Source organism: Oncorhynchus clarkii, chromosome 7, assembly GCF_045791955.1.
Source record: "Oncorhynchus clarkii lewisi isolate Uvic-CL-2024 chromosome 7, UVic_Ocla_1.0, whole genome shotgun sequence".
In the NCBI taxonomy this organism is placed as follows: domain Eukaryota; kingdom Metazoa; phylum Chordata; class Actinopteri; order Salmoniformes; family Salmonidae; genus Oncorhynchus; species Oncorhynchus clarkii.
This window is the reverse complement of record NC_092153.1, coordinates 13724964-13864680: the sequence shown is the minus strand read 5'-3', so window position 1 is coordinate 13864680 and position 139717 is coordinate 13724964. Positions and strand designations below refer to the sequence as shown.

The window sequence follows — 139717 nt, the reverse complement described above, 5'->3', positions numbered from 1 at the left end:
ATTGCTTCCCCCTACAGGGCACCAATAATCCTATATTCCTGAGCAGCATAGCCTTCTTCCAGGACTCTCTGATCAACCAGCAGACGCAGGTCAAGCTGTCTGTGTACGACGTCAAGGACCGCTCTCAGGGCACGGTGAGTAGAATATTAGATAAGATGACATTAAAACACCAAGTAATATGTCCTGCTCCCATCAGATAATAAACTACTAGGTCAGTCCCATTCCTTTCATCACCTCCCTTCCCTCACCAGCCACCTTGGGAGTGTTGTTTTCTTAGATGTCTGTCTCTGAATCCTTTCTCTCTCGCTCACTCCCTCCCTCGTTCTCTCTCCCTCACTTTCTCTCTTTTTATTCTCTCGCTTTCTCTTTCTCCTGACCTAGATGTATTTATTAGGCTCAGCTCTGTTTCCTGTGAAGGAGTTGCTGCAGGAGAAGAACCACAGGTTACACCTGACCCTGAGGTAGGAGAGACACAGGTTACACCCGACCCTGAGGTAGAGGGGGACACAGGTTACACCTGACCCCGGGGTAGGGGGGGACACAGGTTACACCTGACCCCGGGGTAGGGGGGGACACAGGTTACACCTGACCCCGGGGTAGGGGGGGACACAGGTTACACCTGACCCCGGGGTAGGGGGGGACACAGGTTACACCTGACCCTGGGGTAGGGGGGGGGGACAGGTTACACCTGACCCCGGGGTATGAGAGACCGACAGGTGGAATTGATTCAGACAGGATTCGTATGTCATTATGATTATAATTATATTCATATTGCTCCTGAGTGGCGCAGTGATCTAAGGCACTGCATCTCAGTGCTAGGAGTTTAACTACAGACACCCTGGTTCGAATCCAGGTTCTATCACAATAGGCCGTGATTGGGAGTCCCATAGGGTGGCGCACAATTGGCCCAGCGTTGCCGGGGTAGGCCGTCATTGTAAAATAAGAATTTGTTCTTAACTGACTTGCCTGGTTAAATAAAATAAAATAGGCCATGCCTTTGGTAAGGTGGCAGGTAGCCTAGCGGTTGGAGCGCTGTGCCAGTAACCTGAGCCTGCAAGGTAAAACAAAATCTGTGTGCCCTTGAGCAAGGCACTTAACCCTAATTGTTCGAGGGTTGCTGTTATCAGGTGTGTCCTGCTTGCTGCCAACGCTCCCTAATCCTGTTTCATTCTTTAGTTATCAATGGCTGACCCTGGCCGTGACCCCACTCTGTGAGGGGGTCTCAGGAGGAGTTGGGATATTCACACATGTATAATATATTCTTGTACATTTGTGAAATAGGACAAATGTAAGCACCCAAATGATTATTGTCTTATAACAGACGAGGATGCTTAAATGTATGGCTCCATAGTAATGTAAATATGAAGCCTATACATTCTTCAGCTAGATTGTTTTGGGTCTGTCATAGTTTTCTGCTGTTTGATCGTTGCTGACTGTAGACTGTGTGTTCCTGTGGGATGCCGTTGACAGCCCTATTGGTGTGTGTTATTGATGAACAGATCTGCAGAGAACAAGCACGTGGGGAACATCACCATCATTGCCTGGCAGATAGAGGAGAAGAGGGACCAGAGGACTCTGCCTGTTGCCAGGTTACCAGACACCATCAACGGCAGGGTGAGCTTCCGAGACTCTCGCCGGATCCCTACCGCTGACACCAAATGTCAGACACCTGTGAGACCGGGGCCAGGGTTGTGTGTGTGTGTGTGTGTGCATCCTGCATGTGTGACTCTTCTATCCCTGTGTGCCACAGACCGTGCTTCCGGTGGATGAGAGCCTGACAGAATCCATGGGTGTCAGAGCCAAATATGCATCTTTATGCAAAGACACCCTGCTGACATCAGGTAGGCGGGACAGCTGGGTCTGTCCCATTATCTCAGCCCACTGGCACCACCTCTACCAAAGCCCACTAGAAGAGCCTGTCTCACCACTGAGACGCTTTGTAAGCAGGCGCCAATAATTCATAAGTGTCAGTTAGGTATCATCTTCCGTAACATTTCACCTAATGTGATTCTGTTCTAAAAATGATTTATGCGGCTCTAAATGATTTGATTGGACATCCATCCGATCCGTCCCTCATGGCTGGCTGTTAGCAGGTTTCACTGAGTAATGTCATTACCCGTACGCTCAGTGAGAGATTGTTGCTTTTCTTAGTCACCACTCTCAGATGTGTGTGTGTGTGTCTGGACAGACATCTGTATACAGTGGAATGGCTTATTGTCCTCTGGGAAGGAAATACTTTTTCACATGCTCCTCTTACACTTTAAATCATCACTGAGACAAAATGTGACCTTCAAATATACAGCTGCTTTATCATTTATTACTTGGCTGTGGAGCAAAAGAAATGATTCAGAGATTGTGTTAGATGATGTTGAGCATGTTCTGTGTGTGTGTGTCTCTCAGTGTTTGGAGGCACCATGTCCAGAATGTATCGTTTCCCCACCACGGACGGTCACCACCTGCGGGTGCTAGAACAGATGGCTGAAAGTGTGTTGTCTCTCAACATCCCCAGACAGTATGTCAAACTACTGCTGGAGGAGGACGCTGTCAGGTACACTACTACACATATTCACACAGAGACATATACACACACCGACATGCACATTTGTGACCGTGTCCAGGGATTTGTTAATTGAGCGTGCATTAATAAAATATAATTTAATGCCTAAGTTGCCGAAGTGTGTGTGTTCAGGGTTTGTGAGCTGGAGGAGCTGGGGGAGTTGTCACCATGCTGGGAGAACCTACGACGACAGATAGTCACTCAGTACCAGACCATCATCCTCGCGTACCAGGAGACTCTCTCTGACCTCACCAACTACAAGGGTTAGTACTGTACACACACACACACACGACTACCAGGAGACTCTCTCTGACCTCACCAACTACAAGGGTTAGTACTGTACACACGCATGATTACCAGGAGACTCTCTCTGACCTCTGTCGTGGAAATTTCCTGTATTACCAAATGATGAGAGCAAATCACACACCAGTCAGAGTTATGCTTAATCTTCACATTTTAATAATTAAGCTTTTGCAATAGCATTTTTACTTTTAACATTTCAGTATCTCTAATAAAAAGTTGAGTCGTCAACATAATGGCAACAGATCTTTTATAGCAAAGATCCACCCCCCTAGTCAACATGACAAACCACAGATTATAGGAACTTCACAAAGAAAGATTGTTACTTGAGAGAGGAGTATCACATAGCCAGACAGCATTAGCTATAAATTATCAGTTTGGTCTCCTAAACTAAGTTCTTATCTCGTTCTTGGTACAACATAGTACCAAAACATTACCTCATCCAATGGCATATATCAATTGTCAATTCTAGATACTCCCATCTCAAATACACCCAAACCTGGACAAACTCACTGAAGACAGTGAGCCTCTTAGGTCATATACTAGGGAAAGATAAGGGCAACCTCAGAGGGGACATACAATGGTTCCAGACATTGCCATCCTCCTCTCCCATCCACAAACTCCCTAATTTTCTCAATGAGAAAAGTAGGGAGTGACTAGCACACATACATTGTGGAGCCAAGAGATAATTGGTTCCCCCTCAATCATCACTTCACATGGTTTAAACGATACGTTCACAAATGAAGACAGGCCTGACCTCTCCCCTCTCTGGGGCCCAAGAAACTGAGCCCTAGCAGAGAAAGGATAACTGCAAACTGCCAACACTATAGTCCAAAAAGATACATTCTAAATTACAAGTATCTCACAAGCATATTATGAAAATAAAACATCTTATCTATGTTACCCAACTAATTCTGATTCACCCCCACATTCCACTCTCAAGGGACTCAGTCCCTTCTGAAGAATCAGAATAGTAACATGGCACCTTACTAACAGTAGTTGCAGAGTATATAATACAATTAAAAATACATAATTGAAATTTAAAGATAATAAAGAATCAAATCCCTTCAATGTATATGTAAGTATTCACCCTTCAGAGACTGAGTTTACAACTTTTATACCACAATAGACTTGCACCTGTTTAATCATACAGATGAATACATTTGTTGAGTAAAAATAACAAAACATATAAATGCTCCCTAAATTGCAGGATAACCAGTGTCTAAACACAGGCCTCATCACAACCTATAGGACAGTCATCCCTCTGTCCTCATGCTTATAATTGGGTTCCCCACTATCAGAGATATAGTCAGGAATAGAGGATAGTTCAGGGAAATCATTTATATACTGTGAACCCTCTCTATCTACACTGTCCAGTGAGAATATTTCACTGTGTTCTCCTGATTGTCGTCCATCAATCTCAGATTCTTCATCTACACCTACTTCATTTGCAAGCAAGGGCATAGTAAGAATAACATCAACCACTTTATTAAACCATTTCTTCACACAAATGATCATTAGCAACAGAGCAATCAGTAATATTAGACCATAGATTAACCAGTGGAAACTGGTCGCAGCCCAAGCACCAAACACTGACTGAACCCACTCTAACGGATTCCAGTTGATGTCAGGCTGGTGTTCCCTTTTGAGAACACCACTAAGCTCTTTCAAATGTTCCACTACAATAGTCAAATTGTCATCTCCCTGAGGTATGAATGTACAACAGTGATCTCCTATAATTTGACACACCCCTCCTTCACGTGCTAGCAACATGTCAAGTGCCACCCTATTTTGTGTTGCCATGAGTTGAGTGGCATGTAACTCTGGTCTTATCATAGAAAACCCTGCAGTGGTCAAATTTACTAGGGATTCCAAATGATATCCTAGCCTATCCAACTCATGTGCATTCTCCGATGCCCCATACCAGAGGATTAAACCACACCAGAACTTTTCCAATTTCGAGGATCGTCGAGAGTCACTGGGGACATTATTGGATTGCGAGATGTCCCTCTTAATTAGTCTTAACCTGCTTGGAATAGAGGAATTAGTTTTATGCATTACCACAAGGGAGATGTTTAGTTTACCAAAAATACAGCACCCTGTCCAATTTGTAGGTAGGTGGAGAGCAGCTTTATCACCACTAATCCAATAATGATCAGTAAATGTTGCAGAGCCAAATTGATGAGGAGAACGATCGTCAGTTTCCGCATCAATAATGGTGTGTCCCACCCTCAGTCTAATGGGGTATCCAGAGCTGCATGTTCCCTTCTTCCAGCTACATCCTATTGGGAAAACCCTATAATTGACACATGTTGACATTCCCAGATAGGATTCATTAAATTGTGGTATGGAAATATTGCTTGGGTTGTGACAATGACAGGTCCTAAATGGGGTTCGCCGGGGTTGGACTTGAATAGGTTCTGGTACATGGGATCTAGGTTCTAAGATGATTCTACTGCACCAATGTGAACAATCAAATCCCCCTCGTAAATCTTTTGTTGATGACAAATTACCATTAATGCATTTATCCCTGAGTGTTCTACCTAGTGAGGGTTGACCCCCTGTGTTCTCATTGGACAAGAGCACTTCTAGTGCACAGAATGTCATTAACTTAGAGCTCTCTTGAATTTTTTCAACATTTTGTTAAAAATCGTGCAACATTTCAACGTCCTGCTACTCATGCCAGGAATATAGCATATGATTAGTATGTGTGGATAGAAAACACTCTGAAGTTTCTAAAACTGGTTAAATCATGTCTGTGACTAACGGAACGTGAACAGCAGGCAAAATCCCAAGAAAAGCCTGGTCACAAAAACAAAAAAAAAGGGATTCATCCGCCAGTCTCTGAATTGTCTAGCGGCCTGTTAACAGTTCCTACAGCTTCCACACGATGTCGCCAGTACTGGCAATTTAATTGGATTTAATCCTTGGTGAAATGAGAAATAGGCACTTCCTGTCATCCAGTACACAGGAGGAGGCTTATGGGAGAGAGACAATGGACCATGATTTCAAGAGTAGCTGCTATTATATACAGATCGCCCGTGATCAATTTGATCGATTATTAACGTTTACAAATACCTAAAGTTGGGTTACAAAAGTAGTTTGAAGTGTTTTGTCAAAGTTTATAGGCAACTTTTTTTTTATTTTAAAAAATGACGTCGCGTTTTGGAAAGCATTTTTTTCCTGGATCAGACGGGCTATATAAATGGAAATTTTGGGTATACATGGACAGATTTAATCGAAAAAAAGACCCAATTGTGATGTTTATGGGACATAGGAGTGCCAACAAAGAAGCTTGTCAAAGGTAATGAATGTTTTATATTTTATTTCTGCGTTTTGTGTAGCGCCGGCTACGCTAATTATTTTGTTTACGTCCCCTTCAGGTATTTCGGGGGGTTGCATGCTATCAGATAATAGCTTCGCATGCTTTCGCCGAAAAGCATTTTAAAAATCTGACATGTTGGCTAGATTCACAACGAGTGTAGCTTTAATTCAGTACCCTGCATGTGTGTTTTAATGAAAGTTTGTAGCGAGTACTATTAGCATTTGGTGCTACGCATTTCGCTTTCCTGTTGGCTAGGTGAGACGCTGGCGTCTCGGTGGCTGTAAGAGGTTAATGCTGACCTCTACTGAATACTGTAAGAATGGGGAGATCGCTGAATGTGGAAACAAGCTACATACATAACAGGAGGTATTTCCTAACATCAGTTCAGTCTTTACTGTACAGTTAAGCAGTGACCACCAAGTGTTTCCCTTGTGATTCCTACTGTGATGCTCATCCAGTGGAGTACTCAACCTTCTTCTTTCGATATGGGAGCGGCTATTGTTTGCTGGACTCCTGTCCTGAGCCTGCCGGTCATCAGTCGAGTCCGTACCATGTGGTCTTTCCAGGACAGGTTGTCCTTGAGTCACTGTCCATATGGCAACTGTAATGAGAAGGCTCAAGACCATAGCAATAAACTTTATGCGAGTCTGGGCCTGATCCTCCAATGGCCATCTAGTCGGTGACTTCCATCCTCTGGTCCTCCATCCTCAGGGTCTGGTGGGCAGTATGGCACCTTCCTGCAGTGGTTGGCATGGATTCAAGTAGACCTCCCAGCTATGCGAACAGCAGTGGGGGTAATCAGCATCACCTGGTATGGTCCAGTCCACCTCTGCTGGTTCCAATGCTTTCGTCTCAGGTCTTTCACCACCACCCAGTCACCTGGTTGCAGTTTGTGCAGGATCCCCACCAGTGGCTGGGGTAGAGCCGCTTTCACCCTGGGGAAAATAGCCTTCAGAACATTGTTTAGAGAAGTACAATAACTTACCATGTCATCGTCACAGCCCATCAGTGTCAGCTTGTTCTGTGAGAAGGGAGAATTAATCATCCTCATTGGTCTACCTGTCAGAACCTCACGAGGAGCCAATCCAGTGATGCTGTGGGGCCGCCCTCGCATGTACATCAGAGCCAGGGGGATCACAGTGACCCAAGAAAGCCCTGTCTCTGCCATAAGCTTCACCATCTTAGATTTTAGGGTTTGATTAGCGCGTTCAACTAAACCGCCGGATTGCGGCCTATAGCTACAATGGGTCCTGAGGTCTATCTGCAGACTCTCAGACAAGTTCTGTATCACCAGGTTTACAAAGTGGGAGCCATTGTTGCTGGTTAATTTAGATGGTAACCCCGACCTTGGGATGATCTCCCTAAGGAGATTCTTGGCTACTGCCATAGCAGTGGAATGTCGACATGGGAATGCCGCTACCCACTTGGAGAAGGCATCCACTATCACCAGACAATATTTGTAAACATGACAAGGAGAGAGTTCAATAAAATCCATTATTATGTGTTCAAATAGTCCTTCCGGGGTCGGATGAGCCGACAGTGGCATGGGAATCCCTCTTCCCATGTTGTTAGCCATAGCATTACCTTTGGAAACAGGGTCGGAAGAGTTAGCATGAGCAAGGCACTTACAAACAGCAATTTCAGAAGGGAGCAAAATAGCTTTTAGCAAGTTATCAACAAGTTTTTAATGAGAGATCGTCTTACCAGAGGAGGTCAGGAAGCCGCGCTGTTTCCACAGAGTACCAAAATCATGTACCACACCAAAGGCATATCTGCTATCTGTATAGATCGTAGCAGACTGGCCTTTAGCTAATATGCAAGCTCTAGTTAGTGCAAAGAGTTCTGCTGCTTGAGCAGAAAGGTGGGAGGGTAATTTAGCACTTTCCAGTGTGGTTGAGGCAGTAGTAACCGCATACGCAAACAATGGTTCTCCTTTCTCAGAACGCTGAGCAGAGCCATCTACAAACCATTCCAAATCTGCATTTTGCAAAGGGACATCAGTTAAGTCCGACCTTGGTTTAGAGACAAGCTCCACCAGGGCAGCACAGTTGTGCGGCTTTCCATCGTCCTCGGTGGGCAACAAAGTAGCAGGATTTAACACAGTGCACCTCTTCAGGGTCACATGACACATTGTCAGAAGAACATTCTGATAATGGAGCAGTCGAGCTGGTGTTAGATGGGGCGTCTTTGCATTTGAAATAAGAGCATGTACAGCATGAGGATCGTGTACAGTGGCAACAATGTCTGCACAAGCCAACACAGCTTCAGTAGCAGCAGCCACAGCTCTCACACAACAAACCAGACCTCTGGCCACACTGTCCAGCTGTTTGGAATAATACCCAACTGGGTGCTGCTTTCCTCCATGTTCCTGTGTTAAAACAGATTACATAAAATCATTTTTCTCACTAACAAAGATGTTAAAAGGTTTAGAATGGTCAGGGAGCCCCAAACAGGGAGAAGTAGTCATGAGTTGTTTGTCTGGTCAGAGCAGTCAGTCCCTCTGGTGTCCACTTAATTTTGTCAATCATAGCCATTTTGTGGCCATAAATAAGGTCAGCAAGTGGCTGCACCACCTCAGCATAGTCAGGTAACCACGCCCTACAATACCCTGCCATACCAGTCAATGACATCGTGTCGTTTAGTAACCGGCTATGGGACAGAGAGAATAGCCTGTATCCTCTCTTTACCCAGCTGCCTGCCACTGGGAGAGATGTCATAACCCAAGTACCTCACTGTCTGTGAAACCAACTAACTTCTTCTTTGAAACTTTGTGGCCATTCTCAGCGAGAAATATCAACAGAGTCCGAGTATCAGTTTCACAAGTTTCCATTGAACTGGAGCACAACAACAAATCATCCACATAGTGAATCAGAGTGCTGCTCTCGGGGGGTATAAAACCCTTCAGATTTTGTTCTAAAGCCGCTGACAAAATAGCGGGGGATTCCACGTAACCCATTGGAGCCACAGTCCAAGTAAATCGCTTTCCTAGAAACGTGAAAGCAAACCAGAACTGAGATTCTGGTGCCACTGGAATACTGAAAAATGCATTCGTCAAATAAATCACAGAGAACCACTCTGCTGTGGGTGGTACCGCCCCCCAACAGTGTAGTAACATTAGGAACCACCGGGGCACGGGCAAAAACTGCATCGTTCACAGGCCTTATTAAGTCCTGGACCAATCTCCAATCACCTGAATGTTTTCTAACAGGCAAGATGTGTTACAGGGTGATTCTGGATAGGGAATTAAAGCACCATTAGCTAACAAGGATGCATGAACAGGAGTAATACCTACTATTGCCTCCCTACTGAGTGGCTCCTGTGCTCTAGATGGGCGCCTGGTATCTTTAGGAGTGACTACCATTGGCTCAGCTCCCTTTATTCTCCCAAAATCATACTTGTCCCTTGCCCATAGGCATTCAGGGACCCCTCTCAGGAGGGGTGAGTCTTCACTCAACAACATGATATTGGTAGAAAAAGAAACGTGATCAACACCATTGCACACCCCTCTCAGTTGGAGTTCCCCAACTGAGTGGGTAACAACTTGTCAGTGTGCTGGGTGAATAAGTTGACCCATCATGGTGCATCTCCCAGTCTGTAGCATCAACCAAGCATTTCATCCAAATTCCAGTATCCACCCATTTTACTCTGTCTGATTTTGCCAGGGACACAAGTGGTGCGCTATTCTCAAACAGGTAGAGCTCTTTCTGTGCAGGGGTTAGATTAACCTCTAAAACACAGAAATCACTGCTACAGTATGTAGCACACAGCCATTTTTTCTCATAATGGAAATCTATTGTCAATGGTGAAAAATGGGAGGTGCAATGTAAGCCTGCTTCAGACATGAAACTGCCCTCGTGGTCCCAATGGGTTTCGGCCATTGAGAAAACACAAGCAATATTGGGCACCTCATCAACATCCCATGCATAATACCAGTTACAAAACTCAGACATTAACATAAATTGCTCCCCCCCTTCCTCCTCTTCTTCGTGAATAATAGTTAAATCGGTTCGGCCACATGTTATGTTGATGCCAAGTTCACACAGGAGGTCCATCAGATTGACAGAACAGTGGTCAGAGTAGAGACATTGATTTTGACACTTCTCCTCACAAAAGGAGACAGGCAGAGACATAGTTACCTGCTCTCTGAGTGGGAGGCCTGAACCCCCTACAGTTTTGACTATTTCATTAGACATGGGAGGTTTTATCATAGCCTTGCAGTTAATGACAGACATAGCAGCCCCAATATCAACAAGAAATATTAGGGACTCACCATTGACACAAGCCTCCACGGTTGGCTCTACTCTCGGAAGGGTGTGACACTTTAAAAACAAATGCTCTGAGGATTTTAGCACAACTGTCCATGTCTCCTCATCATGTCAATACTCAATAATTGTACAGGGTTGTCTGTGCCGGCGGCCCTGTCTGCCAGGCTCCAGGTTGACCTCTGCCTCGAGGGACTCCTTGTGGGCCCCACTGTTACTGTTGCTGGACCCCGTGTGGTGGCCCGACCTGCCATTGGTTGGGAGGTGGCTGCCATGGCTGTTGTTGGAATGGGGCTGTCCATGCATGTGCTCCTCTTGCCCCCTCCTCTCGGTCCGCCCCTGCCTTTGTTCCTCTGGATTCGTTGGCTCGGAGCAGTCAGCAGCAAAATGACTAGGCTTCCAACAGTTGTAACACTTGCGCACTCCACCCCCTCTTCCTGTCCCTGCTGGGGCTGCTCCCTGGTAAAACGTCATCTGGGCAGCCTGTAGTTTCTGTGTCTTTACTTTTTCTTCCTTTATTTTTTCTTCCTACTTTGTTGTCTCTCAGCATGCTTGCAGTGCTGTACCACTGTTGCTAATGGCTCAGTGTCCCAACTGATGCAGGTAGTCCTCACAGCTTTCTCCAGGCCCGGTGTCAGACCCCTCACCAGGGCGTCTTTCAGCAGATCCCCATATGCATGTTTGTTTGGTCGGATACCACTGTGTAGCCTTGAAACAGGTCTCAAGTCTCTTTCTGAAAGCCTCCAGGCTCTCCTCTTTCTTCATAGTGCATTCTCTGATAGCAGTCCACTCAGTCTTAGTTGGATACATCTCCACAATCCTGGCCAGCAGCGCCGTTATCTGGTCCTGATATGCGTCATTCACAACCCACAGGTAGTTGCAATCAAACTGTCCCTGTACATCCGCCCACCTGAGTCCCAGTTTCTTTTTACAGATATGGGCTATCTCAGCAGCAGATGGTTTGTACTGACCCACCAATACCCTCATTTCTACTGAATATTTCATAGCGTCCTTACTTGGGTCTGGTAGGTCTTCTACAATGTATTTGATTTCATTATGTCTCCACGTCCTCTGGACATACACAATGGGGTTCCATGCTGCGGCGGCAGCAGCATTAGCATCATCAGGTCGAGGCTGAGGGTTGGGACAGGCCATCAGAGGGTATTGACGATACATGTCTGATGCTGGGTCGTATGGGAAGGGGGTAGAGACACACCTCTCCATCCTGGCCCGTAGACGGTCCTTCAACGGGGGAGTCAGCTGGGGTGCCCCTCCGTTCTCACTTTTCTCACTGGAGCTGAGTGGAGGAGCCTCGAAAAGGATTGTTGATCTTTTTACCCTTCTGGCGTGCTCCCCCCACTGCGCCTCCAGTGGGACTGGCCAAAGTCACTCCAGACCCTGTCAGGACTTCAGCCAGGCTCTGTGCCAGACGATCAATCACCGTGGCGTTGGGAGAGACAGGGGGTGGGGCTGCAGATTGTAGTGGTCTTGCATCCAGTGGACCAGCAGGAGGCGGCTGAGGAGGAGGAGGGAGGTCCGGCAACACTGGGTAGAGTGTTTGAGTAGTACCGTAGAGAGGGGGACAGTCTCATCATTATCCTTCCTATTCCTTCTCACTGTTTCATCTTTCCCCTTCTTTTCTCCTTCCTCAGTCTGAACTACCATATTCTGACAGGGTTTTCCCCGAAATGTGTCCTTCTTTCATTTGTCAGCTTCCCTTTCCCATTTCCTGAATTTCACCCAGTCAATTTGATCCTTTTTTCCTAGTTTACCTTTCTTCTCTACCAATCTCTGTCTTATCTCGTCTAACAGCGTCACACTTAGTGTCCCTATCAAAGGAAAACCACCCTCTCTATGCCATAGAAGTACCTGTTCCAGAATATCCCTACCCCATTTATCTACTATAACCTTCAAGGCTCCAGTAGGAGGGTCCGGAATGCCTGGTTCTTTGCACTCGCGCGTGCCCATGGCTCCATAGTCCCCCACACACACACACACACACACACACACACACACACACACACACAAAATATCACACACACACACACACACACACACACACAAAATATCACGCACGCACACAGGAAGAGAAACAGTTATAACAGGAATTCCTTAAGTACTCACACAGAATTTTAATGATCACTCACACATAATTGTAATGATCACCCACACAGGATTGGTCAGATGCTCACACAGAACTGGTCAGATGTCCACACAGAACATCAGAACCTAATTAAAAGGTTACCCACACAGAGTCAACCTACCGCGCCCACACAGAACGCTCCTACAAAACAACACACTCACACAGAGTAACCCAGGGCATACCTGGCTAGCACATTTAAAATAATTAGAATTCACCACCTCTGAGAGTCACTTAGGCAGTCACACAGACACCTTCAGAATGACGTCCTTCTTCCAATAGGGCTTCACCAAGTACCGTGTTTCACACAGAACACAGCCACCCTGGCCCCTCACCCCCACAGATCGCACCAATCCCCACTGTGATCAATTCAGTGTCAGGACGGCTCTAGGTCGCCTGCAACCGGACAGTGTCAGAGTATCTTTGAGTCCACAAACTCTCAGATTACTCTCCTCTGACTCGGCCCTGTTTACGCCTCCAAGGTGCCCCCCTCACACAGGAACACACTCAGAGCCCACGTAACAGAGGCTTTTGTTAAAAAACTCAACTTCAAGTGTGGTTTGCTCACCTCACCTCACTTTTTTTTACTATGTTCGGGATGTGGCATCCACTCGGCTCGCTGCCTCTCGGATCTTAGGTTAGTCCATCTGCTCCGTTCCCGACGTGTGGTCTCCCTTGGATCCCAAGTTTGAGGGATCCCTTGTGCACGATTACCTAGGTCATCAGTAGCGGTCACCGAGTGAAGATTCACATCCCATCCTCGTCGCCAAATGTCGTGGAAATTTCCTGTATTACCAAATGATGAGAGAGCAAATTACACACCAGTCAGAGTTATGCTTAATCTTCACCTTTAATAATAATTACGCTTTTGCATTTTGACTTTCAACATTTCAGTATCGCTAATGAAAAGTTGAGTGGTCAACATAATGGTAACTGAGATCTTTTATAGCAAAGATCCACCCCCCTAGTCGACATGACAAACCATAGATAATAGGAACTTCACAAAGAAAGATTTTTCTTGAGAGAGGAGTATCCCATAGCCAGACAGCATTAGCTATAAATTATCAGTTGGTCTCCTAAACTAAGTTCTTAGCTCGTTCTTGGTACAACATAGTACCAAAACATTACCTCATCCAATGGCATATATCAATTGTCAATTCTAGATACTCCCATCTCAAATACACCCAAACCTGGACAAACTCACTGAAGACAGTGAGCCTCTTAGGTCATATACTAGGGAAAGATAAGGGCAACCTCAGAGGGGACATACAATGGTTCCAGACATTGCCATCCTCCTCTCCCATCCACAAACTCCCTAATTTTCTCAATGAGAAAAGTAGGGAGTGACTAGCACACATACATTGTGGAGCCAAGAGATAATTGGTTCCCCCTCAATCATCCCTTCACATGGTTTAAAAGATACGTTCACAAATGAAGACAGGCCTGACCTCTCCCCTCTCTGGGGCCCAAGAAACTGAGCCCTAGCAGAGAAAGGATAACTGCAAACTGCCAACACTATAGTCCAAAAAGATACATTCTAAATGACAAGTATCTCACAAAATAAAACATCTTATCTATGTTACCCAACTAATTCTGATTCACCCCCACACCTCACCAACTACAAGGGTTAGTACTGTACACACACACACAGACACACACACACACACACACACACACGACTACAAGTAACACACACATTTATTTCAGCCTCAGATGGTTTGTTGTGGTTTAACATGAGAATCCTACTCTGTCTATTCCACCCCTCTCTTTTCTCTGGTCTTTCCTCCAGGTCCGTCGTTCAAGGCCAGTAACCTGAAGGCAGAGAGGAAGCTGGAGTTCATACCCACCAACCTTCATGTCCAGAGGATGAGGGTGCAGGATGAGTCTGGCTTTGGTGAGCTGAGCCCCATTCCCTGTTTCCCCCTCCCTGGATGTTCATGCAGCTCTCCACTTTGGCCTTAATAGTTATGTTCCCCCAGACCACACGTATGACGTGGTGACTATCGGGGCTCCCGCCGCCCACTACCAGGGCTTCAAGAACAGCGGCCTGCGCAAGCAAATCACCAAGTTCGAGGAGGCCAAGAAACAGTGAGTATAGAACCTCACAAAGAGGTGGAACCCAGGTGGAACTGCGGTAGATCCTTGGTTGTATTAGATGTATCCTTCTTGCTGCCAATGCTCACTAATCTTATCACATTTTTTCAGCTAACAACCCTACTGACTGACTGATTATCTGGCTGTGTGTGGGCCTGGCTTTTTAAGTCTCTTGTTTTTAACGAACACATTTCTAATCAAGTGAATCCTAAGTCTGTTTTTGGTAGAGAAACACCCTTGTATCTCTCCCCATCCCCTTTTAAAATGGTATTGGAACGTTGGACTGCATCGAAACATGTTTACGGAGTTTTAACCATTAGGTAGAATGAATACCTGCATTAAACACAAACCACTGCTTTTGTCGAAACATTAACGTCATTATACAGTTGAGAATCACATCCTGAGAATGATATTATTTATGTGGTTAATGAATGATACCCCACAACATACTGCCAAATGCAATGCCTCATTTATCAAATCCATGTACGTCTGTTTATCCCTTGTTCTTGTGCTACTGCATGATCCGTATTTTGACGGCCGACTTCCGGCTGTTTTCTCATTGTACACTACATGCTATGCTGCTTTTAGCCTTGGCATTTCCCCTTAAATATATTATATATTTCAAAGATGATTTTCAGTTTTCTGGCTTTTTAATTTTTTCCAATTGCATCTTTATTTTCTAATCAGCGTTTATGAGGAAGAATGGTGAGTTCCTATGTACTCTGATTCTGTTCTTTAGACATTTTATTCTCCCCACTGTTTGTTTGGTTCTTTCTGCACGGAAATAATTGTTTGTTCGCCGTCACTGAGTTTGTTGTTTTAGCTGTAAGGCTGAGTCATTCAGTCACCTACCTGTGTTTCACCACTGTAAGTGTGAATCCACAATGGCCGCCTGTGAGTAACATCGTAAGCTACTGAATATGGACAGAGGGTGATCTACAGTAGAGCGCTTGCTATGGGGTTTGAGGCATAAAACTACAGAGACCGACAGATCCATAACAATAGCATTGTACATTCTACATCTTAAACAGTCTGCCTCACTCTGAACATCCTGTGGTTCTATGTCTAGATAGTGTTGTCTGTGTTCCAGGTGAGGAAAAGGCTTGTGCATGCAGATGTGGATGCTCACCTCAGTCCCAGACCTGCAGAGTAGAATATTCTAGCAGAGTTGAATTATTCAGATATGTATTGTATGCAGCCAGGTGTGTAATCTGTCAAGCAGTGTGAGAGAATGTACTTCTGCAACATTCTCATTCTCCTTCAGTTCCCAGAATGCAGTGCACATTCAGTCTCACATTCCTGTGTGCTCTTACCATCTTTGTCTACACATGTGCGTCTGCGTCTACTGTCTGCGTCTTCTGTGTCTGTCTCTGTATGTGTCTACTGTCTGTGTCTACGTGTCTGTGAATATTGTCTCTGTCTGCGTCTACGTGTCTGACTACTGTCTCTGCGTCTACCTCTACTGTCTCTGCGTTTACGTGTCTGTGACTACTGTCTCTGCGTTTATGTGTCTGTGACTACTGTCTCTGCATCTGCGTGTCTCTGCATCTGCGTGTCTGTGACTACTGTCTCTGCATCTGCGTGTCTGTGACTACTGTCTCTGCGTGTCTGTGACTACTGTCTCTGCGCCTGCGTCTACCTCTACTGTCTGTGACTACTGTCTCTGCGTCTACCTGTCCCGTGACTACTGTCTCTGCGTCTACGTCTGTCTGTGACTACTGTATCTGTGACTACTGTCTCTGCGTGTCTGTGACTACTGTCTCTGTGTCTACATGTCTGCGATTCAGGGTAAATGCTGTGTTCTCTTAACACCCCACCCTGTCTGTCCCTGCAGCAGTGCCCTGTCCAGCTGTCAGTCTATAGTGTACATCCCTCAGGACATTGTCCGGGCCAAGGAGATCATCTCCCACATCAACACCCTTAAGACCCAGGTCAGCTACTATGCTGAGAGGCTGTCCCGCGCCGCCAAGGACCGCTCTGCCAACGGTCTAGAGAGGACCCTCGCCATCCTGGCTGATAAGGTGAGGGAGAGCCCCTAGCCTGGTACCAGGTCTGCTTGTGAGGGAGAGCCCCTAGCCTGGTACCAGGTCTGTTTGTGCGGGAGAGCCCCTAGCCTGGTACCAGGTCTGTTGGTGAGGGAGAGCCCCTGGCCTGGTACCAGGTCTGTTGGTGAGGGAGAGCCCCTGGCCTGGTACCAGGTCTGTTGGTGAGGGAGAGCCCCTGGCCTGGTACCAGGTCTGTTGGTGAGGGAGAGCCCCTGGCCTGGTACCAGGTCTGTTTGTGAGGGAGAGCCCCTGGCCTGGTACCAGGTCTGTTTGTGAGGGAGAGCCCCTGGCCTGGTACCAGGTCTGTTTGTGAGGGAGAGCCCCTGGCCTGGTACCAGGTCTGTTTGTGAGGGAGAGCCCCTGGCCTGGTACCAGGTCTGTTGGGGAGGGAGAGCCCCTGGCCTGGTCTGTACCAGGTCTGTTGGGGAAGGAGAGCCCCTGGCCTGGTCTGTACCAGGTCTGTTGGGGAAGGAGAGTCCCTGGCCTGGCCTGTACCAGGTCTGTTGGGGAAGGAGAGTCCCTGGCCTGGTACCAGGTCTGTTTGTGCTGTTTTACTGACCTTTGTGGGGTGTGTATTTTCTCTTCAGTCATAAACCCAAAGAGATCGATATATTATTTGACCAATGTAATTTGTCATCATGTGGACGGACGAGAATACAGAACGGCATCTCTTGCTTGGCTCAATTCCCACTGTGTATGTATGACCTTTACCCTCAGACTCGCCAGCTGGTGACGGAGTGCGACTGCAAACTGCTGGCCTCGGCAATCCAGGCGCTGAACGCAGCACGTCCTGAGTACATCGCCTCCAAGGCGTCACCCTCCGCCGACGGCACCGATCAAGTAGTCCTGCGCAACGACCGGGACACGCTGTTGGCCAAGTGGAGCGGATGCAACAGTCGTTCCTCGCTGCACGTCGACTGGCACGAGGAGGAGTGGGTAAGGCAAGGGGTCACCAGGGCTCAGGGGTTCACAGATCAACTCCAGTTTAGCCTTTGTGGTTTAGGAGCACTTAAATCCAGTTCCAGTATGTAAGGAAGAAAGCAGTGTGTTTACTGAGGGATTTGGTTTGTTGGTCCATCAGATGTCTAGACTGGAACTCTAGATTTTATTGGCTTTTGTTTATTCTCTTCTCTCGTTTCTCCTCCCTTCTCCTCTCTTCCACCCTTCTCTCCCTTCCCCTACACTGTTCTTCTCTTTTCTATTCCTCCTCTTCATTCCCTCCCCCCAGGAGAAGGTGTGGCTAAATGTAGACAAGAGTCTGGAGTGTATCATCCAGCGGGTGGACAAACTCCTTCAGAAGGACCGTCTGCCTGGCGACAGCAGCCAGGGGGACACTACCCCAGGCCACCAGCAGGGCGGCAGCAGTAAGAAAGGTAACCAGAGTACCAGGGCATTCTGGATCAACCCTGAATGCATGACCCAGGAGGAGCCTTCATCATCACTACCTTCCTCACCATCATCATCCTCCCTCCTGCCTGCTCTCACCCTGAATCTGACTCATGCATGCCCACCCAGCCCTGACAAAAACCCATGTAGGTTTCTTTCCTTTCTTACTTCACTCAACTTGCTTTTTAGCTTTGTCATGCACATTTGTCCTCTCATCATACTGCTATCATATTCATCATATCTCAACCTATTAGAATTGGTCTACCTTGTTTTTGTGCAGTATTTTGTTCTTAAACATTCCAAAGATGTATTTCCTATGTGTGAATGGTTCATTTTTCTCTGTGTTAGGTAGGTCTGTCAGTGCTTGTTGTATTCTGGAGGCCAGCCAAAGTCCCGTTGCTGTGGCCTCCTATGTGCCAGCTCAGCCTACGTACTGTAGCCAGCTAGCTTATTATGTGCTTACTGTACTGTGTGCTGTCTGCCATGTTGCTGATGGTGCTCCCTAACCATGCATGTGGCACCTCCACCCCTTCCAGATGGCAGCCCCAGTGGCGAGGAGGCTTTCCCAGGTAAGAGCTCTGTCCTCTCCCCAGCTTCTGTCCCCCTGTCTCTCTGACTGCTTCTAGCTGCAGCCCAGCTCAGTGCCACTGCTTCGTCTAGCTCTATATATCACCTGTATGTATGACACCTCTGTTTCTAGTACCTTATCAGAGATGAAGGACTTAAAGGCCAATGTGTTGTCACATGTTATTGTCTCACATTATATGAAGGAGTTGCAGCAGCAGTTTAAGGGTCTCAGGATGCTTTCAATGCAGAAGAGTACATAGTGTGTGTTACTATGTGTGTGTGTGTGTTACTGTTTTTGTTACTGTGTGTCTGGCCCAGGGGAGTGGAGCGAGGCGCTGTACCCTCTCCTCACCACGCTGACAGAGTGTGTGGCTATGATGAGTGACAAGGCTAAGAGCTCCATGGTGTTCCTGTTGATGCAGGACAGCGCTCCTACCATCGCCATGGACCTCTCCCTGCAGTACAGACGAGACGTGGTCTTCTGCCAGACGGTCAGCACAGGACACATCCAAACATACTGACGTGTGCACACACGCAGATGCAAATACATGTGTGCACAGACACCCATTAGCAAACACACATGTGCGCATACATACAGACACACAAGCAGTGAGGTACAGTAATATGTGTAAATAAAAACATTTAATATACACTGAGTATACCAAAATTAGGAACAATTCCTAATATTGAGTAGCACTCTTTTTGCCCTCATAACAACCTCAATTTGTCAGGGCATGGACTACAAGGTGTCGAAAGCGTTCCACAGGGATGCTGGCCCATGTTGACTCCAACACTTCCCACAGTTGTCTTGTTGGCTGGATGTCCTTTGGTTGGTGGACCCTTCTTGATACACACTGGAAACTGTTGAATGTGAAAAACCCAGCAGTGTTGCAGTTCTTGACACACTCAAACCGGTGCGCCTGACACCTACTACCAGACCCTGTTCAAAGGCAATTTAATGTTTTGTCTTGTCCATTCAGCCTCTGAATGGCACACACACACACACAATCTTTGTTAATTGTCTCATAGTTTAAAGAAGGATTTTTAAGCAGTCTCCTCCCCTTCATCTACACTGATTTTAAAGGGGATTTAACAGGTGACATCAATAAGGGATCGTAGTTTGGTCAGTGTCATGGAAAGAGCAGGTATTCCTAATGTTTTGTATACTCAGTGTTAATGTTAATATCTCCAGCTCACTGCCCTCATCTGTGGCTTCATCATCAAGCTGAGGAACTGTCTCCGTGACGATGGCTTCCTCAGGCAGCTCTACACCATCGGCCTACTGGCCCAGTTTGAGTCTCTGCTCAGCACCTACGGTAAAGTACACACTCTCCGCTCTCTCGTTCTTTATCTCTCTCTTTCTCTGTTTAATAATTGTTCACTCTCACATACCTCCCACCTCCCAGGTGAGGAGCTGTCCATGTTGGAGGACATGTCGGTTGGCATCATGGACCTACGGAACGTTACCTTCAAGGTGACCCAGGCAACCTCCAGCTCCTCCCCCGACATGCTGCCGGTCATCACTGGCAACCGGGACGGCTTCAACGTCCGCATCCCGTTGCCGGAGACCATGTTTGATGCGTTGCCGCGGGAGATCCAGAACGGCATGCTGCTGCGCGTCCAGCCGGTGCTCTTCAACGTGGGAATAAACGAACAGCAGACGCTGGCAGAGAAGTGAGTGGGGGGGAAGGAATGATGGAGGGATGAAGAGTGGTGATGTCCCTGTATTGTTGACATGTCTCCTGTTTGTGACAGGTTTGGAGACACGTCTCTGCAGGAGATCATTAACCTAGAGAGTCTGGCCAGACTCAACTCCTACTATCAACAGTTCAAGGAGGTCCTACCTGAGGACTGTAAGTCACCATGAAGTAAATGGCCCTATATGGAGAATATTGCTAAGATGTAGCCTATAACACCCCTCCCTCCTGGTCTCAGGCCTGCCCAGGTCCCGTTCCCAGACGTGTCTACCAGAGCTGCTGAGGTTCCTGGGACAGAACGTCCACGCCAGGAAGAACAAGAACGTAGACATCCTGTGGCAGGCAGCAGAGGTAGTCCCATTTTTTTTCGCTGCAGGGCCATGAATGAATTATTGGAGATGATCCTTTCGAGTCCAGTCCATTTCCTTCTGTATGGATGTTACTAATGAGGATCCAGAGCAGGCCTGAAGAATAATTATGTAGTGAGCAGCCTGCTGTCTATTATTTCCTGGTATCTCTCCTCCCCAGATCTGTCGTCGTCTGAACGGTGTGCGTTTCACCAGTTGTAAGAGTGCTAAGGACCGTACGGCCATGTCCGTCACCCTGGAGCAGTGTCTGATCCTACAGCACGAACATGGCATGGCCCCACAGGTCTTCTCCCAGGCCCTCGACTGCATGCGCAGGTAGGAGTCCAGCCCACTGCCTGAACTAAAATGAAACGCACACATATTGCTCGCTCCATATGCTGGGACAGTGCCAACTACAGGGTCCCTTCTCCCCCATTTTAAAAATAATAAAATATAAGTTCTATTTTAATTCTCTGTAATTAGCATTGGTTCCTCGCGCAGCATCTGCTTGTCAGTCTGTCCAGCCAGTTTGTGGAGAATGCTCCCCCATGATGACAGAGCTCGCTTTCCATACCCCCACATCATCCCCCTATCAGCTCTCCTTCAACCCCATCCCCCTGTTCTCTGACACTGCTTGCTGAGAAGATGAGAAGGGCTAGATGAAGTGGAGGAGGGTAGAAGGAACAGAAATCTTGTGTAAGGATGTGACGACTCCCAGAACAGGAGCCCTGTAGAGTACAGTAGGTTATGTGAAAGATCTGTTGGGTAGTAATGCCATTCTGTCCTGCAGCTCCCTGCATGGTCTCTCACTCCTCTCTTCACCTGCTCACTTCCTGTTCCTATTTGGTATGGGGAATTTTAGGTGCATGGCTTGAGGCTGGCATATCCCCCCCCCCCCCCACCCCCACCCTACCTGCTATTCAGGAAGTGAATCCAAATTCAATGACTTGACTGAAATGAAATGGATTGGAGCACAACCCCCCCCCCCCCCCCATATCTGTTGTCTGTGGTATGAACATGGAGAATCATCACTGTCTTCTCTTCTTACCTCTTGATCTTTTCTTTCATAAAGATGCAGAACATTTCTCTTAATTTTTTCCTTTCTCTCTTTCTCTTCCTCTTTTATGACAATGTATTTGTCTGTCATTTCTCATGTTTTTTGTTGGAATGATTTCCTTTATCCATTTTTAATTTGGGGTGTTTCTTGTTTGGGATTTGTTTCTGGCTGAATGGGTCTTTTCACGTTCCATTCCACTGGCTGTGTGGCCCTAATGTTATCACACCCCACCTGCACTATCACTGGTATCTCTCTTTGTTATCCATGGCTGATCATGGCCACCACATATCATTCATATTGTGTATTACCATCTCCTCCACTGTTATTGGCCACTTCATCCCTGTCCCAATGCACGTGTCCTATCTATCCATCCATGCCACCTGTACTTTTTGGCCCCGGCTACTCCTCCCTCCTCCCCCTCTCCGCAGCATTGGGACCAGGGAGGGGGTCACCCAGAAGAACCTGAGTGGCCTGTTGCCTGTGCGGGATTTCAGGCTGGACCCCAGCCTGCTGTACTCCCTGCCCCTGCTGGCCCTCAGCCCCAACCTGCTGGTCGTCTGGCTGTTCCTCAGCGTCGCCTACTTCCTGGCCAAGCTCCGCTGCAGCTGAAGGCACAGCCCCTCTGCCACCCAGCCCCACCTACTCTCGACCTCTACTCACCTCTTCTCTCTGCCCGTTCCCCCCAGTGTGTCCATCAGTCAGTCAGTCGGTCAGGAAGAAAGGCAAAACGTTAGTTTGTCAGTCAAGGAGGAAGACAGGCAGTCAAGGAGTCAGTCAGACGCTCTATGTCAGTCTGTCTGGCGCTCAGCCGGGAGAACCCTCTGATTGGTCAAGGGCAGACCGTGTGTACCTGACTGGACTTTATGTGCGTCACTCGGCTAAACTGCCAGCTGTTCCACCCAATGGGCATCCAGCACTCCTCCCGCCCTGCTCTCTGTCCTAACCAATCCAGTCCGAGCAGGAGGCTGGTCTAAAGGTCTATGTGCAGTACTGTAGGAGACTGTTACTGTCAGTGTTCTGACATATTTCTCAGTTTAACACCCATTGTTTTACAACAATCAAAAACAGAGTATGGAGAGAAACTTTGTGAAATATAGCCGGTAAGAAGTTTTAGCTGAATTTAATGGAAGTTTTGTCCCAGTTGTTCTTGAGTATTTATAATGCCGCTTCCCAACTCATGATATGACTATAACCATGCTATTATGATAATATGTTGTCATGGATCCTTTGGTTTTGCACAGAGCTTATTTTCAGTCATGCAAATGTTCTGGCTTGCTTGACGTTTACGTCTTCCATAAGGTTTGCATACAGCATAAGCCAAGGGATGGCTTGGCCATGCAATATCAAGCTGATGTTGTTTTGATCTGGTGGCCATTTTGTTGTTGTTCCTCAGGCCTTCCTACTCTTACAGCAGGAGAGACTTGTGTCCACTTTCACTTTAAACCAATGCACTTTTGTATCAACGTTGTCATCTTAATGAAGGTTATTCGCTTGTCTTGCCAATTGACACAGTTTCATCTTGGTCGGAGCAATTTGAAAAAAATTTGGCTAAATCTGGGAATTGATGATATTTCAGGGGAGCTTTGTTGGCTTGTTTGATTATGCAGTGTAGTTTTTCCAAAGTGTTAATTTTTAGTTTATCAGATTTCATTTCATGTCTGTAGCCAGGTCTCAGATGGTAGATACAGGTCGTGGATCTTTATTCCAGTTCAAAGTATTACTTCCAGATCTCCCAGCAGCCCAAATCCATCCCGCTTCCACAGAGAAGTGCCCTAGAAAGGGAGATTTGATATCAGACTCTTTGGGTTACTTCCAAGCCTTGCACTCTGGACTTCCTGGTCTCTGCCGAGAGAGTCCACACACCATTATCATATACAGTAGTTGCTATCTAGTCCCATAAAACATGATTAGCTATCTAATAGTATATGCACTCATTAATATGTAGACTAGTGGTATTATCGTTTTCTAGCCCCATAGCCTCTCTCCATATGAATCAGTATAATACCTGTCTTCAGTGTTACGTCCCAAGACGGCCACACTCAATCCAATCTAAAGTGACCTATTAAAGAAATGGACCATCCGTCCCAAAATAGCCTCCCCTGTGAGATTGTCACGCTTGTCTTACATCCCCTCCACCCCTCATTTCCAACTCCTCGACCCCCACAATGGAAAACTGAAGGGATTCTTTGTCCTTGTTGGTTGAGCTTTATGCAAGCTTCTTATAGGCCTCTCACCTGTGGGACTGGTATGAGAGCTAGGCTGGGTTTAATGGTGTATTTAGGTTAGTTCATTGGTTTGGTTTTGAATATTCAAGAGGTTTTTTATTTTTAGCGATTTTTGTGCAATGTTACTAATACAAATACGTAAGTACATGCAGTATTTCTTTCTCAGTATTCTACAGTATTTACTTTTTCAATCTTGTAAATCCATATTGTAAATAATAGAAATGTATAAAATCAGATCATCTATTGATAAGTATGCTGGTGTAGAACTACCTCTATTGTCCCATGAAAACACCATCTGACTGTCAGCCAGGGGAGGAGAGCTGAGGGGACAGCCAGGGGAAAATGTGCTCCATGAGAGCATCACCCAAGTTCTGTCCCAAATGGCACACTTTTCCCTATGTAGTGCACTAATTTTGACCAGAGCCCTATGGGTCCTGGTCAAAGTAGTGTACTATATAGGGAATAGGGTGCCATTTAGGACACATCCCCAGTATGTACAACATTAGGATGGCGTTTGTTTCAACCAAATGTGAAATAGCTCCTCCTGCTGGTTGGTAATGATACTACAGAAGCTTGTCACCCAGTTGGTCCTAAGAAAATAGTTGGATTGCTCCATTCTGGGGATACATGCAATTAGGAGCCCATTCTAAAGTTGTAGAGAATTGCAGAATGTGCTGGTGGCAGTTTGTTCTGCTGGTGTATTTAATTCCCATGAAGAAACCCACTGCGTTAAACATGTTGTAACCATAGTGATGCTAAATCCAGGAATATTCCAACTAAAACCAAGTTCCTCAATTCTCAAGTTTTATTTTTCTGTTTCTCTTGAATTCCTTAGTGCTTTTGACGATAGAGAATATATTTATATTGCGTTGCATTATATTTTCATGCTTGTCTGTCTAAATACTCAATATTTGCTAAATATATGTATTCTTATGGAAAGTTTGATGTGATTACATCATCGTCATGCAGGTGTCACTTTATAATGAGAGGGAGAAATTCTAGTTGCTGTTCCAGATATCATTGTATTAACCCTTGTCTGGTACTTTGACAAGTCCCAACCCAATATCAGGGTTGCTTGGATAACCATTTATGAATATGCTCTGAAATAGTAGACTTTTCTCCCTTTCACTCTGAAATAGTAGACTTTTCTCCCTTTCTCTCTGAAACAGTAGACTTTTCTCCCTTTCTCTCTGAAATAGTAGACTTTTCTCCCTTTCGCTCTGAAATAGTAGACTTTTCTCCCTTTCTCTCTGAAACAGTATACTTTTCTCCCTTTCTCTCTGAAATAGTAGACTTTTCTCCTTTTCTCCCTTTCTCTCTGAAATAGTAGACTTTTCTCCCTTTCTCTCTGAAACAGTATACTTTTCTCCCTTTTGCTCTGAAATAGTAGACTTTTCTCCCTTTCTCTCTGAAATAGTAGACTTTTCTCCCTTTCGCTCTGAAATAGTAGACTTTTCTCCCTTTCTCTCTGAAACAGTAGACTTTTCTCCCTTTCGCTCTGAAATAGTAGACTTTTCTCCCTTTCTCTCTGAAACAGTAGACTTTTCTCCCTTTCTCTCTGAAATAGTAGACTTTTCTCCCTTTCTCTCTGAAACAGTAGCCTTTTCTTCCTTTCGCTCTGAAACAGACTTTTCTCATTTTCTCCCTTTCTCTCTGAAATAGTAGACTTTTCTCCCTTTCTCTCTGAAATAGTAGCCTTTTCTCCCCTTCTCTCTAAAACAGTAGACTTTTCTCCCTTTCGCTCTGAAATAGTAGACTTTTCTCCCTTTCTCTCTGAAACAGTAGCCTTTTCTCCCTTTCTCTCTGAAATAGTAGACTTTTCTTCCTTTCGCTCTGAAACAGTAGACTTTTCTTCCTTTCGCTCTGAAACAGTAGACTTTTCTTCCTTTCGCTCTGAAACAGTAGACTTTTCTCCTTTTCTCCCTTTCTCTCTGAAATAGTAGACTTTTCTCCCTTTCTCCCTTTCTCTCTGAAATAGTAGACTTTTCTCCCTTTCTCTCTGAAATAGTAGACTTTTCTCCTTTTCTCCCTTTCTCTCTGAAATAGTAGACTTTTCTCCCTTTCGCTCTGAAACAGTAGACTTTTCTCATTTTCTCCCTTTCTCTCTGAAATAGTAGACTTTTCTCCTTTTCTTCCTTTCTCTCTGAAATAGTAGACTTTTCTCCCTTTCTCTCTGAAACAGTAGCCTTTTCTTCCTTTCGCTCTGAAACAGTAGACTTTTCTCCTTTTCTCCCTTTCGCTCTGAAACAGTGGACTTTTCTCCTTTTCTCCCTTTCGCTCTGAAACAGTAGACTTTTCTCCTTTTCTCCCTTTCGCTCTGAAACAGTAGCCTTTTCTTCCTTTCGCTCTGAAACAGACTTTTCTCATTTTCTCCCTTTCTCTCTGAAATAGTAGACTTTTCTCCCTTTCTCTCTGAAACAGTAGCCTTTTCTCCCTTTCTCTCTGAAACAGTAGACTTTTCTCCCTTTCGCTCTGAAATAGTAGACTTTTCTCCCTTTCTCTCTGAAACAGTAGCCTTTTCTCCCTTTCTCTCTGAAACAGTAGACTTTTCTCCCTTTCGCTCTGAAACAGTAGACTTTTCTCCCTTTCGCTCTGAAACAGTAGCCTTTTCTCCCTTTCTCTCTGAAATAGTAGACTTTTCTTCCTTTCGCTCTGAAACAGTAGACTTTTCTTCCTTTCGCTCTGAAACAGTAGACTTTTCTCCTTTTCTCCCTTTCTCTCTGAAACAGTAGACTTTTCTTCCTTTCGCTCTGAAACAGTAGACTTTTCTTCCTTTCGCTCTGAAACAGTAGACTTTTCTCCTTTTCTCCCTTTCTCTCTGAAACAGTAGACTTTTCTTCCTTTCGCTCTGAAACAGTAGACTTTTCTCCCTTTCGCTCTGAAACAGTAGCCTTTTCTCCCTTTCTCTCTGAAACAGTAGCCTTTTCTCCCTTTCTCTCTGAAATAGTAGACTTTTCTTCCTTTCGCTCTGAAACAGTAGACTTTTCTTCCTTTCGCTCTGAAACAGTAGACTTTTCTCCTTTTCTCCCTTTCTCTCTGAAACAGTAGACTTTTCTTCCTTTCGCTCTGAAACAGTAGACTTTTCTTCCTTTCGCTCTGAAACAGTAGACTTTTCTTCCTTTCGCTCTGAAACAGTAGACTTTTCTTCCTTTCGCTCTGAAACAGTAGACTTTTCTTCCTTTCGCTCTGAAACAGTAGACTTTTCTCCTTTTCTCCCTTTCTCTCTGAAACAGTAGACTTTTCTTCCTTTCGCTCTGAAACAGTAGACTTTTCTTCCTTTCGCTCTGAAACAGTAGACTTTTCTTCCTTTCGCTCTGAAACAGTAGACTTTTCTCCCTTTCTCCCTTTCTCTCTGAAATAGTAGACTTTTCTCCCTTTCGCTCTGAAACAGTAGACTTTTCTCCTTTTCTCCCTTTCGCTCTGAAACAGTAGACTTTTCTCCTTTTCTCCCTTTCTCTCTGAAATAGTAGACTTTTCTCCTTTTCTTCCTTTCTCTCTGAAATAGTAGACTTTTCTCCCTTTCTCTCTGAAACAGTAGCCTTTTCTTCCTTTCGCTCTGAAACAGTAGACTTTTCTCCTTTTCTCCCTTTCGCTCTGAAACAGTAGACTTTTCTCCTTTTCTCCCTTTCGCTCTGAAACAGTAGACTTTTCTCCTTTTCTCCCTTTCGCTCTGAAACAGTAGACTTTTCTCCTTTTCTCCCTTTCTCTCTGAAATAGTAGACTTTTCTCCCTTTCTCTCTGAAACAGTAGACTTTTCTCCCTTTCTCTCTGAAACAGTAGCCTTTTCTCCCTTTCTCTCTGAAACAGTAGCCTTTTCTTCCTTTCGCTCTGAAACAGTAGACTTTTCTCCTTTTCTCCCTTTCTCTCTGAAATAGTAGACGTTTCTCCCATTCTCTCTAATGCTTCTCTCTGGAAAGTGAAATAGCAGTCAATTAGTCAGCAGCCCAAAGAATCAGCTTTAATGTTATATAATAAACGTCATGCAATAAACGTCATGCCAAATGTATCAGAGGAGAAGGTGTATACTTCACTATAGAGTATTTTAATAGTTCTGTTTGTTTTCCCTGGAATGGAACTGTTGCATTGAAATTAGAATGTAGAACATTTAAGTCTGTGCGTTTTGCTATTGCTCTTGTTTCACTTTATCTGTGGTGCTCGTAACTCTATCTAGAAAGCAGGTCTTCTGTACACAGTATTAGTGTTCTGTACCGCTCCCTCCAACAACATCCCGATATTTCCCGGGACAATCTGTCCGTTAGCTTTAGCTGTTGCCCCCATGTTTCTTTGACAGTGGCGTCAATGTGTTGGTTGTTTTTTGGGTTTCTCATTGTCTTTTAACACGAGCCCTTTTTTGTTTTGTTTTCTTCACTTTGCTGTCATCCTCTCTATCTGTGCTTGCCCCCACTCCCCTCGCCTCCCCTCCCCTTGCCTCCTCTTCCCTCCCCTCCTCTTCCCTCCCCTCCTCTTCCCTCTCTTCTCCCCTCCCTCTTCCCTCCCTCCCCTCTCCTCTCCCCTCCCTTCCCCTCCCCTCGCCTCCTCTTCCCTCCTCTTCCCTCTCTTCTCCCCTCCCTCTTCCCTCCCTCCCCTCTCCTCTCCCCTCCCTTCCCCTCCCCTCGCCTCCTCTTCCCTCCCCTTCCCTCTCTTCTCCCCTCCCTCTTCCCTCCCTTCTCCCCTCCCTCTTCCCTCCCTCCCTTTCCTCCCCCCTCCCTCCCCTCCTCCTCCTTTTTCCCAGTGAGGGCTGCAGACGGGAGAATACCATGAAGAACGTGGGATGTCGCAAGTATGCTTTTAACTGTCTGCAGCTCAAGGCCTTCCCCAAACATTACAGGCCCCCCGACGGAACGTTTGGGAAGGTTGACACTTGATTTGGATCATAATCTATTGTAATAGGGACAGCAACAACAGCAGCATAAAAAATTAATCAATGGTCTTCAACCTAGTTGCGGAGGTCCTGTGGTAAATGCCTGTGCACTGAATCGATGCATATTTTCAATTTCAAAGAAGAATAGCAAAAACTATGGAATGGGGAAAATGCCAAACCACTACTAGTTGAGAAACGATATACAATTTATTCAGACCTCGCATACATACCTTCTAGATGGTTCTGAAGTTGTAGATAAGTCAGTTGGGACTAGTAACAACACTGTCTGGTTAAATCACGTTTTTAGCATAGTCAAGATACAGCAAGGAGGTCGTTTTCCTGAAGACGGTCACTGATTCTTTACCACTATACACAGATGACTTTTAGCTATTTTCAGAGCCTCAGGCCATCTATAGGTCACCAAACGTTCATCCTGGGACGATGCTACTTCATGCTGACTATGTTCAAAGTCGTGTCTGGGATTTGTACATTTGGTTGGCATCATTGGCCAGAGCCTATGCATTTCAGAGTTCTTATTTAGGGAGTGTTTTACGTATGGACTACACATTGTGGAAGTCAAGCTAGTCTGACGGACTTGATGAAGGATTCCTTCCCCACGTGGATTTAGCAGTACTCTAATCCTGTAGAGCAGGGGATCTTTCAATGGTTTCAGTTCCAAAACTGAATAAGAAATTGACCATCCTCCTGTGACCCAAATGGTTCACCAGTGACCCAAATGAAGACAAAATAGTGTGTGATTAGAGATGTATTCTCATAACTCACGACCCTCCTCTTGCATGCCCAGGGCCCACTTTGGAACCCAACCCATAGTTTAAGAAACCCTGTAGAGAGACGTCCCACCGACTGCAATGGCAACCCAAGACCAACCAGAGCTTTCAGTGTCTGACGCGTACCTCACCTATGTCCTGTTTCCCTTTTCATATCTGTAAAGCCTGCGTTTAACTTCTTTGCCAAATGAAGGGTTGTGATTGTGAATGGATTTAGCTGTGTGGCATTATCTGGCAGCTCACTGTGAAGTCTTAGCACTGTCTTAAAGGGATAGTTTGGGATTTTGGCACGAGTTCACCCGGGAGTCGGGTGAAGTTAGAGGTAGTTTTGCGAGCCAATGCTAACTAGCTTAGCACAAAGAGGGCCTCATTGCCAAAATCCTGAACTATTCCTTTAAGACTTAAAGAGGAATATTAAAAAGCTATGAATGTTCTAGAAAGATCCACTTCCCTCTCTTACCAAGTTAATTTCTGGAAAAAGTTTGGTTTGAGGGTAATAAATGAAACCTAATACATTATAACATTGAATTGTAAAGGAAATCGAGTAGATTATTTTCCGTTCTCATGTTGAACCAAGTAAAGGCCAGTAGTAAACCAGTTAAACATCCAAGAAGCACTTTTCTTTAAGATCATTTTCTGCATTTGTTGCACTGTTATTTTAGGATTGTCTTGTTGGCAGGCGTTGTTGACCAGGGTAAAATAGTCAGTAGAATGTTATTGGTATGGGAGTTACATTGTACATTCATCTGGAAACTGTGCTGCTCAACAACAACATATTTGTCATGTCTATTTTCACCACCGAGCGGCAATGTCGTCTTTCTGTTTTGCAACATTTAATGAGATTGCAATTTGATACACAATTGAGCCAGAGGAGACTTGACCCTACAAATGAGTCGTGTGTGTGTATGTAGCAAAGCTTCACATATGTTTGCTTTTCAACAGGCACTTCTGTACTGCACACGACAGGATTTACCCATAGACTCAACTGTGAGATGCAGTTTGTGTACATTTAGTCTATTGTTTACTCTAGTGTCTTTCATGCTCATAAATATTTTTAGTATTATTGGAAACATATTTTGCAATCTGCAGACTTTATTTTGCATTTATGTACTATACTATAGGGTATAATTCAATAAGTGTTGGGATTGGATTTGTATTTCTTTCTATTGTAATGAGCGCATATCTTGTATCCTGCACAAAGAGGATATCTGTATAGGCCTGACTGTTGCTTTAGATGAAGCTTTCATCAATATCTGACGCTAATAAAAGAATGTTCAACGTCTTTGTTTTGTCTTTGTGGCAGTAATGCACTCAACATCTGGTTTGCACACTGAAGAACAAACAAAAAGGGGGGAATAAGAAGAACTCTATAGTAGTGGCTGTGGTTCTGTGAAAGGACGTCTTTGTTTCGCGCATAGGAATGGCTTATCTTATTAATGTTGGGTCGACATACTCAAATTATACAGACTTTAATAATGCGCTCACCGCATTCGAAAATGAGACTTTTGTCCAGTTTTACTGCCGCGACGCAAGAACAATTGAAAAAGTCAAACGATTAAATCCAAGGCACCATTACAATCCTGAGTTGAATTATGTGACCATACATCTGACTTGTATACACGGTGGCAGAAATGTCTTATCACATTATAAAGGAGTGCGTCCGAAAACGAGGTAGCTAACTTCCATTTGTAGGTGACTTTTTTTTTTGCTTGTGTCCATAGTAATTTACCCTACATATCTGCGGACAGGGGGCACTGTTTTGCAGCCACCGTCCGTCATAAGAATATTTTAATGTAATGTTTTCCAGGACAATAACTTTTTTTTTGTAATGGGGACAGTATTAAAAAAAACTTTTTAAATTAGAAATGTATTAAGTTTTACATTTGTTTGAACAATGCGAAAGAAACAAGAAGAAACAAGAGGTGACCAAAGGGATTCGAATGGTGATGGACACTGACCCAAAGCTAAGAGAACAGGCAAGAAAAAGGTAGCCTGGATCTGGAGCATTGCCATTACGTTGCCACAGCGGTGTAGTGGTGGTGGTTTTTTTTTTTTTTTACCTGTCCTCGAACAACCACCCGGAAGTCTCAGTTTACTCCGGTTCGCTACGTGGACTCCAGTGGTAATCAGCTTGGTAATAACAGGCTACAGTTTACCAACCTTTTGACCTGTGACAGGCCGGAAAACTCTGGTTATCCACCTATGTGCGCAGGACATTTGTCAATGGGTTTCGCGTACCACTGAACCATTACAAATATAATTATATTTCAATGCACAGAACGTTAGCCCGGTCAATTCGAAAAATGCATTGAGAAGCCAGTTCCAAAACACACATGTATAGCTGGCAGGGTTACACATGTGGTTTCCATATAGGCAATAACAGATATTCTTTACTGCTGCTCTACTCGGTCTGATAAGTTATGATTCAATTCCTATACTGTGTGTCTTCTCCATTCATTCCGACATAAAGGTGCATGACGAGGTGTAGCAGACATGCTTTAGTCTTTCAAAGAAGACGCGTCGGCAACGACAGTCAAACTATCGTCAAGCACAATCTTGCGGGTAAAGAAATTGTTGACAAACTTAGATTTTGGAGTGTAATGTCCCATTTTAATGTTACTGCTGTTCTGACTGTCGTTGAATGCACCTCTAAGCGTTCGAGGAGGTTCGAGAAGAAACTGGTGCTTGACGTGGACATGGGGGTGGATGACGCTCAGGACATCATGATGGCTCTTGCAGCCCCCAACGTGGAGGTCCTGGGGATCACCTGCGTAAGCGGCAACACCTCCCTGGAAAACTCCAGCAGGAACACACTGCGAGTCCTCAAGGTCTGCCAGAGACTTGATGTAGGCCTGGTGGAAAGACTGCTCACTTCAATAAACAACTATTTGATTTGTAACGATCATACAATTTTGGTGGTAAGCTTATACTCTTATAGACTGTCAGTATGTGTTATATCTGCTGTGTTGCGTTAGATCCCAGTGTTCGGTGGCACTGCGGAGCCTCTGATGGGCCACCCCCTGTCGGTAGGCTCCTTCCACGGGCAGGATGGGCTGGGTGGCGCCCCTGACCCAGATGCCCCGGGCCTGGAGCTGCTGCAGACAGAAGGGGCTGTGGAAGCCATCAGGCTGGTCAATGAGAACCCTGGAGAGGTCGGTAACAAAAGGGTTAGGTTCCTAGGCTAAAACCAAACACCAGCACCCCTAGATCTGAGAAATGTCTTTGCATTGGGGCTTGGAATCCAAACAAGAAGGTATTTTATTAGGATCCCCATTAACTGTTGCGAAAGCAGCAGCTACTCTTCCTGGGGTCCACACAAAACATGAAACATGACATAATACAGAACATCATTAGAAAAGAACAGCTCAAGGACAGAACTACATACATTTTTAAAAAGGCGCACACAGCCTACATATCAATGCATACACACAAACTATCTAGGTCAAATAGGGGAGAGGTGTTGCTTTATCTGTTTTTTGAAACCAGGTTTGCTGTTTATTTGAGCAATATGAGATGGAAGGAAGTTCCATGCAATCATGGCTATATATAATACTGTACCTTTTTTTTCTGGTGGGATAGGTGTGTGTGTCAGAGCTGTGTGTAAGTTGACTATGCAGACAATTTGGGATTTTCAACACTGTTTCTTAAGGAGTGATGCAGTCAGTCTCAACTCTTAGCCGAGAGAGACTGGCATGCATAGTATTTATATCAGCCCTCTGATTACAATGAAGAGCTAAACGTGCCGCTCTGTTCTGGGCCAGCTGCAGATGAACTAGGTCTTTACTTGCTGCACTGGACCACATGACTGCACAATAATTAAGATTAGACTAAACTAGAGCCTGCAGAACTTTCTATTTAGAGTGTGGTGTCAAAAAATGCAGAGCATCTTTATTACAGCTAGACTTCTCCCCATCTTTACAACCATTGAATCTATATGTTTTGACCATGATAGTTTACAATCTAAGGTAACGCCAAGTAATTTAGTCTCCTCAACTTGTTCAACAGCCACATCATTCATTACCAGATTCAGCTGAGGTCTAGGGCTTAATGAATGATTTGTACCAAATACAATGCTCTTAGTTTGAGATGTTCAGGACCAGTTTATAACAAGGTCTAGTGCTTTGTTGCCAAGACGTTAATGGCATTTTTTTCCCCTTCATAGTAGATGTCTGGATTGACTCAGTGTTTCTCTGTCTAGGTGTGCCTGGTAGCAATGGCCCCACTTGTCCCATCTGTCTCTAATCTGCACCCTACAGTCGTTCTGTGACAACTGGCTGGCCCAGGACTCAGACAAGGCCCAGGACTCAGACAAGGCCCGCTTCATGAAGAACATCTTCAAACACACCATGGACACCGCTACCAACGTGAGATGACGGCTGGCCCGGGTTTCGTGACGTGCAACTCGTACGCCATGGCGACGGCCATCGATGGCGGTTTTGTGTGGGTGTCTGAGCCGGTGGCGGTTACCGTGGAGCTTCAGGGGACCGACACCCGGGGCATGATGGTCCTGGACAAGCTGGGAGTCCTGGAGAAAGAGCACCAAGTTGTCATCATGAGGATAGTGGACCTGGAGAGCTTCAAGGAGATGTTGATGGACTCCCTGAAGTAATAAGGGAACTACACTGATATCGCTGTCCCATATTACTTTCAATTGTTTATTTTTACAAAATTATAGGGGTGGGCTCAAATTCCACTCTTCGTAATGAGTTTTGTACAGATAGATCTTGATAAGAGAGAGACTTATCCACCACCTCAAACTAAGTCTCTAGTGTTGTTTTGACTTGCCATTATGTTCTGAATCACCAATCATTTTACTTTATCAGGAAATAAATATTCTACAATGTTAATTTTCTGATATAGTCTTGAGGTCAACAGCAAATGTCCATGAGTGATGTTACTTGTTTTAGGTTTGCATTACTTTCCTGTTAATGAAAAGGGGATGAAGTAAAACCTCTTTATTGAAAGTGCTCAGGAATGTACACTCAGAGAAATGCCCCTTAGTCCAATTGAAATACAAATTCACCACTTCTTTACTTCTATTTCTCTTCAATAAACAAGATTTTCAGTACGTCATATAAAAAAGAAAACAAACCGAGATAATCTTAAAAACAATCCACGATTTGTGTATCTTACAGCCAAATTATTATTTACAAAGTATACAAAACTGCATCACCCCATCCAATCACATTCCAGAATGAAAGCATTGTCCATGAGTCCTCAGAGCCACCTGACTGAGCTCTGGTCCTGACTCCAGAGTGTCTACTGGACACGGTACTTGTAGAACCAGCAGAGGCCCTTGGTGAAGTTCCATCCCAGGGAGAGAGAGAGGATGTAGAGGAGAACTAGCAGAGCGAAGGGGTAGAGCAGAACCACTGTGTTCTGCAGTTGGGGCAAGGCTGAGGAGGGACAGCGAGAGAGGAACTGGAGTAAATATACAGATGGTGAAGGGTCTGATGGTTTTACCCCCAGTGAACTATCCCACAGAACAAATATATAAATGTGATGCATCCGCTTGTCGTTTCCACTCACTACCAAATATGGCAGTGAGAGGAAGCCTAGTGATTAAGAGCATTGGGCCAGTAACCGAAAGGGTCCTGGTTTGAATCCCTGAGCCGATTGGGTGGGGAAAATCTGTCTATGCCCTGATTGCCCCTGTAATCGCTCTGGATAAGAGCGTCTTAAATTAAATGTAAAATGATGCCCAGTGGCCAGCAGAGGAAGGATGACCGACATACAGCAAGTTTTGAAACATTTGATCTCAATACAGTTTTCTGTTCCCAAAACTAGAATCTGTTATGAACAGAGTGGACTAAGTCTAGTAGACTTTACCCTTTGCAAAAGTTGTAAAAAAACACATTGTTTAGGAGTGCAAAGGGGAATTGAGTTACAGCACATGGGCACTTAACAGAGTAGGTTCTCTCTAACGGAAATATGCAGATGCATGCTAGAATGGGCCAAGATGATCTCGCTGGCTCGTGCTTGGCTATGCCCACCTCCTTGCTTGTTCTGCCCACTATGACTCATTTGTTCCCATTGGAACAGGCTGTGGTCTATCTTGGTTTAGCTATAAAAAAAATTGTTAAAAGGGGACCTCACCGTTGTATCCCAGGAATGTAATGTATAGATAGTAGCCGATTGCTGTCAACCACAGACTGTTCCCTACAAAGTACCCCAGGAACCAGTCTGAGTTTATCACTACGATATCTGAAACAAACAGCAGAGATCAGACACCGTTACAACAAATAACACCGTAACATGTTAGAAATGTGTTATAACAAGTCTGCACTCACGGTTTATAAAGAAGAGCTGTAGGAAGTGCAGGATGACAAGCAGGGGGTAGAAGGCATTGAGATGCACATCGAATGCGTAGCCCCACTCTACATCATAGTCCTTACTGGGCGGCTTCAGCAGGTACTTATTGGTGATGAACCTGGGGATACAGCACGGACAGGAAAGGGCCTTTAGAAGAGCATGGGGAAGGACCAACATTTGCACAGCCCGAAGACAACCTCTACTCGGTATCTGAAGGGACCAGATAGACATACACACAATGATGCTTCTGGCTCCATCTGGCCTCATAGGCTTCCAGCCATTCCATACACCTTATGTCCATCTAGCTCTTTCTGTAAATCTCTACTCACCACATGAGTGTGGAGATGAGCAAGCCCACGCCGATGCAGTCTATGAACACCACCCACAGCAGCAGCTTCAGAGTCTCCACAAAGCCCATGTCCAGCACCAGCCCAAAGCCCACTGTGGACACTACACACAGAGGACGAGAGACAGTTGTCAACCACAGCCACAGGACAAAAGCAGAAAGATGATAATATTGTAATTTGTAATATATTTGTTATTTATTAGGATCCCCAGCAGCTGCTCTTCCTGGGGTCCACATGAAACATGACGACATGCAGAACATTATTAGTAGAGGACTGAAATACATTTAAAACATCAGTCTACATTTCAGTACATACACACTATCTAGGTCTAATACATAGTAGTACAGTGCAAATGACTATACAAGCTATATTACATTGCTGTTTCTCTTCACAGTCCCTTTTGTGCAGTAAGTTGTGCTATTTTCATAGTTTTTTTAAACTGGTTTTATTTCTAGCTTGAGTTACCTGGGGTGGCAGAGAGTTCCATGTAGTCATGGCTCTATTTAATACTGTGTTTCCCAGCCTCTGTTCTGGACCTGGGGACTGTGAAGAGACCTCTGGTTGCATGCCTTGTGTTTTACCGGTTAGTGTCCGAACTGTGTGCCAACTGCTTGAACAGACAGTTCGGTACCTTCATCACATCAATACCTCTCACAAAGACCAATAGTGATGCAGTCAATCTCTCCTCAACGTTGAGAAAGGAGAGACTGACATGCATGATACTGACACTTTCCCTCCATGTACATCTAAGTGAGATATGGGCTGCTTTGTTCTGGACCAACTGCAATTTACCCATGTCCTTCTTTGCCGCACATGACCACACTATTGGGCAGTCGTCCAGGTGAGACAAAACTAGGGCCTGTAGGACCTGTCTGGACAACTGAGATGTCAAAAGGCTGAGCAACGCCCTATCACGGACAGACCTCTTCCCTTTTAAGCAACCATCGGGTCTATATGTTTTGACCATGACAGCTTGCAATCTAGGGTTACACCCAGCAGTTTAATCTCCTCAACTTGCTCAATAGCCACATCATTCAATAATAGATCTAAACGAGGTTTAGCATTTGCGCGAGTGATTTGTCCAAAACTGATGCTTTTCGTTTGAGATATTTAGCACCAGCCTATTGCTAGTTACCCGTTGTAAAAATGTCTGGAGCTCTGTGTTAAGTGTCTCAGTTATTTATTTTACTGTACAAGTCTAACAAAACAGCTCCCACAATCATATTACTATCAATTTCTTTCAGTCATTCGTCAGTGTCGAGCACGTGGAGTAACTGATCATCAAAACATTTCCTTGAGACTACACAGTCTCATCACAAACTCTGTATGTCTCTGATCTGTTTTAATCACATGTGAGATGAGACCAAGTCAATGGAAAGAGGGTCCCATACAGGCATTAATACTCCAAATGATACATTCATTCCTGTCTGATTGGTGGTTACATCCTATACAAGAAAGCCTTATTGCATCCTATTTTGAGTTTGTTAATGATTTCCGTTGCTGCTTCATTTCTAATCAAGGCTTTAATATGATGCCTTAAAGGTGCTTTGCTTTTTTGTTGGGGTTGTGCATATTTATACTTTCTCTAAATTGCAAAAAGCTATTCTAGTGGTCAAACGATTGCTACACAGTTCCCGCTCCTTGTTTTTATAAAGAACACTTGTTCAGAAACACCCAAGATACTGACCACAGAGCCAGATGCTGAGTAACACCAGGAAGGCAGGGTCGTCTCTGGCCCACTGGTCCTTGGTCTGCTTCCTGTAGTGGAAGTTACGATACACTCTCTGTGGGGAGGTGAACAGGTAGAGCATCTGCCACACGGCAAACTCAAAGTCCATGGCTTTGAAGTGCAGCAGCCTCCTCAGGTATTTGTAGCGCTTGGCGCCCGCTGTGTGGCGTGCCGCATCGCGGGCGCTCAGGCTTCCGTTCTGCGGCAAGGTGGTCGGTAACATAGTGCTGGGAAACACAGGAAGCATCACGATGACCAAATCAGAGCCATAGATATACAGAATTTGATTTACAGTGGAGGTGCAGTCTTCCCTTTCTCCCTGCATAGGCCTCACCTGGCGACACAGTACTGTCAGCTTATGTCAACATCCAAGAACCTGTACAATATTGACTTTTACCATGCAATTACAGTAAGTCATTGCAACAGTCACAATGTCAGTCTGTCTGCGGTAGTTTAGACATCTTACTAGCTATCTGATATGTCTGTAACAGACTCTCCAGCAGTCACGACAGATAGTGTGATATACTGTGCTAAGATCTTTGTTGACATGCCAGGCTAACAGACTAGTAGTAGCTAGCTCGATGGCTCTTGAAAGCTAACGTCAGCTGGCAAACTGTGGTTTTCCGTGCCAACAATATTGTTTAAACTAAAGTCAGTTGTGCCAGCGAGTGTCAAAAGACAAACGTTAGACTAAACAAAGTAGCTAGCTGACGTTAGGTCAGTTGCATCGACCCTTTGATGGACATGGAATTGGCTGGCCTTAGCAGCACGTTAGCCAAGCCTACAACTGAATGTATGGTTTAGTTGCAAACTGCGATAAGAATGTTGGATAAACGTACCTACTGAACCTCCTCTTTTGAGAAGAAAGTTCCTTTTCCCCAGTAAAAAATAGCTCTTCCGGACAACTGAAACGTAGAAACTTCCGGTAAGTGACCAAGAGGCGCTTCGACATTGCATCTTGGGAATTGTAGTCAGAAAGAAATTAAACAAGCTTTGTTGCATTACAATCTATCATAGCATATCACCACTCCCCTCTGACATAGCCAAAATAAAAGTATGGATTTGTGCATGTGTTTTTAAATTAAATGGGCAGTATAATTAATATCTGTGTAAAAGCAGTATAGCATAGGTGATTCAGAGTGTTTATTAGTCACGTGCAGGTTTGCAGGTGTGATGGTAAATCCTAGGCTTCGACCTCCAACATGCAGGAAATGTCGATGGGCGGAGTACCGGGGGGCGGGGCAAATGTCCATAGGTGGAGTAGCACGGGGGAGGGGGGTGCAGGTAGCTGACTAGTGGTGGCTATTCAGCAGTCTGATAGTTTCTACCCTCAGACTATTGGCCAGTCTTTCAGTTTTTGCCATGGTGCTCCTGTACTGCCCACTTCTGAATAATTGAAGCAGGGAGAACAGGGCATGGCTATGGGGTCCCTGATGATCTTCTTGGCATTCCTGCGACACCTGTTCTTGTCAACTCAGCAAAAAAAGAAACGTCCCTTTTTCAGGACCCTGTCTTTCAAAGATAATTCATAAAAATCCAAATAACTTCACAGATCTTCATTGTAAAGGGTTTAAACACTGTTTCCCATGCTTGTTCAATGAACCATAAACAATTAATGAACATGCACCGGTGGAACGGTCGTTAAGACACTAACACTTTACAGATGGTAGGCAATTAAGGTCACAGTTATGAAAACGTAGGACACTAAAGAGGCCTTTCTACTGACTCTGAAAAACACCAAAAGAAAGATGCCCAGGGTCCATGCTCATCTGCGTGAACGTGCCTTAGGCATGCAGCAAGGAGGCATGAGGACTGCAGATGAGGCCAGAGCAATACATTGCCATGTTCGTACTGTGAGACGCCTAAGACAGCGCTACAGGGAGACAGGACAGAGAGCTGATCGTCCTCGCAGTGGCAGACCACATGTAACAACACCTGCACAGGATCGTACATCCGAACATCACACCTGCGGGACTGGTACAGGATGGTAACAACAACTGCCAGGAACACCAGGAACGCACAATCTCTACATCAGTGCTCAGACTGTCTTCAATAGGCTGAGAGAGGCTGGACTGAGGGCTTGAATATCTGTTGTAAGGCAGGTCCTCACCAGACATCACCGGCAACAACGTTGCCTATGGGCACAAATCCACCGTCGCTGGACCAGACAGGACTGGCAAAAAGTGCTCTTCACTGATGAGTCGCGGATTTGTTTCACCAGGGTTGAAGGTCGGATTCGCGTTTATCGTCAAAGGAATGAGTGTTACACCGAGGCCTGTACTCTGGAGCGGGATCGATTTGAAGGTGGAGGGTCTGTCATGGCATCATCGGACTGCGCTTGTTGTCATTGCAGGCAATCTCAACGCTGTGCGTTACAGGGAAGACATCCTCCTCCCTCATGTGGTACCCTTCCTGCAGGCTCATCCTGACATGACCCTCCAGCATGACAATGCCACCAGCCATACTGCTCTTTCTGTGAGTGATTTCCTGTAAGACAGGAATGTCAGTGTTCTGCCATGGCTCAATCCCATTGAGCACGTCTGGGACCTGTTGGATCAGAGGGTGAGGGCTAGGTGCTATTCCGTCCAGAAATGTCCAGGAACTTGCAGGTGCCTTGGAGGAAGAGTGGGGTAACATCTCACAGCAAGAACTGGCAAATCTGGTGCAGTCCACGAGGAGGAGATGCACTGCATTACTTCATGCAGCTGGTGGCCACACCAGATACTGACTATTAATTTAGATTTTAACCCCCCCCCCCCCCCCCTTGTTCAGGGACACATTATTCCATTTTTGTTAGTCACATGTCTGTGGAACTTGTTCAGCTTGTTTCAGTCGTTGAATCTTGTTATGTTCATACAAATATTTACACGTTAAGTTTCCTAAAAAAAATGCAGTTGACAGGGAGAGGACGTTTCTTTTTTTGCAGAGTTTAGGTGCTCTGTAGAGCATGCAGTGTGCACCCAATGGTGCGTTCGGTGGAGTTGCCGTACCAGGCTGTGATGCAGCCCGACAGTATACTCTCGATGGTGCTCCTGTAGAACACAGTGAGGGCCCTTGGGGACATGCCAGATTTCTTCAGCATTCTGAAGTTGAAGAATCTCTGTCGTGCCTTTTTCATTATGGTGTTCGTGTGGTTAGACCATTTCAGATTCTCTGAGATGTGTACGCCAAGGAATTTTAAGTTATTGACCATTTCCACGATGGCCCCATTGATGAGGCAGCCCCATTGTGGTTGATAATAGCTTATTGATGATTGATTGAACCGAACACAATTCAAACTAGTCAGAATACAATTGACAGTATATTTATTCCAGACAACACTTTGAGACAGTTGTTCAAAGGGATCTAGCATGGAGTGATATGTCAAAAGCAGTGAAAAAACTGAAGCGGAGTTTGAACCAGCAACCAACAAGTTACAGGACAAAGGTATGCCCTCTTGTGGCAAAAGTCCAGACCTCTTGGTTTAGTGATGTTATATGCAGTAAAATATAAGTGATATATAAGTAGTTTTTAATGGTTAGAAGAGTAAGGCACAGTAAAGGGAAATGGGTTAGAAGAGTAAGGCACAGTAAAGGGAAATGGGTTAGAAGAGTAAGGCACAGTAATGGGAAATGGGTTAGAAGAGTAAGGCACAGTAATGGGAAATGGGTTAGAAGAGTAAGGCGCAGTAATGGGAAATGGGTTAGAAGAGTAAGGCACAGTAATGGGAAATGGGTTAGAAGAGTAAGGCACAGTAATGGGAAATGGGTTAGAAGAGTAAGGCACAGTAAAGGGAAATGGGTTAGAAGAGTAAGGCACAGTAATGGGAAATGGGTTAGAAGAGTAAGGCACAGTAATGGGAAATGGGTTAGAAGAGTAAGGCACAGTAATGGGAAATGGGTTAGAAGAGTAAGGCACAGTAATGGGAAATGGGTTAGAAGAGTAAGGCACAGTAATGGGAAATGGGTTAGAAGAGTAAGGCACAGTAATGGGAAATGGGTTAGAAGAGTAAGGCACAGTAATGGGAAATGGGTTAGAAGAGTAAGGCACAGTAATGGGAAATGGGTTAGAAGAGTAAGGCACAGTAATGGGAAATGGGTTAGAAGAGTAAGGCACAGTAATGGGAAATGGGTTAGAAGAGTAAGGCACAGTAAAGGGAAATGGGTTAGAAGAGTAAGGCACAGTAATGGGAAATGGGTTAGAAGAGTAAGGCACAGTAATGGGAAATGGGTTAGAAGAGTAAGGCACAGTAATGGGAAATGGGTTAGAAGAGTAAGGCACAGTAATGGGAAATGGGTTAGAAGAGTAAGGCACAGTAATGGGAAATGGGTTTTAAACTCTGAATCCAGTACGTTCAAATAACACAGTCAGCAACAAATCATTATTTTATTTCAGTCTTCTTCTTACTCTCTTTAGGAACCCCTTTACCTCCCACACACACACACACACACACACACACACACACACACACACACACACACACACACACACACCCACGTGCATTTCTCTTAGTCCATAGTCTTGTCACTCCAGGCCAGAGATTTCCTCTTGGCAAGTTCCATCCAGGTTGGCTGACCCCGGTATGACGATGAAGAAGGTATCTCAGGCTTTGAGATGTGAATCTCAATTTGACCATTGCTAGATTCCTCCTAAGATAAAATACAGATATGACATATTACTAACTAAACCGGCTACATTACATCTTAGTTACAAAATTAAGACTTACTCTGGTTGAGTCAGTTGTTTTTCCTCACCACGTGAACTGACCAGGAAAAACATCTGACCCTAGTGGGGGCACAGTCAAATATTTACCATAGTCCCAGTCGGGAGCGCTCTTTCTGTCCATTTCTCCACAGGCATCTTCTCAGCTCTCTTCAGAGACGTGGAGGATCTCTCAGACGCTCCTCGTAGAGTTGGTCTGGTTGGCGTGTGAGGTTGGGAGGACGGTTGTGTCAGCTGTTGAGCTGTTCCTTGTGGTGTCGGTTGTGATGCTGTTTGTGTGTTAGGCTGATCTGAAGGCAATGTTTTGAGTTTAGCTGTCAGATGCATTTCCTGTAGGATTGGTCTACCGCTTGGTATTGGTTGAGATGGGGGTTGTACCACTGGGGGTGATGTTTGTTTTTGCGAGGCTGTTTTTGTGCTTGGCTGTGATTGTGATGGAGGTTGTGTTGATGGCTGAGCTGTTGGTTGTAATCTCGGCTGTGGGGCTGGGGTTGGAGCTGGCCGTGGTGATGTGGTGTACTGGGGCGTTGTTGTCCCCCCTGTCCCCCCTGTCCCAGCCTCTGTCTCTGGACTGAGATGCTGTTGGAGACTCCTGGTCTTTTCCCGGGCCATGGACATCCAGACAGGTTCCGATCCAGCTGACCCATTAGACCCAGGGGTCTCAGCCCCTCTTGGGAGCCCCAGAGCAGGTCTGGAGGATGGGCCTTTGTCTGAGGAACAATGGGTGACATTATTTAAATCAAATCGAACTTTATTTAAAAGATACTGTGATGTTTGAGGACTGGAGTTGTGAATCCATTATTTAGTCAGATCATCCTAATTTATTCTGTGGTTCATTTGGTTTGGTCGATATTGGCAATATTATGATTGAGGTTGTCGTGGCAGAATCAGAATGCTTTAGGTAACATTTTTAAATAAGATGTTTAATTCATTTTATTGCATGCTTATGTGAGATATTTGTCATTAGAATGTCTTCTTTTGGATAATACTGTTTGCAGTTTGCAGTTATCCCTTTCCTGCTAGGGCTAAGTTACATTGGGCCCCAGAGAGGGGAAAGGTTAGTCTTATCTGTGAATGTGTCTGTAAACTATTCCTAAACCATGTGAAGGGATGGTGTGATAAATGGGGAACCAGATAGGTGGCTCCACAATGTCTGTGTGCCAGTCACTGTCTCTCTGTGATCTTGTCCAGGAGGGGGTGTATTTGATATATGCTAGTGGATGAGGTTTTGTTTTTGGTCCTGAGTGGTACCAAGAGCGAGATAAGAACATAGTTTAGGAGACAAAGCTGAACGATAATTTATAGCCAATGCTGTCTGGCTATGTGTGTCTTTGCTATAAATGATCTCAGTTGCAATGTGTAAGCACTCTCAGAGAATTCATTTATAGACACTGAATTGATCTGAGAGTCACAGGGTTGTGATGGAGCTCATATAATTAAAGATGGACTTTATGATAACTCTGACTTGTGTGTGGTTTGCTCTCATGATTTGGTAATACAGGACATTTCCACTACAAGGTGAAACAGAGATCTTATTACAAACAGTGCCCCCTGTAATAATTTGGACAGTGAAGCATGTTTTCTTATTTTGGCTCTATACTCCAAAAGCTTGGATTTTAAATCAAACAATGACTATGAGGTTGAAGTACAGACTTTAATTTGAGGGTATTTTCATCCATATCGGGTGAACCGTTTAGAAATTACAGCAGTTGTTGTACATAGTCCCCCCAATTACAGCAGTTGTTGTACATAGTCCCCCCAATTACAGCAGTTGTTCTACATAGTCCCCCCAATTACAGCAGTTGTTCTACATAGTCCCCCCAATTACAGCAGTTGTTCTACATAGTCCCCCCAATTACAGCAGTTGTTCTACATAGTCCCCCCAATTACAGCAGTTGTTGTACATAGTCCCCCCAATTACAGCAGTTGTTCTACATAGTCCCCCCAATTACAGCAGTTGTTGTACATAGTCCCCCCAATTACAGCAGTTGTTCTACATAGTCCCCCCAATTACAGCAGTTGTTGTACATAGTCCCCCCAATTACAGCAGTTGTTCTACATAGTCCCCCCAATTACAGCAGTTGTTCTACATAGTCCCCCCAATTACAGCAGTTGTTGTACATAGTCCACCCAATTGCAGCAGTTGTTGTACATAGTCCCTCCATTTTAGGTAAGCAAAGGTATTGGGACAAATTCACTTATATGTATTAAAGTAGTAAAAAGTTAAGTATTTGGTCCCATATTAATAGCACTCAATGACTACATCAAGCTTGTGACTGCACTTTTGTACATTTTCTGTCTTTTTTTGGTTGTGTTTCAGATTAGTTTGTGCCCAATTGAAATGCATGTTAAAAAATGTGTTGAGTCATTTTGGAGTCACTTTTATTGAAAATAAGAATAGAATATGTTTCTAAACACTTCTACATGAATGTGGATGCTACCATGACTATGGATAATGCTGAATGAATCATCAATAATGATGAGTGAGAAAGTTACAGATGCACAAATATCCTACCCCCCCCCCCAAAAAAAAAATGTAATGGTGTGAGGTTAGCACGTCTTGGGGGTAGGATATTTGTGCATCTGTAACTTTCTTACTTATTCACGATTCATTCAGGATTATCAGTAATCATGGTAGCATCCACTTTAATGTAGAAGTACTTAGAAACCTATTATATTCGTATTTACAATAAAAGTGACTCAAGAATGACACAATACATTATTTACCATTCAATTCTATTGGGCACAAAATTATCTGAAACAACCAAAACAACAGCAAATGTAAGCATCCAGCAAATTTGTAGAGTCACGAGATGTATGTAGTCATGGAATGCTAGGAATATGGGACCAAATACTATCCGTTTGACTACTTTAATAAACATATAAGTGAATTTGTCCCAATACTTTTGCTCACCTAAAATGGGAGGACTATACACAAAAAGTGCTGTAATTTCTCAACGTTTCACCCGTTATGGATGAAAATACCCTGAAATTAAAGCTGACAGTCGGCACTTTAACCTCATAGTCATTGTATCATTTCAAATGCAAACTTTTGGAGTATAGAGCCAGAGGAAGAAAAAATGCTTCACTGTCCCAATAATTACCAAGGGCACATATTATTATACAGATCTGGATCCAGTTTTGATTGGAGGGGAAATTGCCCACTGATTCAGAAGTGCTCATTATACTGTAACTACTATGGTGTGATTATTAGAGAAGTGTTCAGTGGTTCAGTGGATATATGTTACCTGGGTCTGAAAAGGCATCTACTACCAGGTCAGTATCATCATTATCTAAGGATAGAACCAAGACAGTGCCTAGAGGTGAGTACATGCTATTGAAACAGGACCCTCAGTAGACTGACATAGCTGCAACCGTGTGAGCTAGAACACCTTGTTAGCGCAAAGTTAGTTAGTGCATAGTCCAAGTTAATAGTTATTCAATATAGACTCAGTGATATGACGTAGATTCAGAAAGTAAACAGCGTAGTAGGTCAATTTCCGCAACAACTCAGAGCGTTGAACGCGAGGCTCAATTTCTCCACTGAACTATTGACGACGTTCTAGAGGACACACGTACCTTGGTTCTCGTTGAGTCTGTTTCTGTCAGGGGTGTATGAGGGGGGGCAGTCAGACACTTGTGACGGGCCCTTCCTCAAAGCCTTATTTGCCAAGTCACCCCTGACCTTTGAACTTGTGCCAATTTCGCCTTTGACTGGTTCTGCAGTTGTTGAGACAATATGAAACTTAACCCTGAATTCATGGTCCCTTTCCAAGCGATACTTCAGAGACTGAGAAGTGGTGCGCAGCTTCACTCCGAAAGCACTCCTCCTCTCCTGCTCCTTCTCCTCATTTCCCTCACTCTGCCCATCCCTTTTCTCTCCTCCCTTCAGTCCTGTCTCCTCCACTACTTCTACCTCTGTTTGTACTTTTCTCTCCTGAGGTGAGGGTTGTGGTTGGTTTTCCTTCAGGCCTTTAAATGTGGCCTGCTCTGGTTTTACCTCTTGCCTTCTGACAGACTCCTGATGAGGGTTCTTGACCACCAAACCCTCCCCTGATTTTCCTTTTGCTTTCATCTCCTTGTTTCTCGTCCCTGTGTGGGCTCTGCCAGTGGCACTCTTGGAACGCTGTCTCAAGGAGGAGGTGGAGAAACTGTTTGCTCTAGGCAGTGTGTCTTCATGGCCAGTAGGTGGCCCTCTTCTCCTCTGCACCAGGTCCAATTTGGAGGTTTCTTCATTAACGCCCGACAGTGGGACTGCTGTAGTCTCTCTGACAGACTCTCTCTCAGAAGCAGGTCTCTGTGTTTGTCTTATAATGTGAGGGGCAGGGGTAGGTAGAGCAGAGTGGTGTGTAGAGCTGCTGGTGACCGCTAGGCTCACACCCTGTGTGTTTCTGCTCAACCTGTCTCCCTTGTTAGAGGTGGCTGGGGTCATATTCTCCTCTGGCTTCTCTTTTGAGGGAAGTTGATTTGTGGTAGAGTCTGATCCATAGACAGGACTGAGAGGCCTGAAGAGGGTCTTTTCAGATGTAGACCCAGGCCGACTTCCCTGGTCTGAATTATCCTGGATGAGAGTTCTTGGGCGTTTGACCCGGATAGGTTCCGGGGGCTTCTGTGGCTCCTCCACTGCTGCTGAAGGGGGAGTGGACAGGCTCGGGGTCTCCAGGATGGAGGTCTTGGTCATGGGTTCTGATAGAGGAGAGGTCATAGCCTGGAGGTAGAGAGGGTTGGTGGTGACGCGTCCCTCTGTCTCGGAGGACTCTTGTCTCTGTAATAACTCTTTCTGACCACCAGGGGGTACTGACTGCCAGGGCTTCTCCTCAGAGTCTTTTGGAGATGAAGAGAACGGTCTCTCCCTCTCCTCCTCTTCCTCTCTGTCCTCGTCCTCCGTTCCATCCAGGGGCTGGTCTGGGTCCAGGTCACTCAGGCTCTCTGAGCCAAGTCTGCTTGCTCTCTAGTAATGACACAGACAAGAAAAACAGCCCGTTAAACCATGGTCTTATATTTTCACTGTAATGAAGGTATTAGAGATTGAAATGCTGCCCAGTACCCACTATGTGGTGTTTTGATGTTATACTACACAGTGAGATCTTACCAGGGGACCTTTCCTTCCCTTGGCGCTGGCCCTCTGGTTCCTGGGTTTAACAGACATGCGGTGACGGGCGGCAGAGCTGTCCAGGCTAGGAGTGTACTGGGCTGGGCTGGTAAAGTCCACTGCAGGGGAGGGCTCTGGATCACAGGGGGAAGCAGGATTCGGGGAGAGAGGACGGGAGGAGGGCTGGGAGAGGCACTGAGAAAGTAGAAAAGCACATTAACAACTGAAATGGACCCAACAAACATGTTTTCGGTGAATGTTGTTAGGATGATCAGTATGTGAATGTGGGATGTGGTGTAACGCAGACAGGAAGTTGTATCACCTGCTCCTCCTCCTCACTCCCTGTCCCTGCTAAACTCAGAGAGCTATGGTGCCTGTGAGTGTCAGGGAACTGGGGATGGAATGGAGGAAGAGGTGTCAATCAGTCAGTCCCACAAGGTGGTGGAAGAGTAATGAGGAATGATGATGATAATGGTGATGATTACATTGTGTTTTGCTTGCAAGTTTACCAACAGACTCTACTGACTACAGCAAGGTTTGTTCTCTAAAAATAGATGTTATCTCAATGAGACTATCCAGGATAAATACAAGTTAGATCAATCATATCTATGTGTGTGCAGTATATGTGATCAGCCCCATTCACCTTGTAGGAAGGCCCCTGTGCTGTTCGATCATGGAACAAGATCACTGGAGGGCTCTGGGGCAAACCATCATCTTCAGAGGTGGCTCCGGTATCTTCCATTCTCTTTCCAGGGATCAGCAAGGGGGGAGGGCCCAGACACATGTTCTGCTGCCGAAGTTTCAGCTGCCCAATCAGAAACAGTGCATGTGTGATGAGCACACTCCGGGACCAATCATAACAGTAGATTAGACTATAAGGACCCTCCCACCTACGGATTCACCTGCAGTTCTTGTATCCTGCCGTGTACGTTCTGAGACAGAACCCTCGTCGGCTCAGAGGATCTCTGTGATTGGGCAGCCAGGAAGATGCTGTCATGTGACAGAGCTCTGGACCCCAGTGTATTTGGACTGCCCCTGTAAGTGACACAGGTCAAAAATATGTTTACTACATACATACAGTATTTCCCAGTGGACATGCTACTTAAACTTGATAACTTGATCAACTGATATGCTACTATTTCCAGTGAGTGAAAGAGGTCAGATGCTTACAAACAGTCATCCTCTGAGTCGTCGTCCCTCGGAGCTATGACATCAGCAGTGACATCACTGGCGGACTGGCTCTGCTTCATCAGTCCTTCAGTCTCCTTCCTCTTCAGACGGCCAAACAGACGACTCTTCAGCAGCTTGAACCGAGACTTCTTCCTCCCTGAAACCACCACGAAGTTACTGTCCTACATTTGGTTTTGTTTGCAGAGTCAGACATGAGACTTTTGCTGTGAAGTTCATTCCTGTTTGCATTGCATAATGCACTGTATATGAATGGTGCATTGGGAGTGAATGATTTGCCAGCTACGTATGTCTGTTTACATTGGTTTAGGCATGTCAATCATTTAAAAAGAAAGTAGACAGGTGTTCTACCTGTAAGCTCTTCTCCTGAGTCCTCCACTTCCCCAGCGTTAGTATCCATGACAGCAGACTGGAGTTAGCTGCTCCTACCTAGGAAGAGAGACAAGACAAAAACCATTCAACAACATCGTATTTAGCAACGCCAGAGGATTGTGTTTGAACAATGGCTCTTCCTGTGAGCCATTCAGGAGCCAGTAGACTGCAGGTTACAGCTCATCTCTATCACACCACTCCCTCCCTGGACAAAGTGTGCTTTCAGGACTGGCCTCAGACTTACTGCCTGAGTATTGGTACTGTGCACACCCTGCCAAATATACCTCTCTATACCCCCCTGGTGATGTGGGTTGGAGCCCTGTCTCAGCTATCCTCTGTCTATACCACCTGGTGATGTGGGTTGGAGCCCTGTCTCAGCCCCCTCTGTCTATACCACCTGGTGATGTGGGTTGGAGCCCTGTCTCAGCCCCCTCTGTCTATACCACCTGGTGATGTGGGTTGGAGCCCTGTCTCAGCCACTCTCTGTCTATAACCCCTGGTGATGTGGGTTGGAGCCCTGTCTCAGCCCCCTCTGTCTATACCACCTGGTGATGTGGGTTGGAGCCCTGTCTCAGCCACCCTCTGTCTATAACCCCTGGTGATGTGGGTTGGAGCCCTGTCTCAGCCCCCTCTGTCTATGCCTCCCTGGTGATGTGGGTTGGAGCCCTGTCTCAGCCCCCTCTGTCTATGACCCCTGGTGATGTGGGTTGGAGCCCTGTCTCAGCCACCCTCTGTCTATACCTCCCTGGTGATGTGGGTTGGAGCCCTGTCTCAGCCCCCTCTGTCTATGACCCCTGGTGATGTGGGTTGGAGCCCTGTCTCAGCCCCCTCTGTCTATACCACCTGGTGATGTGGGTTGGAGCCCTGTCTCAGCCCCCTCTGTCTATGACCCCTGGTGATGTGGGTTGGAGCCCTGTCTCAGCCCCCTCTGTCTATGACCCCTGGTGATGTGGGTTGGAGCCCTGTCTTAGCACCCTCTGTCTATAACCCCTGGTGATGTGGGTTGGAGCCCTGTCTCAGCCCCCCTCTGTCTATACCACCTGGTGATGTGGGTTGGAGCCCTGTCTCAGCCCCCTCTGTCTATACCACCTGGTGATGTGAGTTGGAGCCCTGTCTCAGCCCCCTCTGTCTATGCCTCCCTGGTGATGTGGGTTGGAGCCCTGTCTCAGCCCCCTCTGTCTATGACCCCTGGTGATGTGGGTTGGAGCCCTGTCTCAGCCACCCTCTGTCTATACCTCCCTGGTGATGTGGGTTGGAGCCCTGTCTCAGCACCCTCTGTCTATAACCCCTGGTGATGTGGGTTGGAGCCCTGTCTCAGCCCCCCTCTGTCTATACCACCTGGTGATGTGGGTTGGAGCCCTGTCTCAGCCCCCTCTGTCTATGACCCCTGGTGATGTGGGTTGGAGCCCTGTCTCAGCCCCCCTCTGTCTATGACCCCTGGTGATGTGGGTTGGAGCCCTGTCTCAGCCCCCTCTGTCTATACCACCTGGTGATGTGGGTTGGAGCCCTGTCTCAGCCCCCTCTGTCTATGACCCCTGGTGATGTGGGTTGGAGCCCTGTCTCAGCCCCCCTCTGTCTATGACCCCTGGTGATGTGGGTTGGAGCCCTGTCTCAGCCCCCTCTGTCTATGACCCCTGGTGATGTGGGTTGGAGCCCTGTCTCAGCCCCCTCTGTCTATACCACCTGGTGATGTGGGTTGGAGCCCTGTCTCAGCCCCCTCTGTCTATACCACCTGGTGATGTGAGTTGGAGCCCTGTCTCAGCCCCCTCTGTCTATGCCTCCCTGGTGATGTGGGTTGGAGCCCTGTCTCAGCCCCCTCTGTCTATGACCCCTGGTGATGTGGGTTGGAGCCCTGTCTCAGCCCCCTCTGTCTATGACCCCTGGTGATGTGGGTTGGAGCCCTGTCTCAGCCCCCTCTGTCTATGACCCCTGGTGATGTGGGTTGGAGCCCTGTCTCAGCCCCCTCTGTCTATACCACCTGGTGATGTGGGTTGGAGCCCTGTCTCAGCCCCCTCTGTCTATACCACCTGGTGATGTGGGTTGGAGCCCTGTCTCAGCCCCCCTCTGTCTATGACCCCTGGTGATGTGGGTTGGAGCCCTGTCTCAGCCACCCTCTGTCTATAACCCCTGGTGATGTGGGTTGGAGCCCTGTCTCAGCCCCCTCTGTCTATACCACCTGGTGATGTGGGTTGGAGCCCTGTCTCAGCCCCCTCTGTCTATGCCTCCCTGGTGATGTGGGTTGGAGCCCTGTCTCAGCCCCCTCTGTCTATACCACCTGGTGATGTGAGTTGGAGCCCTGTCTCAGCCCCCCTCTGTCTATACCACCTGGTGATGTGGGTTGGAGCCCTGTCTCAGCCCCCTCTGTCTATGACCCCTGGTGATGTGGGTTGGAGCCCTGTCTCAGCCCCCTCTGTCTATACCACCTGGTGATGTGGGTTGGAGCCCTGTCTCAGCCCCCTCTGTCTATGCCTCCCTGGTGATGTGGGTTGGAGCCCTGTCTCAGCCCCCTCTGTCTATGACCCCTGGTGATGTGGGTTGGAGCCCTGTCTCAGCCCCCTCTGTCTATACCACCTGGTGATGTGGGTTGGAGCCCTGTCTCAGCCCCCTCTGTCTATACCACCTGGTGATGTGGGTTGGAGCCCTGTCTCAGCCCCCTCTGTCTATACCACCTGGTGATGTGGGTTGGAGCCCTGTCTCAGCCCCCTCTGTCTATACCACCTGGTGATGTGGGTTGGAGCCCTGTCTCAGCCCCCTCTGTCTATACCACCTAGTGATGTGGGTTGGAGCCCTGTCTCAGCCCCCTCTGTCTATGCCTCCCTGGTGATGTGGGTTGGAGCCCTGTCTCAGCCCCCTCTGTCTATACCACCTGGTGATGTGAGTTGGAGCCCTGTCTCAGCCCCCTCTGTCTATGCCTCCCTGGTGATGTGGGTTGGAGCCCTGTCTCTGCCCCCTCTGTCTATGCTCTTACTAGCTGTCTCCCTCTACATTTCCTGCACTACTGTCAAAAATACTAAAAACCATTAAATATACGTATATATATTAATACATTGTTTGTCAACAGATTTTGGAGTTGTCGTATTTTAATAACATGTATTTATTTATTTAATAATTAATAATAGCACATTTGATTATCCAGCCGACATACCAGTACATTACTTCATTGATAATAAATAGTTTCACACACTCTTTTCCTTGAACAAGCTGATAACACTCAGCCAACGTTTATGAAACCTAACAAACCTGATAAATGGTCTACTTTTTGTCAGGCGTTAGATATTAGCTTTGCTATTGTCATTGTTCTAGCTATTCATAGTTAATAAATAAGCGCTTTTCATTTGATGTAACATTTTCTCAAGTCAAGTTTGCCAGTTCAGTGATTATTGTGTCAGCAGTTCCAATTAGTTTCAACAGTGTTTCTCTTTCAGCAGATATCATGGAGCGTTTGATTAGAGCAAGCGGACCAGACAAGAGGCTTTCAGCTCCTGTGTTGACTTTGTGCCTGGTCCTGAATAGGAGTTGCCTAGCAGTCCACTGGTGACGTGATGTGACATTAAATAACAGGGAGACAAATTAAACACGACCTGAGTTCAACCTTTCCCAGACTCATAATGCTTACACACACACACACACACACACACACACACACACACACACACACACACACACACACACACACACACACACACACACACACACACACACACACACACACACACACACACACACACACACACACACACACATACATACATACATACATACACGCGCACAGCTCCTTCACACAATGTCTGAAAGAAGACAACAAAAACCAGAGGTTCACCAGAGTTCTAAACACGCCCAAACTCCCCCAATCCATCTTTCTCCAAGGTGTATACAAGCAGGGAGAACTCAGGGAGAAGACAGGGTTAGTGCACTGAACCCAGCCACCAAACCACATGCAGCAACCCTGTCTAATACAGCAACTCTGTCTAATACAGCAACCCAGTATAATACAGCAACCCAGTCTAACACAGAAACCCAGTCCAATACAGCAACCCCGTCTAATACAACAACCCCGTCTAATACAACAACCCCGTCTAATACAGCAACCCAGTCTAATACAGCAACCCTGTCTAATACAGCAACCCAGTCTAATACAACAACCCAGTCTAATACAACAACCCAGTCTAATACAGCAACCCAGTCTAATACAACAACCCAGTCTAATACAGCAACCCTGTCTAATACAACAACCCAGTCTAATACAACAACCCAGTCTAATACAACAACCCTGTCTAATACAGCAACCCTGTCTAATACAGCAACCCAGTCTAATACAGCAACCCTGTCTAATACAACAACCCAGTCTAATACAACAACCCTGTCTAATACAGCAACCCAGTCTAATACAGCAACCCAGTCTAACACAGCAACCCAGTCTAATACAACAACCCAGTCTAATACAGCAACCCTGTCTAATACAACAACCCAGTCTAATACAACAACCCAGTCTAATACAGCAACCCAGTCTAATACAACAACCCAGTCTAATACAACAACCCAGTCTAATACAACAACCCAGTCTAATACAGCAACCCAGTCTAATACAACAACCCCGTCTAATACAACAACCCAGTCTAATACAGCAACCCTGTCTAATACAACAACCCAGTCTAATACAACAACCCAGTCTAATACAGCAACCCAGTCTAATACAACAACCCAGTCTAATACAGCAACCCAGTCTAATACAACAACCCAGTCTAATACAGCAACCCTGCTCTGCAACTAGCTGTCAACTGGAGCATAATCTCCCAGCAGAGTAGAAGACTAAAGGTCGGTGCAGCTCACTGAGCAACCCAACTACTGAACCACACACAGCAACCAGGCCTTGAACCTTGAACCCTGGTGCCCAGCAGAATGGACATCTGCAGAGAACAAACCCAACAATAGGGAACAGCAGGGGTACTGTCTCTGGTGAAATCCTATCCTGCAGCTACAGGATATCACTGAAGCTGGCTGGCCAGTCCTGATCCAGCTGGCTACAAACAGCACAGTACAGATGCCGTATCTTAATTTGATCATCCTGTTGTTGAAGGAATGGTAATTTCCACTTTAAAATGTCAGACCTGATTTGCCCTAATGATAAATGTATCAACCCCTAAAAAACATGTCCATTAATTATAATCCACATAACAATTCACATTTCCTGTTGCTGCAGGATTATATTCATTCTGTTTTATCTGTCTCAAATTAAGATACTGTATACTACATATGCACTCTGTGGTAGAAGAGCCTTTAAGAGCTATAGAGTTCAGCTAACTATCCTCCTTGTTGGCACCAAACATTCCATGATTAAAACATTCTAATTTGCATTCTAACTAGAAGTGTCAATGTCTCAGATGTAACTTTTAGTGTCAACATGGTGTCTATTGAGATTCTAAATCAAGCCAAGAAACTGTATATGATGGCTGGCTATCCATGGCTCTGTCTATCTGTGGATCTGGCGAGGATAAGCCTGTATATTACTGTTTAATGAGATGATGAACTTGTGTAACCTTTTAGACCTCACACACACACACCTGCGGCTGCGACACCTCAGGTCCTCGAGTGCCTGTAGTGACGTCCACATGGCCGGTTGTTCCCCCAAGGCTATAATGGAACCCCACAGCTGAGCTACTGTATAGATAAGAGGAAACCATCTACTTTTTACAGCACCACGCATACAACAACATTATCTGTTTAAATGTTTCCGGGGTGTAAATGAATCCGGACATTTGAATAGAAATAGATTTCAGCTGTAGGCAATGAGTGAATTATTCACTGGAAATGGCTGTTGAAAATACACCTCAATGTCCTAAGAACAATAAACAAAAAAATACATACATTTATGTAAATTATTTAAAAAGTTCAAAGTATAGAATATCTTAACATTTTATGACCTGCTTACCTCAGGAGGCTGGTGGCACCTTACCTGGGGAGGACGAGATTGTGGTAATAGCTGGAGTGGAATGGGCGGAATGGTATCAAATACACCAAACACATGGTTTCTATGTGTTGGATACCATTCCATTCGCTCCGTTCCAGGCATTATTATGAGCCATCCTCCCCTCAGCAGCCCCCACTGCTGCTTACTTACCATGGAAGTAAATAGAAAGCAGGTACCAACATGGTCCCTCCCTGGAAAAAGCCTCTAAAAAGGAAGTGTGACTGATAAGTCCTACGTAACAGCACTGCACAATGAGAGCCAAGGGACTCCTCAGCGAGCCAAACAACACAAGCCCAGGGGACCTGACACTTTCAGCAAGTCTCCACACATCACAGCAGTGCAGTGAACACATGGAATATTACCTGTTGATAATGGAGGGACTAAGGTAGAGAGCAACCCCCGATAATCTATCTCTGGGTACTAGACTAAAGCCATATGAACCGGAACGCAATGATTTTGTGCTCTCCCTTTAATAAAGGTATTTTAACCAAATAGCCGTTATGAAATCTGTTTGTCCAGTGAATGATCAGTGATTACTCTGGTCCTGTTCACAACCAGCATTATGCTTTATATACAGAGCAGTGTTGTTTACCAAAGGCAGTTTTATTAGATGACAATGAAGGATAACTTAGGAAAGACAAACACTGTAATGGCAATCATCCTTGCTGGATGAGTTCATAGTGTTGTTTTTACAGAAACAGGTTGAAGCCTATCTGTAGGCTTCTGGTTTGGCAGTGGAATAATCACACAGAATCTGGAGTTTTCAAAACCCTAGCACGGCCTTTTTTACCTGGAAAAAAACTCTCAAGATCATAACAGTTGTTATTGTTTAGGTCATCAGACACGATTTGATTCTTATAAGTTAATCCCATTTTGGAATGCAGAACTCGTGCTCAACACACTGTAGTTAGAAGTTCAAAGGTTATGGAACAAGAAACAGTTGAAATACTGCACAACACCATGGAAGATCATATGTTGCAAATTATCTTATCAATTATCATTTTTATCAACAGATACAACTGTTTGTGGGTGGTTTCTAGTTCATTTACAGTAAGAGTCAAGTTCAGTCGGGTGGAATTGTCTTACCCTGTTACTGGAGAGCAGCTGCTTCTTCTTCCTCTCTCTCTTTCTCTGATTTATCTTTCTCTCCAAGGGGAGGATGTGTCCTTCCACGCACTCACACGCATACTGGTCCTCAGCCACCTCACTACACCGCCATCTGCAAATGAAGGGAACGAGAGAAGGAGAGGTGATAGGAGAGAGGTGATAGGACAGAAAGGGAGAGAGGGAGTGGAGAGAGAGAGAGAGTGGAGAGAGAGAGAGAGAGAGTGGAGAGAGAGAGAAAGAGGGAGGGAGTGGAGAGAGAGAGAGAGAGAGAGAGAGAGAGAGAGAGAGAGGGAGCGAGGTGATAGGACAGAAAGGGAGAGAGGGGGTGGAGAGAGAGAGAATGGAGAGAGAGAGAGAGAGAGATAGAGAGAGAGAGGAGAGAGAGAGAGAGAGAGAGAGAGAGAGAGAGAGAGAGGGAGAGAGAGAGAGAGAGAGAGAATGGAGAGAGAGAGAAAGACAGAGGGAGTGGAGAGAGAGAGAGAGAGAGAGAGAGAGAGAGAGAGGGGGGGGGGAGAGAGAAAGAGAGAGTGGAGAGAGGGAGAGAGAGAGAGAGAGAGAGAGAGGGAGAGAGAGAGAGTGGAGAGAGAGAGAGGGAGAGAGAGGGAGAGAGTGTGGAGTGGAGAGAGAGAGAGAGAGAGAGAGAGAGAGAGAGAGAGAGAGAGAGAGAGGCGCTGCAAGGGTAGTGTTCATCAGTGACAGGAGTGGAAAGCTGTCTTAAATTAACTGTGTACAGAGAACAAATGTGTTGTGTTGTCCTGCATCATTTATCCCCTCCATACCTTTTAGGTTCTTCGGCAAATGTCTAAATTAATAGACATTTCCTAAGTTCTCCCATTCAAAAGTATTTGAATGTCTGAATGCAGTTACGTATCTCAGTATGTGTTCATAAAGAGTTAATAAACTAGAGTGAATAAGTCACTTTTCTCATAAGTTGTAATTAGTGACCCGTTGTAGGCGTTGGGTCTACCTGACAGCCTCCTGGGTCTACCTGACAGCCTCCTGGGTCTACCTGACAGCCTCCTGGGTCTACCTGACAGCCTCCTGGGCTTACCAGGTTTCTACAGGCTTGAAAGACAAGGCCCTACAAACATTGATGTTTTCACCCCTCTGTGTACTTCACTGTTCAATCCTGTGTCCTGTGTGTTATCTAACATTATTCTGACTTCTCCAATTCAAGTACACTGTTACCTGAGTGAAACATTAGCCCCGGTCCTTACAAAAGCAGCCCAGGCAGTCCCACCCACCCAATCAACGGTTAGGCGTCAGACAGCTTACCTTTCTGACACCACTACCTCCACTACCTCTAAGAGTGTGGCCTTATGTTGCCTGTACAGGCAAAGGAGGAACCTGCACACCTCAGCCCAGAAAACATTGACTACCAGAGATAGAAATGTCCAATGTCTTGTGTGTTGCTCCCCAACAAAGAAGGCTTGTGTAAACATTAACCTCGCTGTCATGGTTTCCAGAGGAATGGTGTGGCAAGGGAGAGGCGAGCATCTGTTCGATTATTAACTATCCTTACTGAGACCCACTTCTTTCTTTCATATTTATGAAGAACATGGGGTGAATTCCAAATGAAGGTATAGCAAGGTACAATATCTTCCCAGTTCAAAGGTTTTTCTCGGTGTTCTTCACATACGAGAACAATGAATGGCAACTTCTGTTGATCCATTATAATGGGAATACCACTGTCATTTATACATTTGAATCATTTAGCAGATGCTCTTATCCAGAGCGACTTACAGTCAGTGCATTCATCTTAAGACAGCTAGGTGGGACAACCACACATCAGACATAGTATGTACATTTTCCCTCAATAAAGTAGCTATCAGCTAAGTTAGCGCTGGTAAGAGGGAAAAAGTAAAAAGTCATTACCTTGGGCAGGAAGCAGACATTCAGCCTACCCAATCTACTTCTGAGACAGAACAGGAGTGTTATGACACACTGCTAGTCACACCATGAAATTACACACACACGCACCCCTCCCCCTATACTAATTTCTACAGAACGCCCTCCACAGATATAACTAGCTGGCACCCCCCATACTAATTTCTACAGAACGCCCTCCACAGGTATAACTAGCTGGCACCCCCCATACTAATTTCTACAGAACGCCCTCCACAGGTATAACTAGCTGGCACCCCCCCATACTAATTTCTACAGAACGCCCTCCACAGGTATAACTAGCTGGCACCCCCCCCATACTAATTTCTACAGAACACCCTCACAGGTATAACTAGCTGGTACTCCCCGCATACTAATTTCTACAGAATGCCCTCCACAGGTATAACTAGCTGGTACCCCCCCCCATACTAATTTCTACAGAACGCCCTCCACAGGTATAACTAGCTGGTATCCCCCCCATACTAATTTCTACAGAACGCCCTCCACAGGTATAACTAGCTGGTACCCCCCCATACTAATTTCTACAGAACACCCTCCACAGGTATAACTTGCTGGTACCCCCCCATACTAATTTCTACAGAACGCCCTTCACAGGTATAACTAGCTGGTACCCCCCCCCCCATACTAATTTCTACAGAACGCCCTCCACAGGTATAACTAGCTGGTACCCCCAACTGTGTCTTCACTGCTCTCTCTCTCTTCCTCTCTGTCTCTCTTTTTGTGTTTCACAAACCCCTGTGACATTATCTTTCCTAATGATTGTAAATGCTGTTTCTGATGTTGGGTGTACTGTGCCTGTCCAATCTGTTTAGTTTATTGCAGGATTATCATGTGTCTGTCTAGTCATTCAGTAAACATGGTGATCGGTGATAGCACGTATAACCTGCTGTACCTGCCTTCTGTTGAGTTAGAGTAGGGAAGGGCGACTTTGATTGGGGTGGGGGCCGGGAATAAACTGAACTAATCATGTAGCTAGCAGGTCTGCATACCGAACACATGCTGTCAGAGTCGGCCATAGCACTTTGGGGGCCCTTGTGAGCAAAACATTTTAGTGGCAGCAGAGAGAAAACATTTGTTTTAGTTAATTTCCTGCAGTTCTACACATTTTGCCTTGGGGCGTAGAGAAAATGTTGCAGTTTAAAGCAAGTTCTAAGCAATTATTAACATTTTGCCATTGGGCTGAGAGAAGACTTAAATATATTTTATATTAAATATATTATATTTTTTTAACTTGTATTTAACCTTTATTTAACTAGGCAAGTCAGTTAAGAACAAATTCTTATTTACAATGAAGGCCTACCGGGGAACAGTAGGTTAACTGCCTTGTTCAGGGGCAGAACGACCGATTTTTACCTCGTCAGCCCAGGGATTCGATCCAGCATGTTTTCGGTTACTGGCCCAACGCTCTAACCACTAGCCTAATTTCATGCAATTCTGCTCATTATGCAATGGGGCAGAGAAAAATGAGCAGTGTTACAGCTAATTTCCTGCAATTCTATTAATTTTGCCATAGGGTGGAGAGAAATAATTGCAGTTTTTAATATGATATCTGAGTGAGAGTGAATAACAATATCAATGGGGCCCCCAGTCGGTAATTTGACCATGATTACTATAAGTTTAGATGGCTCAACTAACTTACCAATCATAACTCAAATTTGCTGACGGGCTAATTGAGTGACCGTCAGTGACTGACATTACAAGAGAAAAACTGCTGATGCACAATTGCACCTTCTACTATTCTAACGTCAACAGTAAGTTGAGACCCCGGCAACAATAAATCAAAATAACACATTTTGTAAATTGATCCGCGGGCCTACAAGAGGGGGGCTGTGCAGACCACCAGTTTCCCATCTATGATTTAGAGAACAAAGCATCCCAGGGGGAGAGACAGAGACTGAGTGGCCAGTTGAACATGTAGCCTACAGTACCATTCTGCAAGGTTCAACTGACTTATGACTGAAAAGTAAACCAGAACAAAAATTATTATTTTTATTAAAGCCCTTCTCTCAGACAATTTACAAAAAATAGAATATATTAATGAAAGAACATAATTTCCCTCTTTTAGCTGTAGTTCACTTGAATCAAATCTTCATCAAAAATATACTGAATGGTCACTCATTTTACAGATCAATACACAACCAAACACAGTGATGTCAGTTTGTACAATGTAATAAAACATACATTTGAGATAACACTTGTGAAACTATTTCCGGTCTAGGAGGGTTGTTCTGAACCTGAGGTCCTGATCATGACATCACAGGTTTGAGTTGAAGAATGACATCATAGCACAGTGAGGACTAGAGAGAAGGTTGGGTTGTCTTTCCTCCAGAGAGAGATCTGTTCAGTCGTAGAGGTCCTTGAACCCCAGGCTCCTGTCACCACACACACACACACACACACACACACAGAGTGAGATGTAGAAATATATGTGTGGTGTATTCAATGTGAGGTGTTCAGGAAGGGGGCCCACCTCTCTGGGGATCTCTCTCTGGCCAGGTGGTCTGCGGTGGACCACAGGGGCCTGCTGGGGCTGAGGGAGCGACGCAGGTGAGGGGAGGAGGGATGCAGGCCAGAGGACGATGACGACAGACCCTGACGACGCAGCTCCTGCACTGCCCTCTCCCTAAGAGAGAGAGAAAGAGAGAGAGAGTAAAGCACAAGCCAAGTCTTTACGACAAGCAAGGAGAGACAGAAAGACAGACCTCTCAAACCGCTCAGTAGATAGCTGTCTTTTGGTCATGTCCAGGTCAGCCTCTAGCTGTGCCGAACGAGTACTCAATGTAGCCACCTCTCTACGCTGAGAGCTCCTGAGAGGGAGAGAGAGAGAGAGAGAGAGAGAGAGAGAGAGAGAGAGAGAGCGAGAGAGAGATAGATAGATAGATAGATAGACAAAACGAAATGTAGAGAGGGAGAGAGAATTGAGTTGGAGGTGTATAGATGAAAAGAGAGAAAAAGATGGGAGAGAAACAAAGAGGGAAGCTGTCAAAACAGGCAACCGAACAAATCAGAAACCCTTCCAACAGCGACCAAGTGTCTGCTCACGCCTTGCTGTCCGCCGCGGTGAGTTTGTCCCTGAGCAGCTGGATCTCGGTGTGTCTCTCCTGGGAGCTGAGCTGTCGGTGTAGCTCCTTCTCCCTGGTGGACACCAGCATGGATTCCAGGCTCTTCATGCTCAGACGCTCACTGGACAGCTGCTTCCTGAGCAGCTCCAGCTCACACTGCCCCTACAAGCACACACACAGAGTACTGTTAACACACACACACACAAACATGTTGACATACACTACCGATCAAAAGTTTTAGAACACCTACTCATTCCAGGGTTTTTCTTTATTTTTACTATGTTCTACATTGTAGAATAATAGTGAAGACATCAAAACTATGAAATAACACATATGGAATCATGTAGTAACCAAAACAGTGTTAAACAAATCCAAATATATTTTAGATTCTTCAAATAGCCACCCATTGCCTTGATGACAGCATTGCACACTCTTGGCATTCTCTCAACCAGCTTCACCTGGAATGCTTTTCCAACAGTCTTGAAGGAGTTCCCACATATGCAGAGCACTTGTTGGCTGCTTTTCCTTCACTCTGTGGTCCGACTCATTCCAAACCATCTCAATTTGGTTGAGGTCGGGGGATTGTGGAGGTCAGGTCATCTGATGCAGCAGTCCATCACTCTCCTTCTTGGTAAAATAGCCCTTACACAGCCTGGAGGTGTGTTGGGTTATTGTCCTGTTGAAAAACAAATGATAGTCCCACTAACCTCAAACCAGATGGGATGGCGTATCGCTGCAGAATGCTGTGGTAGCCATGCTGGTTAAGTGTGCCTTGAATTCCTAAATAAATCACAGACAGTGTCACCGGAAAAGCACTCCCACACCATAACACCTCCTGCTCCATGCTTTATGGTGGGAAATACACATGCAGAGATCATCCGTTCACCCACACTGAGTCTCACAAAGACACGGCGGTTGGAACCAAAAATCTCCAATTTGGACTCATCAGACCAAAGGACAGATTTCCACTGGTCTAATGTCCATTGCTCGTGTTTCTGGGCCCAACCAAGTCTCTTCTTATTATTGGTGTCCTTTAGTAGTGGTTTCTTTGCAGCAATTCGACCATGAAGGCCTGATTCACACAGTCTCCTCTGAACAGTTGATGTTGAGATGTGTCTGTTACTTGAACTCTGTGAAGCATTTATTTGGGCTGTAATTTCTGAGGCTGGTAACTCTAATGAACATGTTCTCTGCATCAGAGGTATATCTGGGTTTTACATTCCTGTGGCGGTCCTCATGAGAGCCAGTTTCATCATAGCGCTTGGTGGTTTTTGGAAGGATCTATGAACAATAGAGAAAGAGACAATAGAGATTGGCTGGATTTACCGTGTATGAGCTGGATTGTTTTGGACTTATCTGTTGGCGTTTGGACCTGGACCTACCGAGAACCCGATCCGTGTACCAAACCCTGCTATCCTTGACCTCGCCTACGGCCTGGGTGGACCAGAACGGAGAAACAAACACACAGGTACTGTCCTGTTCGAAATAACTCTCATTCTTGGGTGATTTGGTGACAGTTTACTACTTAATTTGTGACAAACGCTCCTAACCTTGAAGAGGTTTGCCACAGTATGTAAACAAAGTGGCATAGTTAAAGTGGCTACATGAAGTGGATACATGTATTACATAAAGATGCAGTAGATGATATAGAGTACAGTATATACGTATACATATGAGATGAATAATGTAGGGTATGTAAACATTATATTAGGTAGCATTGTTTAAAGTGGCTAGTGATATATTTTACATCATTTACCATCAATTCCCATTATTAAAGTGGCTGGAGTTGAGTCAGTGTGTTGGCAGCAGCCACTCAATGTTAGTGGTGGCTGTTTAACAGTCTGATGGCCTTGAGATAGAAGCTGTTTTTCAGTCTCTCGGTCCCAGCTTTGATGCACCTGTACTGACCTCGCCTTCTGGATGATAGCGGGGTGAACAGGCAGTGGCTCGGGTGGATGTTGTCCTTGATGATCTTTATGGCCTTCCTGTAACATCGGGTGGTGTAGGTGTCCTGGAGGGCAGGTAGTTTGCCCCCGGTGATGCGTTGTGCAGACCTCACTACCCTCTGGAGAGCCTTACGGTTGTGGGCGGAGCAGTTGCCGTACCAGGCGGTGATACAGCCCGCCAGGATGCTCTCGATTGTGCATCTGTAGAAGTTTGTGAGTGCTTTTGGTGACAAGCCGAATTTCTTCAGCCTCCTGAAGTTGAAGAGGCGCTGCTGCGCCTTCTTCACGATGCTGTCTGTGTAGGTGGACCAATTCAGTTTGTCTGTGATGTGTGTGCCGAGGAACTTAAAACTTGCTACCCTCTCCACTACTGTTCCATCGATGTGGATAGGGGGGTGTTCTTGAAGAAACTTTCAAAGTTCTTGAAATTTTCCTGATTGACTGACCTTCATGTTTTAAAGTAATGATGGACTGTCGTTTCTCTTCGCTTATTTGAGCTGTTCTTGCCATAATGTGGACTTTATCTTTTACCAAATAGGGCTATCTTCTGTATACCACCCCTACCTTGTCACAGCACAACTGATTTGCTCAAACGCATTAAGGAGGAAATCAATTCCACAAATTAACTTTTAAGAAGGCACACCTGTTAATTGAAATTAATTCCAGGTGACTACCTCATGAAGCTGGTTGAGAGAATGCCAAGAGTGTTCAAAGCTGTCATCAAGGCAAAGGGTGACTATTTGAAGAATCTCAAATATAAAATACATTCTGATTTGTTTAACACTGTTTTGGTTACTTCATGATTCTATGTGTTATTTCATAGCTTTGATGTCTTCACTATTATTCTACAATGTAGAAAATAGTGAAAGTAAAGAAAACCCTTGAATGAGTAGGTGTTCAAAAAATTTGACCGGTACTGTATGCTCACGCACACACACACCATCCCCTCCATGACTCACAGCCTCCTTGCTGGCGTCCAGTTTGACACAGAGCTCCCTGGTCTTCTCCAGGTCAGTCTGAGTGGCGGTGTGTTCCCCCTGGGCCTGTCTCAACTGCTCCTCAGTGTGCAGCAGACTCCTGTTGAGCTGAGACACCTGGCTGCTGCAGCTCCGCTCTGCAGACAACGCCTAGGATACACACAACTATAGGAGTCCAGGGTCATCTTCATTATGCACAACATGGTAAAACGTCACAAAACCTTTTACAACAGAAAAGTAAAATGTGCTTTTGTTATTGGACAACTTCAGGTAGTCCCACCCTGTTTCAGTCTGTTTGGTGTCTAATGAATACGACCCAGTGTGTAACCAGTGATAATCCCTCATGATAGAGACAGTGAGTTTAGACAGACCTCCTGCAGACTGGCCTCCAGAGCCTCCACCTTCTCCTTGAGTCTGCGTCTCTCCATGTCTGAGGACATCAGCTCCAGCCTCAGCTCGCTGATGCTCCCCTCCGCCTGCCGCGCCTGCCCCTCCCAGCTCTCGGCCTGGGCCGACGCACGCCGCCGAGCCTCCTGGTGCTCCCTGCACTCCCGCTCCTGGTGGACACACACACACATTTGGATTATTTGTTTAGCTCCACAATGAATCAGTGCAAGTGAAAAGGTCTTGGCTATCAATCCCTACCCAACTCCAGTCTGAAAACGTTGATTGCCGCTTATAGTAAGCACAAGGAGGAAAGGAGAAAAAACACATTTTCAAAAAGGAATTGATCTGGAACTCAAAGGTTGTGTTTACACAGAACCCCAATCCTGATTATTGTTCCACTAATAGGTATTTTGACCAATCAGATCAGCTCTTTTGACAATGTTTGGGCTAAATATCAGAATTGGGCTGCCTGTGTAAACAAAGCCATAGCTACTCTGGATGAGTTATAATTAGTTCGACAAGACATAACTAACAGATCACAGATTGAAATATCATCCATTCAGTTACAGCAGAGGGTACCTTGGTGGACAGCAGGTTCTCGATGCGGGAGATGTCAGCCACATAGTCCTGTACCTTCCTCTGCAGCTCATGCACCTCCTGGGCAGAGTCCTCCGAATTCAGCACCAGGGCCTGGACAGCAAAACAAACTAGACCTTACAAAGTGTTCGTGAGATTCTAAAGAGATGATGGCCATGAGGTTTGGTATATCATGAATAATATGGCATCCTAGTGTTTTCTACTACTGTTTGCCCAAACCAATCACCTGGGATGAATAACTATTCTGGACCATGAGCCCATGGCATCTAGTCTGGGTTCCAGTCTTTTTAGCTAACATTCCAATCCTTGCCACTCCTGTCACTTGGCAAATGACACAGAGTACAAGGAGTGGAATGAAATAGCTGAACAGAGACAGATACCAGGCTGCATACCATCCTCCCTAAATAATTTGGTTGATCATTTCAAAGTTAAAAAAGAATAATTGTGCTCTGGTTTGGTCAGAACGTGCTGTATCTGACCTGGTTATTGAGGCGGCTCATGTCCAGTTCCTCTTGGAGTTGGGCATTCTCCCTCAGGGTGGAATCCTTCACCTTGGCCAAAGCCCCCAGCTCCTCCTCCGCATCCCCCAGCCTCCTCCTCAAAGCCCCCAGCTCCTCCCCCGCATCCCCCAGCCTCCTCCTCAAAGCCTCCAGCTCCCTCTCCCGCCCTGCCAGCTCCTCACGAATGCTCCTGGGGAACAGAAAGGTCACAGCCAGGGGTCAGAGTTTCGAGGTTAACTTACACAGGTGGTGCAATCCGTATGCGTTTCTGAGTGAGTCTTAGTATGGTGACCTGGCATCTGATGCTGCTGTGTGAAGCTTTGTGGTACTGGACAACTCAGACTCACTCTGATGATGTCTCCAGATCCTCAATGGACAACCTGAGATTCCTGATGGTCTTCTCCTGAAGAAAAACACATAGAAACCAAAGAGACCATCACTCAATCACTGATATTAGACCAATGTGTCACATCTCATGAGGTGATATCCAAGTGGACATGTCAACTTCCTAAACATAGTGGCTGGCAGATAGGCTGGCAGGTATTGGCTGTGTGTGTTGTTAGTGTTCAGTTGATTACTTTGTCGTCCAGCTGGTTGTGGGCTGAGTTAAGGAGGTCAGTCTTGTTCTCCAGCTGCTCCTGCAGGGAGTCTCTCCTCTGGTCCAGGTCAGTGATGGTGGACTGTAGACTGCTCACCTCCTCTCTTAGACCAGACATCTGCCTCAGTAGAGAGTCTGACACAACCGATAAGGCTCAGTTCGGTAAGGTTATCTGAAATAGCGTTATTACACACACACGCACACACACACACACACAGACACACACACACACACACAGAGGCAGACCTTGTCTCCTCACCGTTCTTCTCGTCCAGCAGTTTGTTCCTCTCCTGGGAGTTCTGTAGTTCTCCGATGCGGGAGGTCAGTCTGCGCTGGCTGTCACTCAGGGCGTTCTGTGTCTCACTGTTGGACAGTCTGAACATACACGTGCGCGAACACACTTAAAAGGATGCTATAAAAGGGATGAAATGGAAGCTATAGAAGCAACGGTTGGGGCCACAGTGTCTCCTGAACCCTCCTGTCTCAGTCTCCAGTATTTATGCTGCAGTAGTTTGTGTCGGGGGGTAGGGTCATTCTGTTATATCTGGAGTACTTCTCCTGTCTTATCCGGTGTCCTGTGTGAATTTAAGTATGCTCTCTCTAATTCTCTCTTTCTTCTGGAGGACCTGAGCCCTAGGACCATGCCTCAGGACTACCTGGCATGATGACTCCTTGCTGTCCCCAGTCCCCCTGGCCGTGCTGCTGCTCCAGTTTCAACTGTTCTGCCTGCGGCTATGGAACCCTGACCTGTTCACAGGACGTGCAACCTGTCCCAGACCTGCTGTTTTCAACTCTCTAGAGACAGCAGGAGCGGTAGAGGTACTCTTAATGATCGGCTATGAAAAGCCAACTGACATTTATTCCTGAGGTGCTGACTTGCTGCACCCTCGACAACTACTGTGATTATTATTATTTGACCATGCTGGTCATTTATGAACATTTGAACATCTTGGCCATGTTCTGTTATAATCTCCACCTGGCACAGCCAGAAGAGGACCTGCCATCCCTCATAGCCTGGTTCATCTCCAGGTTTCTTCCTAGGTTTTGGCCTTTCTAGGGAGTTTTTCCTAGCCACCGTGCTTCAACACCTGCATTGCTTGCTGTTTGGGGTTTTAGGCTGGGTTTCTGTACAGCACTTTGAGATATCAGCTGATGTAAGAAGGGCTATATAAATAAATTTGATTTGATTTGAACAGTTCCCACACGTCCAGTATGTGGCTGATGCAGGAAGTGAATCCCCAAGCACATGACTTCATACATCAGTGCTGGTTCCTTGCTTACCTCAGCATGACACACTCGTTCCTGGTCCTGCTGTGTTCGTCCTCAGCAGCGGTCAGCTTCCTGCCCAGGGTGTGGACCTCCTCCTCCAGCCCCATCATGGACTCCCTCATCAGGGCAAGACGGCTCTTCTGGTCCCCCCGCTCATGCTCCAGCTACAGCAAGGAGAATCACCATGAAATGCAATTAGCATAACGAACATTCCATTCCAAACGAAGGACATTTAAAGAGTGTGTCTGTTCTAGTCAATGTGTTTCTATGGAGGTTTTCTCCTCCTCACTCACAGTGAGAATGGCTGTCTGCAAGTCCTCCACCCTCTGCTCCAGATGAGCCCTCTCACTGATGGCTGTCTCCTGAGAGATCTGACAACACGCAACACACACATAGACACTTTCTCTCAGCAGGATACACACCCACACTTTCATTGGTAATAGACCGTAATCTAGCCTGGGCTAAAGCAAGGAAATCATGTTCTGATGCTGATTGGCTTATTTTTAGGCAGTTACGAAACAAGTGTTCTTATCTTCTCAGGAAGGCCAAGTCTGAATATTTGATGTCTATTACCACTGATAACCTGAATGACCCTAGAAAGTTTTGGAAGGCTATTAAGTCTATGTCTGGTAATGTTAATGAATTACTGTCATGTGTTTTGAAGGACTGTTACTATATATGACGAAACTGAAATGCTGAATTGTTTCAATGAGCACTTTGTATCATCTGGTAGGCTGTTTAATTCAGTGTCCTCTGTTTCTGTACAACCCTGTGTGGATGAACCAGTGAGAGCTGGTCAAACTTTTAGCTTTTTACCATTCTCAGTGCAGGTGGTACATAAAGCCCTGAAATCCTTAGATCAGAGAAAGCCTGCAGGTCCTGATCTTTTGGATCCCTGCTTTTTAAATCTAGCAGCTGATTTAATAGCTGAACCACTTACATCTCTGTCCAATCTAACCCTGGAATGTAATGAAATTCCAAAGATCTGGAAATCAGCATTTGTCCTACCACTTTTAAAAGGCGGAGATCCAACTATTTTAAATAATTATAGGCCAATCTCAAAGCTGTCACCCCTGGTGAAAATACTTGAGACCCTTGTAAGTGAACAGCTAAAATAGTTTTTATTTACTAACTATATTTTATCAATGTACCAGTCGGGCTTCAGGAAGAAGCATAGCACAATTATAGCAGCCATGAAGGTTTTAAATGATATCACTGAAGCCATTGACAAAAAAACAGCACTGTGTCTCACTTTTTATTGATCTCTCTAAGGCTTTTGATACAGTTGATCATGCTATACTAAGGCAGAGATTGTTGAGTGTATGTCTTTCGGAGCATGCAGTTGCATGGTTTGCTAACTATCTGTCTGATAGAACTCAGTGCACTCAATTTGATGGGCTTATGTCTGTTAAATGGTCTGTCTTGAATGGTGTGCCCCAAGGCTCTGTACTTGGTCCTCTCTTATTCACTATTTATATGAATGATTTAGACAAAAATGTCCAAAATGCACAACTTCATTTTTATGCTGATGATACTGTTATTTACTGTTGTGCCTCATCTCTTACAAAAGCTTTCCAGAACATGCAAACTGATTTTTATACTGTTCAACATACCTTGTGTCAATTGAAGCTTATCCTCAACACTGACAAAACTAAACTAATGGTGTTTTCTAATGCAAGAAATAGACCTCTGAACCTTTCACCTATTACTACCTGTCAGGACAAGGAGATTGAAGGTGTAACCTCATATAAATACCTTGGAATTTTAATTGATGGCGGCCTCTCTTTTAAATTGCATATTCAACAACTTACAAAAAAATTGAAGCTGAAATTGGGATTTTATTTTAGGAATAAGGCCTGTTTTTCTTTTGAAGCCAGAAGGAGGCTCGTATCAGCTACATTTATGCCTTTACTAGACTATGGGGATGTTTTATATATGAATGCTTCCGCTCAGTGTTTGAGATCAATTGACACCCTTTACCATGGCACTTTGAGATTTATTTTAAACTGCAAAACCCTTACGCACCACTGCACTTTCTCTAGTCACTCGTAGGCTCAGTCACTGGTATACTTTTATTTATAAAGCCATTTTGGGTTTATTACCTTTTTATTTGTGCATTTTTATTGGTCAGAAATGTGGTGGGTACTCTCTTCGTTTGCTGGACTTTATCCTGCTAACTGTTCCAAATGTCCCAACTGAATTTGGTAAAAGGGCTTTTATGTTCTCTGCACCATCGTCTTGGAACCCCTTACAAAATACTTTTAAACTGGAAGAACTTTTCCCGATTGGTGTTTTTAAATTACTGATGAAGGATTTTGAGGTTGATTCCCTGACTTGTCAATGTTTTTAATTTGCTGTTTTATACTCTTGTGAATTCAATGGTTTTTACTAGATTACTTGTAGTTTTTCATGTTGTCTGTCTGTAATTTTTTTGTAGTGACTTAGTGCTGCCTATCTTGGCCAGGGCGCTCTTGAAAAAGAGATTTTAATCTCAATGAGCCCTTCCTGGTTAAATAAAGGTTCAACATTTTTTTGGTTTAATTGGTAGTCAATAGATGGCCATGCTGGAACACTCAGAAGTAGATTATTGTCCAATCTGGTTAATATATTGACCTTGAGTCTCTCCCTCAGACTGTCCCTCTCTGTGCTCATACGGTGGAGGTCGACCTTGGCCTCGTCTCTCTCCGCCTCCACGCGCTTCAGGATGCTCTGAGCCGACACAGTGACACTGCTCTTAGCTGTGCGCGACGACTTGGATTTCAGTACCTCGCGACGCAGCGACGCTATCTCCTGCTGGGCCTGATGAAGAAAGGGATTGTTATCAGCAAAATGATTTCCCATTCATTTGGTCCTGAGCGAAGAAAAAGTCGGACAAAACGTGTTGTTGGAGTTAACTATTCCTTTAAGAATGGTACTGGCCTGCTGGTAGTGCATGCTGGTCTTGTCTCTGTCGGCAGTCATAACTTTCACGTTGGCCTGGATCTCTGACAGGTGGCGCTCATTCTTATCCAGCATGTTCTGCATCTCGTCCCGCTCTCTCAAGACCCTGATCAGCTCAGAATCATAGCTGCCCCCCTGCCCAAAACAGGGGAACAAGACATGATGTCAGATTTCAAAAGAGTACATCAGCTGTTACATTAGTATTATGACAAAGTGCTCACAGTCCAGGAGACATTGGTCAGAAATTAGATTTTTTTCTGATTCATATGGAAAAAGTCATATTTGAAGAGTTTATTTACAAAATGCTATGTCCACCAATTTTTCACATTTGTATTTTTTCATCAGAAATGATTGCTTATGGGTACCTTCATGTGTGTGTAAAATATTACTGTTCTCAGATGTTTAATGAATAGATTTTAGTGTGTATGAAAATGTTTGTTTTTTTGCTAAATGCTATATTGTTTCGCTGGAATGGAATGTTGGTATCCTGTATATTTGACTGTGATATGTGGTCGTCTCACCTAGCTACCTTAAGATGAATGCACTTACTTTAAGTCACTCTGGATGAGAGCATCTGCTAAACGACTAAAATGAAAAAATGTAAATGTTTCACAGGTCTTATATTACTGAATTAATTTTTATTGAATTATTTTATTATATTGATGTGAAAAATGTATCATTTCTACAGTTCTTTATTAAAAATGTTACCATGTATTACATTTGACTGTGTAAAACCTAGCAGTGCTACTTATTTCTCTGAGAGTGAGCCGGATATATAGCATTTTGCTAAGAAATATGATTATTTGTCTCTCTGAATGAAACCATCAAGTAATATACTTATACTAGTGAACAACCCCATGCCGTGATTAGATAGTGAAATAAAACTCCAATCTTTTTCATAATTTCTTTAAGCAATCAAAGCTAATTTACCAATATTTCTGAAAAATGATATATATAGCGTTATTTATACATTTATAACACTGAAGATGGTGTAACAAATCCCTATTTACATTTCTAGTTAATATTAGACAGCTATTCCTTTACCTTGACAGGGGACTGGCGGGTGGGGCTGCGGCTCTGGAGGTGCCCCCGACAGGGGCTACAGGAGCACCTGCCCCTCAGCATCCTCCTCAGGCTGTCTGCTTCCTGTCTGTAGTAGTCCCTCTCCTCCTCCACGCTCCGCAAGAAGCTGTCCAGACGAGAGCCACGTTTCCCCCTGCTGCCTGGCTCTGTGAACAGGACCTGCTCTCTCTCTGTAGGATAGCCAACAATGTTACATCACATTCTGGCATCTCGTTCTCCACTACCCTCTCTCCTCTCAGTCCAGCCCCAGAGTAACTCACCTGTGAGGCTGAGCTTCTGCACCAGTCTGTTCAGACTGTCTCTCTCCTGGTGCAACTGGTCCAGTAAGGCCTGCAGGTCCTGCTCCTGATTCTGCTCTACTGTGGGGTTCAGCTGGGTCTCAAGTTCTATTGGTTCAGTGTCTGCCGACTCGCTATCCTGAGACATAGCCCAGAAGCCAGAAGCCAGGGTGGATGGTAAATGTAGGCTATTGATTATACTATTTTCTTTATGCCTGTTGAATTAGATTGCAATATAGTGGTATCAGTCGTGGTCTTACAGGTGTCACTTTGGTGATAGCGCCCTCTAGTGACGTGATCTTCCTCTGCAGGTTTTAGATGATGCTCTACAAAACCAGACCCCAAGAAATCTTGCATTGATTCAATCAGACATTCACTCATCCATTGTGTTCAGTATTCACATCGCATCCCCTCTTAGGCACACAGTAAGTCTACCTCTGCATGCTGTGTGTGGTCCTCTGTTGTCTCCAGTGTGAGGCCCTGCTGGTCCTGCTCTTCCTGCAGCTGAGCTGGTGTACTGATATGGCCTGGCACCTGCTGGTTCTCCAAAGACAGCTCCTCCACCTCCTCCTCCCCCCTCTCCTCCCCTCACCCCCTGCTGAAGCTGCACCTCCTCAGCCTGCACACCAGCCACACTAACCTCTGCAGCCTGACACAGGAAGTGCAATGGGGATTAGGTGAAAATAAATCAAATATGAAAATGTGTCAGTATCAAGCTGATAGATTTTTAAAAAACTAACAAGAGTGCCTGATTTATGACACACTGCTCTAAACATTTTACGTTGTCATGGTAACCAAGCATATTCAAACTTGACCTTGCTACTGATTATGAATGTATTATAAACAGCGCTGTATTGGATTTCAAAAGGTTGCTAGTTTGCAAAGTAGTGTCTTCCAATCACTGTAATCTTGCTAACGACGCTAGCCTTGAATTGTCGAAAGCGATACTGATTTTATTATGGCAAGAAAGCTCACTAAACACTTAAATATAATTAGGCTAAAGCTACTGCTTGTCTAAGTAAACCATTAGATGTAAACAAAAACAAATAATGGTTGAGAGGGAGATCTTCAACTTACTTTATGGATGAAATAGTTATAGCTGTAGCTATCAAATAGTTTACGTGAGGTTATCTGGATAAATCACTGGGGTTTGCTGTTGTAAACCTTGAATGGCTCCTAAACCGCTTTTCATACGGGATAAACAATCTGACCAATCAGATGTCAGGATTTGATCGGAATTCGAGATGTCGCAAGCTTGCAAGCCAATCAGCAAAGGCCCTTTCTTCACAGTGTGCGTCCATTACCTTGACAACGTAGTGACCCGGTACTCCACACACTGACAACACGTGCTGATAATGTTAGCAGAAGATCATGTTAGCCTAGTGAAATTCCAAGTCTAAATGCAAAAGTATTATGCATCAGAATGACTGATTTGACTGCATTGCAGTGTTCTATGCAATTTATGCTACCATTTTAAAATAAAAGAAATGCACCCCGGGCTTCAAATAAATCAAAGTTGTTTTGCCTTCCTCAGGATTAAAAAGTAGGCTACTATAATAAATTGCACTGTCAATCTGTTTGTGGGAGCCTAGCTGTTGTCTCTCTGCAGTACATGATACTTCCATATAGTGAGCCTTTTGTAGCTGCTTTTGCAGAAGTGTTAACCTGTTAGTTTGTTGATTTTGAAAAATAAGCCAAAAAATAATATATTAAATCCAACCCAGACCCTCAGGAACTAGTAAATCCTTTTTGACTCAATATACGAAGTAAACCGCTGGGTGGCGCTGTAAAACCAGCATCAAAAATCACTTGAGCAACATGGAGTCGATATCGCTCCAGCACAGCTGGTGGCAGTGTTATAACAAGGGTAAATAAACCGTGCCTTTGAGAAAATAAGAGGAAGAAAAGCGGAAGTATGTGTGTAAAAACGAATTAGATCTGAATAGGTATTCACTCTGAGCGTTTCCATTCATGTATTTGGAAAAGTTTCATTCCACAAAAGTGATAAAGTATTTTCAGATGCACAGAAGAAACGACAGATAGGTCCGCGATGATGTTAAGAACATTCTCGAATTTGTGCGCACAATCCCAAGCCTGTTTTCGATCGGCTCGAGCCAAGAGCACATTGTCAGCTGTCATTGACGAGACTGGTAAATCAGGACTTATCCTCAAATCTGTGTCAACAGACATATTTGAAAACTTAGCATTGGAGGACTGGATACACGATCATGTTGACCTCCAAACCCGGAGTATGCTCTTCTTATGGAGTAATGCCCCAGCGGTGGTGATAGGGAGACATCAGAACCCGTGGCAAGAGTGCAACCTTCAGGTCATGAGACAGAAAGGGATACCGCTCGCCAGGCGACGCAGTGGAGGCGGGACTGTATTCCACGATTTAGGAAATGTCAATTTGACTTTCTTCACGTCCAAGAAAAACTATGACCGTCACAGGAATCTCCAAGTCGTGACAAGTGCTCTGAAAGGACTCAGGCCAGACATGGATGTACGTGCAACAGAGAGGTTTGACATCTTGCTGAATGGCCAACACAAGATTTCAGGAACCGCTGCAAAATTGGGAAGGACAGCAGCTTACCATCACTGCACTCTGCTGTGTTCGGCTGACAGGGCACTGCTGTCCGCGGTGCTGAAACCCACCTGCCAGGGTATTAAGAGCAATGCAACGCAAAGCGTGCCATCCCCTGTGAAAAACCTGCTGGATGAGGACCCGACGTTGGACTGTGACACTATCATGGATTCAGTGGCATCCCAGTACAACACAGAGTTTGGTTTCAGCAGCCCTGTAACACTTGTGGACCCAAGTGATGAGCTGTCCTTGCCTGGTATCCAAAGAATGGCCCGTGAACTGTTGGCATGGGAGTGGACATTTGGAAGGACTCCTAAGTTCAGTATCTGTACGACTTTTGAGTTGAAAAATGACACGTCTATCTGCAATGCAACTCTAAACATGGACATCAAGAATGGCATTATAGAATCTTGTGACATTGAGGTTCCCTCAGACTGGCTACCTGTGGAGTTGTCTCGAGAGTTCTCCTTACACCTGATAGGTGGGAAATTATGTCCCTACGAGACATCAGTAATCGCAGCAGAATTGCTGAGGACAATCCCACAAAATAAAGAACTTGAAAGAAAGATGTATAATCTGTGCCGAAGAGTTGTCTTCATGATGTGAATAAAACACTGCTGCATGCCATACTGAGTTGTCCAGGGTTTTGTTATTTGGATGGTTTAATCACCAGCTTCTCTGGACCAAGGGAAGGGGTGCTCTCTGTATAGCCGTTCTAGAAAGTTATCTGTAGACCCTGGCTTTATATGCACACAAAGTATTTCCATAGCATTCTGCATAAACATCTAATTACGCTGGTAACCAGTTTAGAATAGCAATAAGGCACCTCTGGGGTTTGTGATATATGGCCAATATACCAAGACCAAGGACTGTATCTAGGCACTCAGCATTGCGTTGTGCATAAGAACAGCCCTTAGCTGTGGTATATTGGCCATATACCATACCCCCTCTGGCCTTATTTCTTAAATATACCCTGTAGAAAATAGGTTACATCCATTTCCCGAGTGCAATAAATGCTGCCTCTGTAATGGGGGTCAGTGTGCTGCTAACAACTTAGCTTCCCCCACATCCTTCAACCAATGATCGATCCTCTGCTTTGAAAAAGCAGTGGAGGAAGATGGAGCAATATGGATTTTGGCTGACATTCTGCAAATTTTGTCATCGATGAAACATTTCATCCCAATAACATTTTCTGTTCCCAAAACTAAAATCTATTACGAACAGAGTGGACTAAATTTTATAGACTTTACCCTTTGCCAAAGTTGTAAAAAATAGCTTTGTTTATAAGGAGTGTAAGGGCGAAATGCCAATTGATTTATTTCACACGCACACAGTGGCGTTCCCTAACTGAAATATGCAAATACATGCTAGAACGTGCCAATAGGATCTCGCTAGCTCGTGCTTGGCTGTGCCCACCGGTTGCCTGTTCTGCACAGTGCCCTCTATGATTAAGTTGCTCTCATTGGAAATGACATGCTGCTGTCTATCTTGGGTTGATTATAAAACTCTTTGGCCTAGCGTTTAGTGTTGGACCAGTAACTGAAAGGTTATTAGTTTGAATACCTGAACCGACAAGGTGAAAAATCTATCGATGTACCCTTGAGCAAGGTACTTAACCCTAATTTGCCCCTGGGATGCCGTACTACTGGCTGACCCTGTAAAACAACACCTTTCTTTGCATCTGTCACAATACTAATACTATTAATAATGTGTTACTCCATTATACCTGCGCAGTTTGCGCAGTGAAGATGCCCTTCACTTCAGTACAGGCAATAGAAAACGCTCTGCAACTGCGCAGGATGTGTGAACAACCCCCATTGGACCAACCATATGTGCTGTATCGGCGAACAACGAGGCTGAACATTGTGGATAAAAATAAAAACAAGGAGAATGGGGAAGAAACAGAAAAAGTCAGGCGATGACAGGTACATGATAGTGTGGCCCGTGTGTCATACGATTTGAGAAAGTTGTGATGTATGCAACAGACTTCTATGACTATAACTGTTAGCTAGCTAACGTTAGTCGGACAGGCTGAGCGGGCTAGCATTAGCATGATACTGAAGCCATGAGTTTCATGTGGCGGCAGATTGCCTTGGCTAGGCCTCCCGTCTCGGGCTTATTCATAAGCTAACGTTATCCTCGCGCACTTGTTTTCTACCTTTCATATTGACAATGAATTAACCAATTTATATATTGTATAAACACACTTGATGCTGAACAACAGAGACATGAAACCTATTATTCTCGCTATTAGCTAGCATATGTTATGCAGCTACATTGGCATCCTACTACCAGCTAGCCAGACTCCATGCAGTCACATAATGAAGTTAATTTACATTAGCTCGTGAGCTATCTAACTTAGCTAGCTTGCTCGTCCACTAACAGGGAAACGCAGATAACTAGCTATACATGATGCAATTCTAGGAGGACATTGTCAGCGAACTATTGCTGAATATTTGAGTCACTGACAACACAAGTGAGGACCTCCAGCCTGGCTATGCCCCATGCCTGCAACATCATCCCTTTTCATTGTGCTGTCAGAAAGGGCCCTCATTCATTGTCCCAACTGTCGCCTCTATGGCTTGAGTATCCATCCAATGGCTGTTACCCCGTGTGAGTAAACATGGTCAATTGCGATTGATACCCCAGTTAGAGATTTGTTGTTGTCTTCGGTTTGGGGGGAGGGGGCGGGGTGCTTCAGAATAAAGCAGTATACTGATCTCAATGGCTAGAATATATATGCTATTTCCATTGCCAAGAATTAGGCTTTACGACCAAAAGTCTTAACCAATGTTGTTGTTCATATATTATGATGCATTCCTGAATAGAGATGTCAATTGACACTGACTCACGTCTTATTACGACATAGCCCTACAACGGATGCTTGTCTGCCAAGTGCACAAATCTACACTCGCTACTTGTAATAGGCACTCTTATCCACCCTTTGTAAGTCATGACCAGGTGTCTGCTTTTGACTGTGGGAATGAGCCTTGGCATTTAAGTTGATTATTGAGGGATATATATTGACTGACCTGCCGTGATGGTGAGCTCTCACCCCCTGTACTGTATACTGCTGATCTGCAGCCTGCTCCTGCTCCAGTCAACTCTGCTGTGAGGTCAAGATGATACCAGACCAGGGCTAAAGATGGCGCTGAACAGCAATGGCGGAAGGATATTAAAGCTTGATTAACTATGGTCCTCTCTGTTCCCCATAACCAACAACTATTACAGGTCTGGTCCAGAAACAACCACTAGCCCCTAACCCTAAAGGCACTTGTATATAAGCAATATTCATAGTAGTTATTACAGGTAAATAAGTGAAAGGAATAACATTGATAGAACAGGATAACTCCATCAACATTCTGTCTATCAGCTGTTTCTTCATGATTTTATTACCCAGAGGCAAGAGTGTGTGCACTGTGCACCCTGTGTGTTTTACCCGGGGTTGGGCCCTGTTCATTCTAACATAGAGGTGCTTTCTACTGCTGATGCAACAGGCATGCAAGGAGGCTAGCCTCTCCCTCTGTATAAAGTCTGAAGCTGAGCAAACGTAGGGCTTTTAGTCTCAAAGATCCATGTGCTGCTTCAGGTAAGGTTGTTGTGGTTGGATTGTGGATGGTTAGTAGTTGAGATGATCATAATGGTCATTACAGGTTAGGGACTGACGTTGTTTGTCTTTAATTTTTGGTTTTCATTTTCACCCGTCTGACATAAGACTGAAGGTCTAGAATTAGTTATTGCATTTTTTGGGGACTGAAGGCGTAACAGTGTCAAGTGTGCAGCTGCCATTCAGGTGGTGGTGTTGTTCTTGTTGGATGCACACTTCCCACTGTCAGGGTTGATTTGTGGCCACCAGCGAGTCATTTTAGGACCGCAGTAAAAGCCTTCAAATCTGTCAACATTTTCTGTTGACTGGGTCTGTCTTGGTCGGAATGATTGACTGGGTCTGTCTTGGTCGGAATGACTGACTGGGTTTGTCTTTTGTCGGAATGACTGACTGGGTCTGTCTTTTGTCGGAATAATTGACTGACTGGGTCTGTCTTTTTGTCGGAATGACTGACTGACTGGGTCTGTCTTTTTGTCGGACTGACTGACTGACTGGGTCTGTCTTTTTGTCGGACTGACTGACTGACTGGGTCTGTCTTGGTCGGAATGACTGACTGGGTCTGTCTTTTGTCGGACTGACTGACTGACTGGGTCTGTCTTTTTGTCAGACTGACTGACTGACTGGGTCTGTCTTTTTGTCAGACTGACTGACTGACTGGGTCTGTCTTTTTGTCAGACTGACTGACTGACTGGGTCTGTCTTTTTGTCAGACTGACTGACTGACTGGGTCTGTCTTTTTGTTGGACTGGATATGAAAATCATATTTGCGTGAAATGTGCTAATTGGATCAGGGCTGCAAATATTTGAAATACCACACATTCATTGCTAGTTTGTATCATTTTGCTGCTAACACGGAACCCAAAGCGGCTACGCGCGTGTGCCATCGTGCATACATGTATTTTGTCCCCCCACACCAAACGCGATCACGACACAAAGGTTAAAATATCAAAACAAACTCTGAACCAATTATATTAATTTGGGGACAGGTCGAAAAGCATGAAACATTTATGGCAATTTAGCTAGCAAGCTAGCTTACACATGCTATCTAATTAGTCCTTTTTAGCTAGCTTGCTGTTGCTAGCTAATTTGTCCTGGGATGTAAACATTCAGTTGGCATTTTACCTGAAATGCACAAGGTTTTCTACTCCGCCAATTAATCTACACATAAAACGGTCAACTGAATCTTTTCTAGTCATCTCTCCTCCTTCTAGGCCTTTTCTTCTCTTGACTTTATAATGCGATTGGCAACTTTTAAAAATTAGGTGCATTACCGCCACTGACCTCGTTCGTCTTTCAGTCACCCTCGTGGGTATAACCAATGAGGAGAAGGCACGTGGGTATCTGCTTCTGTAAACCAATTAGGGAGAGGCAGGAGTTGCAGCGCGATCTGTGTCACAAATAGAACTTCTATTTTATCCCTTGGCAATGCAGACGCTCGTTGGCGCAATAATTGAATAACATAGATTTCTACATTTATTTTGCATGCTCGCTCACATGACGAGAGCGGTGTAGTCAGCCTGTAAGCCTGAATTTTTTGTAACATAGCATATGGCAGAAATCTGCATGGAGAAAGAAGCATGTGGTTCCCAGCTATGCTTGATAATGCTGTCTTTTACCATGTGTAATGTGCATCATATGTGATTTGCATAACTTTGTTTCAGTGCCAAAGACGGTGGAATCGACCTTGACGCCCTAGCAGCAGAAATCGAAGGAGCGGGAGCCTCCAAGGAGCAAGGTAAAGGAAAGGCCAAGAAGAAGAAAGACAAAAAGAAAGATGATTTTGAGTAAGTCTTTATTTCTCTCTCTTCGACAGTAAGAACGCTCCATTTTAAAATAATTATGGAAATAAGAACCAACTGTTGGAGGGAAATATTTCTACACTTGCCTTGGACTTTGCAGCCTGTGTATTGATCATAATGATTTGATCTTTAACAGTGAAGACGACATCCTGAAGGAGCTGGAGGAACTGTCTCTTGAAACCACAGGAGCTAGAGGCAGCAAGGTGAAGTGTAGCCATATGCTAATCTTCATATGCAATGACCTTATACCAGGCTATAGCCCAATGCTAATCTGCTTATGTAATGACCCTGTTTGGCAAAGCACATGCTTCTATGGAGTACTCATCACTTCCGCAATCCACAGAAACCAGACGCCACAGACGAGCCGGAGAGTGCCGCCGAGCCCCCGCCGCCCACCAAAGCGGAGAAGAAGAAGACGCGGAAGGGCAAGCGAGCCAGCCTGGAGGATGACGACAGGGACGACGAAGAGGTTTCGGGTACGGGTGTCGTGGAAGACGAAGACAAGCAGAAGGACAAGAAGACGTCTGCTGCCCCCGCTGCTGCTGCTGCTGCTGGCTCAGACTCGGAGGACGACGCCTCACGGACCCGGAGGAAACCCAAGGCAGGGAAGAAGGGAGTCCACAAGGTGGCCTCGGACGAGGAAGAGGAGGATGACGATGGAGGTGCGAGGAAAGGAGAGGGGGGAGGGGAGGATGATTCAGATGATGACGACTCTTTTGACGCATCGCAGGCTGGAAAGAAAGGCAAGAAGAAGAAGGGCAAAGCCAAGGCAGACAGTGAAGAAGAGGAAGAGGAGGAGGGAACCTTCAAGATGAAGACGGCAGCTCAGAAGAAGGCAGAGAAGAAGGAGAGAGACCGCAAGAAGAAAGAGGAGGACAGGGCTAAGCTGAAGAAGCAGAAGGAGAAGGAGGAGGAGAAAGAGGGGAGTATTGAGGTTGCAGCAGTGCCTAAGAAAGAGAAAGAGGTAGTGAAGAAGAGTGAGCCAGCGGTGGCCCCAGCAGCGGCCCCAACCCCAGCAGCGGCCCCAACCCCAGCAGCGGCCCCAACCCCAGCAGCAGCCCCAACCCCAGCAGCAGCCCCAACCCCAGCAGCAGCCCCAACCCCAGCAGCAGCCCCAGCAGCAGAGACGGAGGCAGCAGCAGAGATTGAAGATCAGGAAGGGGCTGATCCTCAAGGAGAGGGTGAGATTTACAATTGGTTTATATTGTATCCATTCCACAGCCTAAACGGCAACACTTTGTCTGCTCCAAGCTGTTGCGGATGCAAAACTGATCGTTCTCACTCATTTTTCAGAATAAAAGGATGAAACTATGTCTAAAGACTGTTCACACCATGTGGAAGCCATAGGGAAAGGAATCTGGTTGATATCCCTTTAAATGGAGGGAAGGCATGCAATGGAACAGGGAGCTTTCAAAAAAAGAGGCACTTCCTGGTAGCATTTTCCTCAGGTTTTCGCCTGCAATATCAGTTCTGTTATACTCACAGACAATATTTTGACAGTTTTGGAAACTTTAGAGTGTTTTCTATCTAAATCTGACAATTATATGCATATTCTAGCTTCTGGGCCTGAGAAATAGGCAGTTTCATTTGGGTACGTTTTTCATCCAAACATCAAAATACTGCCCCTACACTCAACAGGTTAATGTGTAGTTGCATGCAGTTACAATAGTAGAAGTCTACTCATCTTAATTCTGTACCCATTAGCTGCCGATGTGGTGGAAACAATGAATGAACCCAATGGTAATGTTTTCAAAGTAGTTAAGTGGCGTTACTGTGTAGTTAGTTACATGCAATATGACTGATTTCTGTCTGGGGTATTTTTGTTACTTCAGAAGAGGAAGGGGTAGACAAGAAGGGCAAGAAAGACAAGAAGAAGAAGAAGGGGGACAAGGAGAAAGAGGAGAAGAAGAAGGGACCCAGCAAGGCCACAGTGAAAGCCATGCAGGAGGCTCTGGCTCACATGAAGGAGGAAGAGGAGCGCGCCAAGAAGGAGGAAGAGGAGAACCTGCGTCGCCTGGAAGAGCAGGAGGCTCAGAGACTGGAGCAGGTTAAACACACACACACACACGCACACACACACTGTATACACACACACACATTGACCTCTTACCAACTGACCTCTTCAATGTAACACCTACAGGAGCGTCTGGAACAGGAGCGCAAGGAGAAGAAGAAACAGAAGGAGAAAGAGAGGAAGGAGAGGCTGAAGAAGGAGGGCAAACTGCTGACCAAAGCCCAGAAAGAGGCCCGGGCCAGGGCAGAGGCCACACTTGAACTCCTGAAGGCCCAGGGTATTGAAGTGCCATCCAAAGACGACTCGGTGCCAAAGAAGAAGCCAGTGTACGGAGACAAGAGGAAAAAGAAGCCCCAACAAGCACAGACCCCTGAAGGTAACAGCCTCTTCCAATCCACATCAAATACATGTCCAACTGCAAAGTCATCTATCTATTTGTTTGTGCCTCGTCCCTCATTCCTCCTCTTCCCCGGTCAGAGATCTCAGAGGTCATGTCACCCACGTCGGAGATGGCAGAGCCAATCATCTCACCGATGGCCGTGGAAACTCCCAAAGTAGCAGCAGGTAAAATGAACCATAGATCTTGGAGACGGAGCCTGCCTTAATGTCCTCCGCTTGTTGTCCAGATCTGGGTGTAACGCCAGACAACTTTCATTGCCTCAGTCACATTTTGTGTCATGTCTTCCTGTCCCTCCCCCCAGAGGTAGAGCAGAAAGCTGAGTCTGCAGTTGATGACTGGGAGGCTATCGCTGAGACCATCGATCAGGACAAAGGTAAGACAGGACAGACTTTAGGTTTTTAGCAATATGGCAATATCTCCCAAAGGCTTGGTGGCTTACACCTCACATAACGTCTCTTCTCCCTCTCCAGAGCTGAAGACGGTCCACATTGAGGTGAAGCCAGAGACACCAAAGCATCCCCAACAGAAACCCTCGTCACAGCCGGAGGAAGAGGAGGACGACGAGGAAGAGGACGAGGAGGAAGAGGATGACGAAGAGGAGGAGAGTGAGGAGGAAGAGAAGGAGAGTCAGCCTCACACAACGCAGCAGGCCCCAGCCACTAAGAGGAAGGGAGGGAAGGAGAGCTCAGAGTCCAGTAGTGACAGCGACTCAGATGACGATCGCACTAAAGAGGAGCGGATCTACGACAAGGCCAAGAAGCGTATTGAGGTAGTCTCACACATTTACTCACAAACACAAATCCTATCAACATTGTTAAACGGTAGGGAAGTGTAATGTTGTTGTCTTTGTGCTCCTCCTCTGTAGAAACGGCGAGCAGAGAACATAAAGAACATAAACCTGGACAAGCTCCGCTCCCCCGTCGTCTGTGTACTGGGCCACGTAGACACAGGCAAGACCAAGATCCTGGACAAGCTGAGGCATACACACGTACAGGACGGAGAGGCAGGAGGGATCACCCAACAGATCGGAGCCACTAACGTACCGCTGGAGGCCATCGTAGAGCAGACCAAGATGGTGAAGAACGTGAGTACTGCTGCTCCTCTCCCTTCAGCTCAGACCCAGTCATACACTGAACAATGACCGTACACTGAGTGTACAAAACATTAGGAACACCTTCCTAATATTGAGTTGTACCCCCTTTTGCCCTCAGAACAGTCTCAATTTGTCGTGGCATGGACTCTACAGTGTCAAAAGCGTTCCACAGGAATGCTGGCCAATGTTGACTCCTATTCTTCACAGATGTCAAGTTGGCTGTATGGCCATTGGGTGGTGGACCATTCTTGATACACACAGGAAACTGTTGAATGTGAAAAACACTGCAGCGTTGCAGTTCTTGACACACTCAAACCGGTGCGCCTGACACCTACTACCAGACCCTGTTCAAAGGCAATTCAATGTTTTGTCTTGTCCATTCACCCTCTGAAAAAAATCCTTCTTTAACCTGTCTCCTCCCCTTCATCTACACTGATTGAATTGGATTTAACAAGTGACATCAATAAGGGATCATAGCTTTCACCTGGATTCACCTGGTCAGTGTGTCATGGAAAGAGCAGGTGTTCCTAACATTTTTTACACTCAGTGTATGTATGGCATTGGATTTGAATAGATAGTTGGTGTCTAATGGCTCTTTAATCATTTAATTGTTTCCTCTTCAGTTCAACAACGAGGCCATTAAAATCCCAGGAATGCTGATCATCGACACCCCAGGCCACGAGTCTTTCAGGTAAACCCTCATTCAGAAAAATGTGTGTCCAGTGCCCTAAATGTGTTTGTCCTGACTGCGTCTCGCTCCGTCTGTCTGTGTGTCCAGTAACCTGAGGAACCGGGGCAGCTCTCTGTGTGACATAGCCATCCTGGTGGTGGACATCATGCACGGCCTGGAGCCTCAGACCCTGGAGTCCATCAACCTGCTCAAGGAGAAGAAGTGTCCCTTCATTGTAGCACTTAACAAGGTCAGTCTGTCTGGTCAGACATGCTCATAGCTTACCTCTGGGATGAATGGATGGATAGATGGCTAGTAGAGGACTTGCATGTATTAAAGGCACTCAGTAGCCCACAATTCACTGGGAATAAATCTACCAGGTTACAATAGCTTGCGGAAGTCTTTTATTTTTTTCACAAGTAGTTAATTGGTTGCCCATCCATGTGACATGTATTTTTGTCCCTTCTATTCGTTCCATTTCTATGTCTACTCCAGATTGACCGTCTGTACGACTGGAAGAAGAGTCCGGACACAGACGTGGTGGCCACACTGAAGAAGCAGAAGAAGAACACCAAGGATGAGTTTGACGAGAGGGCCAAAGCTGTCATCGTTGAGTTCGCCCAGCAGGTCACTAACTAACTATATGAACAACGGAGGGGGAAAGAGTTTTGGCGTTGACAGCACTTTTCACTATTGCGATGCACCTATTGTGTGAACCCTGAGTGACCCTGCACCTGAGAGAGTTTTGCCTTATGTACATAGACATGGAACACTAGTCACTTAATGATGTTTACCTACTGTTTTACACACTTCATATGTATATACTGTATTCTAGTCAAGATTTATCCTTTATCACTACTGCTGTACACACCTTTTCTGTTGATATACTGTCTATACACACTATTATATGTGGTATATTTATATTTATATTCTGGTCTCTGACATTGCTCGTTCTGATATATCGGCATTTAATTCGTATGTTGTTATTGTGTTAGACAGGACTTCACTGGTAGAGCTAGAAACATAAGCATTTCACTGCATCTTAACATCTACAAATCTGCGTATGCGACCAATGAACTTTGATTTGATTGTGTATTCGTACAGGGTCTGAACGCAGCCCTCTTCCATGAGAACAAGGACCCGAGGACCTTTGTGTCTCTGGTGCCCACCTCGGCCCACTCCGGGGACGGCATGGGCAACCTGATCGCTCTGCTGGTGGAGCTCACCCAGACCATGCTGGCACGACGCCTGGCACACTGCGACGAGCTCAGGGCTCAGGTCATGGAGGTGAGGGACAATTACTACATTACTGTCACAGTTTATGGGGACGAGGAAGAATGATCCTACCTGTTGTTGTCACGGTTAGATTGCTGTTATTTTAGGGTCGATTCCGTTACACCAGTCGCACTACCGTTACGTCAGTGTCATTACTGTTGCGTCATTGCCGTTACATTGGTGTCATTGCCGTTGCGTCAGTGTCATTACCGTTACATTGGTGTCATTACCATTGCGTCATCTAACACTTAATGTTGTATTAAACTCAACATGTGTCCCTTTCCATCGTCAGGTGAAAGCCCTGCCTGGTATGGGCACCACTATAGACGTGATCCTGATCAACGGGGTTCTCCGGGAGGGCATGACCGTCATCGTACCGGGGGTGGAGGGACCCATCGTCACCCAGATCAGGGGGCTGCTGCTGCCTCCACCCATGAAGGAGCTCAGGGTCAAGGTATGGAGGAAATGTTTATGTTTATATTAAAGAGCACTTGTAGGAGCAGCAGACAGTTCTGACCTGATTTCAACAGGAATGTCATACTGTCCATGACTTGGCTAGGGGTTAATCCTAACTTCCACGTCTCATTTTCACTAAATAATTCACTGATGTCAATGGCAGACTAAGTGATAATTTGACGGTGGAAGATAGAATTAGCAGCAGGTAGTCTAGCGGTTAGAGCATTGGGCCAGTAACCGAAAAGTCGCTGGTTCAAATACCCGAACCGACAATGTGTAAAATCTGTCTGTGCCTTTGAGCAAGGGGCACCGTACTACTATGGCTGACCCTGTAAAACAACACATTTCACTGCACCTAGGCCCCATAATGATGATCTGTGTGTAGTATTAATGAATGATCTGACCCCCTGTCCTCTTTAGAACCAGTAGGTAGTATTAATGAATGATCTGACCCCCTGTCCTCTTTAGAACCAGTAGGTAGTATTAATGAATGATCTGACCCCCTGTCCTCTTTAGAACCAGTAGGTAGTATTAATGAATGATTTGACCCCCTGTCCTCTTTAGAACCAGTAGGTAGTATTAATGAATGATCTGACCCCTTGTCCTCTTTAGAAACAGTAGGTAGTATTAATGAATGATCTGACCCCCTGTCCTCTTTAGAACCAGTAGGTAGTATTAATGAATGATCTGACCCCCTGTCCTCTTTAGAACCAGTAGGTATAATGAATGATCTGACCCACTGTCCTCTTTAGAACCAGTAGGTAGTATTAATGAATGATCTGACCCACTGTCCTCTTTAGAACCAGTAGGTAGTATTAATGAATGATCTGACCCCTGTCCTCTTTAGAACCAGTAGGTAGTATTAATGAATGATCTGACCCCCTGTCCTCTTTAGAACCAGTAGATAGTATTAATGAATGATCTGACCCCTTGTCCTCTTTAGAACCAGTAGGTAGTATTAATGAATGATCTGACCCCCTGTCCTCTTTAGAACCAGTAGGTATAATGAATGATCTGACCCACTGTCCTCTTTAGAACCAGTAGGTAGTATTAATGAATGATCTGACCCACTGTCCTCTTTAGAACCAGTAGGTAGTATTAATGAATGATCTGACCCCTGTCCTCTTTAGAACCAGTAGGTAGTATTACTGAATGATCTGACCCCTGTCCTCTTTAGAACCAGTATGAGAAGCATAAGGAGGTGTGTACGGCCCAGGGAGTGAAGATCCTGGGGAAAGATCTGGAGAAGACCCTGGCAGGGCTCCCCCTGCTGGTGGCCCACAAGGAGGATGAGGTGGCGGTGCTCAGGGTGAGACTGGCACATTTAAGCAATAAGGCCCGAGTGGGTGTGGTATATGGCCAATGTAAGGGCTGTTCTTAAGCAAGATGCAACGCAGAGTGCCCGATCCATAGTTGAAGAAACCCTGAAACCCTGCTGTGTATGATAACAGGGCTGTGTCTCAATAGTGTTAGACTGGATCCCTCTGCCACCTACGGCTATATGTCAATAGTTATGAATGGCTCCCTGCTTCCTCTCCTTGTCTTTTTTTCCATCTCTGAGTTAGTTACTAGTACACACACACACACACACAGTGTATTGAGATCCTCTGCGTTATGATCCCCATGCAGGATGAGCTGGTGCGGGAGCTGAAACAGACTCTGAACTCCATCAAGCTGGAGGAGAAGGGTGTGTACGTCCAGGCCTCCACTCTCGGATCCCTGGAAGCCTTGCTCGAGTTCCTACGAGTGTCCAAAGTGCCTGTGAGTATCACACACACACACACACACCGTATCAAACTACAATATAGTATTGAGATACTGTGCTGTAATGTTCATGTTTTTCCGTCTCCTCCAACAGTACGCTGGCATCAACATCGGTCCAGTCCACAAGAAAGACGTGATGAAAGCTTCCACTATGCTGGAGCATGACCCACAGTGTGTGACCTCTTCTGTCTTCTCTCCTTTCTATACCCTGTCATACATTTGTTTGATTGGTTACTGTCTCAGCGTAATTAACCCTATCTGTGTAAACTGGACAATAAAAATCCACGCTGTCCTGTTCTAGGTATGCAACGATCCTGGCGTTTGATGTGAAGGTGGAGAGGGACTCTCAGGAGATGGCTGATAGTCTGGGGGTCAGGGTGTTCAGCGCTGAGATCATCTACCATCTGTTTGATGCCTTCACCAAGTACAGAGAGGACTACAAGAAGGCCAAGCAGGACGAGTTCAAGTATGTGAACACACACACACACACACTACATGATACCAACCATAACTTTGTTTTGCTGTCATAGGCCATAGCACACTCAGCCCATTGGAAGGCTACACCTGTCCTGCCTGGGCTAGGTTTCCAGACAGGACAGGTGTGTGCCTAGGCTAGGTTTCCAGACAGGACAGGTGTGTGCCTAGGCTAGGTTTCCAGACAGGACAGTAGGCATGCCTAGGCTAGGTTTCCAGACAGGACAGTAGGTGTGCCTAGGCTAGGTTTCCAGACAGGACAGTAGGTGTTCCTAGGCTAGGTTTCCAGACAGGACAGTAGGTGTGCCTAGGCTAAGTTTCCAGACAGGACAGTAGGTGTGCCTAGGCTAGATTTCCAGACAGGACAGTAGGTGTGCCTAGGCTAGGTTTCCAGACAGGACAGGAGGTGTGCCTAGGCTAGGTTTCCAGACAGGACAGTAGGTGTGCCTAGGCTAGGTTTCCAGACAGGACAGTAGGTGTGCCTAGGCTAGGTTTCCAGACAGGACAGGTGTGTGCCTAGGCTAGGTTTCCAGACAGGACAGTAGGCATGCCTAGGCTAGGTTTCCAGACAGGACAGTAGGTGTGCCTAGGCTAGGTTTCCAGACAGGACAGTAGGCATGCCTAGGCTAGGTTTCCAGACAGGACAGTAGGTGTGGGGCATGCCTGGGCTAGGTTTCCAGACAGGACAGTAGGCGTGCCTAGGCTAGGTTTCCAGACAGGACAGTAGGTGTGCCTAGGCTAGGTTTTCAGACAGGACAGTAGGTGTGCCTAGGCTAGGTTTCCAGACAGGACAGAAGGCGTGGGGTATGCCTGGTTCAGGTTTCCAGACAGGACAGTTGGTGTGGGTATGTCTGGGCTAGGTTTTCAGACAGGACAGTAGGTTTGTGGTGTAGTAACAGTCGTTTTCTCTGTCATTTTCCACAGACACGTTGCTGTGTTCCCCACTAAGCTGAAGATCCTGCCTCAGTTCATCTTCAATTCTAGAGACCCCATAGTCATGGGAGTCAACGTGGAGGCTGGGGTCCTCAGACAGGGAACCCCACTCTGTGTGCCCAGCAAGGGGGTGAGTGTGTGTGTATATGTAGAGTGCAGCGTGTGTTTGTGGGACCTGTTTCTATCTTGGTAGGACGTAGAAACCGGTGTAATAATATTATCTGACTGACTTCCTCTCTGTCAGTTTGTGGACATTGGCATCGTGACCAGTATTGAGATCAACCACAAGATGGTGGACAGTGCCAAGAAGGGCCAGGAGATCTGTATAAAGATCGAACCGATCCCCGGAGAGGCACCCAAGATGTTCGGCCGACACTTTGAGGCCACCGACATCCTCGTCAGCAAGGTACAGTCACAGAGAGGAGAAAGGCAACACTTTTCTTTTCAATGTTCACATTACCGTGTGGTGGGTTTTCAGGTCAACACAGTGTATCAGATGTTGTAAGTACTCACTGTTACATTGTACTGACAGCAGGTACCCAAACTCTAACAACACTGGGTTCTGTACTAGAAGTAGCGGACCATAATGAGAATGAGGAGACTTCGGAGTTCTGAATGTGGTCTTTTGTTTGTTCTCCAGATCACCAGAGCGTCCATCGATGCCCTGAAGAACTGGTTCAGAGACGAGATGGGCAAATCTGACTGGCAGCTCATCATGGAGCTCAAGAAGACTTTTGAAATCATCTGAACGGAAGAACGACACACACCTTCATGTCTTCAGGCGGCCGCAGCACACCTACACACAAACACACACACCACTGATCATGTGACACCTGATCAAAGACACACACACACACACACACACACACTTGTTCATCACACCCACGTATGCATACATCCATAAATGGTGGGAGCAGTGCAGTGTCCACCTCTCCCCCATCCCCTCCCCTCTGGTGGGTGGGGGAGTGTATTTTTAGAGGGGAAACAGTGTTTTTCTGTGAGAAACCAAACGATTTCCCGCTGTTGTTAACAGTGACAGTTTAGACAGCATCGACACACACACTATTCCAACGTGCCTGTTGTTTGGAATCATCTTGAGTTTTGTTTTTCATTTTGCCGTTCTCTCTCTCTCTCACCCTCCACATCCGTCTGCTGCTGGAGTCCTGCCCTCTGTAATCACTCTGGTGTTCAGGCTGGGGTGAGACTGGAGAGGGGGCGAGTGGGAGTGAAGAATGCTGGGTCAGGCCTCACCGGAACCACAGATCTACAGAATTCAGCAAACTGGGTTTGACAAGTTTCCGTGGGTGCCATGTTGGCACCGGAAGTCACAAGGAGAATGACATTCCACTGAGAATGCAAATGAGAACCTTATTGTTATGACACGTTGGTTGCCAACATGGAGGCTAGTTTGCTGAACTCTTTATATCTATCACGGATCAAGGGGAGCTGTGCGCCAAAGGCCTGAATTAGAAGAGGGGAGCCCTCGCATTCTTACCAGAAGTTTTAGACGTCTGAATAATACGACCTTGTCAGTGTTTTCTCTTTTCTTGAATGCAGTTATTTTATGGTCCTTTTAAAAAGCCCCTCCCTCTCTGACATCACCACCACCCATCACCAGCCCCCCTGTCAGCGCAGTTCGACTGGTGCCTACGGACCTTTTTCTACCATGAATGAACTAGGTGACAAAATAGGCGGTCCCTCTTCTCTCTACTTGAGTTCAAAATGTAAAAGATAATAAAACATCTACATCAATAAAGACATATTTATAGAAGTTGCATACTCTGCCCCCTCTGCCTTGTTGTATATTTTGGATAATGGTATGAATGGAATATGCATTGAATTCAATTCTATGAAAAATAAATATGAAGTGCTACTTCCCCTGGTTTCATATGCTGTTATTAGTGAGGTCGAGTTTCCCTGGTTTCATATGCTGTTATTAGTGAGGTCGAGTTCCCCTGGTTTCATATGCTGTTATTAGTGAGGTCGAGTTCCCCTGGTTTCATATGCTGTTATTAGTGAGGTCGAGTTCCCCTGGTTTCATATGCTGTTATTAGTGAGGTCGAGTTCCCGTGGTTTCATATGCTGTTATTAGTGAGGTCGAGTTCCCCTGGTTTCATATGCTGTTATTAGTGAGGTCGAGTTCCCCTGGTTTCATATGCTGTTATTAGTGAGGTCGAGTTCCCCTGGTTTCATATGCTGTTATTAGTGAGGTCGAGTTCCCCTGGTTTCATATGCTGTTATTAGTGAGGTCGAGTTCCCCTGGTTTCATATGCTGTTATTAGTGAGGTCGAGTTCCCCTGGTTTCATATGCTGTTATTAGTGAGGTCGAGTTCCCCTGGTTTCATATGCTGTTATTAGTGAGGTCGAGTTCCCCTGGTTTCATATGCTGTTATTAGTGAGGTCGAGTTCCCCTGGTTTCATATGCTGTTATTAGTGAGGTCGAGTTCCCCTGGTTTCATATGCTGTTATTAGTGAGGTCGAGTTCCCCTGGTTTCATATGCTGTTATTAGTGAGGTCGAGTTCCCCTGGTTTCATATGCTGTTATTAGTGAGGTCGAGTTCCCCTGGTTTCATATGCTGTTATTAGTGAGGTCGAGTTCCCCTGGTTTCATATGCTGTTATTAGTGAGGTCGAGTTCCCCTGGTTTCATATGCTGTTATTAGTGAGGTCGAGTTCCCCTGGTTTCATATGCTGTTATTAGTGAGGTCGAGTTCCCCTGGTTTCATATGCTGTTATTAGTGAGGTCGAGTTCCCCTGGTTTCATATGCTGTTATTAGTGAGGTCGAGTTCCCCTGGTTTCATATGCTGTTATTAGTGAGGTCGAGTTCCCCTGGTTTCATATGCTGTTATTAGTGAGGTCGAGTTCCCCTGGTTTCATATGCTGTTATTAGTGAGGTCGAGTTCCCCTGGTTTCATATGCTGTTATTAGTGAGGTCGAGTTCCCCTGGTTTCATATGCTGTTATTAGTGAGGTCGAGTTCCCCTGTTCCCTGATTTCTTTTTTCAATAACTGTTAAATCATGAGTTTCTGCAGAATGGGTGGATGGCTGTATTTTAGTACCCTGTTAAGTTGTTTTTCTTTGTTAATGCAAATCTATACAGTTATAGTGCACAGCAAATGTAGATTGTGTTGTACAAATGGCAATAATAGCTATTTGAATAGAAATAATAATTGAATCACCCTCAAGGTAATGGAGATGTTATATTCTGCAGACAGGGGGCGCTATAGTTCATTCTAACGTGGGATTCGGTAGTCCTATAAATTAAATATTGTAGTCCTTGTAATAAACGGTGTATTACGCAAATATTTATATTTCTACACATTAACACACAGTTTAATACCGATTGAATAAGTAAATACAATAATTTGAGCGTTAAAATGCAGTAGCCCACTCTGAAATCTAATATTATGGATTGTATTATAAGAAGCTATTATTACAGCAATTTTTAATAGTTGATGTAGACCCAGCTACCTCATGCAAACTTATGCAAATAATTACGAGTAAAATATTAAACCGCCAACAGGGGGACAGTCTCTAAAAGCAGTTATAGTTTTACATATTTGTGATGTCATTCTCTGTTGGAGCATTTCGCGGCAGCAGGCGACACAGGTTGGGGGAATAACGAGAGAGAGGGGGGCAGTGGACAGTTTACCAGGCGTAAAAGACTGGGAAACGAAGCCAATAGACTAGCTACAATTTTAAAAGAAGAAAGCAGCTGTCCGTCAACCTCTCCAAAACGCAGTCATGTTATCTTTATCCATTAGGATATGTTTTTATTCGGAATAGGCGATTATTCTCCAATCACATTGTTCTCTTCTCCCAAAACATCCCAGGATAGGATAGAGTGGATGTTATTGTCATAATAGCCATGAATTCGGCGGAACAGACGGTAACGTGGCTGATAACGTTGGGGGTCTTGGAGTCACCGAAAAAGACAATTTCTGACCCTGAAGGTTTCCTGCAGTCTTCTCTCAAAGATGGGGTTGTCCTGTGCAAGCTGGTGGAGCGATTGCGCCCTGGTTCTGTTGAGAAAGTAAGGTCATATCTTATTGCCTGGATGTCCCACATCTGCCTTAGACAACTATTATATGGAACTTGAATAATTAAACATTGGTATTAGTGTGTCTTTGTTGTTGTAGATCTCAAACCGATCCTAGTTTAGATCATTAACAGAGGGGTTATTGTACGGAGTAGAGTGGAATTTCCGGACAGATGTCCGTGTGTCTCACTTCAGCATTAGTTTGCATTGACAATGAGATACCTATTCACTTTATTCCCAATATAACCTATTAAGTGAGTAATAACGCAATTGTATTCACATTGGCTACACATGGCATTAAAGTCCCGTGTTTTTTTCTAGATTGAAAACAGACGCTTTTTAAAAAAGAAAAACATGTTTGATTATCGGAGTAAGTATGGACATTTGGCCACTGCGTTTATTTTTATTCCACCAACAAAATGTTGCTATAATAAACGGGTGTTTTTGGTTCGGATCAACTGCTATAATGGGGCACACAACAAATAGATTCACATGAGTGGTCCGCCATTGACTGCAATTTCAATTTCACTCAGAGGAAGCCCCCTCCCTCTCTTTTAAAGGAACAGTGTTGTTTTAACATCATTTAGCCATCAGAGTAGACCACTTACGTAGGCTTACATTGTAACATTAGGAAACGCATTAGCCTACTGATGGGACTCCCAATTATTCAGTGAAACACTCATTTAAGGGTTATGGAAACACCATTGTATTAGGGACAGTTTTTTATTTAACTACTCAAGTCAGTTAAGAACAAATTCTTATTTACAATGACGGCCTACCCCGGCCAAACCCTAACGACGCTGGGCCAATTGTGCGCCGCCCTATGGGACTCCCAATCACGGTCGGGTGTGATACAGCCAGGGTCTATTGTGATGCCTCAGGCACTGAGATGCAGTGCTTTAGTCTCGGGAGACCCTATGGGCTTGACTTTTATGCATTCTTGTTGTTGTTGTTGTAAAGCATTTCAAAATATACAATATAGAAACCCGAGTATATAACGGAGTATACAAACATGACAAACAACAGTCAGGGAGACAGACAATACATTATATCAAGACAGTGGTGGGAAATGTACCCAATTTTCATACTTGAGTAAAAGTAACGTTACATTAATAGAAAATTACTCAGTTTAAAGTGAAAGTCACCCAGTAAAATACAACTTGAGTAAAAGTTTTAAAGTATTTGGTTTTAAATATACTTAATTATCAAAAGTAAATGGAATTGCTAAAATATACATAAGTATCAAAAGTAAAAGTATAAATGATTTCAAATTCCTTATATTAAGCAAACAAGACAGCATAATTTCTTATTTTTTACAGATAGCCAGGGGCACACTCCAACACTCATACATAATTTACAAACGAAGCATTTGTGTTTAGAAGCATTTGTGTTTAGTGAGTCCGCCAGATCAGAAGCAGTAGGGATGACCACGGATTTTCTCTTGATACGTTTGTTAATTGGACCAGTTTCCTGTCCTGCTAAGCATTCAAAATGTAACTAGTACTTTTGGGTGTCAGGGAAATGAATGGAGTAAAAAGTACATTATTTTCTTTAGGAATATAGAGGGGTAAAATTAAAAGTTGTCCAAAATATAAATAGTAAAGTGCAAATACCCCCAAACATTACTTAAGTACTTTACACCACCGTATAACGACTAATTAGTTACAAACATGAAACGTTTTGATAGCTATTTTGTTATGAGAAGAAGAAGTCATGTTTATTTGTTGACATTTTAACTGAAGGGAAAAAAACGTAATTTCTGTCACACACCCACAGAGCAAGAATGTACCTGCCCTTGTGCACTTGCAATTTATGCACAATTGGGAAAGGTTAACAACATAACTACAACAACAACAGGGTCGAGGTCTTCTAAATAATAGCCAATTGACGATAGGCCTAATAAGGAGAGAAATTGTTAGGTTATTAAAGGTTATGAAGCATGTGATTGCCACTACTGATATAGTCGCGAAGGGTTCTGTTTGCACAGGTAGGCACCGAAAGGTGTAGCCGCAGGGTTCTGGTTTTCACCGTGGAATATACATACCACGTCATTTCCTCTCCTACTAATCCGATTTCCCGATGGGAGATTGAGAGGTCTTTTAGAAACACCGATTGGAGATTTTAGTTTCACACTGACATCGTGGATCTGTACAGTCTTTTGCAAAACCGAGAACGAAACAGGTTACCTACGTACGGCTCGGGGATTTCCTTCATTAAACATTTAACTCCCTTCCACACAGATCTTCCAAGAACCAAGGAATGATAGTGAGTTCCAGAGCAATATAAAGGAGTTTCTGAAAGGCTGCGGGTCCTTCCGAGTGGAGGTGAGTCATTTAACCTGCTTGCTGCTCTGTAACTTTGTTGCAAATATCGACAATACAACGCGCTCTAAACATGACTGAAAACACTGTATCAACATTTAATTTGATCAACACGTGAGCCTGCCCCATGGGGCGTTAGCACAGCCCAGTTGTTTTACTAGCCTACAAGCAGAAATACTACAGTTGCAGCCCGTCGCCCTTTGGATACTAGTCTGGGTTTTAATTTGTATTTCTAACGTAGTGTAACAACATTCCAAACGAATACTACCCTACTCAATGTGTAGGGTTAGGGTAGAATGATTTGGCCGTTTAACTGAAAAGTTCACCATTTTACAACTTGACGTAGATGGTTCCTCATCCTGAAAATAATCTATGGGCAGGGAGAAACTGCAATCCGTGCTTCAGTTCTTTACACATTCATTACAAACTTCAACTGACATTAGCCACTGTTAGCTAAAAAGCAATGGAAGCGATGGGGGCAACCAACTCCATATTTGTTTTGATGTTACTTAAAGGTGATTTGGCCATAACAATCTAATAAACACATGCTCACAAATTAGCTGAAGTTTGTAATGGCCGTGTAAAGAACTGAACCATGGATTCTAGTTTCTCCTGGCCTATAGACTATTTTCAGGGTGAGGAACCATTTATCAGCAAGTTGTAAATTATTGATCTTGTCCTTTAATTCAACAACAAATTGTTATTCTGCATATTGAGCTGTCCTGGTCAATATGCAGAACAAGGGAATTTAACTGTGGGCACATCTACTGTCATGAGTAGCCAAGGCCGAGAGCCATATTTCAGTCAGTCAATACCATGAACCCTATTTCAACATTACAAAACACTTTCAAATTCTACTGTGTGAAACCTGAGTTGTTGGAATTCTGTTTTAAAGCACAGATAGCTGCGCAGTATTCCAAGAGATGCCATCACACAATTTTCTATTTGTCATGGAAACAAGATTTGCCTCAAACTTCTGAGAGATTGTGCGACTTGGCAGGTGCCAGGTAAACATGTAAACAAAGGTGTGATCTGAACAGCCTCCTGATTTAAAATCCGTTTGGGAACGTAGACAGTCCACTTCTCCCGAAAAATATACATTTGTACACCTTGTAGTAAACTACTTGCCTTACCATGGCCTAGTTCTTGTGAATGCCTTGTCTCATCTCGACCCTGTTACTGACTGCTTCAAGACCAGGCCTTATGGAAAGACTGTGACCGCTCTGTTCCAGTGTTCACACAATACAACTGAGAATGAAGCAGTGTATTGGCATGCATCCAAGTGCTATGCTAGTGTGGATATTGGCCGGTGACTCATACCTACCAGGAGTGAGAGCTGCTGGACAGTTATATCTCATGGCTGCTCACTGCAGTGTTGAGGCTGTGCTGCAGCAATAGTAACTAGCATGGCCTTTAGCACCCGAATCAGGTCTGTCTGTCTGGTCCTGTCTGTCTGTCTGGTCCTGTCCTGTTGTCAGTCATGCCTAACTGAATCAATACAGTTTATGCAAGAGGTGGTGCTGGGGGGGTGGGGGGGTTCATGAGAATGTCAACCCAACCAATGGATTTTCCAACAAGGTCGATTAGGTCGCAAGGCTAAATTCCAAAATGACCAGACATGGACATACACTGTAGTGTGAAGGAGCAATAAGCTGTCATGATGGCCATGGTAGATTATTGTCCCAAAACAACCCCTACCTTATAGACATTCATTCCTAATAGATATCTTCACTCTAGAGACCACATTGAGTCCATCCACCATATTGCTTAATACATCCATGTAGTTCTCGTTCAGATCAAGAAGAGGTCATTCAGAAGTGTGTGTGTAGGATTAGAGAGTAAGGGGCGGTTAGGAAGGGGTTTGGGGTGTGTGTGTGTGTGTGTTGGTTAGAGAACATGATGAGGCAGAGATTAGAGATGGCTCAGACTGCTGATAATCCTCTAGACTGGCCCTGGGTGGTTAAAGGGTAGGAGTGAGGGTGTGTGTGTGTGTGTGTGTCCAGACTAAGGGGGCTGGGGTAGGACTGTGTGGGTGCTCAGCCATAAGTGTGCCACAGTGAGTGCTGGACCAGACTGGGTGAAAACTGCCCTCAGAGCAGAAGCAGCATGTAGGGCTGAGGAAACCAATGACACTGTTGAATTACCACTCAGCTATGAAAATGACCTAATACTCTGACCGGGAAGTAGACCTCGTAGAGCTACTACACTTACTGCCATGCCAAATGGTGCTGAACACAATAGAATAGCAGTAAGTAAGTAAACGGGGGTGTTGGCCTGGTTGTGCAACAGAGTTAGTACATCTCCTGCTGTGGCCCAGTCACCTGGTACACTTAGTCACCTTAGGAAGCCTGATGAAATCCTGTATTTGTACTACAGAATTAGGTAGTCATCTGATAAATACGGTCACACCATATCCTGCCAGGGCACGCATAGCGTTTCATGTTAGATCATCTAATAGTAATTTAATGAACTCTGACAACAACATATAGTTTAAAGAGACGCCAAATGAGACGTAAAACTTGAAGGAATATAATGAATAGGGTCAGATGTTTGCTGCCAGACTTCGGTGTTGGCACTCCTGTCCTAAAGGTCAAGTTCAAATATTAAACGCCCAACATTGCAGGTAGCAATTATTTAGTGAATAATACAGCATGAAGTGTCCTGAGTGTATTAGTGGTTGATCCCCAGTTAGACAGAGGGTGGATCTCAACATGACACTCACATTCCTGACCTGTCTGGACTGAGAACAAAGAGGAAGGAGAGCAGGATGTCCTTAGCCCTGTGGCTTCCTTCCTGTTGTTGTCTGTGGTACGATGCACTGCGCTGTCTATATCCCAGCGTCTGTACAACATCTCGGTAAAGCTTGGGAGATTATGGCTGAGTTCTGCTGCCTGTGTCAATCAGTAGTTGTTTTAACTCTGTGATATTCTCCAGGCCTCAAACCTAGGCCTCCTTACTGTGAGAAATATCTTTACCGACATTACACAAATTACTGTACTATGGGAATGTCTGGAAGTTCCTGTGTCAGGTTTTCATCACCAGAACCAGAGGAAATATGACAAGACCTTTAAGCCGTTGCAATGTTATGAAACAGTTGTTTGTTTTCAGTCAGTTATAAAGATATTTTATTTTAAGTTTTGAAAAGCTAAAGGATATCTCTCCCTCCTCTTCTCAGCCATTTGAGGTCAATGACCTTCTCCAGGGACTGAACTTCACCAAGGTGCTCAACTCTCTGGTGGCACTGGCCAAGGCCACCGAGGGTAAGTGGACGAAGACAGAAGTGTCTGGGGTGATTCATGGAAGCTTTCCTGTTTTCTATGCAAATCCATACCTGTGAAGTCCCAGATGTAACCTCTAGTCTCTATCAGAGTGGGCGTGGTGTGTGTCTGTGTAGAATGATGGGTGCACGTTGCAGCATGTTGTGTTCTTCACTCACATTAATGTGTGTTGAACCTAAAGTAGCGTAAAATAAACTCCTGAAACTAGACCCCCACAGTCTATCAGGGGGAGGTTCTCTTCTGCTCTCTTCAACCAATCCAGTAATTGTGGGGGAGGAGTTAAGATGGAGTGACGCCTTGTTAACGTCCGAAAGCGGAAGTCACGTCACAGGCTCTCTTCCATTTCCCCTGATAACCGGATCATCTGGTTGTTGACGGCCCCGCCAAGGCTAATGTGTGTGTCCTCATCCCTCTCTCTCTCCTCCACAGACATAGGAGTGGGCAGTGACTCTGTGTGTGTCCTCATCCCTCTCTCTCCTCCACAGACATAGGAGTGGGCAGTGACTCTGTGTGTGTGTCCTCATCCCTCTCTCTCCTCCACAGACATAGGAGTGGGAAGTGACTCTGTGTGTCCTCATCCCTCTCTCTCTCCTCCACAGACATAGGAGTGGGCAGTGACTCTGTGTGTGTGTGTGTGTCCTCATCCCTCTCTCTCCTCCACAGACATAGGAGTGGGCAGTGACTCTGTGTGTGTGTGTGTCCTCATCCCTCTCTCTCTCCTCCACAGACATAGGAGTGGGCAGTGACTCTGTGTGTGCGCATCACTCATCCTCGTTACGGATCAAGTCGTTTGACTCTCTGAACACTCAGTCTCCCCGCGGGCGCTCCTCCAAGCTCCTCCACAACCAGTACCGCAGCCTGGTGAGTCATAGAACCCAACAGAACCACAGAAACCAACAGGACTAGAATTAACCATTTGAGGTGGTGCTCACCTGCAGCTTGGGATTGTTTTTGGTCTCCATTTGTTTTTGCTCCATCCTTACTTAATCAATCTCTTTTTTCTCTCCCTCTTAATTTCTCTCCTCTCCTGCTCCTCTGTTCTTTCCCCTCCTCCGTCGCTCCCTCTTTCCTCCCCACTAGGACATGTCGGAGAGCGGTGGGCAGCGGGTACTGGTGAGGGCCAAGTTCACCTTCCAGCAGACCAATGAAGACGAGCTGTCCTTCAACAAGGGTGACATGATCAGTGTGTCGCGCCAGGAAGACGGCGGCTGGTGGGAGGGCTCGTTCAATGGCAACAAGGGCTGGTTCCCTAGCAACTATGTCAAGGAGGTCAAAGGCAGCGGTGGGTGTCAGTGATTGGGCGGCTTGGATTGAATATTAAGTAGGGATCATAATTTGTATTGGCGAGTATAAGCATTAGGCGTATGCATCTCTATAACAACTTTATAATCATCTATAGCGGCTCTATTACAACTGTATAACTCTCAGAGAAATATCTCCTGTGTTGATGATATCTGATAGTGGTCCCCCCTATAGCTGACTGTACCTCTGAATCACGCAGCTAAACCAGGCTGTTGATAGCTGGTGTGATTTACGCACCGTATTTAATGTGGGTCTCTAGGGAATATCCTCTGCTGTTTTTAATGGCAAAACATCAAATACCCATTTCATGCAGTCAGCATTTCCCCCGGCTGCTAGAGCTGTAATAACATGTTTTATTTATTTTACCAGGTAAGCTGACTGAGAACACATTCGCATTCACGGCAATATAGGGTGGTATGCTGCTGGCCAAAGAGAATGATCATGAAGAGAATCATTTAAAACTGCAATATGTAACTTTTTGGGTGTCCAAACCAAATTCACATAGAAATGTTATTTATTGATCAGTCATTCTCACTGAAATCAAGTCTAAGTGTGTTCTATGTGCGCTATTTCCATGCTTCCTGTTCTTAAGTTTAGTTTTTGCGTCTTCTACTTTAGTTTTTGTACACCAGCTTCAAAGAGCTGAAAATACAATATTGATTCTCTACACTATACGTGCTTGTTTTGTCGCATAAACTGAAATGAGGAGAACTACTAGAATTTGAGAACCAGGAAATAGCGGTGCAATTTATTCGTAGTGCGTCTTTTGAAAGAGGAATTACAGAGTGAAGGAACGTGTTGCCAATACTAAGCTCACCAAGACATGGCTCTACTCCAGCTTATTCAATGGACTGCAATGTGCAAAGCATTACAGATAGAAATGTAATGCAGAGTAGAGCTCTGAGTTTGTTCTATACACTATATTTCTATCTGCAACACTAAGTGTTCTATCAGATCATATACAGAAATGTATAGTAGATGTATAAACTGTCTTTGTGCACAGCTGTTGTGCACTATTAATGTAGCTATTGTGCATTATAACGGAGAGGAAGGAAACTGCATGGTTAAACAAAGACAGGACATTCCTTATCTTAGCCTGTGGGTGGGACTTCCCCAAACACACCAAACAGCTCCCAGTGCTTCCCTCTGTTGGCCTACTACCTACCTACACATGATGAACTATGTATCAAACTAATTGGCATTTCTCTATAAGCTCACGGTGGTAACCCACTCCCTTTCTGTATCCAATCAGTCACACGTGAACATGCCCTCTATCTCTGGCTGCAGAGAGCGAGAGAGCGAGCCACAGTTTTTGTTCCTTTGCTGTGTGTCATGTTGTTCTCTCTCCATTCTGTATGCTATCTGTGTCCCCATTTCTCTGTAGTGCATAGAAAGCCTCTGGTCTGGTCGTTAGCTAAATGAAGCCAGCATCTTTCCCTGCCGGATAACATTGCTTTAAACTCTATTATAAAATTAATGACTTCATGTTTCTGTCCTACTCTCTGTCCTACTTCTACTCTACACTTTCTCTCTCTCTTCTCCCCCACCACCAACCACACAGACAACCCAGTGTCTCCTAAGTCTGGCACCCTCAAAAACCCTGTGAAAGGCTTTGACACACCAGCTGTCAGCAAGACCTACTATAACCTGGTGAGAACCTACACGACCTACTGCACTGAGATCTGAAATACCACGAGGGTTTTAGAATTGAGGCTTTTGCCTGCCGTGTGTTCGTGTGCAGTAATGTAGGTTGTTTCTTCCGTCTGACTGGCTGCTGGGCCAGCTGTGCCTCAAGGCCCTGTGACTGGCTGTTCTGTTTCTATCTAGTGGTAGCACACTGTCACTATGGTGTGTTGGTGTCTGGGTCAGTGATAGTTCACAGGGACTGTCCTGCTGCCGTGACAGTGATGGGAGCACATTGCAAAGCATCCTGGAGGCCCTCTGTTTATTTTGGTGCTGAGAGAAGAGGAGCAGAGGGAGGGAGATATCAACTATTCAAGACACAGGAGAAACTGTCAGGAGAGGAGAGTAGATCTGAGGAGAGTATATGTATTGTCCCAATGAACAACAATACGTTAAGATCCACATGGAGCAATCTGATAGAAATCAATACATTATGATTTGGGGAAAGAAGTGAATAGTTCAGTACTAGTCTTTATGAAGACTTGAAGGTAACCTCATCACAGTGTTAAGTGATCTTGTGTTACAAGATCCAAATGAGTTTGAGAGTTGAAATATGAGCCCCACGACATCGGGAGTTAAGTTACCTGGCTGTCCGCCATTAGTGGATGTTAGATGGGTTAAAGCCAACTTAAACCCTCCCCCTTTATCCATCCATCTCTGCATCCTTCATAAAGCCTGCTCTGAACCTAGCCAGTAATGACATGGACTGAAGAGGTCAGTATTTGATGAGAAAAGGATAGCAGTGTATTTCTGTCCTCTGCTTTCTCTATCTAATGGGCTCCTCATATGAAAAAAACAAACAAAGTTCTTCAAAAAATGCCGTGAAGAAGACTGGCTTCAGGAAGCAGAATGGGCGGCCTCCCTGGCCCCATTCTGTCAACGGGGGGGGGTTAGGAGGAGAGAGGGTGGGTCTCCTCTGTGGGGGTGTCTGAGTTCAGTATCTCTGTCCGCCTGCCTGTCTGTCTATCCATCCATCAACATCCTCTCCTAACCCCTGTTCTGTCTCTCTCCATCCAGGTGCTCCAGAACATTCTAGAGACCGAGACCGAGTATTCCAAGGAGCTCCAAAGCCTACTGACCTCATACCTGCACTCACTGCAACCCACAGACAAGTGAGTGTGTTCGTGTTCACATGGCTGTGTGTGTATTTGTCAGGTGTGTGTGTGTGTGTGTGTGTGAGGGTCTGATTTGAGCATACTATGAACCTTACTGTACCCCAACCATATCGCTCCAGCTTTCCCCACACCGTCTCCCTCTGTCTCCAGGTTGAGCAGTGCAGACGTCAGTCACATCCTGGGGAATCTGGAGGACATCTCTACCTTCCAGCTGATGTTGGTTCAGTCCTACGAGGAATGTACCAGGTGAGTCCCCGAACACACACACACACACACACCATATGATCAGTCCAGCATTGACCAAATGTATCTCATCAATACATGGATGTACCAAATGGGTGCCCGTAATCATCATGCAAACTTAAAATATGAATCAGCTCTGAAATAGACCACGTCCTGTCTGCCAATAGGATCTAAAGCCACACCTTATATTAGTACATCAACATGATGTTTATACAGGTCACACTGACACCTACTGGTAGACTCTGGTAGTGCTATGGTGGTGAGCACATTGTGTGTGTGTGTAGGCTTCCAGAGAGCCAGCAGAGAGTAGGGGGCTTCTTCCTCAACCTGCTGCCCCAGATGAAGGCTCTCTACATGGCCTACTGCTCCAACCACCCCTCAGCTGTCAACATCCTCACAGAACACAGGTAAGTGTGTGTGCACGTCAAGTAAATGTGTGTGTGCACGCGTGTGTGTAACCAAATCCATCGTGTGATTTTATGACACCGGTTTGACTGTCAAAATGATAGCGAACTATTTTCAGTTACAATATCTGCAAAGTATTTTGTGTGTTTCAGTGAGGAGCTGTGTGTTTCAGTGAGGAGCTGTGTGTTTCAGTGAGGAGCTTTGTGTTTCAGTGAGGAGCTGTGTGTTTCAGTGAGGAGCTGGTGGGTTTCAGTGAGGAGCTGTGTGTTTCAGTGAGGAGCTGGTGGGTTTAGTATGCCGCTGTGTGTTTCAGTGAGGAGCTGGTGGGTTTAGTATGCTGCTGTGTGTTTCAGTGAGGAGCTGTGTGTTTCAGTGAGGAGCTGGGGGAGTTTAGTATGTCACTGTGTGTTTCAGTGAGGAGCTGGTGGGTTTAGTATGCCGCTGTGTGTTTCAGTGAGGACCTGTGTGTTTCAGTGAGGAGCTGTGTGTTTCAGTGAGGAGCTGTGTGTTTCAGTGAGGAGCTGGTGGGTTTAGTATGCCGTTGTGTGTTTCAGTGAGGAGCTGTGTGTTTCAGTGAGGAGCTGTGTGTTTCAGTGCGGAGCTGGTGGGTTTAGTATGCCGCTGTGTGTTTCAGTGAGGAGCTGTGTGTTTCAGTGAGGAGCTGTGTGTTTCAGTGAGGAGCTGTGTGTTTCAGTGAGGAGCTGGTGGGTTTAGTATGCCGCTGTGTGTTTCAGTGAGGAGCTGTGTGTTTCAGTGAGAAGCTGGGGGAGTTTAGTATGTCGCTGTGTGTTTCAGTGAGGAGCTGTGTTTTTCAGAGAGGAGCTGGGGGAGTTTAGGATGTCGCTGTGTGTTTCAGTGAGGAGCTGGTGGGTTTAGTATGCCGCTGTGTGTTTCAGTGAGGAGCTGTGTGTTTCAGTGCGGAGCTGGTGGGTTTAGTATGCCTCTGTGTGTTTCAGTGAGGAGCTGTGTGTTTCAGTGAGGAGCTGGTGGGTTTAGTATGCCGTTGTGTGTTTCAGTGAGGAGCTGTGTGTTTCAGTGAGGAGCTGTGTGTTTCAGTGCGGAGCTGGTGGGTTTAGTATGCCGCTGTGTGTTTCAGTGAGGAGCTGTGTGTTTCAGTGAGGATCTGTGTGTTTCAGTGAGGAGCTGTGTGTTTCAGTGAGGAGCTGGTGGGTTTAGTATGCCGCTGTGTGTTTCAGTGAGGAGCTGTGTGTTTCAGTGAGAAGCTGGGGGAGTTTAGTATGTCGCTGTGTGTTTCAGTGAGGAGCTGTGTTTTTCAGAGAGGAGCTGGGGGAGTTTAGTATGTCGCTGTGTGTTTCAGTGAGGAGCTGGTGGGTTTAGTATGCCGCTGTGTGTTTCAGTGAGGAGCTGTGTGTTTCAGTGAGGAGCTGGGGGAGTTTAGTATGTCACTGTGTGTTTCAGTGAGGAGCTGGGAGAGTTTAGTATGTCGCTCGCTGTGTGTTTCGGTGAGGAGCTGGGAGAGTTTAGTATGTCGCTCGCTGTGTGTTTCGGTGAGGAGCTGGGAGAGTTTAGTATGTCGCTGTGTGTTTCAGTGAGGAGCTGTGTGTTTCAGTGAGGAGCTGTGTGTTTCAGTGAGGAGCTGTGTGTTTCAGTGAGGAGCTGTGTGTTTCAGTGAGGAGCTGGTGGGTTTAGTATGCCGCTGTGTTTCAGTGAGGAGCTGTGTGTTTCAGTGAGGAGCTGTGTGTTTCAGTGAGGAGCTGTGTGTTTCAGTGAGGAGCTGGTGTGTTTCAGTGAGGAGCTGTGTGTTTTCAGTGAGGAGCTGTGTGTTTCAGTGAGGAGCTGGTGGGTTTAGTATGCCGCTGTGTGTTTCAGTGAGGAGCTGTGTGTTTCAGTGAGGAGCTGTGTGTTTCAGTGAGGAGCTGGTGGGTTTAGTATGCCGCTGTGTGTTTCAGTGAGGAGCTGTGTGTTTCAGTGAGGAGCTGTGTGTTTCAGTGAGGAGCTGTGTGTTTCAGTGAGGAGCTGTGTGTTTCAGTGAGGAGCTGGGGGAGTTTAGTATGTCGCTCGCTGTGTGTTTCGGTGAGGAGCTGGGTGAGTTTAGTATGTCGCTGTGTGTTTCGGTGAGGAGCTGTGTGTTTCAGTGAGGAGCTGGTGGGTTTAGTATGCCGCTGTGTGTTTCAGTGAGGAGCTGTGTGTTTTCAGTGAGGAGCTAGTGGGTTTAGTATGCAGCTGTGTGTTTCAGTGAGGAGCTGTGTGTTTCAGTGAGGAGCTGTGTGTTTCAGTGAGGAGCTGGTGGGTTTAGTTTGCCGCTGTGTGTTTCAGTGAGGAGCTGTGTGTTTCAGTGAGGAGCTGGTGGGTTTAGTATGCAGCTGTGTGTTTCAGTGAGGAGCTGTGTGTTTCAGTGAGGAGCTGTGTGTTTCAGTGAGGAGCTGGTGGGTTTAGTATGCCGCTGTGTGTTTCAGTTAGGAGCTGTGTGTTTCAGTGAGGAGCTGTGTGTTTCAGTGAGGAGCTGTGTGTTTCAGTGAGGAGCTGTGTGTTTCAGTGAGGAGCTTTGTGTTTCAGTGAGGAGCTGGTGGGTTTAGTATGCCACTGTGTGTTTCAGTGAGGAGCTGTGTGTTTCAGTGAGGAGCTGTGTGTTTCAGTGAGGAGCTGGTGGGTTTAGTATGCCGCTGTGTGTTTCAGTGAGGAGTTGTGTGTTTCAGTGAGGAGCTGTGTGTTTCAGTGAGGAGCTGTGTGTTTCAGTGAGGAGCTGGTGGGTTTAGTATGCCGCTGTGTTTCAGTGAGGAGCTGTGTGTTTCAGTGAGGAGCTGGGGGAGTTTAGTATGTCGCTGTGTGTTTCAGTGAGGAGCTGTGTGTTTCAGAGAGGAGCTGGGGGATTTTAGTATGTCGCTGTGTGTTTCAGTGAGGAGCTGGTGGGTTTAGTATGCCGCTGTGTGTTTCAGTGAGGAGCTGTGTTTTTCAGAGAGGAGCTGGGGGAGTTTAGTATGTCGCTGTGTGTTTCAGTGAGGAGCTGGGAGAGTTTAGTATGTCGCTCGCTGTGTGTTTCGGTGAGGAGCTGGGAGAGTTTAGTATGTCGCTGTGTGTTTCGGTGAGGAGCTGTGTGTTTCAGTGAGGAGCTGGTGGGTTTCGTATGCCGCTGTGTGTTTTCAGTGAGGAGCTGTGTGTTTTCAGTGAGGAGCTGTGTGTTTCAGCGAGGAGCTGTGTGTTTCAGTGAGGAGCTGTGTGTTTCAGTGAGGAGCTGGTGGGTTTAGTATGCCGCTGTGTGTTTCAGTGAGGAGCTGTGTGTTTCAGTGAGGAGCTGTGTGTTTCAGTGAGGAGCTGGTGGGTTTAGTATGCCGCTGTGTGTTTCAGTGAGGAGCTGTGTGTTTCAGTGAGGAGCTGTGTGTTTCAGTGAGGAGCTGTGTGTTTCAGAGAGGAGCTGGGGGAGTTTAGTATGTCGCTGTGTGTTTCAGTGAGGAGCTGGTGGGTTTAGTATGCCGCTCTGTGTTTCAGTGAGGAGCTGTGTGTTTTAGTGAGGAGCTGGGGGAGTTTAGTATGTCGCTGTTTGTTTCAGTGAGGAGCTGGTGGGTTTAGTATGCCGCTGTGTGTTTCAGTGAGGAGCTGTGTGTTTCAGAGAGGAGCTGGGGGAGTTTAGTATGTCGCTCGCTGTGTGTTTCGGTGAGGAGCTGGGAGAGTTTAGTATGTCGCTGTGTGTTTCAGTGAGGAGCTGTGTGTTTCAGTGAGGAGCTGTGTGTTTCAGTGAGGAGCTGTGTGTTTCAGTGAGGAGCTGGTGGGTTTAGTATGCCGCTGTGTTTCAGTGAGGAGCTGTGTGTTTCAGTGAGGAGCTGTGTGTTTCAGTGAGGAGCTGTGTGTTTCAGTGAGGAGCTGGTGGGTTTAGTATGCCGCTGTGTGTTTCAGTGAGGAGCTGTGTGTTTTCAGTGAGGAGCTGTGTGTTTTCAGTGAGGAGCTGTGTGTTTCAGTGAGGAGCTGTGTGTTTCAGTGAGGAGCTGTGTGTTTCAGTGAGGAGCTGTGTGTTTCAGTGAGGAGCTGGTGGGTTTAGTATGCCGCTGTGTGTTTCAGTGAGGAGCTGTGTGTTTCAGTGAGGAGCTGTGTGTTTCAGTGAGGAGCTGGTGGGTTTAGTATGCCGCTGTGTGTTTCAGTGAGGAGCTGTGTGTTTCAGTGAGGAGCTGTGTGTTTCAGTGAGGAGCTGTGTGTTTCAGAGAGGAGCTGGGGGAGTTTAGTATGTCGCTGTGTGTTTCAGTGAGGAGCTGGTGGGTTTAGTATGCCGCTGTGTGTTTCAGTGAGGAGCTGTGTGTTTCAGAGAGGAGCTGGGGGAGTTTAGTATGTCACTGTGTGTTTCAGTGAGGAGCTGGGAGAGTTTAGTATGTCGCTCGCTGTGTGTTTCGGTGAGGAGCTGGGAGAGTTTAGTATGTCGCTGTGTGTTTCGGTGAGGAGCTGTGTGTTTCAGTGAGGAGCTGGTGGGTTTAGTATGCCGCTGTGTGTTTCAGTGAGGAGCTGTGTGTTTCAGTGAGGAGCTGTGTGTTTTCAGTGAGGAGCTAGTGGGTTTAGTATGCCGCTGTGTGTTTCAGTTAGGAGCTGTGTGTTTCAGTGAGGAGCTGTGTGTTTCAGTGAGGAGCTGTGTGTTTCAGTGAGGAGCTGTGTGTTTCAGTGAGGAGCTGGTGGGTTTAGTATGCCACTGTGTGTTTCAGTGAGGAGCTGTGTGTTTCAGTGAGGAGCTGGTGGGTTTAGTATGCCGCTGTGTGTTTCAGTGAGGAGTTGTGTGTTTCAGTGAGGAGCTGTGTGTTTCAGTGAGGAGCTGTGTGTTTCAGTGAGGAGCTGGTGGGTTTAGTATGCCGCTGTGTGTTTCAGTGAGGAGCTGTGTGTTTCAGTGAGGAGCTGGGGGAGTTTAGTATGTCGCTGTGTGTTTCAGTGAGGAGCTGTGTGTTTCAGAGAGGAGCTGGGGGAGTTTAGTATGTCGCTGTGTGTTTCAGTGAGGAGCTGTGTGTTTCAGTGAGGAGCTGTGTGTTTCAGTGAGGAGCTGGTGGGTTTAGTTTGCCGCTGTGTGTTTCAGTGAGGAGCTGTGTGTTTCAGTGAGGAGCTGGTGGGTTTAGTATGCAGCTGTGTGTTTCAGTGAGGAGCTGTGTGTTTCAGTGAGGAGCTGTGTGTTTCAGTGAGGAGCTGGTGGGTTTAGTATGCCGCTGTGTGTTTCAGTTAGGAGCTGTGTGTTTCAGTGAGGAGCTGTGTGTTTCAGTGAGGAGCTGTGTGTTTCAGTGAGGAGCTGTGTGTTTCAGTGAGGAGCTTTGTGTTTCAGTGAGGAGCTGGTGGGTTTAGTATGCCACTGTGTGTTTCAGTGAGGAGCTGTGTGTTTCAGTGAGGAGCTGTGTGTTTCAGTGAGGAGCTGTGTGTTTCAGTGAGGAGCTGGTGGGTTTAGTATGCCGCTGTGTGTTTCAGTGAGGAGTTGTGTGTTTCAGTGAGGAGCTGTGTGTTTCAGTGAGGAGCTGTGTGTTTCAGTGAGGAGCTGGTGGGTTTAGTATGCCGCTGTGTGTTTCAGTGAGGAGCTGTGTGTTTCAGTGAGGAGCTGGGGGAGTTTAGTATGTCGCTGTGTGTTTCAGTGAGGAGCTGTGTGTTTCAGAGAGGAGCTGGGGGATTTTAGTATGTCGCTGTGTGTTTCAGTGAGGAGCTGGTGGGTTTAGTATGCCGCTGTGTGTTTCAGTGAGGAGCTGTGTTTTTCAGAGAGGAGCTGGGGGAGTTTAGTATGTCGCTGTGTGTTTCAGTGAGGAGCTGGGAGAGTTTAGTATGTCGCTCGCTGTGTGTTTCGGTGAGGAGCTGGGAGAGTTTAGTATGTCGCTGTGTGTTTCGGTGAGGAGCTGTGTGTTTCAGTGAGGAGCTGGTGGGTTTCGTATGCCGCTGTGTGTTTTCAGTGAGGAGCTGTGTGTTTTCAGTGAGGAGCTGTGTGTTTCAGCGAGGAGCTGTGTGTTTCAGTGAGGAGCTGTGTGTTTCAGTGAGGAGCTGGTGGGTTTAGTATGCCGCTGTGTGTTTCAGTGAGGAGCTGTGTGTTTCAGTGAGGAGCTGTGTGTTTCAGTGAGGAGCTGGTGGGTTTAGTATGCCGCTGTGTGTTTCAGTGAGGAGCTGTGTGTTTCAGTGAGGAGCTGTGTGTTTCAGTGAGGAGCTGTGTGTTTCAGAGAGGAGCTGGGGGAGTTTAGTATGTCGCTGTGTGTTTCAGTGAGGAGCTGGTGGGTTTAGTATGCCGCTCTGTGTTTCAGTGAGGAGCTGTGTGTTTTAGTGAGGAGCTGGGGGAGTTTAGTATGTCGCTGTTTGTTTCAGTGAGGAGCTGGTGGGTTTAGTATGCCGCTGTGTGTTTCAGTGAGGAGCTGTGTGTTTCAGAGAGGAGCTGGGGGAGTTTAGTATGTCGCTCGCTGTGTGTTTCGGTGAGGAGCTGGGAGAGTTTAGTATGTCGCTGTGTGTTTCAGTGAGGAGCTGTGTGTTTCAGTGAGGAGCTGTGTGTTTCAGTGAGGAGCTGTGTGTTTCAGTGAGGAGCTGGTGGGTTTAGTATGCCGCTGTGTTTCAGTGAGGAGCTGTGTGTTTCAGTGAGGAGCTGTGTGTTTCAGTGAGGAGCTGTGTGTTTCAGTGAGGAGCTGGTGGGTTTAGTATGCCGCTGTGTGTTTCAGTGAGGAGCTGTGTGTTTTCAGTGAGGAGCTGTGTGTTTTCAGTGAGGAGCTGTGTGTTTCAGTGAGGAGCTGTGTGTTTCAGTGAGGAGCTGTGTGTTTCAGTGAGGAGCTGTGTGTTTCAGTGAGGAGCTGGTGGGTTTAGTATGCCGCTGTGTGTTTCAGTGAGGAGCTGTGTGTTTCAGTGAGGAGCTGTGTGTTTCAGTGAGGAGCTGGTGGGTTTAGTATGCCGCTGTGTGTTTCAGTGAGGAGCTGTGTGTTTCAGTGAGGAGCTGTGTGTTTCAGTGAGGAGCTGTGTGTTTCAGAGAGGAGCTGGGGGAGTTTAGTATGTCGCTGTGTGTTTCAGTGAGGAGCTGGTGGGTTTAGTATGCCGCTGTGTGTTTCAGTGAGGAGCTGTGTGTTTCAGAGAGGAGCTGGGGGAGTTTAGTATGTCACTGTGTGTTTCAGTGAGGAGCTGGGAGAGTTTAGTATGTCGCTCGCTGTGTGTTTCGGTGAGGAGCTGGGAGAGTTTAGTATGTCGCTGTGTGTTTCGGTGAGGAGCTGTGTGTTTCAGTGAGGAGCTGGTGGGTTTAGTATGCCGCTGTGTGTTTCAGTGAGGAGCTGTGTGTTTCAGTGAGGAGCTGTGTGTTTTCAGTGAGGAGCTAGTGGGTTTAGTATGCCGCTGTGTGTTTCAGTTAGGAGCTGTGTGTTTCAGTGAGGAGCTGTGTGTTTCAGTGAGGAGCTGTGTGTTTCAGTGAGGAGCTGTGTGTTTCAGTGAGGAGCTGGTGGGTTTAGTATGCCACTGTGTGTTTCAGTGAGGAGCTGTGTGTTTCAGTGAGGAGCTGGTGGGTTTAGTATGCCGCTGTGTGTTTCAGTGAGGAGTTGTGTGTTTCAGTGAGGAGCTGTGTGTTTCAGTGAGGAGCTGTGTGTTTCAGTGAGGAGCTGGTGGGTTTAGTATGCCGCTGTGTGTTTCAGTGAGGAGCTGTGTGTTTCAGTGAGGAGCTGGGGGAGTTTAGTATGTCGCTGTGTGTTTCAGTGAGGAGCTGTGTGTTTCAGAGAGGAGCTGGGGGAGTTTAGTATGTCGCTGTGTGTTTCAGTGAGGAGCTGGTGGGTTTAGTATGCCGCTGTGTGTTTCAGTGAGGAGCTGTGTTTTTCAGAGAGGAGCTGGGCGAGTTTAGTATGTCGCTGTGTGTTTCAGTGAGGAGCTGGGAGAGTTTAGTATGTCGCTCGCTGTGTGTTTCGGTGAGGAGCTGGGAGAGTTTAGTATGTCGCTGTGTGTTTCGGTGAGGAGCTGTGTGTTTCAGTGAGGAGCTGTGTGTTTCAGTGAGGAGCTGTGTGTTTCAGTGAGGAGCTGTGTGTTTCAGTGAGGAGCTGGTGGGTTTAGTATGCCGCTGTGTGTTTCAGTGAGGAGCTGTGTGTTTCAGTGAGGAGCTGTGTGTTTCAGAGAGGAGCTGGGGGAGTTTAGTATGTCGCTGTGTGTTTCAGTGAGGAGCTGGTGGGTTTAGTATGCCGCTCTGTGTTTCAGTGAGGAGCTGTGTGTTTTAGTGAGGAGCTGGGGGAGTTTAGTATGTCGCTGTTTGTTTCAGTGAGGAGCTGGTGGGTTTAGTATGCCGCTGTGTGTTTCAGTGAGGAGCTGTGTGTTTCAGTGAGGAGCTGTGTGTTTCAGTGAGGAGCTGTGTGTTTCAGTGAGGAGCTGTGTGTTTCAGTGAGGAGCTGGTGGGTTTAGTATGCCGCTGTGTGTTTCAGTGAGGAGCTGTGTGTTTTCAGTGAGGAGCTGTGTGTTTCAGTGAGGAGCTGTGTGTTTCAGTGAGGAGCTGTGTGTTTCAGTGAGGAGCTGGTGGGTTTAGTATGCCGCTGTGTGTTTCAGTGAGGAGCTGTGTGTTTCAGTGAGGAGCTGTGTTTCAGTGAGGAGCTGGTGGGTTTAGTATGCCGCTGTGTGTTTCAGTGAGGAGCTGTGTGTTTCAGTGAGGAGCTGTGTGTTTCAGTGAGGAGCTGTGTGTTTCAGTGAGGAGCTGTGTGTTTCAGAGAGGAGCTGGGGGAGTTTAGTATGTCGCTGTGTGTTTCAGTGAGGAGCTGGTGGGTTTAGTATGCCGCTGTGTGTTTCAGTGAGGAGCTGTGTGTTTCAGAGAGGAGCTGGGGGAGTTTAGTATGTCACTGTGTGTTTCAGTGAGGAGCTGGGAGAGTTTAGTATGTCGCTCGCTGTGTGTTTCGGTGAGGAGCTGGGAGAGTTTAGTATGTCGCTGTGTGTTTCGGTGAGGAGCTGTGCGTTTCAGTGAGGAGCTGGTGGGTTTAGTATGCCGCTGTGTGTTTCAGTGAGGAGCTGTGTGTTTCAGTGAGGAGCTGTGTGTTTTCAGTGAGGAGCTAGTGGGTTTAGTATGCAGCTGTGTGTTTCAGTGAGGAGCTGTGTGTTTCAGTGAGGAGCTGTGTGTTTCAGTGAGGAGCTGTGTGTTTCAGTGAGGAGCTGGTGGGTTTAGTTTGCCGCTGTGTGTTTCAGTGAGGAGCTGTGTGTTTCAGTGAGGAGCTGGTGGGTTTAGTATGCAGCTGTGTGTTTCAGTGAGGAGCTGTGTGTTTCAGTGAGGAGCTGTGTGTTTCAGTGAGGAGCTGGTGGGTTTAGTATGCCGCTGTGTGTTTCAGTTAGGAGCTGTGTGTTTCAGTGAGGAGCTGTGTGTTTCAGTGAGGAGCTGTGTGTTTCAGTGAGGAGCTGTGTGTTTCAGTGAGGAGCTGTGTGTTTCAGTCAGGAGCTGGTGGGTTTAGTATGCCACTGTGTGTTTCAGTGAGGAGCTGTGTGTTTCAGTGAGGAGCTGTGTGTTTCAGTGAGGAGCTGTGTGTTTCAGTGAGGAGCTGGTGGGTTTAGTATGCCGCTGTGTGTTTCAGTGAGGAGCTGTGTGTTTCAGTGAGGAGCTGGGGGAGTTTAGTATGTCGCTGTGTGTTTCAGTGAGGAGCTGTGTGTTTCAGAGAGGAGCTGGGGGAGTTTAGTATGTCGCTGTGTGTTTCAGTGAGGAGCTGGTGGGTTTAGTATGCCGCTGTGTGTTTCAGTGAGGAGCTGTGTGTTTCAGTGAGGAGCTGTGTGTTTCAGTGAGGAGCTGTGTGTTTCAGTGAGGAGCTGTGTGTTTCAGTGAGGAGCTGGGGGAGTTTAGTATGTCGCTGTGTGTTTCAGTGAGGAGCTGGTGGGTTTAGTATGCCGCTGTGTGTTTCAGTGAGGAGCTGTGTGTTTCAGAGAGGAGCTGGGGGAGTTTAGTATGTCACTGTGTGTTTCAGTGAGGAGCTGGGAGAGTTTAGTATGTCGCTCGCTGTGTGTTTCGGTGAGGAGCTGGGAGAGTTTAGTATGTCGCTGTGTGTTTCGGTGAGGAGCTGTGTGTTTCAGTGAGGAGCTGGTGGGTTTAGTATGCCGCTGTGTGTTTCAGTGAGGAGCTGTGTGTTTCAGTGAGGAGCTGTGTGTTTTCAGTGAGGAGCTAGTGGGTTTAGTATGCCGCTGTGTGTTTCAGTTAGGAGCTGTGTGTTTCAGTGAGGAGCTGTGTGTTTCAGTGAGGAGCTGTGTGTTTCAGTGAGGAGCTGTGTGTTTCAGTGAGGAGCTGGTGGGTTTAGTATGCCACTGTGTGTTTCAGTGAGGAGCTGTGTGTTTCAGTGAGGAGCTGTGTGTTTCAGTGAGGAGCTGGTGGGTTTAGTATGCCGCTGTGTGTTTCAGTGAGGAGCTGTGTGTTTCAGTGAGGAGCTGTGTGTTTCAGTGAGGAGCTGGTGGGTTTAGTATGCCGCTGTGTGTTTCAGTGAGGAGCTGTGTGTTTCAGTGAGGAGCTGGGGGAGTTTAGTATGTCGCTGTGTGTTTCAGTGAGGAGCTGTGTGTTTCAGAGAGGAGCTGGGGGAGTTTAGTATGTCGCTGTGTGTTTCAGTGAGGAGCTGGTGGGTTTAGTATGCCGCTGTGTGTTTCAGTGAGGAGCTGTGTTTTTCAGAGAGGAGCTGGGCGAGTTTAGTATGTCGCTGTGTGTTTCAGTGAGGAGCTGGGAGAGTTTAGTATGTCGCTCGCTGTGTGTTTCGGTGAGGAGCTGGGAGAGTTTAGTATGTCGCTGTGTGTTTCGGTGAGGAGCTGTGTGTTTCAGTGAGGAGCTGTGTGTTTCAGTGAGGAGCTGTGTGTTTCAGTGAGGAGCTGGTGGGTTTAGTATGCCGCTGTGTGTTTCAGTGAGGAGCTGTGTGTTTCAGTGAGGAGCTGTGTGTTTCAGAGAGGAGCTGGGGGAGTTTAGTATGTCGCTGTGTGTTTCAGTGAGGAGCTGGTGGGTTTAGTATGCCGCTCTGTGTTTCAGTGAGGAGCTGTGTGTTTTAGTGAGGAGCTGGGGGAGTTTAGTATGTCGCTGTTTGTTTCAGTGAGGAGCTGGTGGGTTTAGTATGCCGCTGTGTGTTTCAGTGAGGAGCTGTGTGTTTCAGTGAGGAGCTGTGTGTTTCAGTGAGGAGCTGTGTGTTTCAGTGAGGAGCTGTGTGTTTCAGTGAGGAGCTGTGTGTTTCAGTGAGGAGCTGTGTGTTTCAGTGAGGAGCTGGTGGGTTTAGTATGCCGCTGTGTGTTTCAGTGAGGAGCTGTGTGTTTTCAGTGAGGAGCTGTGTGTTTCAGTGAGGAGCTGTGTGTTTCAGTGAGGAGCTGTGTGTTTCAGTGAGGAGCTGGTGGGTTTAGTATGCCGCTGTGTGTTTCAGTGAGGAGCTGTGTGTTTCAGTGAGGAGCTGTGTGTTTCAGTGAGGAGCTGGTGGGTTTAGTATGCCGCTGTGTGTTTCAGTGAGGAGCTGTGTGTTTCAGTGAGGAGCTGTGTGTTTTCAGTGAGGAGCTAGTGGGTTTAGTATGCCGCTGTGTGTTTCAGTTAGGAGCTGTGTGTTTCAGTGAGGAGCTGTGTGTTTCAGTGAGGAGCTGTGTGTTTCAGTGAGGAGCTGTGTGTTTCAGTGAGGAGCTGGTGGGTTTAGTATGCCACTGTGTGTTTCAGTGAGGAGCTGTGTGTTTCAGTGAGGAGCTGTGTGTTTCAGTGAGGAGCTGGTGGGTTTAGTATGCCGCTGTGTGTTTCAGTGAGGAGCTGTGTGTTTCAGTGAGGAGCTGTGTGTTTCAGTGAGGAGCTGGTGGGTTTAGTATGCCGCTGTGTGTTTCAGTGAGGAGCTGTGTGTTTCAGTGAGGAGCTGGGGGAGTTTAGTATGTCGCTGTGTGTTTCAGTGAGGAGCTGTGTGTTTCAGAGAGGAGCTGGGGGAGTTTAGTATGTCGCTGTGTGTTTCAGTGAGGAGCTGGTGGGTTTAGTATGCCGCTGTGTGTTTCAGTGAGGAGCTGTGTTTTTCAGAGAGGAGCTGGGCGAGTTTAGTATGTCGCTGTGTGTTTCAGTGAGGAGCTGGGAGAGTTTAGTATGTCGCTCGCTGTGTGTTTCGGTGAGGAGCTGGGAGAGTTTAGTATGTCGCTGTGTGTTTCGGTGAGGAGCTGTGTGTTTCAGTGAGGAGCTGTGTGTTTCAGTGAGGAGCTGTGTGTTTCAGTGAGGAGCTGTGTGTTTCAGTGAGGAGCTGGTGGGTTTAGTATGCCGCTGTGTGTTTCAGTGAGGAGCTGTGTGTTTCAGTGAGGAGCTGTGTGTTTTCAGTGAGGAGCTAGTGGGTTTAGTATGCCGCTGTGTGTTTCAGTTAGGAGCTGTGTGTTTCAGTGAGGAGCTGTGTGTTTCAGTGAGGAGCTGTGTGTTTCAGTGAGGAGCTGTGTGTTTCAGTGAGGAGCTGGTGGGTTTAGTATGCCACTGTGTGTTTCAGTGAGGAGCTGTGTGTTTCAGTGAGGAGCTGTGTGTTTCAGTGAGGAGCTGGTGGGTTTAGTATGCCGCTGTGTGTTTCAGTGAGGAGCTGTGTGTTTCAGTGAGGAGCTGTGTGTTTCAGTGAGGAGCTGGTGGGTTTAGTATGCCGCTGTGTGTTTCAGTGAGGAGCTGTGTGTTTCAGTGAGGAGCTGGGGGAGTTTAGTATGTCGCTGTGTGTTTCAGTGAGGAGCTGTGTGTTTCAGAGAGGAGCTGGGGGAGTTTAGTATGTCGCTGTGTGTTTCAGTGAGGAGCTGGTGGGTTTAGTATGCCGCTGTGTGTTTCAGTGAGGAGCTGTGTGTTTCAGTGAGGAGCTGTGTGTTTTCAGTGAGGAGCTAGTGGGTTTAGTATGCCGCTGTGTGTTTCAGTTAGGAGCTGTGTGTTTCAGTGAGGAGCTGTGTGTTTCAGTGAGGAGCTGTGTGTTTCAGTGAGGAGCTGTGTGTTTCAGTGAGGAGCTGGTGGGTTTAGTATGCCACTGTGTGTTTCAGTGAGGAGCTGTGTGTTTCAGTGAGGAGCTGTGTGTTTCAGTGAGGAGCTGGTGGGTTTAGTATGCCGCTGTGTGTTTCAGTGAGGAGCTGTGTGTTTCAGTGAGGAGCTGTGTGTTTCAGTGAGGAGCTGGTGGGTTTAGTATGCCGCTGTGTGTTTCAGTGAGGAGCTGTGTGTTTCAGTGAGGAGCTGGGGGAGTTTAGTATGTCGCTGTGTGTTTCGGTGAGGAGCTGTGCGTTTCAGTGAGGAGCTGGTGGGTTTAGTATGCCGCTGTGTGTTTCAGTGAGGAGCTGTGTGTTTCAGTGAGGAGCTGTGTGTTTTCAGTGAGGAGCTAGTGGGTTTAGTATGCAGCTGTGTGTTTCAGTGAGGAGCTGTGTGTTTCAGTGAGGAGCTGTGTGTTTCAGTGAGGAGCTGTGTGTTTCAGTGAGGAGCTGGTGGGTTTAGTTTGCCGCTGTGTGTTTCAGTGAGGAGCTGTGTGTTTCAGTGAGGAGCTGGTGGGTTTAGTATGCAGCTGTGTGTTTCAGTGAGGAGCTGTGTGTTTCAGTGAGGAGCTGTGTGTTTCAGTGAGGAGCTGGTGGGTTTAGTATGCCGCTGTGTGTTTCAGTTAGGAGCTGTGTGTTTCAGTGAGGAGCTGTGTGTTTCAGTGAGGAGCTGTGTGTTTCAGTGAGGAGCTGTGTGTTTCAGTGAGGAGCTGTGTGTTTCAGTCAGGAGCTGGTGGGTTTAGTATGCCACTGTGTGTTTCAGTGAGGAGCTGTGTGTTTCAGTGAGGAGCTGTGTGTTTCAGTGAGGAGCTGTGTGTTTCAGTGAGGAGCTGGTGGGTTTAGTATGCCGCTGTGTGTTTCAGTGAGGAGCTGTGTGTTTCAGTGAGGAGCTGGGGGAGTTTAGTATGTCGCTGTGTGTTTCAGTGAGGAGCTGTGTGTTTCAGAGAGGAGCTGGGGGAGTTTAGTATGTCGCTGTGTGTTTCAGTGAGGAGCTGGTGGGTTTAGTATGCCGCTGTGTGTTTCAGTGAGGAGCTGTGTGTTTCAGTGAGGAGCTGTGTGTTTCAGTGAGGAGCTGTGTGTTTCAGTGAGGAGCTGTGTGTTTCAGTGAGGAGCTGGGGGAGTTTAGTATGTCGCTGTGTGTTTCAGTGAGGAGCTGGTGGGTTTAGTATGCCGCTGTGTGTTTCAGTGAGGAGCTGTGTGTTTCAGAGAGGAGCTGGGGGAGTTTAGTATGTCACTGTGTGTTTCAGTGAGGAGCTGGGAGAGTTTAGTATGTCGCTCGCTGTGTGTTTCGGTGAGGAGCTGGGAGAGTTTAGTATGTCGCTGTGTGTTTCGGTGAGGAGCTGTGTGTTTCAGTGAGGAGCTGGTGGGTTTAGTATGCCGCTGTGTGTTTCAGTGAGGAGCTGTGTGTTTCAGTGAGGAGCTGTGTGTTTTCAGTGAGGAGCTAGTGGGTTTAGTATGCCGCTGTGTGTTTCAGTTAGGAGCTGTGTGTTTCAGTGAGGAGCTGGTGGGTTTAGTATGCCGCTGTGTGTTTCAGTGAGGAGCTGTGTGTTTCAGTGAGGAGCTGTGTGTTTCAGTGAGGAGCTGGTGGGTTTAGTATGCCGCTGTGTGTTTCAGTTAGGAGCTGTGTGTTTCAGTGAGGAGCTGGTGGGTTTAGTATGCCGCTGTGTGTTTCAGTGAGGAGCTGTGTGTTTTCAGTGAGGAGCTGTGTGTTTCAGTGAGGAGCTGTGTGTTTCAGTGAGGAGCTGTGTGTTTCAGTGAGGAGCTGGTGGGTTTAGTATGCCGCTGTGTGTTTCAGTGAGGAGCTGTGTGTTTCAGTGAGGAGCTGTGTGTTTTCAGTGAGGAGCTAGTGGGTTTAGTATGCAGCTGTGTGTTTCAGTGAGGAGATGTGTGTTTCAGTGAGGAGCTGTGTGTTTCAGTGAGGAGCTGTGTGTTTCAGTGAGGAGCTGGTGGGTTTAGTTTGCCGCTGTGTGTTTCAGTGAGGAGCTGTGTGTTTCAGTGAGGAGCTGGTGGGTTTAGTATGCCGCTGTGTGTTTCAGTGAGGAGCTGTGTGTTTCAGTGAGGAGCTGTGTGTTTTCAGTGAGGAGCTAGTGGGTTTAGTATGCAGCTGTGTGTTTCAGTGAGGAGCTGTGTGTTTCAGTGAGGAGCTGTGTGTTTCAGTGAGGAGCTGTGTGTTTCAGTGAGGAGCTGGTGGGTTTAGTTTGCCGCTGTGTGTTTCAGTGAGGAGCTGTGTGTTTCAGTGAGGAGCTGGTGGGTTTAGTATGCAGCTGTGTGTTTCAGTGAGGAGCTGTGTGTTTCAGTGAGGAGCTGTGTGTTTCAGTGAGGAGCTGGTGGGTTTAGTATGCCGCTGTGTGTTTCAGTTAGGAGCTGTGTGTTTCAGTGAGGAGCTGTGTGTTTCAGTGAGGAGCTGTGTGTTTCAGTGAGGAGCTGTGTGTTTCAGTGAGGAGCTGTGTGTTTCAGTGAGGAGCTGTGTGGTCAGGAGCTGGTGGGTTTAGTATGCCACTGTGTGTTTCAGTGAGGAGCTGTGTGTTTCAGTGAGGAGCTGTGTGTTTCAGTGAGGAGCTGTGTGTTTCAGTGAGGAGCTGGTGGGTTTAGTATGCCGCTGTGTGTTTCAGTGAGGAGCTGTGTGTTTCAGTGAGGAGCTGGGGGAGTTTAGTATGTCGCTGTGTGTTTCAGTGAGGAGCTGTGTGTTTCAGAGAGGAGCTGGGGGAGTTTAGTATGTCGCTGTGTGTTTCAGTGAGGAGCTGGTGGGTTTAGTATGCCGCTGTGTGTTTCAGTGAGGAGCTGTGTGTTTCAGTGAGGAGCTGTGTGTTTCAGTGAGGAGCTGTGTGTTTCAGTGAGGAGCTGTGTGTTTCAGTGAGGAGCTGGGGGAGTTTAGTATGTCGCTGTGTGTTTCAGTGAGGAGCTGGTGGGTTTAGTATGCCGCTGTGTGTTTCAGTGAGGAGCTGTGTGTTTCAGAGAGGAGCTGGGGGAGTTTAGTATGTCACTGTGTGTTTCAGTGAGGAGCTGGGAGAGTTTAGTATGTCGCTCGCTGTGTGTTTCGGTGAGGAGCTGGGAGAGTTTAGTATGTCGCTGTGTGTTTCGGTGAGGAGCTGTGTGTTTCAGTGAGGAGCTGGTGGGTTTAGTATGCCGCTGTGTGTTTCAGTGAGGAGCTGTGTGTTTCAGTGAGGAGCTGTGTGTTTCAGTGAGGAGCTGTGTGTTTCAGTGAGGAGCTGTGTGTTTCAGTGAGGAGCTGTGTGTTTCAGTGAGGAGCTGTGTGTTTCAGTGAGGAGCTGGTGGGTTTAGTATGCCGCTGTGTGTTTCAGTGAGGAGCTGTGTGTTTTCAGTGAGGAGCTGTGTGTTTCAGTGAGGAGCTGTGTGTTTCAGTGAGGAGCTGTGTGTTTCAGTGAGGAGCTGGTGGGTTTAGTATGCCGCTGTGTGTTTCAGTGAGGAGCTGTGTGTTTCAGTGAGGAGCTGTGTGTTTCAGTGAGGAGCTGGTGGGTTTAGTATGCCGCTGTGTGTTTCAGTGAGGAGCTGTGTGTTTCAGTGAGGAGCTGTGTGTTTCAGTGAGGAGCTGTGTGTTTCAGTGAGGAGCTGTGTGTTTCAGAGAGGAGCTGGGGGAGTTTAGTATGTCGCTGTGTGTTTCAGTGAGGAGCTGGTGGGTTTAGTATGCCGCTGTGTGTTTCAGTGAGGAGCTGTGTGTTTCAGTGAGGAGCTGTGTGTTTTCAGTGAGGAGCTAGTGGGTTTAGTGTGCAGCTGTGTGTTTCAGTGAGGAGCTGTGTGTTTCAGTGAGGAGCTGTGTGTTTCAGTGAGGAGCTGTGTGTTTCAGTGAGGAGCTGGTGGGTTTAGTTTGCCGCTGTGTGTTTCAGTGAGGAGCTGTGTGTTTCAGTGAGGAGCTGGTGGGTTTAGTATGCAGCTGTGTGTTTCAGTGAGGAGCTGTGTGTTTCAGTGAGGAGCTGTGTGTTTCAGTGAGGAGCTGGTGGGTTTAGTATGCCGCTGTGTGTTTCAGTTAGGAGATGTGTGTTTCAGTGAGGAGCTGTGTGTTTCAGTGAGGAGCTGTGTGTTTCAGTGAGGAGCTGTGTGTTTCAGTGAGGAGCTGTGTGTTTCAGTGAGGAGCTGGTGGGTTTAGTATGCCACTGTGTGTTTCAGTGAGGAGCTGTGTGTTTCAGTGAGGAGCTGTGTGTTTCAGTGAGGAGCTGTGTGTTTCAGTGAGGAGCTGGTGGGTTTAGTATGCCGCTGTGTGTTTCAGTGAGGAGCTGTGTGTTTCAGTGAGGAGCTGGGGGAGTTTAGTATGTCGCTGTGTGTTTCAGTGAGGAGCTGTGTGTTTCAGAGAGGAGCTGGGGGAGTTTAGTATGTCGCTGTGTGTTTCAGTGAGGAGCTGGTGGGTTTAGTATGCCGCTGTGTGTTTCAGTGAGGAGCTGTGTTTTTCAGAGAGGAGCTGGGGGAGTTTAGTATGTCGCTGTGTGTTTCAGTGAGGAGCTGGGAGAGTTTAGTATGTCGCTCGCTGTGTGTTTCGGTGAGGAGCTGGGAGAGTTTAGTATGTCGCTGTGTGTTTCGGTGAGGAGCTGTGTGTTTCAGTGAGGAGCTGTGTGTTTCAGTGAGGAGCTGGTGGGTTTCGTATGCCGCTGTGTGTTTTCAGTGAGGAGCTGTGTGTTTTCAGTGAGGAGCTGTGTGTTTTCAGTGAGGAGCTGTGTGTTTCAGTGAGGAGCTGTGTGTTTCAGTGAGGAGCTGTGTGTTTCAGTGAGGAGCTGGTGGGTTTAGTATGCCGCTGTGTGTTTCAGTGAGGAGCTGTGTGTTTCAGTGAGGAGCTGTGTGTTTCAGTGAGGAGCTGGTGGGTTTAGTATGCCGCTGTGTGTTTCAGTGAGGAGCTGTGTGTTTCAGTGAGGAGCTGTGTGTTTCAGTGAGGAGCTGTGTGTTTCAGAGAGGAGCTGGGGGAGTTTAGTATGTCGCTGTGTGTTTCAGTGAGGAGCTGGTGGGTTTAGTATGCCGCTCTGTGTTTCAGTGAGGAGCTGTGTGTTTTAGTGAGGAGCTGGGGGAGTTTAGTATGTCGCTGTTTGTTTCAGTGAGGAGCTGGTGGGTTTAGTATGCCGCTGTGTGTTTCAGTGAGGAGCTGTGTGTTTCAGAGAGGAGCTGGGGGAGTTTAGTATGTCGCTGTGTGTTTCAGTGAGGAGCTGGGAGAGTTTAGTATGTCGCTGTGTGTTTCGGTGAGGAGCTGTTTGTTTCAGTGAGGAGCTGGTGGGGTTAGTATGCCGCTGTGTGTTTAGTATGCCGCTGTGTGTTTCAGTGAGGAGCTGTGTGTTTCAGTGAGGAGCTGGGGGAGTTTAGTATGTCGCTGTGTGTTTCACTGAGGAGCTGTGTGTTTCAGTGAGGAGCTGGTGGGTTTAGTATGCTGCTGTGTGTTTCAGTGAGGAGCTGTGTGTTTCAGTGAGGAGCTGGGGGAGTTTAGTATGTCGCTGTGTGTTTCAGTGAGGAGCTGGGGGAGTTTATGGAGGGGAAGGGAGCCAGTAGTCCAGGTATCCTGACCCTCACCACTGGTCTCAGTAAACCCTTCATGAGGCTGGACAAATACCCTACACTGCTGAAGGAACTGGAGAGACACATGGAGGTGAGAGGGAGACCATCTGGTTATTTAGTATTTATTTTTTTAGGGTCTAGAACAGCTTTAATATTACAGACAGATTGTAGCTTCCGTCAATGGAATTGTCTGCATCATTTCCAATCTCCCATATATATTTTTTGTAAATATACAGTACCAGTCAAACGTTTTTCGAAACACTCATTCCAGGGTTTTTCTTTATTTTTTTTTACTACTTTCTGCAATGTAGAATAATAGTGAAGACACAAACTATTAAATAACCCTTATGGAATCATGTAGTAACCAAAAAGGTGTTAAACAAATCAAAATATATTTGAGATTCTTCAAAGTAGCCACCCTTTGCCTTAATGATCGCTTTGCACACTGTTGGCATTCTCTCAACCAGCTTCATGAGAGTCACCTGGAATGCTTTTCCCACAGACTTGAAAAAGTTCCCACATATGCTGAGCATTTGTTGGCTGCTTTTCCTTCACTCAGCGGTCCAACTCATCCCAAACAATCTCAATTGTGTTGAGGTCAGGTGATTGTGGATGCTAGGTAATCTGATGCAGCACTCCATCACTCGCTTTCTTGGTCAAATAGCCCTTACACAGCGAGGAGGCGTGTTTTGGGTCATTGTTGAAACACAAATGAGATTCCCTCTAAGCGAAAGACCAGATGGGATGGCGCATCGCTGCAGAATCCTGTGGTAGCCATGCTGGTTAAGTGTGCCTTGAATTGTACATAAATCACAGACAGTGTCACCAGCAAAGTACCATCACACCACCTCCTCCATGCTTCACGGTGGGAACCACACGTGCGGAGATCATTCGTTCACCTACTCTGCATCTCACTGCATCTTACAAAGACACGGCGGTTGCAACCAGAATTTGGACTCATCAGACCAAAGCACAGATTTCCACCGGTCTAATGTCCATTGCTCGTATTTCTTGTCCCAAGCAAGTCTCTTCTTATTGGTGTCCTTTAGTAGTGGTTTCTTTGCAGAAATTCGACCATGGCCTGATTAACGCAGTGTCCTCGTAACAGTCGATGTTGAGATGTGTCTGTTACTTGAACTCTGAAGCATTTATTTGGGCTGCAATTTCTGAGGCTGGTAACTCTAATGAACATCCTCTGCAGCAGATGTAACTTTGGGTCTTCTTTTCCTGTGGCTGTCCTGATGAGAGCCAGTTTCATCATAGCGCTTGATGGTTTTTGCGACTGCACTTGAAGAAACTTTCGAAGTTCTGGATTGACTGACCTTCATGTCTGCAAGTAATGATGGACTGTTTCTCTTTGCTTATTTAAGCTGTTCTTGCCATAATATGGACTTGGTCTTCTGTATACCACCCCTACCTTGTCACAACACAACTGATTGGCTCAAACGCATTAAGAAGGAAAGAAAATCCACAAATGAACCTTTAACAAGGCACACCTGTTAATTGAAATGCATTCCATTCCTCATGAAGCTGGTTGAGAGAATACCAAGAGTGTGCAAAGCTGTCATCAAGGCACTGGGTGGCTACTTTGAAGGATATCAAATATATTTACATTTAACACTTTTTTTTTTTTTTTTTTAGTTCAGGATTCCATATGTGTAATTTCATACTTTTGAGGTCTTCACTATTATGTTTTTTTTTTTTTTTCACTACTATGCTTTTTGTTGTGTAGGTGTAGACTATATTGACTGTTAGACCTGTGATCTTCTGATGAATCAAACGTCCCCCTCTTCTTCATCAGGAGCATCATCCTGATCGACCAGACATCCAGAAGTGTTTGACCTCCTTCAAAAGCCTCTCTGTAAGTCGGACATACACCGTCCCGGTCTCGCTTTAATGACTTATGTAAATGTAACCCTTCAACACTGCATGTCTCTTGTTGATGATGTGCACTACCGTTCAAAAGTTTGGGGTCACTTAGAAATGTCCTTATTTTTTAAAGAAAAGCACCTCTTTTTTTTTTGTTTTGTCCATTTTAAAATAACATCAAATTGATCAGAAATACAGTGTAGACATTGTTAATGTTGTAAATGACTATTGTAGCTGGAAACAGTTTATTTTTTATCAGTACATACATTTTAATGGAATGCCTACATAGGCGTACAGAAGCCAATTATCAGCAACCATCACTCCTGTGTCGCAATGGCACGATGTCAGCTAATACAAGTTGATCATTTTAAAAGGCTAATTGATAATTAGAAAACCCCTTTGCAATTATGTTAGCACAGCTGAAAACTGTTAGGCTGATTAAAGAAGCAATAAAACTGGCCTTGTTTAGACTAGTTGAGTATCTGGAGCATCAGCATTTGTGGGTTCGACTACAGGCTCAAAATGGCTTGAAACAAAGAACTTCCTTCTGGAACTCATCAGTCTATTTTTGTTCTGAGACATGAAGGCTATTCCTTGTGAGAAATTGCCAAGAAACTGAAGATCTTGTACAACGCTGTGTTCTACTCCCTTCACAGAACAGCATAAACGGACTCTAACCAGAATAGAAAGAGGAGTGGGAGGCCCCAGTGCACAACTGAGCAAGAGGACAAGTACATTAGTGTCTAGTTTGAGAAACAAATGCCTCACAAGTCCTCAACTGGCAGCTTCATTAAATAGTACCTGCAAAACACCAGTCTCAACGTCAACAGTGAAGAGGTGACTCTGGGATGCTGGTCTTCTAGGCAGAGTTCCTCTGTCCAGTGTCAGTGTTTTTTTGCCCATCTTAATCTTTTGTTTTTATTAGCTAGTCTGAGATATGGCTTTTTTTTCCAACTCCGCCTAGAAGACCAGCAGCCCGGAGTCGGCCTCTTCACTGTTGACGTTGAGACTGGTGTTTGGCAGGTACTATTTAATGAAGCTGCCAGAATAGACTGACACGTTTCAGAAAAAAGTTTTGTTTCTGGACATTTTGAGCCTGTAATCGAACCCACAAATGCTGATGCTTCAGATACAATCAGCCTAACAGTTTTCAGCTGTGCTAACATAATTGCAAAAGGGTTTTCTAATGATCAGTTAGCCTTTTTAAAATGATAAACTTGGATTAGCTAACACAACGTGCCATTGGAACACGAGTGATGGTTGCTGATAACAGGCCTCTGTAGATATTCCATAAAAAATCAGCTGTTTCCAGCTACAACAGTCATTTACAACATTAACAATGTCTACACTGTATATCTGATACATTTTGTTATTTTAATGGACAATTATTTTTGCTTTTCTTTAAAAAACAAGGACATTTCTAAGTGACCCCAAACGTTTGAGCACTAGCGTATATGGAATCCAGTGTTATTCAGGGTTAAATTCACATGTTAAATAGTCTCTGTCTTGTTGATGTGTGCAGGCAGTGCAGTTTTGCTAATCCTGGGCTGAGGGAAAGCTTTAGCCTGGCTCTGAGCTCCACGATTTGGCTCTGCTGTTCTGTGGCTTGGTGCCCTGGCTTGGGCTTCTATGCAGCCTGGATCTTCCGTGTGTGTGTGTGTGTGTGTGTGTGTGTTTCTCTCTCACTGTCTCTCTCACATTGATTGGGATTCAATACTTTAAAACAGCTTCCTTTTATTTGTTTGTGTCTCCATGGCTTCAGGCTCAGTGTCAGGAGGTGAGGAAACGTAAGGAGCTGGAGCTGCAGATTCTAACTGAGACGGTCAGACGCTGGGAGGGAGATGACATCAGAACCCTGGGCCCTGTCCTGTACATGTCACACATACTCTGCCACACACACGGATCAGAGGTAAGACGCGCATCTAAAATCTACACCCAGGAACGTCTTAACAGTGTGTGTTTGTCTTCTTTAGGAGAAGAGTGAACGCTACCTCCTGCTGTTCCCAAATGTTCTCCTACTGCTGTCTGCCAGCTCCAGAATGAGTGGATTCATCTACCAGGTCGGGATCTCTCTCTCGTTCTCGCTCTGTCCTTTGTTAATATTTAGGGCCCTATAGATTAGATTCTGCTTTGTGGAGAACATGACGGAATCCTGAATTCGAGACGTTAAAACGAATATCAACAATATTCAAAAATGTATTGAACTTAGTAGGAAATCCACTAAATGTTTTGAAAGTTATTCATTCGCCCAAGATTATCATGACATAAATAAAATGCATCAGTGATTCATATTTTCCTTCAACTTTCTGAGGAGGCAACGGCACAGGAATGCTTGTGTGCGTGTTTGTCTATCACTTATTGTAGTTAATCGCTAATGTTTTGCCAACTGTCTTCTGGTTGATGGTAGGCTTTCCCAAAAACCTTCTCAGTTAAATGTTAAAGCTACAATATGTGACTTTTTGCGTGACCCAACCAAATTCACATAGAAATGTGAGTTACAGATATGTCCATCTCATTGAAAGCATTCTAAGAAGAGGTATATCTGTTCTATGTGTGCAATTTCTATGCCTCCCGTTAAGTTTTTTTTTTTTTTTTTTAACTTTCGGTTTTGTACACCAGCTTCAAACAGCTGAAAATACAATATTGTTGGTTATTGAAAATATATTTCACAGCGGTTTAGATGGTACAATGATTCTCTACACATTGCTTGTTTTGTCACAAACTGAAATTAGGCGAACTTGGAATTTTAGCAAACAGAAAAAATTGTGGAGGGATTTTTTCCTATTTGACCATTTAACTACAAGGTAGCATATGCCTACCTGGCAGAATGATATCATGACTATTTGCATCAATCCAGTGGCCATTTGTTTTGCAGACTTTGCAATCACATGAGTGCTACAGAAGCATCCTAACCAAACAACTATCTCTGACTAGTGAGTAGTTAAAGGGTAATTACACCCAAAAATCTAATAAAAAAAAAAAAATACAAAATTCCCCCAGACCAAGTGGTCTCCTGATGTGGTTTAAGCATTGTTACGGACTTAGAACATCAAATGCTTTGAGGTTTTTTCCCAACAAAAAAAAAGGGAAGGAACGGAATCAGGCAAAAATCTAACAGATTTTTTTTAGTGCCCTTATGTGTGTAAACACTAAAGGTTTGTGAAACTTGTTTGTTGATTTGCTTTAAAGGATAAGCTGCCATTGACAGGAATGCTTATCTCAAGGATAGAAGATTGTGAGTTGGTCAAAAACGCTTTCGAAATATCAGGTACGTTTACAGTTATTTTACTAGTGGAGTTTAACCAGCTCAAATTAAGGGTAATGTCTGTAAACACGTGTGTGTGTGTGTGTGTGTGTGTGGACATGTTTAACTATACTTGTGGGGATCCGAAGGAAAAAGGCTATTTCTAAAGGGGGGTTAAGGTTGAGGTTAGGGGTTCGGCAAAATATAATTTTGAATGGGAATAAATTGTGTCCCCACAAGGTTAGTTAAACAAGATCTTGTGTGTGTGTTACAGGCAGTACGTGTGAGCGGATGCAGGTGGTGTGTAACAACCAGCAGGATTTGCAGGAGTGGGTGGAGCATCTGTCGAGACACACTCAGATCAGAAACGCCCCCTCCGTGATCATGACCACACCAACCGCCAAGCCCCAGTCTGTCCCCTGCCACACGGTAACACCCCCAACCTCTCCAGTCTGACTGTCAGTTAAAGGGAAGGGTATCGACGTTTGTCTGACATTTTTCTTGTGTAGATCCAGGTACATGGATTAGGATATTTGCAGGTTTAAATTCCAAATGAATGGGAAAGATAATGCTGCGTTCATAACATCTTGGAAATTTGTAAATATGACCATACCACTGGGAAATATTCATCTGAATGCCCCCCTTAGTGGGAAACTCGTCTATCATCACAGACCTCTCCCACATGTTGAACTTTGATGTCACATACTGAGGAAATGACCTCTGTAATAGCTTTTTCGGCAGTTAAATGCAACAATAAAACATTACTTTTTATTTAAAAAAAATAAATTGTAATATATATTTACAATAAAATCTATTTAGTCTCAAATAAATAATGAAACATGTTCAATTTGGTTGAAATAATGCAAAAACAAAGTGTTGGAGAAGAACGTAAAAGTGCAATATGTTCCATGTAAAAAAGCTAACATTTCAGTTCCTTGCTCAGAACATGAGAACATATGAAAGCTGGTGGTTCAATATTCCCAGTTAAGAAGTTTTGGGTTGTAGTTCTAGGAATTATGACGCGTCGACTATTTCTCTATACCATTTGTATTTCATATACCTTTGACTATTGGATGTTCTTATTGGCACTTCAGTATTGCCAGCCTAATCTCGGGAGTTGATAGGCTTGAAGTCATAAATTGCGCTTTGCCTCAAGCATTGCTAAGAGCGGCTTGCAAAATGCAGTAAAGTGCTGTTTGAATGCTTACGAACCCGCTGCTGCCTACCACCGCTCAGTCAGACTGCTATCCAAATCATAGACTTAATTATAATAAACACACAGAAATACGAGCCTTTAATAATGGTCAAATCTGGAAACTATCATTTAGAAAACAAAACATTTATTCTTTCAGTGAAATACAGAACCGTTCTGTATTTTATCTAACAGGTGGCATCCGTAAGTCTAAATATTGCTGTTACATTGCACAACCTTCAATGTTATGTCATAATTATGTAAAATTCTGTCAAATGAATTACCGTCTTTGTTAGGAAGAAACACAGTTCGCTACGAGCCAGGCAGCCCTAACTGTTGCATATACCCTGACTCTGCTTGCACTGAACGCAAGAGAAGTGACACAATTTCACCTGGTTAATATTGCCTGCTAACATTGATTTATTTGAACTAAATATGCAGGTTAAAAAAAAATATACTTCTGTGTATTGATTTTAAGAAAGGCATTGATGTTTATGGTTAGGTACATTTGTGCAACGAATGTGCTTTTTTCTTGAATGCGCTTTTGTTAAATCATCACCCGTTCGGCGAAGTTGAAGTAGGCTGTGAGTCGATAATAAATGAACAGGCACCGCATTGATTAGGCAAGCTAGTTAACTACACATGGTTGATGATATTACTTGGTTAACTAGTGATTATGTTAAGATTGATTGTTTTTTATAAGATAAGTTTAATGCTAGCTAGTAACTTACCTTGGCCCCTTTTGACACTGCGCTCGTGTAACAGGTGATCAGCCTGCCAAGCAGTTTCCTCCTGGATTGCAATTTAATCGGCCATAATCGGAGTCCAAAAAGGCCGATAACCGATTTATGAAACTTGAAATTGGCCCTAATTAATCGGCCATACCGATTAATCGGTTACCACCTTCCCACTTGGTTATGAACGCAGTAAGCATCATTTCATTCCAAGAAATGCTACCCTATATATGATATACTCTTTTTTTTTTTTTTGTACCTGTCTTAAACTTCTTCCCTCTGTTCTCTCTCCCCCTTTCTCTCTCCCCCAGCTCCCGTCCCATCCCCTGACCCCCTCCAGACACTCAGAGAGTAGGGGTGTATCTGCGGGCCCTGCCTACCACACCCTACCCCACCCCTCCTCCCACGGGGTCCCTCAAACCCCCCCCATGTGGGGTCCCCTGGAGCCCCCCAGCACCCCCAAACCCTGGAGCCTCAGCTGCCTCCGCCCCGCGCCCCCACTTAAGCCCTCGGCAGCACTCTGCTATAAAGAGGTATGGTCCTGGGCCTTTTGTCTAAGAGGGAATAGGTTCCAAACAGTAATAGCTAGCACAGTTTCTAGAGATGATGCCTTTATCAATAAAATAGCCCACCTCTAGGGTTCTAAGAGAGCCTCTCTCTTCCTGTTTTTATCTCCCTCTCTAGGATCTGAGTAAAAGTCCTAAGAGTATGAAGAAGCTGCTGCCTAAGCGTAAGCCTGAGAGGAAAGCTTCAGATGAGGACTTTGCTACCAGGAAGAGTACTGCAGCTCTGGAGGAGGATGCCCAGATCCTGAAAGTGATCGAGGCCTACTGCACCAGCGCCAAAACACGACAGACACTCAACTCAAGTAAGACTACGCCGCAAACACACAACCTGCCAGAGACCCAATACTTCAACCAATACCAACTAGTCTTTGGTGTCTTTTATTTCTGTACTAACATGAACCATGTCCAGATTAGTTCTAAGACTTCACAGGTTCTGGATAAATGCTCTTTAGAGTACAGCTGTTTAGATTCAACTGTCACAGTGTCTAGTCTATTGCTACTCATAGTTCAGTGTTGTCTCCTCTCTAACTATGTTCTCTCCTGTTTCTTTTCTCTCCCATCATCCCCTTTGCATTCTGTTATTCTCCGCTCTGTTCCTCCTCCTTTTGGTTTGTCTATTTTGTGTCCTCTCCCTTAAAAAAAAATATATATATTTACATCCATAACCCCACCATCCCTCCTCATTTTAAATATACCTGTATATTATTTGTCCTATTATTATGGATCCCTCTCTCCACAACCCACCTCAACAATTATTTGCCCCCCCCACACCGCTTTATTATGGTTTGATCCACTCCCCCTCCTCGTTCCGTATGGTTTGATCCACCCCCCCTCCTCGTTCCAGCATGGCAGGGTACTGATTTGATGCATAACCACGTGCTGGCCGAGCCAGTTGACCGGTCCAGTGTGGACACTATAGGTTGCCGTAGCAGCCTGTCCAGAGGGACCGAGCCCTGGTCTGACCTATCAGAGGACTCGGATTATGACAGTATTTGGACCGCCAGTAGTTACAGGACCTCCTCCGTTTCTCGTAAGAGCTACAGTCGCTCCTCCCATATATCCCACACCTTTTTTAATAAACTATTTTATTTTGAAATGTGATTTTCTTTCATCGTAGTTTTGGAACCCCATTGCTGGCTAGACAAATGTTGCCGTACGCAAATGTTTCATGTATTGGACATACACAAAATAGTCCACCTTAGTGAAGTGAAATGAAAAAATAGCTTGTTTAAAACAACAACAAAAAAAACATACTTTTTTTTAACGGAAAAGTGGTGCGTGCGTATGTATTCACCCCCTTTTTGCTATGAAGCCCCTAAATAAGATCTGGTGCAACCAATTACCTTCAGAAGTCACATAATTAGTTAAAGTCCACCTGTGTGCAATCTAAGGGTCACATGATCTCAGTATCCTGTTCTGAAAGGTCCCAGAGTCTGCAACACCACTAAGCAAGGGGCACCACCAAGCAAGTGGAACTATGAAGACCAAGGAGCTCTCCAAACAGGTCGGGGACAAAGTTGTGGAGAAGTACAGATCAGGGTTGGGTTATAAAAAATATCTGAAACTTTGAACATCCCACGGAGCACCATTAAATCCATTATTAAAAAATTGAAAGAATATGGCACCACAATAAACCTGTCAAGAGAGGGCTGCCCACCAAAACTCACAGACCAGGCAAGGAGGGCATTAATCAGAGAGGAAACAAAGATACCAAAAATAACCCTGAAGGAACTACAAAGCACCACAGCGGAGATTGGAGTATCTGTCCATTGGATCACTTTAAGCCGTACACTCCACAGAACTGGGCTTTATGGAAGAGTGTCCAGAAAAAAGCCATTGCTTAAAGAAAAATATATGTTTGCCAAAAGGCATGTGGGAGACTCCCCAAACATATGGAAGAAGGTACTCTGGTCAGATGACACTAAAATTGAGCTTTTTGGCTATCAAGGAAAACGCTATGTCTGGCGCAAACCCAACACTTCCCATCACCTTGAACACCATCCCCACAGTGAAGCATGGTGGCGGCAGCATCATGCTGTGGGGATGTTTTTCATCGGCAGGGACTGGGAAACAAAAATCTATTTAATTCCAGGTTGCAAGGCAACAAAATACTTTTGCAAGCCACTATGTATTCATGCATGCATGCACTACTGGTTAGAGCCAGTTTGCACTGTTCTGTGAAGGGAGTAGTACACAGCGTTGTACGAGATCTTCAGTTTCTTGGCAATTTCTCCCATGGAATAGCCTTCATTTCTTACAAGAATAGACTGACGAGTTTCAGAAGAAAGTCATTTGTTTCTGGCCCTTTGAGCCTGTAATCAAACCCACATGCTGATGCTCCAGATACCCAACTAGCCTAAAGAAGACGAGTTTTCTATTGCTTCTTTAATCAGAACAGTTTTTAGCTGTGCTAACATAATTGCAAAAGGGTTTTCTAATGCTCAATTAGCCTTTTAAAAATGATAAACTTGGATTAGCTAACACAACTTGCCATTGGAACACGAGTGATGGTTGCTGATAACGGGCCTCTGTAGATATTCCATAAATAATCTGCCGTTTCCGGCTACAATAGTCATTTACAACATTAACAATGTCTACACTGTATTTCTGATCAATTTGAAGTTAAAAAGGACTTTTCTAAGTGACCCCAAACTTTTTAACGGTAGTATACACGCACACACACCCTTCTCCCATCAAAAGACCTCTGTGGACAAAGGAAATGCTCCTCAGCCTCCCTTCTGTTCTCAACTATTAACGGCTTCAAAGGACCTGGTGTCATGTTACAATCATTAAAATGATGAGTTAATATGCTGCTGTCATAGCTTAGATCTCCCTTGGAGAACAGCGATATTGAATCTCAATGGAATCTCCTGTATGGATAAATGGTAGATGAGAGGGAGACTTGATTTGCCAGGTCAAGTTTTCCTCTACCACACCTGTCCTGATCCCTCCACAGGACCCCTTTGACAGGCCGCTTATCTGAATCTGGTTTGGGCTGTGTCCTAATACTCTAAAATGGCCTCCTTGTCGTCTTTTCCTTCATTGCCGCTGATAACTGAAAGGGCTACTATAAAGGACTGTGATCGGGGGGACAGCACACAAGGAGAAGAGGCTAGTTTGAACTATTGAGCTACAGCCTTAGTGTGTCAAACCTCTACGGAAAGGTCACCCTCCCTCAGTCAGCCAATCAGTCAATAAGTCATCCCGTCCATCGACCAATGTGCTCTGCTGACGGTCTTGTTTTACCAATCAGGATCCAGGGAGAAGTCAGGTCTGCACTTGCTCTTCCCTGAGGAGGAGAAGATCATCGTGGAGGAGACCAAGAGCAACGGACAGACTGTCATCGAGGAGAAGTAAGCACTACATTCCTCCCTGAACTACCAGTGCGTTAAATTGGGAGAACACTTCACTTCACACGTTCAGAAGTTTATATGTTCCCTAATGGGGTTTATTGATAATGGTGAGCTGTGGTTGGGTTGGTTAACTAACGTGTCTGTCTGCCTTAGGACTCTAGTAGACACGGTGTACGGGCTGAAGGATGAAGTGCAGGAGCTGAAACAGGTGAGCGTTCAGGAGAGTTGGCACGTTTTAGCATTCTCTGAAGCAGTCACATCAAATAGCATGTCAGTCATACAGCATCAGCATCATAATGAATCAATTAGAGGCTCTCTATGATAAAACTCTAAGCATATACATCCCAGTACCAGAGCACTGTTCATTCCAGGCATGTGCGATTTAGACCCTTTTCTAAGTTCCAGCGGCCATCTTTCCCCCCCCCCCCCCCAAACAGGACAACAAGAAAATGAGGAGGACCCTGGATGAAGAGCAGAAAGCCAGGAAGGAGCTGGAGAAGATCCTGAGGAGAGTCCTGAAGAACATGAATGACCCCACCTGGGACGAGACCAACCTGTGAATAATCAGGTGACATCGCATCAACATGGTTGGGTTTGGGCTCCATCGTGACTGGACCAAAATTGTTAACCACAAAGCTATCTGACGTAACACTGTGAACTGACACTGTGGAACACTAATCTGTCACTGTTGTAAGAGACTGGGTGTGGTCCAAAGTCAAAACAGCCAATGAAAATGCAACATAGTGTCCCTGAATCACTCTGGAAGACTATTGGCTGCGGCATGGACCTCCGACCTCTGTGTTGATCTGGGATTGGAAAGAGGCTGGAACAATCACACTAGTGAAGATACCTGGTTTGCTCTTCTCATCTTTGCTGATCTGCACTGATATGTGCAGTAGGTCCCTAGTGCCTACAAATGGATTTCCTTCCACCTGTCCAGTTTTATGCAGATGAAAGACGAGGAAAGGTAGCAACGGTAGACTATTGAGATGCAACCCAGACAATTTTGACAGATGATGATTTTGTCACTGCCTCCATTACCCTGCTGCCAAGCTCCTCAACACCCCCACCCTCTTACCCCGCTCTGGCGCATCTCCCTGCCCATTCCTCTGAGCCTTGTAGGAACCTATGGCCAACACACAGAACAGCATAACCTCTAGCTCATTCTGCATGTTTCCATGGAAACCTTAGCAATCCAATACTGGAACGTTTTCAGGTGATTTTTGTGGCTTTCTGATGATGATTTGAAGTATTCTGGATGACCTATTTCTTGTTTGTTTCTGTTATTGTACCGGATAATGGACTTTCTATGTTAATGCTTTCCTGAAAACACTGTATTTCTACTTTTGCTTTTCTACTTCTTTGTCACCTATGATTTGTACAGAAACTAACCGTAGCGTCTCAAATGAATATCATGAAATGTGCCTTGGGGAAACTATTCCATGATAGCAGCTTACATCTTTCATGCTCTTCAGTTTAAAATAGGTCAAACCTTCCAATGCAATATTGATTCCAATGATGAACACTAATGTAAACTACTTATTCTAACTATTTCAGATTCTATATTATGTCTGTAATTTATGTATTTAAATGAAATTGACTGGTGTGTTATGCACTCCTCAAGTCTATTGTTCAGTGAAAACCTCCCATATCCTCTATTTATTACCTCTTCGTCTCTCACTCTTCTCCACTTGTCTCTGAATTAAACCAGTAAACTGAATCTCGTGTGTCTGAATACTTGCGATGACTGACGTGTTTTACCCGTCTTAGTTGAAAGCACGTTGCCTCTGAATAACAGCGTCTGCTTTAATGACCTAAATGTGATGTAGCCTTTGTCCTGCAAAGTGCTGTCACTTTTAACTTCAAATGTATCAGACAGTTATCATTGGATGCCTGTCAGTGGTAGATTCAGGTGGAAATATACGATAAACAGTCCAGGAATGGTGACGGTGACCACGTTTCCATGTGCGCAGTATTCCGGACAGTAGCTCATATCCTGCTTACGGTCTTAATCGGAATAAGCTGTTTACATGCACCTTTTGATATCTCGCTCACTAGTATCCATGAATAAACAGAATGTTCCTCATTTAATTTATAGGTTAAATGGAATAGTACCTGAACTCTGGACACTGACTGTAGGCCCTCTGACATGTACAGTAATATAATAACTGCTGTGGAATAATACAACAAATGTTAGTTTTGTCTCGGGAACAGGAGTGGAGAAATAAGAGATGCTGAAAGAATTCATGAGAAATTGTGAAGATGACTAACAGGTTACCTTTGACACTGTTATGCCAGCAGACAGTATTTCAACCACACAATATGCACCAAAATCAACTGAAGTCTTATCAGAAATGTGTTTCATTGTTTTCTCAGCTTTTCATTTTTTTTAAACCGGTCAAACTGATGACATTTCGTACGAGAACAAACTCTCTGTTATTGTGCATTTTCTCCCAATCCCTAAACGAATCAGACAACTTTACAGACGTTAACTAGATGACTAATGCATTCATTCTATCAATGTAAGACATTATTCCGGTGAGCACTACTTTATTTAGTCTCCTGGGGCAACAAGTATTCAGACCCCTTTTTTGTTACATTATAGCCTTATTATAAAAAGTATGCAATTGTTTTTATTCACATCATCAATCTACACACACAATACCCCATAATGACAAAGCAAAAGCCGTTTTTTTTAAGTTGTTGCTAATATATTGAAAATAAAAAAACGATCACATTTACGTAAGTATTCAGACCCTGTATCCTTTACTCAGTACTTTGTTGAAGCACCGTTAGCAGTGATTACAACCTCAAGTCTTCTTGAGTATGACACTACAAGCTTGGCACACCTGTATTTGGGGAGTTTCTCCCATTCTTCTCTGCAGATCCTCTCAAGCTCTGTCAGGTTGGATGGGGAGCGTTGCTGCACAGCTATTTTCACGTCTCTCGAGAGATGTTCGATCGGGTTCAAGTCCGGGCTCTGGCTGGGCCACTCGAGGACATTCAGAGCCACACCTGCGTTGTCTTGGCTGTGTGCTTAGGGTTGTTGCCCTGTTGATATTTAAGGTTATTTGTCATTATGGGGTAGTGTGTGTGTATATATGTAAATTGAAATTGATAAGGCTGTAACGTAACATGTGGAAAAAGTCCAGGGGTCTGAGTACTATCCGAATGCACTGTATATGAAAATAACCATTGCCATTATTTGGATCTGTGCCATTCACTTTGAACTGGACTGTGTTTACATCATGAGCAGTCACGAGTAGATGCATTTAAAAAAAACTTTAAAAAAAAAAAAATCAAAGCGAGAGCTGCATGTGCCTTTGCACATTTTGTTAAAATGATTTGCTAGTTAGTGAGTTATTGGCCCAGTTATAGCTCATTTCTTGTCAACAATGGGGGTGTGGTTGCTTCCTACAAGAGCACAACGTTTACATTTCTTGCCATCTTTTCACAGCAAGTCAGGTAGAGCTTATTTTCTGTGGTAAAGGGGCGGTGTTGTTGTCTTGAATAGGCTACCATTATGGCTACCATTATGGCTACCATTATTCTCTTTAATAATGGTGTGGGAATAATAATGAATTTTATTTTGTAAAGTGGTTTCTTGCATCAAACTCATTTTCAATCACCTTGTTGGAAGGACAAGTGGATAAACATGCTAATTGTCAAGGCATGCACTCATGGAATGTAGGTCTACATTGAACACCACACCACCTTCTACTGTAGGTTGAATAATGGAACAGCTATTTCTATGTTATGGGATGCAATTCTCTTGTTTTTGATGGTAGGCCACTCTGGTAGGTCTACATTATGATCAAATAGCCAGAGTTGCCTAATTAACAACTGTTAAAAGTGTAACTTAAAGCGTGTATTGCTTCAGTGTTCACAGTAAACGCGCTGGAAGTTGTACTGAATTTACGTTCAAGTTTGCGCTCAGCAGACCTGAAATTTGCTCAGTGCTGAAATGTCTTTGAAGGAACATTGCCTACAGTATAACCCCTCAGTCATTGCACCTCTCAACACAGCTACCAACTGTAGGTATAACTGGCCCTGTTGTTCCACAGGTTTCAGCACTGTACCATCAGGTGAGGTTGCGTCCTAGTGTTCTGTTGGCAATGTGGCGTATCTGGCCTGAGCGAAGCCCATTCTATTGTGGAGGGTCCATGTGACAAAGCTTCCTTTATGTGGAGAGAGGGATGGGATGAGGGGGGGTATTCAAACGGCTGGAAACCTTTGACGGTTGTGCCCACCTTTTGTCTTGGCATAAGCCGGCGGTAAGTCCCCCCCACGTTAATTCCACCATTGTGACTGTCCTCCTGCCCACAGCCTCATTGTTTCACAGTAATCCAGGTTTGGGCTGAAGGGAGAGAGTGAAGAGAGAATAGGTTTTGGCTGTGTTTGAAGCCATCGTGGAGGAGTACAGTATGTGTCGATGACGAATGGGAGCATCATTTAACCCTTTGATGGTTTGATTCTCAGTTGGGATAGTTTTGTTCCAACCCTGCACTGACTGGCACACTTGATTCAAATCTCATCATGTTTGCCAGTTTAGGCCAGGTTTAGTTAGTTCAGGTGCATTAGAGCTGTGCTGGAATAAAAACCTGCACACACTAAGACTGGAGTTAGCTGTCCCTGTAAGTGAATAGATTTCAATCATCTCTCTGTATCATAAAGAGAAGATGCCATTTCAAGAGCAGTGAAAACAGTAAAACGGATACAACTCGGGTGTAACTATGAATCTATTCAGCTCACAGAGGCTAGTTCTACTGTTTCCCCAACAACACACCACCACAGCAGCCTCCACTCCCAACACCATTATAACAAACAAAGCGGTCTGAATCATAAAGCCTCACAGGTCCACAGAGACAACGGAATTGTGGGAGATTTAATCGCCGGGCGGACACCCAGTCGGAGCAGAGCGCGGGGATGCGTTGTCGGACGGATGGGGCTTAACGCTTCCTCCTTCCTTCCTTTTGTTTGTGCAGAAGCGAGGGATGACATTTGGAGAGAGAATGACATCTCGTAGACATTTACATGAGGACAAAGCTCGGGAGCAGCCAGTGGTGGTGGCCTGCCCACTAGACAGAGACAGCAGAGGCTAAATGTTACCTGTCTGCCCCTGATTAGAATAGCCCTGGATCTCCAGACTGTCTGTGGTGCTGTTCTGTTCTGCATAAAGAGGATCTTAACTAGTAGTCTGTCTCTATGGTTTCACTAAAGCAGGGACTGTGGCCGGGGTTCAATGGTGGTTGTTTCTGCATGACAGTTCCTCACTGTGCTGTTCTCCTGGTTGGTGCTCAATCCAGACAGGCTCTGTTTTCAATGCATGGGAGGTGAATAATACCCCACGTCTTGAACTGACAGATTATGCTGATTTCAAGACATGTTTTCACCTCTGCAAGAAGTGATAGCAGAGTTGTCTGGGAATTAGACTAAGTTTCAGTTCTTCAGGAAGTAGACGAATGAAACTCCCAATATTGGCTTCCATATCCTGGTTCCTCTGTCTAGTCCTTATTTCTATCATTCTAAAGGACATGCATATGCAAGCCATAGAAAGACAAAAGCAGTGAACTGAAAAGCGATAGTGCTGCACATTCAGTCCCTTCATAGCAGCAGGCAGTGGAGAGAGTGAAGGTTGTATAAAAATGGCCTTATTATAGTGACAAGGCAATTTACTGCCTTTTATGGGGACGATGACTCTACTTCATTGACTTACAATGGAAAGGATATAATTTTGCAGATGTTGGTGGAAAGTCTGAAATGTCAGCTCCTTTCAGAATGCCAGCCTGGGCCTTGATGGTGAATGAATAATTGATAAGTCACCTTTTGTCTACCGTTAAATATTCTTACACAAACACAAAAGCGCTGCAGAAAAATGGAAAAGAGCATCTAATGTATCTTTTTAGAGTGCAGATCAAACGCGGTGATCGCTTGGATGTGCCAGGAGGGGTTCATAATGAGTATGGGAACAAGGGGATTGAGTGAGGACCAGCCTACTGTACCTGGTACCTTTAGAGTTAGGAAACAACTGGATGATCTTAAGTAGGCTGAAGCCTGTTTTTGTTTAAACCTTGGGCGAAGATTATGACAAAGATCACAGAGAGCCAAGATCTCTGACCTAAGGTGTCCAATAGTCTAAAGTGGCTGCCTCTCCTTGCCTCCTTTCATATTTTATGTGAAAACAAAGACTGGGTGAAAGCACTATCCTGGAAGATTACCAGGAAGTAGCTTTCACCTGTCATCCAGTTTGTTTCAGTGCAGAGGGAGAGGATGAGGCATTAGGGAGCTTTTATAGACTATTGGATTTGGGACACAGTCCTACACTCAACTGAATGGCAGGGGGTGAGGTAGCTGGCAAAAATAGAAAGTGTATCTCTCACATGCATTCAACACTCATATGGCAAAGATCAGTAATTGTTCCTGCTGCGATCTGTCCCTTTCTGCCCTGTCTGAGTTCTGCCCACCACAGAGCTGATGTATATCTGTTATATCATCCTCATGAAAGCTTAGGCCTTTGGGTCAAGTCAAGTGTTCAAGTCTTACAGTATGCCCATAGTGTAATGATAGTATTGCCAGCTCCCTCCATCCACCTATACAGCCCTATAGTGCTAAGGCAAGGTTGAGAGCAGCAGATTGTCTGCCATCAATAGTTCTGTACAGAATGAAAGTGACAGCAAGTCACTGTAGCCATCTTACAATGGGCCTCAGCCAATTGGGCAGCTCTGAAACCATCAAGGTGTCTTTATTTTTAGAGGCCTGAATCAATCAGCTGGGTACACCCTCCATGTGCATATATACACACACACACACACACTCCTCGACTTGTTCCTGGCTTCTTTACACTGGCTCTGTTCAATGGCTAGTGATCATTTAGATTTGACATGTATTGTAGAAGCCAGAGCTAGTCCCCCTCTCTCTCTCTCTGTCTCTCCACAGCCCTGTCATTAATTTCCAGCCTTTGCAATTTTCAACAAAAAA

General features: G+C 45.5%; 6 protein-coding genes and 2 pseudogenes across 20 annotated transcripts in view; 5 read left to right on the top strand and 3 right to left on the bottom strand.

The window, feature by feature from the left end:
• LOC139412922 (inositol polyphosphate-4-phosphatase type I A-like) overlaps positions 1 to 30933 on the top strand; it is a 56886-nt gene extending 25953 nt beyond the window's left edge. The window contains exons 5-24 of one of the 14 annotated variants that reach the window (XM_071159805.1): positions 18 to 134; positions 382 to 461; positions 1500 to 1614; positions 1751 to 1841; positions 2401 to 2548; positions 2690 to 2820; positions 14374 to 14478; positions 14564 to 14672; positions 15366 to 15383; positions 16513 to 16699; positions 17441 to 17659; positions 17952 to 18096; positions 18646 to 18678; positions 18995 to 19167; positions 19869 to 19992; positions 20083 to 20350; positions 20432 to 20529; positions 20612 to 20724; positions 20902 to 21056; positions 28735 to 30933. In XM_071159805.1, coding sequence (XP_071015906.1) covers positions 18 to 134; positions 382 to 461; positions 1500 to 1614; positions 1751 to 1841; positions 2401 to 2548; positions 2690 to 2820; positions 14374 to 14478; positions 14564 to 14672; positions 15366 to 15383; positions 16513 to 16699; positions 17441 to 17659; positions 17952 to 18096; positions 18646 to 18678; positions 18995 to 19167; positions 19869 to 19992; positions 20083 to 20350; positions 20432 to 20529; positions 20612 to 20724; positions 20902 to 21056; positions 28735 to 28867 — 2562 coding nt within the window. In that variant the 3' untranslated portion in view covers positions 28868 to 30933. Of the gene's footprint in view, positions 1 to 17; positions 135 to 381; positions 462 to 1499; positions 1615 to 1750; positions 1842 to 2400; positions 2549 to 2689; positions 2821 to 14373; positions 14479 to 14563; positions 14673 to 15365; positions 15384 to 16512; positions 16700 to 17440; positions 17660 to 17951; positions 18256 to 18645; positions 18679 to 18994; positions 19168 to 19868; positions 19993 to 20082; positions 20351 to 20431; positions 20530 to 20611; positions 20725 to 20901; positions 21057 to 22205; positions 22599 to 28734 lie in introns of those variants that run through there. The other 13 variants (XM_071159799.1, XM_071159803.1, XM_071159796.1 and 10 more) reach the window with 13 other exon arrangements.
• Positions 30934 to 32251: 1318 nt separating this feature from the next.
• On the top strand, positions 32252 to 34323 carry LOC139414008 (pyrimidine-specific ribonucleoside hydrolase RihA-like; annotated as a pseudogene).
• Positions 34324 to 34593: 270 nt separating this feature from the next.
• On the bottom strand, positions 34594 to 38996 carry LOC139414099 (protein unc-50 homolog; annotated as a pseudogene).
• Positions 38997 to 42252: 3256 nt separating this feature from the next.
• LOC139414098 (CRACD-like protein) lies at positions 42253 to 52882 on the bottom strand. The gene is made up of 11 exons (XM_071161979.1): positions 52854 to 52882; positions 49372 to 49449; positions 49003 to 49159; positions 48735 to 48867; positions 48476 to 48637; positions 48155 to 48223; positions 47833 to 48027; positions 46320 to 47691; positions 45989 to 46033; positions 42831 to 43450; positions 42253 to 42667 (listed from the first exon to the last, which is right to left on the bottom strand). Exons 2-11 carry the CDS (start codon positions 49418 to 49420, stop codon positions 42527 to 42529), a joined length of 2943 nt encoding a protein of 980 aa, XP_071018080.1. The 5' UTR covers positions 49421 to 49449; positions 52854 to 52882; the 3' UTR covers positions 42253 to 42526.
• Positions 52883 to 60430: 7548 nt separating this feature from the next.
• Positions 60431 to 72512, bottom strand: LOC139414096 (testis-specific gene 10 protein-like). Its single transcript, XM_071161978.1, has 19 exons — positions 71992 to 72512; positions 71693 to 71901; positions 70628 to 70783; positions 70322 to 70507; positions 68002 to 68079; positions 67721 to 67872; positions 66699 to 66814; positions 66420 to 66574; positions 66189 to 66244; positions 65975 to 66031; positions 65821 to 65932; positions 65324 to 65434; positions 65003 to 65032; positions 64729 to 64914; positions 64340 to 64507; positions 61415 to 61596; positions 61075 to 61179; positions 60843 to 60995; positions 60431 to 60744 (listed from the first exon to the last, which is right to left on the bottom strand). The coding sequence occupies exons 1-19, from the start codon at positions 72155 to 72157 to the stop codon at positions 60714 to 60716; spliced, it is 2409 nt and encodes an 802-aa protein (XP_071018079.1). The 5' UTR covers positions 72158 to 72512; the 3' UTR covers positions 60431 to 60713.
• Positions 72513 to 73947: 1435 nt separating this feature from the next.
• Positions 73948 to 75208, top strand: LOC139414095 (lipoyl amidotransferase LIPT1, mitochondrial-like). The gene has a single exon (XM_071161976.1). The coding sequence runs from the start codon at positions 74060 to 74062 to the stop codon at positions 75197 to 75199; it is 1140 nt and encodes a 379-aa protein (XP_071018077.1). The 5' UTR covers positions 73948 to 74059; the 3' UTR covers positions 75200 to 75208.
• A 1133-nt stretch (positions 75209 to 76341) lies between these two features.
• LOC139412921 (eukaryotic translation initiation factor 5B-like) lies at positions 76342 to 90954 on the top strand. The gene is made up of 22 exons (XM_071159795.1): positions 76342 to 76518; positions 79861 to 79983; positions 80135 to 80201; positions 80342 to 81179; positions 81831 to 82045; positions 82139 to 82388; positions 82490 to 82576; positions 82714 to 82785; positions 82883 to 83181; positions 83278 to 83496; positions 84129 to 84196; positions 84284 to 84425; positions 84671 to 84802; positions 85280 to 85462; positions 85743 to 85904; positions 87084 to 87215; positions 87536 to 87667; positions 87765 to 87841; positions 87972 to 88136; positions 89069 to 89207; positions 89322 to 89483; positions 89718 to 90954. The coding sequence occupies exons 1-22, from the start codon at positions 76484 to 76486 to the stop codon at positions 89823 to 89825; spliced, it is 3807 nt and encodes a 1268-aa protein (XP_071015896.1). The 5' UTR covers positions 76342 to 76483; the 3' UTR covers positions 89826 to 90954.
• A 1693-nt stretch (positions 90955 to 92647) lies between these two features.
• LOC139412920 (rho guanine nucleotide exchange factor 7-like) lies at positions 92648 to 134459 on the top strand. 2 transcript variants are annotated; one of them, XM_071159793.1, is made up of 21 exons: positions 92655 to 93110; positions 95357 to 95440; positions 98613 to 98697; positions 99443 to 99576; positions 99796 to 99997; positions 101579 to 101667; positions 102718 to 102812; positions 102966 to 103061; positions 103343 to 103465; positions 121734 to 121872; positions 123583 to 123642; positions 125413 to 125559; positions 125624 to 125710; positions 126840 to 126918; positions 127169 to 127323; positions 129132 to 129353; positions 129505 to 129688; positions 130231 to 130416; positions 132640 to 132739; positions 132893 to 132947; positions 133177 to 133510. In XM_071159793.1, the coding sequence occupies exons 1-21, from the start codon at positions 92946 to 92948 to the stop codon at positions 133297 to 133299; spliced, it is 2610 nt and encodes an 869-aa protein (XP_071015894.1). In that variant the 5' UTR covers positions 92655 to 92945; the 3' UTR covers positions 133300 to 133510. The 2 variants fall into 2 exon arrangements, with proteins under 2 accessions (XP_071015895.1, XP_071015894.1); XM_071159794.1 differs by lacking the exon at positions 130231 to 130416 and having other exon boundaries at positions 92648 to 93110; positions 133177 to 134459.
• Positions 134460 to 139717: the final 5258 nt, after the last annotated feature.

Coding starts and splice junctions, on each gene's coding strand:
- LOC139414098 (XM_071161979.1), bottom strand. CDS start 49,420: ATGGATACTAACGCTGGGGAAGTGGAGGACTCAGGAGAAGAGCTTACA. Junction 48,028..48,154: donor GGAGTGAGGAGGAGGAGCAG/GTGATACAACTT, acceptor CTACTTTCTCAG/TGCCTCTCCCAGCCCTCCTC. Junction 43,451..45,988: donor AGATGCCTTTTCAGACCCAG/GTAACATATATC, acceptor ATTGTTCCTCAG/ACAAAGGCCCATCCTCCAGA.
- LOC139414096 (XM_071161978.1), bottom strand. CDS start 72,157: ATGTCTCAGGATAGCGAGTCGGCAGACACTGAACCAATAGAACTTGAG. Junction 66,815..67,720: donor AACGAGTGTGTCATGCTGAG/GTAAGCAAGGAA, acceptor GTGTATGTTCAG/ACTGTCCAACAGTGAGACAC. Junction 65,933..65,974: donor CTGGAGGCTTTGAGGAGGAG/GCTGGGGGATGC, acceptor TTTGAGGAGGAG/GCTGGGGGATGCGGAGGAGG.
- LOC139414095 (XM_071161976.1), top strand. CDS start 74,060: ATGATGTTAAGAACATTCTCGAATTTGTGCGCACAATCCCAAGCCTGT.
- LOC139412921 (XM_071159795.1), top strand. CDS start 76,484: ATGGGGAAGAAACAGAAAAAGTCAGGCGATGACAG. Junction 81,180..81,830: donor GGCTGATCCTCAAGGAGAGG/GTGAGATTTACA, acceptor TTGTTACTTCAG/AAGAGGAAGGGGTAGACAAG. Junction 82,577..82,713: donor AACTCCCAAAGTAGCAGCAG/GTAAAATGAACC, acceptor CCCTCCCCCCAG/AGGTAGAGCAGAAAGCTGAG.
- LOC139412920 (XM_071159793.1), top strand. CDS start 92,946: ATGAATTCGGCGGAACAGACGGTAACGTGGCTGATAACGTTGGGGGTC. Junction 99,998..101,578: donor CAAGGAGGTCAAAGGCAGCG/GTGGGTGTCAGT, acceptor CCAACCACACAG/ACAACCCAGTGTCTCCTAAG. Junction 129,689..130,230: donor ACGACAGACACTCAACTCAA/GTAAGACTACGC, acceptor TCCTCGTTCCAG/CATGGCAGGGTACTGATTTG.